We start from the raw sequence: 144179 nt of genomic DNA, 5'->3' as shown, positions 1-144179 counted from the left end.
CGGACCCACGACCGTCTAGCAGGGCGAGGGCGATGGCGGCTTGCTCGGCGACTTCGGGATCTGAAGTGCGAATCGAGGCCCTATCACGACCGGGAACCGATACCTAATGGCCCAAGCTATTATAAAACTTCGACCACTGGGTCGCCGCAAATAGATAGATAGATAGATAGATAGATAGATAGATAGATAGATAGATAGATAGATAGATAGATAGATAGATAGATAGATAGATAGATAGATAGATAGATAGATAGATAGATAGATAGATAGATAGATAGATAGATAGATAGATAGATAGATAGATAGGCCTAAATGGCTGAAGTAGGCAAAGAATGCTATTCGTAGTAAAAAGAAATTTGGGCACAGTTCACCTAGGATAAATATCTAAGTATGTGACCAGCCTGTGATGTATAAGGCATGCACTGAAGCCGCCCTGTTCTCTGAACACTCTGCGCCAACTAGTAGCACCGCCGCGAAGTTCTCTGCTTGGCCTCCGGGATACCGTAGCTTCAGACGTTGCACCGGTGCGTGTGAGCCCGGTACTGCAGCCGGGCTCTTTCCTCCGGACATGCTACAGCACCTAGCGGAGCGCCTGCTAAGTCCAAATGTGGCCTCCGAGATGTGTAGCACACCGGCGCATGTGAATTGCTACGCGACTGGCCGCTCGAGGCACTCTAGGTGTATTCTCGGGTTTCTTTCACACACGAAAAAAAAAAACACTATATGTAGCACGTATTCAGTAACAGAAAGCTGCATCGGGAGTTTCTCATGTAGCTCCACAATTTTCTCATTGACGCTTTTCATCTGATTTTTTTATTTGAGAAATTTGTTAAACAACCAAGAGTAAATATGTAATTAGGCGGAATGCAAAAGATAATCCCAGTATCTCCAAGCGGCGCTAAACAACATTACCTTGGTTCCAGCTACATTACATTTGCATATGTTTAAATCTTGGTATATGATCGTTGGGACTACCTGTCTATTTTTTTCTCCAGGGCTCGATACTTTTTTTTAAAGCGAAAGCTTTACTGGCCGCGAACTTGCGATTTCGTCGTGGCGGTGCTCCGAGGAGGCACATGACGTCACAACGCGCGCCTCGCCGTGGATATTTCTCTCTCTCTCTCTCTCTCGCTCCCTAGTCACAACTGCGCATGCGCCGCTAATAGCACCGAGCCACAGGTGTTCCGCTGCTGTGTAGCGCCACGCCTTTCCTCCGCCGCCGTTTGGTATGACGTCACACCGCGTTCCTCGTCGTTCCGCTCGCCTCCGCTCACTTCGCCAGCTGCGTCGCATGCCTGATAACATGTCGGAGGATTGAAAAGGAGAGCTCGCGTGCGCCACAGTTGAGGCAGCAGTAAGGATGGCGACAATTCTCATAAGCAGGAGGAGGCCTGGAATCGACATCGGAACGAGATGAAGAGGAAACCAATCGCCCAGAAAACAGAAGAACAGCGCGCCGAACGACTGGCTAAACGCCACAACATAGCTAGACAACCAGACTAAGCTGGACTTGCAATCAAGATTAACCAAGGCTAACCATGCTATGCCTTAGCTTTCGCTAGGTATATCCTGGCATAGCCGAGGTAAGCCACTGCCAATTTTTGCAATTGCAGATAGCTCTAAACAACTCTGGATTGGAAGAGGGCCTTTAAATCGAGCTTGCTGATACATGCTGATACGTGGCAGATTATTTACAACATTGCTAGATAACGCTAGTTTACTTATTTGTTGATTTTTCTGTGCTCTCTTTCCTGTTTCTTTTGACAGCTGTAATTTCAAAAAGTACTATCTCGAAACATTTATACACTGTACAGAATTGTGGATGTTCTTTTTTTGTACGATTTTAATGTTACTTTAGAAGAAAGCTTGTTGTCTCAAATGCACTGTTTGTCACCACGAGGAGGATACGCCTCGTCAGGCACATACAGCCTTTAGCCTCCATCCTGACGTGGGGATGTGTGTTTGGATGCTGTACATAACATTGAAAAAGAGAATAAATTGTCTCTCTCTCTATTTTAGTTGGCTTCTTGATGAGAGTGAATTTGCGCACTATCGATCAGGCCCCGACCAGACAACGCCATTATGGTAACAAAGCCGCATGTGTAAATACATTCCTCTACAAGCGCTTGTAGATGCAGTCGAAAGCGTATTTAGAAAATTTTATTCGCGGCACGATTATTTAGTTGCAGTCGCCTGTGTCAATGAAATTCACAATAAGGACGTTTTGCTGTTAATTTACAAAGCATCGCAATCATTCTTAGATTTAGTTGAGGCTACAAGCCAAATAATTCAGATTTCATAGGCGGAAATGTTTAGGCAATTATAAGCACAAACTTTACAGTCGAAAGAACGGCAGATTTTTATTTCGTTTTTGCAGTATAGAAATACTCAAGCAATTTTTAACTCCTTGATCCTTTTCCCTTTTTAGCTCATCAACGTACTGACGCCGATATTACTTTTTCAAAGATGCAAGGTTTTGACTTACCAAGTGAATATTAGGCAAGAAGGTGTACAAAACCGTGGAGAAATCTCTAACCGCACAAACTATTTCAAGGCACGTAATTAAGAAATCATGTTAGGTAATTATTTAAGGATGAACAACGGCAGTCCTAAAGAGTGTCAGGTATTCTTACGGATGCAGCTAGTGCCTACAATCTGAAGCAAAGGAAGTTGCATTGTCGTGTATCTCACAAAGGCACCAACAATAGCAACCAGACGGAAATGAAAATGACACCCGACATGGAATTGGCCGCATTACAGCAAGACGCATGAAACCATTTTCGAAAAACAAAGAATTTCAAGAATTATGCCCCCACTGTATCACAGGTACGAGTCGAAAAGCTGATTGGAGGTTTTTTTTTGGTACATTAGGTTCATCATCATTATCATCAGCCTGGCTATGCCCACTGCTGGGCAAAGGCCTCTCAGATACTTCTCCAACTATCCCGGTTATGGGCTAATTGTGGCCATCTTGTCCCTGCAAACTTCTTAATCTCATTCGCCCACCTAACTTTCTGCCGCCCCCTGCTACGCTTCCCTTCTCTTGGAATGCGGTCCGTAACTATTAATGACCATCGGTTATCTTCCCTCCTCATTACATGCCCTGACCAAGCCCATTTCTTTTTCTTGATTTCAACTAAGATGTCATTAACTCGCGTTTGTTCCCTCACCCAATCTGCTCTCTTATTATCCCCCCCTTAACGTTACACCCATCAATTTCTTTCCATAGCTCGTTGCGTCGTCATCAATTTAAGTGGAACCCTTTTCGTAAACCTCCAGGTTTCTGCCCCGTAGGTGAGTACTGCTAGCACACAGCTGTTTTACCATTTTCTTTTGAGTGATAATGGCAACCTGCTGTTCATGATCTGAGAATGCCTGCAAAACGCACTCCAGCCCATTCTTATTCTTCTGATTATTTCAGTCTCATGATCCGGATCCGCGGTCACTACCTGCCCTGAATTATGTATTCTCTTATCACATCCAGTGCCTCCCTACCTATCGTAAACTGCCGTTCTCTTCCGATACTGTTAAACACTACTTTTTTTTTCTGCAGATTAATTTTTAGACCCACCCTTCTGCTTTGCCTCTCCAGGTCTTTGAGCATGCATTGCAATTGGTCCCCGGAGTTACTACACAAGGCAATATCATCAGCGAATCGCAAGTTACTAAGGTATTCTCCATTAACTCTTATCCTGAATTCTTTCCAATCCAGGTTTCGGAATACCTCCTGTAAACACGCTGTGAACAGTATTGGAGAGATTGTATCTCCCTGGCTGAAGCCTTCCTTTATTGGTATTTTGTTGCTTTCTGTATGAAAAACTACGGTGGCTGTGGAGCCGCTATAGATATCTTTCAGTATTTTTACATACGGCTAGTCTACATCCCGATTCCGTAATGCCTGCATGACTGCTGAGGTTTCGCCTGAATCAAACGCTTTCTCGTAATCAATAAAAGCTATATAAGGGTTGGTTATATTCCGCACATTTCTCTATCACGTAATTGATAGTGTGAATATGGTCTATTGTTGAGTAACCTTTGCGAAATCCTGCCTGGTCCTTTGATTGGCAGAAATCTAAAGTGTTCCTGACTCTATTTGCGATTACCATGTAGGCAACTTTGTAGGCTTTGTAGGCAACGGACAGTAAGCTGATCCGTCTATAATTTTTCAAGTCTTTGGCGTCCCCTTTCTTATGGATCAAGATTATTTTGGCATTCTTCCAAGATTCCGGTAGGCTCGAGTTCATGAGGCATTGCATATACAAGTTTTTCTAGAACAATCTACCCACCATCCTTCAACAAATCTGCTGTTACCTGATCCTCCCCAGCTGCCTTCCCCCTTTGCATAGCTCCCAAGGCTTTCTTTACTTCTTCCGGCGTTACCTGTGGGATTTCGAATTCCTCTAGACTACTCTCTCTTCCATTATCATCGTGGGTGCCACTGGTACTGTATAAATCTCTATAGAACTCCTCAGCCACTTGAACTATCTCATCCATATTAGTAATGATATTGCCGGCTTTGTCTCTTAACGCATACATCTGATTCTTGCCAATTCCTAGTTTCTTCTTCACTGTTTTTAGGCTTCCTCCATTCCTGAGAGCATGTTCAATTCTATCCATATTATACTTCCTTATGTCAGCTGTCTTACGCTTGTGGATTAACTTGGAAAGTTCTGCCAGTTCTAGTCTAGCTGTAGGGTTAGAGGCTTTCATACGTTAGCGTTTCTTAATCAGATCTTTCATCTCCTGCGATAGCTTACCGGTATCCTGTCTAACGAAGTTACCACCGGCTTCTATTGCACACTCTTAATGATGCCCATAAGATTGTCTTTCATTGCATCAGCACTAACGTCCTCTTCCTGAGTTAAAACTGTTCTGTAGCTTGATCCGGAATTCCTCTATTTTCCCTCTTACCGCAAACTCATTGATCGGCTTCTTATGTTCCAGTTTCTTCAGTTCCTTTCTCAAGTCTAGGTTAATTCAAGATCTTACCATCCTATGGTCACTGCAGCGCACCTTGCCGAGCACGTCCACATCTTGTATGATGCCAGGGTTAGCGCAGAGTATGAAGCCTATTTCATTTCTAGTCTCGCTATTCGGGCTTCTCCACGTCCACTTTCGGTTACCGCGCTTGCGGAAGAAGGTATTCATTATCCTCAAATTATTCCGTTCTGAAAACTCTACTTATAACGCTGTCATAGACGAGCCAGTGGACAATCAGAGCAGACATTTGGATATCATGCACTGACAGCTAGATGACAGTCACTTGCCACCGTCTGAAAAGCGCAGCTATGTTGATTGTGGTGCTATCGTACAGAGTGTTTGAAGGAGCTCACACTTCACACATGACACGACACAGGCTTAATCACAGGCTTAATCTCGAGCTTAATCCGGAGATGCCGACATAGTGGTACGGCGTCGTTTACTCAATGAATGTTGTTGATATTTGGCTGATGTATATTTGTTGTTTGGCGGGTGTTTTGTTCAGGATCTTGGATACTGGAGAAGTGCCCGCTTTGACGCAGTCAAAGCTAACGCCGTGCGCCAAACCCATTTTTTTCTTCATTCATCTCTTATTCCCTGTACCCCTTTCCCCAACACAGGGTACACAGGGTAGCTAGCCGATGCTTACTCTGGCTACCCACCCTGTCTTTCCTTCCCTTTTGCCCCTCTCTCTCTCGGTAGCAGAGGCCATAATGCTCATGGAAGATATTACTGAGACATTAGAACCGTTGCAGGAGGCTATGAACTTACTCTCTGAGAATCAGTAGCTTACCATTTTTTGGTAATTCCTGTTGCCTGCGGTATCGCACAAAAGCTGGAAGAACGCCTTTGGCATGCGCACAGAACAGTAGTTGGTAAGATGTTCTTCGAGAGTGCGTTTCCAATTTGCCCTAGATGAATGGGCTCTTATGAGGAAAGAGTGATATCAGCACTTGCGAGTCTGGCGCGCCCACAACTAAAGGATAGAGCGCTTTTGTTAAGAGCAGACGAAGTCAGTTCCAGTGCTTGTTTCGCAGACGAACTAAGCCCGCTATTTTCAAAACGAAAGGTATTGCAGCAGAACTTTCTGGACAGCAGAATAATTCCCCGAGCAGCTTGCCGAATTGTGATTTTTCTAGATTGACGGCACCATCAACACCTAACCGGTAACTCCAACACTGGGTTTGTGGTCCGTCATTATCCATAGAGTCAACCAGAGGCAAGTAACAGCAGCTAATGAGAATTTAGTTCATCCAGCCGAAGCTGAACGCCACTCTGTGAAGTACACGTGGGTCCAGCAACATCAGCATCAGCGCAAAGCCCGTTGTGAGCCGCTGGACAAATAATTTCACGAAGGAGGTGCAGAGTCAAGGGCAAAAAAAGTATAAATGCTTTTGTTTCTATACCAGGATACCTTGATGAAATATAATAGAATTGTCGAACTGTTTGAGCGGAATGAAAGCACTTGTAAATGTGCACATTTACACTATGATTTGTTTTTTGTTTTGAGTCCTAAAAATATTATAAGTATCAAACAATTTTTACTCTGATATAGAAAGGGTAAACTAAGTATGACTATATTGACAGATATGGTTGAAATTTAAGCCGAATGGAAAAATTATTTAATTCATTTGGCAAAATAATTGCCAACGGAATGAATTGACTGTTAGGGATGATCAGTTATCGAAAATTTCTGGTGATATAACTAAACAAGAAGTGCAAAACGTCGATCGCACAGTTAATAGCGAACTCTTAATAGTATAGACAGGTATATCGATAGTACTACTATTCGTGGTTTATTTTTTAGGCTGTCGATAGTTTCATGGCGACGCACCATAATACTACCGATAGTGCGATTCACAGTACTACTGTATCGAAAACAGTGATAGTCGGTTAACCGATAGTTTTACATCACTATTTGACACTCATGTGAATAAAGAGTAGGGTGTGATTCCGAATCGCACGACTGCGAAAAAAGCCGGTGTATACGAATGAGTTCTTCAAGGTAGACATGGCTTCACATAATAGTGAACTTCATGGTGGGGGTATTCCATCTCAACACAATTGTCACAAATCATGAAGCATTCAAAGTAATCGAAACAAACTGCTGCGCTAAATATGTGTCGTTCATCGGTTTCTCTATAATTTCCTTTAAACATGTGATTGTCTAGAAAGCGCAACCAATGTTTCCTATTACAATGAACCAACTTGCCCAACAACGCATCCTGCTAATTTCCTACCGTTGTGAAATATGTGTTGTTCACCGGTTTCTCTATAATTTCTTACCGACGTGTTGAGAAAGCAGGTTGTGGTTTCTTTTATTGCTTTTTAAGCCTCATTTGAGCCTTGGGCTTTTGTGCCTAGGGAATGACGACGACGGAGCCGAGAAGGTCTTGGTGACCTTCACAGGCGTTTCATTTCTCGACTAATATTCAGAGAATTAATGAGCGAAGACACCTTATACTGTTTCTATCGCCCGATAAAGATAGTGTTTGGTGAATATCACTGGTCCGTGTTAAATTATATTTATTTTTTAAACAATTGCCCTTCCGCGCAGTGGAAAAAGTAACAGTCGGATGGCAGCAGCAAAATATTTAAAAAGGGCACCCATCACAACAGCAACAAAAAACATATTTGACAGCAAATTAAACTTAAATTGGTTAACAATAAAGCCACAGGGATCCTGACAGTCGTGAAGACAAAGAATAGATCAATGTATCTCATCGTTTGCAATATAGTTACGGTCACAAGTGAGTTAAGTACAACTATGTTAATCAGTAATTGCATGGGCATGCATGCCAAGGGCGTATGGAAACGATATAATCCAGGCGTCGCACGGTCCCGAGCAGAGCATCCAACGTAGTGACCGCCAACACAGTGATTCGCGTGGGACGGCATCGATTGCACGCGGAAGGCACAGAACGGTACACGCTGCAGCATGCCGCCGGGTTCGTTGACCGCCCGGACGAATCTGCTTCCGCTTTCTTGCAGGGCGTCAGGCAAACTCACCGCAGCACTGCGTCACCGGCTTCGCGACGAGGGAATGAACGAGCGGCACGCTGCCTCTGCACACATTTAGCAGAAGCAATTGAGAAGCCGTCCTGTGAATTATTAGTTCACTTCAGCAGAGGCTGCCCAACCTCGCCTAATATGCGCTTTAGCATAATAACAGCAGTATGCAAAATTACTGCGCTTTGATTTTTAGCTTACACGCTTTTCTTATATACTTCTGTGGATTTTAGCGGCAGACTTACGCTGCCGCTTCTTGCACGAAGCGAAGAAGAGCAGCCGACACTACCACTGACGCCTCTGTACACATTACGTGCACAAGTTCAGGCTAACCAGAGCAGCTATAAGAGGTCTCGACATGCATGGAACATTTCTGCGCCATCTTCGGATTTCCCCCACGCGCCTCTTGAACGCGCCGTGACGTCACTGTGCAGCGCAAATGCATTCATAAGCCAGCATCGCTATTACCCTTCGGGAAGCACGTCTGGTAGCAGCCGGGTGCCTTCAATGCAGAACTCGAGATTTAAAGCCAAACCTGCGGCTCAGACGCCATGAAGCAGAGACTGTGATAATTTATGAGCGGCTGGCTGCTGTAAGCGTCATTATAGCAATGATGTTTTCTTTATTTTGACTTCTTGTTGCCTTCAAAATTCAACAGGTTTCCTATTAGGAGATAATTAAATATCATGCGTGGTTTCTGCGAAGCACCTGTCTTTAAAACTTTTAGGCTATACGTGATACCAATTGGAAATACTTATATCACATGGCAAATACAGGAGAAGGCAGGGCTAATGACTGTACTAAGGTACTTTTTATAGGTTCCTGAAACGTATCACGCAGCCGCTTTTCAGCCAGCAATTTCTAATTTTACTTATCAATTTTGTTTACATTTTTTGGCGTTTATACACGAAATTATTTTCGGGTTTTTTCGGCGTGTATGTTTTTGGAACGAAAGCATTTCGTTTTTAGTCCCTGTTTGTTTGTTTGTTTATTTGTTTGTTTGTTTGTTTGTTTGTTTGTTTGTTTGTTTGTTTGTTGGATAGCGGCAATTTTTTTTTCACGCAGCAGCCCTTGCTCGTCCGATGGTTACTTACACTAATCACCGGAGTTTGTCCAGTTAAGCTGACAAGCGACGACCCCTGCCCACATTTTTTTGCAGAGGTTAAATTCTTATGGGACACGTAGTACAGTCGCGGGTCGTGCGTAATAACGCGTATGGAACGTTCGTACAGATACCAGCCGTGCTGTGCAGCGAAATGTTCATGAAACGTGGCGACAAGCATTGCAAAATGTGGAAGTTATTACTTCACTAAAGCGTCTGTTTGATTCTTGCATTCTGAACTCACTAAACCAAATAAATATTGAACTACTCGTACATTACACGCCACGTCATACAAGCTTTGCCAGTTATATTTCCGGTGACTACTGTTCAGCTGCCAGCACCTTGAAATTCTGGATATATATGTATCAGCACCTTTCTATTTCCCTTTCGTAAATGATCGTGCAGTACTGACCATATTCGTTTAGAAGTGGATTTTTAAAAATAATTCGGCATATCATTTTTGGTGTTCGTCTCATTTGACTGAAAACCCGAGTCCTTGTCTACAATGCACATGACAGTTTTGTAAATGCCTCGCTACAGTGAACGTGTAGCAAGTGGTGTAGATAGAGTTAAACGTGACGCTGGACCGGCCCGACTAGACTCCCATGTGCGTGCAGGTATTATTGCCCTGCTCTAGTGAAGATGGTTATGTATAGTGCACAAACAGATATAGAGAAGAAAAAAGTTCATTTCAATAATTTATCCGGAACGACGTGAAAGGACGACTTTTCTTTTCGCGCATGAACAATTATTAGCTAGAAATGGCGTGCAAAAATGCACGGTTTTATACCCTGCTTGTGACACAGTTATCTCCTCCGACATTATTCACACTTTCACATTTCACCATGATCGCTGTCTCGAGTCCTCTCGGATCAGTGTTCCTTGTTTCCTGATATGGTGAGCCGTCCCTTCTGCGTGTACGATATTACAATTAATTAGCGCGCACCGCTTGGCTATCTTGAAGCTGTAAAGCATCGAGGACGCTTCACCCTCCCTCCCAAAGCCATTAGGAACTCTGAATACTTGATTTACTATGTTTCCCGCGTCATCGAAAGTGTGCGCTCATATAGGCAGTTTTAGAAATAGCATCCACAAGCGGCTTGCGCACCAAAAAAGTTCGGCAGCATGTTACACTCCTGTAACATGTGAATACGAAAGCCAGATGCACACTTGTTAATGCATCAAGTTATACGATCGGAGGGGTCAAACTTCTCGCAAGTCATAACGAGTCGCATTGTGACGTACACGTGTGACAAGCCGTTGTCTGCGAGCTTCGGCCTCCTCTCTACGTTGCCGTCTCGCATCTTTGCGTTGCTGCTTTCTCAGTTCGGCTCCTTAGGGTCGTTTTCGACGCTCAGCTGCGGCTTCGCCTGCTCGAATAGCGGGGTCAGACTCGCGCCAACGACGTTTCACTTCTACTTCACGTTGCATCCTCTCATGCTGAAGTGACTAGCGCAAGAGTAGACACGGGACACTTAAAAGGCGACAAGGCGCTTGTACTTGTCGCCTCTTTAGTGTACCGTGTCCACTCTTGCGCTAATCACTTCAGCATGGAATACCAACTAGCCAGGTCTCACACCCTGCATCCTCTCAGCAGGGGACAGCAGCACTCGCGCTCAAACGCCTTGCTCCCGCCGCTTCGCACGTCGCACCTCGTTTCTCGCGTGGCCGGCGTCCACGGCCGTAGCGTACTTCCGAGGGGGGTACGCGATGCTTTGTTGCCGGTTTGGATGCTTGTTTTGCGCTTGTTCCTTGTTGAAACTTATGCTGTTCCGTGTGTTGTATGCGTGATTTCAATGAATGTATGCACTGTTCGCTTCACTTTGCTGAACGCTTGTAGCCTCTGCCCTAATCAAGGGGTTATGAGCCACTGTATTTTTTTGCTGGCTTGGGTATGAGCCATTATTTATGGGGGTATGAGGCATTCAGTTTCAGCTTGCATACGGGGGTATCAGCCACAACTCATGATGATCATTTCTGTACCACTCGACTATACGCAGCGCCCTTTTTTTTTTCAAGGCCATCGCACAATGAGTCAACGCTTTCGCTTTAAAAACCCAAACTTCTTTGTAGGCCATTTGCGTTATTTTTTACTCATGACCCCCAGCGTTCTTCTACTTTATGTTCTCTATTTGTAAAACTCACTACAGGTACAAAGCAGTCTAGATATAAATGATTAGTGTCACCATAGGTCTTAGCTCGACAAACTCCCTCATGGATATTGAGTCTGAGCGAGCCCACCTGAGTAGAATTCTGTCAGGTCTGTGACCGAGTGAGTCTGACTGAGCTTAATGTTGATGAGTGTGAGTCGGAGGGATCCCTAATCTAAATATGTATCTATGCGGGTGTGTCTGAGTGAGTCCCATTTATTTTGGCAACCTATGACTGGCGCGAAGCATTTATGCCAGCAGTTCAACACGCGCCCAATGTGCAGCGTGGCTTCGGACAATGAGCAGACTATTCACGTCACCGAAACCGAAAGTTGTGGTAACGTGATCACGTGAGTAATGCGGACCGATCTCGAAGACAGTGTAAATGTAAATTTAGCTGATTCAAGAGATGGTGTAACGAAAACTGAGTCGGTCCCAGAGGCAGAACTCGGTTGATCCCAGATATGGCGTAATCGAAACTGGGTCCATACTGAGACTGTAATCGGTAGCGTCTGGGTCACATTGATGCCGTGGTGGGGGCCCCGCGCTCGCGTGGGCGCATGTGCGACAGAATGGGGTCGAGGCCGACGATTTGAAAACCCGCAATGTGGGAGTGCGCGACATTCACACCCTTGTCATGGGACACAGGCGCATTCTCAAAGCTCAGAAGAAGCGTCTTGGAATGCAAGCACGTATAGCCGTCATGTTGCAAGACGCAGTGCAACACACCAAACACTTACATATCAGCCAAGTGACAAAAAGCTTCTGCGATGGGAAAAGAACGTCAGCAGGTCTATGTGCGCAGTTCGAAATCATATACACTTGTCCGCATCATGTGTCTTACTCCATATCATTTATTTGAAGCAGTCCAACAAGTCATTGCTCAATTTAGGTTGTAACCAGTGCTCTAGATCAGCCGTTTTTTAATGTGAAGCATTCTTCTCCAAGCGCAGACACTTTTCTGCGGGTTGGCGAGGTATCTTGTTGTTTAAGTGATAGTGCAGCCTATCTCGACCTTTTTTTGTGTGTGGGCCGATATCGATGACAGTGTAGTATAAAATTACGTGCCACAGGCGAGATTGGGTATGTGCACCGAATATGTCTACTGGTTATGGGCAAAAGGGCCAGTTGGTATATGCCAGAGAGGTTTAGTTTGTGTTCAATCTTATATCTCACCATTAGAAGTAATCTGTCTTACTATAATTATAGACTACAGCCCATAATCTGTACATAATCGTTCTACGCAACAGTTAAATTATACATAAAACCGTTCACTAGAAATGATGGAAGCTTCGCATTCCGAAGACGTCATTGCGCTCGCGAAATTTTAGCACGGCGAGCAGTATCGACATAAAAACACGGCGCGCGCAAACAACGGGCAGCTGTGGACGAGCGCAGGTCACTGACCTCTCAACGCATCTGAATTTGTGACCAGTGCCACCGTAACGCTTACAAAACAGAACGTAGAAACAGTCTTTATTACCTTTTTATTAAATGTCGGCACCCTTATGAGTTGCGCAGGCCACTCCTTGTCACATTGCATGTTTATTTCTTTTTTATATAACAATAGTGCCGGCGGGCTTATAGAAATCCAGGCAGGAGTGATTACAATAATGGCACTTTCTCTTCAAGGGAGTAAGCAGAAAATAATATTAAGCACTGTAAATATTTCCGTCTACATGCAACGAACAATCTCGACGGCCAATAGCACAGTATGGAAGGCCACATGACTGAAAATAATTCCAGAGAAACTCAATAATACGTAAATGACCTAAAACTCAAGTGACATAAGCAAGTCAAACACTCAAACTTAGTGACATACATATTCTACAGGCCGCTCATAAGAAATGTCACATAAAGTACATAGAAACGTAAAGTTCAGTCACACGAATACACTAAAGAGAGGGCCCGAAAGAAATCACAGAACAATGTCACACAAATGCAAGTGAAGTCAGGCACAGAACCGAACACAAGAGCTGTTCAAATAAAACACGTACATTGATCTTACGACCGATTACAGAAACTCTACTCACCACTTCCAAATTGTTCCCAGCAAGCAAGTCACTTCCGTCTCCAAGTAGTCACTTCATGGCAACTTCACGATACGTAGATCATGCATCCGGACCGAACGAAAGTGCACCCATGCAAAATATGATCGCAACTTGCCTCCGGAGGCGCAGCGCGCTAACGTTCCAGCCGGTTGTCAAGCCGTTGACTGCCCGAGCCGGTGCGCCAATCCCTTCAAAAAAAGGAGAGTTACTCCCCATGACTGCTCGCCGCCTGTCCTCCCCATGCTCCGTAATACACGCGGTGCACGGGTCGATTTTGGTCTCTGCGCGCGTCGCTGAGCACGTTTTTCATTGGGCAGGAGCTGTGGTCACGTGATAACATTTTCGGAGAGACGCGGGCTGAACAAAAATACAACAGGGAGCGAGCTTCACGCAAGCACTCATCTTCACCGTACGTGCTTGTCTATTCGTTTGCTTTTCAGCATTTTTTTTCCTGCAGCGTGAGCTATGTAGCTTTTTGTTTGGTTTCGACTATCACAAGCTACTGCCTGCTCACGTAATTTCCTTCATGCACTCTGGCGCTGCGAGCCCGCACGCCATGTAAAAGTGCAGTAATTGGCGTTTAGTTGTTGCGGATGTAAAACAAACGCGTGCAGAAGAAAGCAGGTTATGCAAAAGGTGGCGCCGGTGGCATGGATTGGGAGAAAGCTCGGTTCACACGTGTTGTCAAGAGAACTATTAACAAGAAGAAACGGGCGTTTAGAAAAGCTTCGACATCAAATACCGACATAGACTGCGAAAACTACAAACAGCTGTCAATGTTTACAGAGACCTCAATCAATGAAGCTAAAAACAAATAATTTACCTGTACATTGCCTAATCTGCTGGTCACCGACCATGGAAAACTTTGGCGGGTAATAAACCCGGAAGAAAAGCTATCGAGCGTACAACTCAAATGTGAAAATGGTGACCTATGTCAGTAGAAGAAAGTGCTGAACATTTCAATCCGCATTTGGCTTCGATCTTCTCAGACGAGCTGCCGCTACAATCTACGATGCCTCAAGTGCAAGCAATTCCGCAAGAGTTTCCACCTATCCCAATAACAGAAACAGGCGTAGCACACGCAATAGAGAGGCTTCCATGCAAAACTTGCCCTATGCCAGATGGTATCAGCGCAAAGCTTTTGAAGCTAACATCAGATAATTCATGTTACCTTTTATCACTAATCTTTCAACAGTCACTGGACATTGGAATTCTTCCAGATGACTGAAACATTGTGCATGTAATTCCTTGGCTTTAAATGTGGAGACAAACACTTCGCCAACAATTACCCTACCATTTCTCTTACATCTATTTGCTGCAAACTACTTGATCATATTGTTACAGTGAAGGGAACGAAGAAGTTGAATTGGACTAGACGAAGACGAAGTCTGGCAGTTGCCTGAACGCCATATACGCCAGTTGTAAATATACGTTATTTTACACTCGTGGGCCTGCTTTCTTCCTGCAACATTTTGGTGGAGCTGCGGGGTACAATCACGGAACTTCGTAGCGGACGTCATCTACCTGCCGCTACAATGGCAAATCAACCGGCACAAGCGACAAGGCCCCAGCAGCCCGCGCCGACGGTCATCCTCACTTATCCGCGGGACCCAGGGACATTTTGTGGCACGGACAACGCCGACGTCGAGGACTGGCTTAAGATGTATGAACGAGTGTGCGACAACAGGTGGGATCCAACAACGATGTTAGCAAACGTGATATTTTACCTAAGAGGAACTGCGAGGCAATGGTACGACACACACAAAGCTGACCTAACGAGCTGGGATGATCTGCAAAGAAAAAATGCGAGACCTGTTTGGCAGACCTGTCGGTCGTCAGCTGGCGGCAAAAAAAGAACTTGCGTGTCGCGCTCAAACGTCCACAGAACCCTATGTCGTCTACATACAGGATGCGCTGGCCCTCTGTCGCAAGGCTGATAACAACATGACCGAGGCAGGCAAGATTGGTCACATATTGAAAGGTGTTGCAGACGATGCCTTCAATCTCCTGGTGTGCAAGGATTGTGCCACTGTGGATGCAATTATAAAGGAGTGCCAGCGCTTTGAACAAGCGAAGGGCCGCCGCGTCGCTCAAACTTTCGACCGATTGCCCAATACCACCGCGACATCTTGCGAAGACCCACCGCGCTGTCGTTCAGCCCACAGGACCGGTAGAGATCACCCGCATCGTTCGCCGTGAGCTTGAGGCCATGGCTCCGGCTTCAGTTCGTTCTGACTGTCGGGAAAGCATGCCCGCTATCTCCCTTATACAAGCGGTCGTTCGGGAGGAAATAGCAAGTTTGGGCATTCAATCTCTCTGCTCGGTCCGCCATACAAACACCTACTAGATTTCTCCGGCCGCTCGCTCCCAGACGCAAAGCTTTCCGCCCCCTCGTTGCAACCCAGCTGACTGGCGCACAGCGGATCATAAACCTGTTTTAATTGTTCCGGTATTGGACACATCGCCCGTCATTGCCGCAACCATTGGTCGTCCCCTCCTCGGTGGTCGTCTCTGAGTCACTACCGTCAAGTACCTGACAATCGTACTTTCTCGCCCTATGCGCCGACTAGGAACATCAACGCCGACAGTGCTCCACCAAGATCCAGCCGCTCCCCGTCTCCGCAAGGTCGTAGGTCCCGTTCGCCTCTCGTTCACCGCTCTTCGTCCCCTTCTGCAACCGGTCGCTTCGCTTCGGGAAACTAGGTGGTGCAGCTCCCGGAGGTGAAGCTGCAACTACGACCCGGCCCACAAATCCTCTGTTGACCCTGCCTACTTGTGGAAACCTACCGGACATTGAAGTTAATGGCGTTCCTGTTAGAGATCTCGTTCACACAGGAGCGCAGCTTTCAGTTATGAGCGCTGCTCTCCGCCGAAGGCTCAAAAAGGTTCTCACGCCGCCGTACCGCGCACTGTGCGAGTCGCCGATGGGAGTACGTCACCGGTCCTTGGAATGTGCACAGCACGTGTGACCATTGGGGGCCATTATACCGTTGTTCTATTTATCGTCCTTGAACACTGTCCGCACAAACTAATTCTCGGCCTCGACTTCCTTTCGAAACACTCTGCCCAAATTAACTGTTCCGCAGGCGTTGTACACTTGGATCCGCCGCTTCCTGCCGAGGCAACAACTTGTGCTTCACACCGCTTATGTTCTGCTGAGTTTTCAAGGCTGTCTCCACAGGCGGCTACAAATGTCCTCCTGACGCCCTGTCCTCCCGTACCTGATGGCGAGTACGCCATGTCGCCGCTTACTGGCGTGGTTTTGTCGCGCAATATTGCCCTGCCGAGCACCTTAATCCAGATCCGCGAAAACTGCGCTCGCGTGCCCATCCTTAATTTTGGGTTTTCGTTGCATGTGCTGCCACACGGTATCGCCATAGCGCATATCACTCCTTTGGAAGAATTTGAGATTTCTTCTTTGACCTCTGAATCCTTCGTCAGTACCAACGGATCTTTGTCACCCACTCCTCCGTACTCGACGCCTGCGGACGATGTTTCTAAGATGATCGTTTCTGACCTTCCTTCCGAGCAAACAACAGCTCTTCGTCACCTGCTGTCATCTTTTCGGGACATCTTTGATTTGGACGACCGTCCTATTGGCCAGACATCATTTGTCACGCATCCCATCAACACCGGTGACGCCAGCCCCATTAATAAGCGGCCCATATCGTGTCTCCGCAACAGAAAGGGCCACCATACAGAAAGAAGTAGACAGGATGATGGACAAGGACATCATTGAACCTTCCAGTAGCCCGTAGGCATCACCAGTTGTCTTAGTAAAGAAAAAAGACAACTCGTGGCGCTTCTGCGTTGACTACCGTCACCTCAACAGGACAACAAAGAAGGATGTTTATCCCCTGCCGTGCATTGATGATGCTCTTGACTGCCTTCACGGATCCCACAACTTTTCATCAATTGACCTCCGCTCCGGCTATTGGCAGATTAGCGTCGATAAGATGGACCGCGAGAAAACCGCTTTCGTCACACCGGACGGTCTGTACCAATTTAAAGTCATGCCGTTTGGATTATGCAATGCGCCAGCTACATTCGAGCGCATGATGGACTCTCTCTTACGCGGCTTGAAGTGGTCTACATGCCTCTGTTACCTCGACGATGTGATTGTGTTTTCGCCGAACTTTGAGAGCCACCTGCGGCGCCTCACAACCATACTCTCCGTGTTTCGCAGAGCTGGCCTTCAGCTAAACTCCTCCAAGTGCCATTTCGGTCACCGTGAAACTAACATGCTCGGCCATCTCGTAAACGCCGCCGGAATCCAACCTGAACCGCAGAAAGTTCACGCCGTGCGAAATTTTCCTGTACCTTGTTCAACAAACGATGTCCGTAGTTTTCTGGGCTTATGCTCTTATTTCCGGTGATTTGTGAAAAAATTTGCCGACATCGCTAACCCTCTCATTGACCTTCTTAAGAAAAACGTCTCTTTCTCTTGGGGGCCACTGCAGGAGAAAGCCTTTTCTACCCTGATTGAGCGGCTTACAACTTCCCCAATTCTGTCACACTTTGACCCGTCTGCGCCCACTGAAGTACGAACTGATGCGAGTGGTCATGGCATCGGCGCTGTCCTCGCTCAGCGTCAACAGGGCCAAGACCGTGTCATCGCTTACGCTAGCCGCCTTCTTTCCACGCCCGAACGAAATTACTCCATTACTGAGAGAGAATGTCTCGCGCTCGTATGGGCGGTCGCGAAATTCCGGCCGTACCTTTTCGGTCGGAGCTTTTGCGTCGTAACCGATCATCGCGCCCTCTGCTGGCTCTCCTCTTTGAAGGACCCAACTGGACGATCTCACGCTGGGCATTGCGTCTACAACAATATACATTTTCTGTTATGTATGAGTCAGGCCGCCTGCATAAAAACACTGACTGCCTGTCCCGCAATCCCGTGGACCAACCAGACGACACCGATGCAGACTCGGACATCAGTGTTCTATCCATCTCCGGCTTCCTCCATATTGGGGACGAGCAGCGCAAAGATCCTGTTCTTCGAACACTTATGGAATGCCTAAGCTCCTCGCCCAATGACCCGTCCCTCCGTATGTTCACCTTGCGCGATGGAACTTTGTACCGTCGTAGCGTTCGTCCTGACGGCCCGGAGCTCCTCCTAATCGTTCCCAAGCACCTTCGGCTAGCCGTGCTCCAGCAACTTCACGACGCTCCTACTGCTGGACATCTGGGCATCACTCGTACATACGACCGCCTGCGGCGCCGCTTCTTCTGGCCCGGCATTTATCGCGCTGTGCGCCGTTATGTCGCTTCTTGCGACATGTGTAAGCGCCGGAAGACGCCTGCTACGCCTCCCGCTGGTTTGCTTCAACCAATCGATATCCCCACAGAGCATTTCTTTCGTGTGGGCCTAGACTTCCTTGGCCCCTTTCCAATTTCCATCAAAGGCAACAAATGGATTGCTGTAGCAACCGATTATGCCACTAGATATGCCATCGCACGAGCGCTACCAACCAGCTGCGCTACAAATGTCGCCGACTTCTTACTATACGACGTCCTCCTGCACCACGGCGCCCCTCGCCAGTTGCTGACGGATCGCGGCCGCTACTTTTTATCGAAGGTCATCGATGACCTGCTCCGCTCCTGCTCTACAGAACACCAGATTGCTACCGCGTACCACCCTCAAACGAACGGCCTCACCGAGCGACTGAACCGCACGCTAACTGAAATGTTGGCCATGTACGTTTCTGACAATCACCGTAACTGGGACGTCGCTTTACCATACATCACCTTCGCATACAACTCGTCCCGTCACGACACTGCCGGATTTTCACCATTTTACCTTTTGTATGGCCGCGACCCCACCTTGCCCTTTGACACGTTGCTACCTTCCGCAGTACAATCACCCAGCACTGGTTACGCTCGCGATGCTATTGACTTAGCCGCCCAGGCCCGAGATGTCACCCGTAATCGCGTCACAGTCTCGCAAGCTTCTCAAAAGCGACGCTACGACCTTCGGCAACGAGACTACCATTTTTCACCTGGTTCCCTTGTCCTTCTCTGGACGCCTTCACGTCGCGTCGGCTTGTCGGAAAAACTACTTTCCCGGTATTCTTGTCCGTACCAGATCTTACGCCAACTGCCCGACGTGACATACGAGATCGGCCCAGTCGGTCAGCCTTCAGTGCATCGCAACGCCACCAGCGATGTTGTTCACGTCGCCAGGCTTAAGCCCTATGTCCCCCCATTAAGTGAGGCTCTATAACTTGCGCCGGGATGGAGCTACTCCACTGGGAGGGTGATGTTACAGTGAAGGGAATGAAGAAATTGAATTGGACTAGACGAAGACGAAGTCTGGCAGTTGCCTGAACGCCATATACGCCAGTTGTAAATATACGTTATTTTACACTCGTGGGCCTGCTTTCTTCCTGCAACAATATCATATACACTCAATAATGTCTTACATTGAACCTAATAAATTACTTTTTGAAAACCAACATGGCTTTCAGAAAAACAGATCCTGTAACACCCAGCTGTTTGAGCTAGTAACCGATTTACACAACTCCACCAATGGGTCATTTTTCATTGATGCAATCTTTATTGACTTTTCTCCATCGCGTCCCTCACCAACTTCTATTAAAAACAACGTAGCCTACAGCTAGACGACAAAACATTTATCTGCATTAAGGGCTTTTTAACCAACAACTTCAGAGTGTTAAAATCGATCCCTACGTATTTCACCCCACGCATGTCAAGTCTGGAGTCCCACAAGGATCAGTTTTGGGACCACTGTTATTTTTAATCTACATAAATGATATATCCACTAACATTCAGTCTTCCATACGTCTTTTTGCTGATGACTGCGTAATATATAAAGAAATAGCAAACCCGAAGGACACTTTAACCCTGCAATCCGACTTAACGACTCTTTCAGAATGGTGCAGCAAATGGCAGATGAAAATTAACATCGAGAAAACTAAACATGTTAAATTTGGTCCCAGTCTCAACTTCTTGCCTAACGAGTACCTGATTATTAATTCTGCAGTTTAAACAGTTTCGTCGATTAAATACTTAGGAGTTTTGTTCACTTGCAATCTAAAACGGAATGACCATATAGAACTAATCACTAGCAAAGCTTTTAGAAAGCTTGGCGTTCTAAAACGCCGCTTAGGCATTACTAATTCCGACACCAAACTTCAGGTATTTTTTTCGTTAATTATACCATCATTAGAGGACGCTTCTAACATATGGCATCCACTTCAAGCTTACTTTACTGACATGCTGGAATCAATTCAAAGTAAAACCGCTAAATTCATCTCGTCCTCATACTCTGGTTGTCACAGTGTGTCATCCATAAAAAGAACCTTTGGCATTTTACCTCTCATAATACGCAGAAAATGCTAACGATTATTCTTTTTTCACGGTGTTTATTACATTGACAGTGACTTTTCACGCAAATTCATTCATTCTGCAGCCCACACATCCGCCCGTATTGACCACGAACTCAAGGTATAGCCACACTTCGCGCGGAATAAAAAATATTTACACTCACTTTTAGTCTTTTCAATGAATGAGTAGAACGCCCTTCCGCCATTCATTGTCAACATTAGTAAATTATTTTCTTTCCGATCCGTTTTACTAAACTATCTTAATGAGCAAGCCTGCCATCCCAGCTGATCTTCTCTAACTACCATGTTATCCTGCTTCAGCGCCCTATTACCTTTGATCACTGTCATGTAATTGTTGCGTTGATCTAAATAGTGTTGTAGTTCGATTTCCAGTTATTTCATTACATAATCATTACGCCATGCTAGTACTAGCTGCACTGTATCTTCTTAATGCTGAAAACAGTTGTGTTCTTTATTTTGTGTTTTGATCTTCATGCTTAAAAACCCCTTTTGAAATTGCTTGTTGTTGTTATTCCCCCTATGTAATGCCCTATTCTGGGCCCTTAGGGTAAATAAGTGAAATGAAAATATTGATGACCTCAATCAAAATTATGTTTAATACGATCGGTAGGTCCTAATATGTTCTTTTAAAGGCAACAAACCCAAAATTTTGGTGCAGATGAGTTAGCTATTCAATTCGAATTTAATGGCGCAAAAGCGACTAAGGCCATGCTGCGCCAGTCACAGAACAGTACAAGATCCAATGTTAGCGCAGAAATAGCTGCGTCACCTTAAAGTCGATGTAAATACTCAGTTTCATCTAAAAACTCCAACAAGTTAGTGAATTGCACTAGCGGCTCATCGCCCAATATTAAGGCAGGGTGTGAAGGTATATGCAAGTGATACAAATTATTGAAATGTTTCCGCCTTTATGTTTCACTATGTGGACATGGCATAATGATGTATATAACTGTAAGCGACTCATGGCATTTCTCGCAAGTTGGTGGGTTTTGTTTTCCAAATAGAGAATTGTGTTAGATCCGTGTGTCCAATTCGAAATCGACATAACGTCAGCTCATACAACCGTTCTTGGTAACTGCATAATTTTCACTCGCCAAGCAGGAGTTTAGTCATATATAACTTGTTATTTATGCACGAGTTCCATTCTTGTTGCCATTGTGATGCTAGGGCTTCACTAATCACTCGAATACTGTCTTTGTATGGAATTGTTATGTGAGTTATACTTTTGTACGCAACCAGGGATGTGCTTCTATCTGCTGCTTCATTCCCTGGTATCCCAACATGGCTTCGAGCCCAGCAGGATCGCATGGTTCCTCCGTAGTTCTTATTAAAAACCATGTTTAAGATATCGCCAAGCAGGGTTCAGACGCGGAGTTTAAGTTTAGAGTTCTGATGATGTGTGGTGTTTTATGGCGCGAGGGCCAGGTATGGCCAAAGAGCGCCATGACAAAGGTAATGTCAACGATGCATTGTGAATGGTATAGACAATGAATTCCTCATGGTGTATGTAACATGGCTGTAAAAAGGCCTAAAACCTGTCGCTGTGGATGGCGTAAAATATATAGTTGCTAAAATAATGACACTGACTAAGTAGTGTTGTGGGCTACGGCAGTGGGGTTTCGTTAAAAGCATGATGCAACAAAACATAACACTGACACTTTAGCTTCAAGAAGGCCCTTGAGTACAGGGGCTGTTATACGTGCGCTAAAAATTCCCTAGCCAAATGGTTTTCAGAGTGCCTGTTTCAGCTAAAAACTCTAAGACTAATTTCATATTAAAAAGCGGTTAAAAAAATTCGGCTGAAGAGGTATATTTTCGCGATATGCAGAAACGAAATACTTTTTCCTCTGTGCTTCTATTGCAGGGCATTGGATAAGAACTTGCAGGACTGTGAAATTTTGACCGCACTTAGTACAAATGGGAAGATACTTCCCAGTCAAGAGGAAAGAGTGAGTGCCGTAAGTGTGTCCTACTCTTAATCGGCAAAGGCGCACTTCGTTATATCGTGATGTTCTCTCCGATACACAATGTCCTAATTTGGGTTTGATCAAGTGCAGTTTATTTGATATCTGAATATTTTATTGTTTCTGCCAGTGGATTTTCAGCTTGTGACGCAATATGGTTTAAGATCTGTGGCTGGGATGGGTATGTTTATGTCCGTGTCACTAAGAGCTACTGAGGTAGCTTTCTCGTCAGCAGCTTCATTGCCTTTTATGCCACAGTGGCCAGGTACTCAGCATAGGATGATCATTTGTTTAGCACTATAAGCTGAGCATAGCAATGTATATAGTTCATTAAAGACAGTGTTTTTATGTTTACGTAGATTCATTAGATTTCGGACTACACTCAATGAGTCTGTGAATACAATAGCCCTAGTGAGACTCGTTTGCTTGATGTGCTTTACTGTAGAGAGTATTGCATATGCTTCTGCTGTAAAAATACATGCATGTGGGTTCAATGTACCGGATATTAAAAAGCTATTGCTGCGTAAGCAATACCAGAAGGAGACTTAGAGGCATCTGTGTAAAATTCAGCACAAGAATACTTCTCCTGAAGCTCAAGAAAATGTGAACGTATGTGTGTCTCAGGTTTTCGTTTTGATATTTCCGCAAACGAGACGTTACACTCGATAGTCTGCCACTCGCAAGGCGGTGGAAGCTGCGTGGTCGCCATTGTGACATCCTCTAATATCGACGCACCCATTTCTTCGGGCAATGCTTCCAACCGAAGGGACAGAGGAGGTCTAGTGCCAGGGTGGTTTAGGAAAAGCCTGGCCGTAGACAGGTCGTGAATGACTGAATGGCATGGATGATGGAAATCTGATTTAACCTTGAAGGCGTAAGAGAAATTTACATATGTTCCTTGAAGATGTATAGACCATTCGTTAGACTCAGCATACAGGCTTCCTGCGGGGCTAGTCCTGAACGCACCAATAGCAAGACGGATACCCAAGTGATTGACGGAATCGAGCATCTTCAAAACACTAGGCGTGGCACAGTTATAGACAATGGCTCCATAGCCAAGGCGTGACCGTATAAGACTTTGTACAAGCTCAAGAGGCATTTTCTGTCATTTTCCCAAGATGTGCGGGACAAGAGCTTCAGTAGATTCATTGTCTTCAAGCATTTCATTTTCAAAAATTTAAGTGTGGGATAAAAGTTACTTTTGAATCTAAAATGGAGGCCTAGAAATTTATGTTCATGGCTCACAGATACCCGTTCTCCATTAAGATCAACAACAGGTTCCGCTATTACACCTCTCTTATTGGAGAAGAGAATGCACCTACTTCTTTGAAGGTTTCGTTAAAAACCGTTATCGTCTGCCCACTTAGACAAAAGTTTAGAGCTCTCAGGGCACTTTATTGCGTAAAATCGTAAAATTGTGTAAATTGCAAAATTGTAAATTGTGTATTTGTGTAAAATTGCACCATGGGGGCAATCTTGGTGGCCTTTCGGCAACCTGCACGGCTTCAGGAGGGACATCATAAGTCTGACAGTATTGTTCGTGTCTTAAGATGAGTGGCCGAATCATGTTAGGTTTATTTGTGTAGTGTACTGGTGATTTGCACTGTGTTACGATGTTGTAGCATATATGTTGTGGTGATGACCGAATTCTTAATACATAGCAAAGTGTAAGTAGTGCTCTGCGGTGCTGTAATGAAGGCTCATTGCAGTCAACGTATAAGCTTTGGACAGGCGATGTTCTGTAGGCACCGCTCGCCGGTCGTAGGCCGAGATTATGAACTGGACCAAGTCGCTTAATGTATGAATGCCTGGCTGCACCATAAACTATACTACTGTAGTCAACGATGCTACGTACGAGGGACCGGTATATACGTAGTAGACACGTTCGGTCAGATCCCCAATGGTTCTGCGATAAAATCTTGATATTTAATGTTTTATTTACTATTCATCATCATCATCAGCCTGGTTACGCCCACTGCAGGGCAAAGGCCTCTCCCATATTTCTCCAACAGCCCCGGTCAAGTACTAATTGTGGCCATGCCGTCCCTGCAAACTTTATTTACTATTATAGTTGTGTTAATGTGGGCCAGGAAGTTCAGTCTTGTGTAAAAAGTTACGCCTCAAAATTTGTAATCTTCTTTGACCGGCAGCGTTGTACCATCAAATGAGAGAACTGGACTGCAGTGTAACCATCGCTTCTGGGAAAAGAAAACTGTAACAGTTTTGTTTCTTGAAAACCGGAAACCATTTTTTCAGCCCATTGTGCAAGATAATTTACTGTTATTTGTAGTTGTCCTTCGCATATGGGTAAGACTGAGGTGCGGCAGGCCACTTGCAAATCGTCGACATATATTGAGTGCATAACAAATGATGGAAATGATCTTATCAACCGAATTCATTTTGACAATGAAGATCGTCGTGCTCAGAATGCAACCTTGTCGAACGTCAGTTTTTTGTGTAAATATGCTTGAAAGTATTGTGCCGAGACGTACTTGAAATGTTCCATTTGACATGAAATCACATAGACAATTTAGCATTCTGCCGCGAATTCCCCGGTCAGCCAGGTCTCTCAAAATTCCATGTCGCCACGTGATATCATAAGAAGCCAACGAACACTGACACCAAGGACAACGTAGGAGAAATTACTTGTGCTCAATAAATGAAATAAATAAACGATAAATTAATGGAAATGAAAGTGGATGAAAAAACAACTTGCCGCAGGTGGGGAACGATCCCACCATCCTTTGCATTCACAACCTTCACAACAACTTGCCACAACCTGTGGCAAGTTGTTTTTTCATCCACTTTCATTTCCAACAATTTATCGATTTATTAAGCACAAGTAATTTCCCTCATGTTGTCCTTGGTGTCAGTGTTTGTTGGCTTCTTGTGATATTACTAATAAAAATCGGGCCCCTCGGTTAACCCCTTTTCTTCTCGTTTATTACATAACGAGGGTCTCGAATCCTGCAACACTGATGCCTTCAGATAGCATCTGTCGGTTTATTGACCGGTTGCCTTCACCCAAAAAGATCACGTTCTCGTGACACCTGCGGCAGAAAAGGATGTTCCACATCCGCCGCCAAGGTCTGTGAGTGGTGGCGCTGGCTAACACTCCCAGGGTTCTACTAGGAAACAAAGATAGAAACTTTATTGAAATGGAAAAGATTTGATAGAGGGGTGGTCGGAGCCTCTCAGTCCAGGGCCCCACTGGCCTCTGCCGCCTGCCTGACCTGGATAATTAAGGACTTTTTTCCTGCCAGGTCGGAGCGGGCGAGCTCTGCCACCTACTGCTCCATTGTGTAACTGGTATTTGGCCTATGAGGGTGCTCAGTGCACTCCCAGGTTATATGTATTAGGGTAGGTATGCCACCGCACCAAGGACAGTTGGCCCTATAACGAGTGGGATACATGGCATTTACCAATTTTAAATGGGGGAATACCCCGGTCTGTATATTACGCCAATTGGCGGCCTCTTCCCCACTATGTCGTGGGTGAGGCGGCGGGTATTTTCTGCGAACTCCGCGCTGATGAGCAAGGATGTCTTTGGCATTTAAATTGGTGGAATTTTGTGAGGGATAGTGCGGGTGGTTGGGGTTAGAAGAGGACGCCGTCGCTCGGTTAGTGAACCCTCGAGCTAACGCGTTAGCCTTTTCGTTCCCCTGTACCCCCGCGTGGCCCGGGCAACAGAGTAGGCGACGATGGTGGTAGAAGGATTTGGGGATTATCGCCAGGCTAGCCGCAGTCACGTGCCCCTTGAGAAACATGCGACATGTCTCCTGGGAGTCCGTGACCACGACCGAGTCCCTTTGCGAACGCTCTGCGTAAGCGAGTGCAATCGCCACTGCTAATATTTCAGCCGAGGGGGGTATCCCGCCGTGGCCGACGCTGTAATTTGCTGTTGGCTGAACGCGTTCACGACAGCCCAGGGCGTACCTCCTCTGGTACCTCCGTGTAGTACGTGTTGTACCTATGGTTGTTAGAGTACACTGATTGAATGTGTTGTGCACGTGCTTTGCGCCTTCCTTTGTTGTACTCGGGATGCATATTCTTTGGAATTGGGGCTACTGTAATTTTGGATCTCATCGAAGAAGGGAGAGGTACGGCCTGCTCTGTGAGATAAATGGGGTATGCTGGGATATTGAGTCTAGCCAATATTGCCCTACCAGTTTTTGTGAACCTGAGGCGCTCCCTCTGTCGCATAAGGGTGGCCTGCCTCAGTTTGTCGAAAGTATTGTGCACTCCCAAAGCTAAGATGCGCTCCGTTGAAGTACATTTAGGCAGGCCCAGAGCAGCTTTGGAAGCGGTTCGGATTATTGTGTTAGCCTGCTTTTCCTCCTCCCTGTTCAGGATTTGGTACGGTAAGCCATACGTGATTCGACTAACCACTAAGGCCTGTACGAGCCTTAGGGTATCGTCGAGTGATGTATCGAAAAGTGGGAATACTAGGAAACATAAATACCCAAGAAAGTGGATGAGGAAACTGCGCCGCGGCAGCTCAATTGGTAGAGCATCGCACGCGAAATGCGGAGGTTGTGGGAACGTTCCCCACCAGCGGCAAGTTGTTTTTTCAGCCACTTTCATTTCTATTTATTTATCGTTTCTTTATTTCATTTATTATGCACAAGTAATTTCCCCTATGTTCTGCTTGGTGTCAGTGTTTGTTGGCTTCTTATGATATGACTAATAAAAATTGGGCCCCTTGGTTAACCCCCTTTCTTCTCCTTCATATTGCCACATGGTATCATACACTGTTTCTAAATCAAAGAAAACTGAGAGACAATGTTGTTTGTGTAGAAGCGCGTCACTTATTTCATGTTCTAGTCGCACGAGATCGTCAGTTTTGCAGCAGCCCTTTCTGTATCCGCACTGGTGCTTGTTCATTAGGCTTCTTGTTTCAAGGATGAAGGTGAGTCTTATGTTTAGAACACTCTCATAGGATTTGGCTAGACAACTTGTTAGTGCAATGGGTCTTTAGCTGCTAGGGGACGTTGCGTGCGGGCTTACCAGATTTTAGGAAAGGCACTACTACCACGTTTCTCCATTCTGTAGGCATTACCGCCGACTTCCATATCTTGTTGAAAAATTTAAGTGTCTCTACCGATGCTTGAGATAGGTGAGCCAGCATTGTGTAGTGGACACTGTCAAGACCTGTTACCGTTTTTTTTTTACCGGCAGAGAGAACTCTGTTCAGTTATTGTACTGTGAGGACGTTATTATAAATTTCATTTGAAGACCCAGTACCGGGCAGTCTGTTTCACAGCCAACTCTTTATATTGTAAGAATGCATTTGAGTAGTTTGCTGAGCTGGAGAGGGTGTAAAAGTGTTCGCCTAATGAGCCGGCCTTGTCCAGTGGTGTTCTTTGTGTGCATGGACATGTAAACAGTGGTGTTGTGTATGATGAGTACTCTCCTTTAAATTTCCTCACATGGTTCCACATTCGTTTTGATGTGAATGTACTATTGAGTGAAGATATGCATTTTTGCCATGAGAATTTCTCCGCCTTTTTTCGAATAAACCGTGCTTTGGCTTTGGCCTGCTTGAAATTTAAATGATTGCTATGAATTGGGCACCTCCGCAGGGTTCCCCAGGCCTTATTTTCTTCTTTTTTAGCGTCGGTGCACTTCTTTGTCCACGGGGGGTTTAGCTTTTCTGCGCACAATACCCCATGACTGGGGTATCCCCTTTTCTGCAGCTGAGATTATGACCTCAGTGGATTTTTTGTTAAGTTCGTGAACGCTTAGCTCTGGCGAAAAGACATCTTCCAGTTTCGCGTTCTCGATAAAAACAGGCCAGTTAGCGAGATATAATTTTTATCGGCGTGGCCTAGCGCTTAAGTGTGGTGGTGATGATAAAAGTTTGATGATTGCGGGCAGTGGTCACTACCATATGACGTGTCGAGGGCTTCCCATTTAAGATCCTTAAAAAGAGATGGTTAGCAAAAAGCTAAGTCTAAACTAAAAGTGCGGGGGAAGTCGGTGAACAGTAGGTCAGTGCACCTGTGTTTAAAAGGCAGATGTCATTGCATAGAATAAGATCTTCAAACAGCTGCCATCTTTGATCAGTTTTGACACTGCCCCAAAGAGTAAAGTGATAATTAAAATCCCCTACTACAACAAATGGCTTCGGTAACTGATCTGTTAAATTGTCTAAGAGTTTAGTAGTAAAATGGATGTGGGGTGGAATATACAGTGAGCAAATGATGATTTGGACATTTCGTGTAGGAGTGCCGCCCTGCACGACTATAGCGACTCCTCTTGACAAGCGGCTGGAACATTCGCTGTCCCTTCCGACAACGGTGAAACCTTTGAAAATTTCACTATTTGTCGGACCGAGATTCGTTTGCTGAAGGCACACTGCAAAATGCGAAAAGGTGTTGATGATGACTTTGATGTCACCTATATTGTGTATTAGACCTCTGCAATTCTAGTGTACAATGAGAGCCATGGTTATGCAATGAAAAATGTAATGTTGTGTGTAAACTTAAAAATTAAAGGTGACATGCGATAGGGAAAAATGCACGTTTTATGGACGGTAACCATTCAGGTTACCTGCCCCTTTGCGGCGCAGTTAGAAGGAGCTTGTCCTTCTTAGAGCGCTCAGAAGAACGCGGTTTTTATGGCGTTGACGACGCCGGCGTTTTCGCATCGACCTCCATCGCCTTCTCTGAGGCGCTGGATGGTCGAGAGCCAGGCGCCGAGACGCGCGTTTCGGGCCTTGGCGTTCGGTTTTGTTTTGGGAACTGCAGAACAGCTGCCTGCAGGGCCGTCTCGGATGGTGGTGGAGCAGCGCCAGCTGCTGCCGCCAAGGGGGCGGATGCAGTTGCTACGGGACCACTGACTGTGACCCCCGTCGACTCCTGAGACCGATGTGTGCTGCCCCCTGCGCGTCACATTGGTATAAGTTGTTTGAGGTAAGACTGAAAGCTTCTTGCTCATTCGAAAAATCAAATCTTCTCTTTTACTGTTAGGACAATCGCCTCCTTCATCCAACAGGGACATGATAGTGAATATGCTTGATGATCATGATAGTGGATGCTCGATAGGAATATGCTTTGCAGTTTACACAGCATGAGGGAGCGTTACAGTTTTCAGACGGATGGTCGTTAGCGCTGCATTTCGCGCATGTTTCTTTGCCTCTACATGATTGTGATGCATGGCCGAACCTCTGGCACTTGAAACACCGCCTTGGTTTTGGTATGTATGGTCTCGCATTGATCTTTAGATATCCTGCGTCGAGAGAGGTGGGGAGATTACTATAGTACCAAATGCAAGAATCGCATGTTTAGTGAGGAGTTCATCGTTTCTTCGGATTGTAGTTCTTTGAACTTTGGTAACATTTTGTTCTTGGAACCCCTCGAGGAGTTCCTCGTTACTCCAGTTGAGAAAGTCCTCCTCCGAGACGTCTCCCCTGCAGGTGTTTAGGGAGCGATGGGGAGAAATTGACTTTGATTTCACCAATACTGGCGAGTTCTGACAGCGTTTACTCTTGTTCTTTGTTTCTCAGTTGTATAAGTAGGTCTCCGCTAGTCATTTTCGAGGCTTTGTATTTTTACCAATTTTGTTTCGAGGCATTTCGCCACAAGGAAAGGGGATAGCTTACGCATTCTTGGTGTTCCTTCACTATGCAAGACGTGCTAACGTGGGAAGTTGTCTAGATCGGTTCGGAGGGTGAATTGAAGAAGCGCATCGGTGCTAACTCTTTTCAGAGGCCGATCTAGAAGTCGGGGAAACGCGTCTGCCATAACATGGTTTCATAATTCGGCGGTGGTGGTAGCCACCCACCACCGAGCCCAACAAGGAGACGCTACAGATTCCGAGAAACCTGCAGACACCAGCTATGCACCGCCCACTACAACCTAATGTATATACCCAAGACTGGATATATTTCACACGGTTAACACTTGCCGCCAGGAATTCGGAAGTAATAAAGAAATGAGTAGAAGACAGGAAAGATGAAAAGACTAGACAGAAAGACGAAGATTGGTGAGGAAAATAGGAAAAGGCAACCGCCGATTTTCCTCGGGTGGGTCAGGCTGGCGGTGCTGTCTACGTGATGCCGAGGCCAAAGGGGTGTGTTGCCGCTGCAGAGGGGCCGTAAAGGTCCAAACACCCGGCATTGACTCAACCCCCAGGATCCCCTTTTTCCCGGACACGGCTAAGCCGCGCGCGGTTACACGCGGGAGGGTCCGACCCTCATGTGCTCGGATACGTGGTGTCGCAACGCACCAAACGCCTGCTGACACAGACGCCCCTGCGGGGTGGTACAGTTGAGGCCGAGCTAAATGATGTTCTTTTTCCTCTCCTGTACATTTATTTACATTAGAGTGCGGCACGAATGTGGTCTTACCCAGGACCTTATCCATGGTCTTGCACGGCTCTCGCACCAGGCTCCAACGAGTTAAACAGATATTGAATCACGAAGCACCACAGCACTGGTTTGTCTGTTTCGCAAAATATTCCACAGCACGTGCCCGTCCACCCTGCCGTTCACTCATATACCTCGGCATTTGCATAATCATCTGTTTCCAGCGTATTTTTGGCCGAACCAACGCTTTCAATTCATCCACGTTACTACGTGGCATTCAGCATCGGAATAACCTACCAAACGACACAGTTTACTGTCGTAGCGCAGGCTTCGTGTGTGACGTCTTGTGATATCGAACTATAAGTTGTGATTATAGTGACACCACACGATCCTGTGACGTCGTAGCGTTCTCTGTATAAGAACAAGCCGTTCTTAGCAATAATGTCAGTTGCCTTTCCGCTCCTGGGCCGTTGTCGCCCTTCTGCGTTAGTTCATCTGGCGATGAAGATGGGATGTCATAGGAGTTGCAATGTAACCGCGACATATGAAGGGCAGAGTGTGGTTTTACCAGTCGTTGCTGTGAAAGACCGCGAACGCGAGTTACCTGTGTTTCTGGGAAGAACCTGGCTTACTAAGCTTCGGCTGAATTGGAAATCGCTTTGCAGTGTGCGCAGCGAAGACAGAGTAGATAAGATTCGCGCGAAGTTTCCAAACGTGTTTTCGCAATCGCTTGGTGCTATCAGGAACGTCGAGGCGCAAATTGTTTTGCAATCGGGTTGTACGCCGGTGTTTTGTTAAGTACGCCTGCTTCCTTTTCTTTTTTTGCGCGAACAAGCAGAAAAACGCCTCACTGAGCTTGAAAGCCAAGGCGTAATCACGCCTGTGAGTATAGCCGATTGGGCAACTCCACTGGTTTTGGTCCCAAAAAAGCAAGGTGATCAAATACGGCTCCATGGTGATTACAAGATCACTGTAAATCCTGTACTTAAAATATACCACTACCCACTACCACAACCAGAGGAATAGTTCATAGCACTGTGTGGAGGCCAATTATTTTGTGCCTTAGATTTTCTCATCAGCATACCAACAAGTGGTACTGAGCCCAGAATCAAAACATATTCTGACAGTGAACACGCATAAGGGGCTCTATCAATATAAAAGACTTCCTTATGGAATAGCCACTGACCCTGCTTTGTTCCAATGCATGATGGATAAGGTTTTGCTTGGTATTCCAAATGTTGGTTGTTATATTGATGATGTCATAATTGCAGACCAGGACGTGGACGATTGCCAAAAAATACTCAAGCGAGTGCTAGGCAAGCTTTCGGAGCATAACATTACGTTAAAGCTGGAATAATGTAAGTTTCTCCAAGATTCTGTCTCGTACCTTGGGCACAAGGTCAGCGCCGATGGCATCTACCCGACAGAAGAGAAAGTGAAGGCAATCCTGCACGCTCCTGAACCAACAAATGTAACCGAATTAAGAACATACTTAGGGCTGCTCAATTTTTACAGCAAATTTATGAAGAATGTGTCATCTATAGCAGAACTAATGTGCAGAATGTTACGGAAGGGAGAACGATGGCTGTGGACGAAGCAGTGTAGTAATGCTTTCAACACGACTAAGCATCTACTTGTAAACAGCCGTGCTCTTACCTACTACGACAGGCGCAAGCCGCTCGGGTTGACGCGTCTGCGTACGGCGTTGGAGCGGTTATTTTATACGTGTTGCCGGACGGAGAAGAGCGTCCGATAGCTTTTGCTTCGCGAACTCTGACGTCAGCTGAGAAAAATTATGCACAATGTGAAAGAGAGGCCCTAGCGCTTATCTTTGGGATTAAAAAGTTCCACAAGTTTCTTTTTGGTAGAAAGATTATGTTGTACACAGACCATCAGCCACTCGTAAGCATCTTGGGACAAAACAAAGCGGCACCGTCGCAAGCAGCAGCCAGATTGCAAAGATGGTCCTTGATAGTGTCAGCGTACCGCTATACGCTTGAGTACCGCAAAGGGGCTGAAATCGAAATGGCTAATGCTCTGTCTCGTCTACCTTTACCACCTTGTTCCAAATCTGAGAGTTCGGAATGCTTTTCCGCGTTCGAAAGCACTCCGTTGAACTCTTCTGACGTACCTAAGGCCACTGCACGTGATGGCAAACTGTGCAGAGTGGTCAAGCACGCGCGATATGGTTGGCCTTCAGAAGTGCCTAAAGAACTCAAGCCATGGGGCTCTTGCATTACCCAGGGGGCGCTGCGAAAATGGTGCTATAAAGCGCCCTCTGTCCTGAACTGGGTAGTACCAAGCACGGTCGTCTGCTTTCGATTTTGTTGTACCACGGCTTCCAGCGAATATCGGGCGCCGAAGATTTTTTTCAGGGGTGGCACGCTGCGTAAGGCAATAAATTATGCAACGCGGAATACGTGTACGCCGTTCAAGAAATAAGCGGCGAACTTTTAGCATGGTGTCAATCGCAAGTGAAGCGAGTCGCGTACGAAGTTTAACTTCTGGTAAGGTTTGTACGCTGCTAGATGCAGGCGCACGAACGCGAGGAAATGCTTGCTATAAATGAATTCACAGCAGCGATAAGCCGATATCATGTGTACGGAACTGCTCGAGCGCACGACGCTACGCGCCGCGACGGCAGCGGTCTTCGACATGCCGCGAAACGGCGGGCCTCCTACAATCTTTGTTGACTGCATGCCACTAGACAAGTAGATATGGCTGCGCTGTAGTAGCGGCCATCTGTCCCTTTAGGAACTGATAAATAACTGATGCAATGCATATGAGCTCGAAGTAACGTACGTGCAAATCGCGCTGCAGCGCGAGCTCGTGCGCTGCTCGCTTGATGTAGCTTTTAATGACAGCGCTCGAACATCGATGTGCTGCAATGAATACTACCTTGCTGCGCTGCCTCAATGTGCTGGCTTGAGGTCAAGGATGAGCTCATTTAACTCTCTAACCTGTGCTGCTCGTAGTGGGGTAGTGAACTGTCACCGAATCAGCCCGACCATTTGTGGTCATTTGCACACACCTGCATGGTCACTTCACCCCTTCGCACCAGTCGAATTGTTAATTGTCGCTGTGGCCGGGTCACGAATCGTGAACCACCAGCCACACCTGCTGCTATGTCGGTCTGCCGTCGGGACTGTAGGTGCAAAAAACCGAATTTGAGAACGCAGATAATCGACAAAATATTTACTAAGGTAATCGCAGATAGAATCAGGAACACCTTAGACTTCTGTCAAGCAAAAGATCAGGCAGGATTCCGTAAAGGCTACTCAACAATAGACCATATTCACACATCAATCAGGTGATAGAGAAATGTGCGGAATATAACCAACCATTATATATAGCTTTCATTGACTACGAGAAAGCATTTGATTCTGTCGAAACCTCAGCAGTCATGGAGACATTACGGAATGAGGGTGTAGATGAGCCGTATATAAATGTACTGAAAGATATCTATAGCGGCTCCACAGCCACCGTAGTCCTCCATAATGAAAGCAACAAAATCCCAATAAAGAAAGGCGTCAGGCAGGGAGATACGTTCTCTCCAATGCTATTCACAGCGTGTTTACAGGAGGTATTCAGAGATCTGGATTGGGAAGAATTGGGGATAAAAGTTAATGGAGAATACCTTAATAACTTGCGATTCGCTGATGATATTGCCTTGCTTAGTAACTCAGGGGACCAATTGCAATGCATGATCACTGACCTGGAGAGGCAAAGCAGAAGAGTGGCTCTAAAAATTAATCTGCAGAAATCTAAAGTAATGTTTAACAGTCTCGCAATAGAACAGCAATTTACGACAGGTAGCGAGGCACTGGAAGTGGTAAGGGAATACATCTACTTAGGGCAGGTAGTGACGGCGGATCCCGATCATGAGACGGAAATAATTAGAAGAATAAGAATGGGCTGGGGTGCGTTTGGCAGGCATTCTCAGATCATGAACAGCAGGTTGCCATTATCGCCAAGAGAAAAGTGTATAATAGCTGGAGGCTTACAAAAAGGGTTCTACTTAAATTTTGGACGACGCAACGAGCTATGGAAAGAAGAATGATGGGTGTAACGTTAAGTGATAAGAAAGGAGCAGATTGGGTGAGGGAACAAACGCGAGTTAATGACATCTTAGTTCAAATCAAGAAAAAGAAATAGGCATGGGTAGGACATGTAATGAGGAGGGAAGATAACCGATGCTCATTAAGGGTTACGGACTGGATTCCAAGGGAAGGGAAGCGTAGCAGGGGGCGGCAGAAAGTTAGGTGGGCGGATGAGATTAAGAAGTTTGCAGGGACAACATGGCCACAATTAGTACATGACCGGGGTTGTTGGAGAAGTATGGGAGAGGCCTTTGCCCTGCAGTGTGCGTTAAAAGGCTGATGATGATGATGAATCAAGCAAACTTCAAGACAAGCGAAGCAGTCAGCATGGCGCGAAGTTTCGCTTACCCAGCGCGACGAACTGCAGCTATCCAGCGCGCCCGACGTTCCGCTTCGTGAGGCCTTGAAAGAAAGCACTAGAATCAGATGTTGGGATTCATGCCTTGCTGTTCATGGCAGCCCACGACACAGAAGTAACGACGGTGACGCTATTTCGAGGCTGAGCTAGGTCTCCCCGGATCGGCGTCGCCGATTCCTTCTGCTTCCAGCATTACGTCTCACGGAGAGTCCGTTTTCGTTAAACTATAGGCTGCAGCTAGCTCGCAGCGTGGTAGGCGTGGTCTGTGAGAAGTGACGAGCCTTTTCGCACTCGCAACAGGGCAGAAAAAAGTGCGAATCGACTGAAAACTCAGGCTAGAAACGTGCTTCGCCACAGCCAGGGCTCAATACTACCCAAGCCGGTACTACCCAGATAAAGTTTCGCGCGCCGCAACCAGGCGCCGCTACTATACCTCAAACTCCAGCGCAAGACGCCGATACTACGTTACACGTCTAGAGCTATCACTCGAGCAAGGTTGTGTCACGTGGGGCACAAGGGTGATTGTGCCCGAGGCATTGCAACCGGCTGTGTTGTCTTTGCTGCATGAGAACAACCCACGCACCTCTAGGATGAAAATGCTGGCTAGAGGCTTCATCTGTTGGCCAGGTCTCGATAAAGCAGTAGAAGATTACGTACGAACCTGTCGGGTTTGCCAAGTCGTGCAACCAGCCGCGCAGCCTGTACCACTACACCCTTGGCTTTAGCCGTCCAAGGTTTGGCAAAGGCTGCATGTTGACTTTACTACGAAAGGAGAGCTTAACTTTCTAGTCTTAGTTGACGCCTATTCAAAGTGGATTGAAGTATGGCTAATGACCTCAACCGTCACAAGCCAAATGATTTCCAAACTTCGAAGTGTCTTCGCGGCGCACGGATTTCCCGACGAAATTGTGATAATGGCCCACAATTTGTATCACAAGAGTTCGAGGATTTCTTGGCTAAAAATAACATAAAACATACAAGAACGCCGCCCTATCACCCAATTTTGAATGGGGCAGCCGAACGTCTTGTTCAAACAACGAAGCGCGCATTGTTGAAACAGTTGCTATCAGATGTCTCGCAAAACAGAGAATCGGTGCAAACCGGGTTAGACAGCTTTTTGATGAGCTATCGAAACACGCCACATAGTGTGACAGGCAGCAATCCTGCGCAGCTCTTCTTAAAAAGGCAACCTAAGACCAAGTTAGCATTCCTCAAACCCGATTTTCAGCAAGATATGCTCAGCAAACAGCTGAACAGCAAGCGGTAGAAAGATAAGCACCGGGGTACTGAACGTGGATTCTTGGTGACTGACAAAGTGTTTGTTAAATGCGGTCGTGTTGAAAATGTGGCTTGGGAAGACGGCTTAGTTAGCAGATTGTAAGCCCAGTGGCATATCTTGTGAATGTGGTGGGTGAAGTGCGCTTTGTGCATGCTCACCATTTGCGTCACCCCTTTGCGAGACCTGTCTCAGCTGAACCATTGCAGCTACTTCCCGACGCGATGCGCCTGGCCGAGCCGCACCAACCGCCAGATACAGATCCCGTAGTCACCCCTACAAGACTCCCGATGGCCGTCGCAGAACCCGTGGAATCTGAATTACGGGACTCTATGCAGAGTCCAACTCCTCGGCCTTCAATCGACCCTCCGACTACGGCAACAACGACTTCACACAAGGACACATCCCCAGCAGAGCAGAGTGTAGATAGATAGATAGATAGATAGATAGATAGATAGATAGATAGATAGATAGATAGATAGATAGATAGATAGATAGATAGATAGATAGATAGATAGATAGATAGATTAGATAGATAGATAGATAGATAGATAGATAGATAGATAGATAGATAGATAGATAGATAGATAGATAGATAGATAGATAGATAGATAGATAGATAGATAGATAGATAGATAGATAGATAGATAGATACTTTATTGAAGTGGAAAAGATTTGAAGGAGGGGTGGTTGGAACCTCTCAGTCCAGGGCCCCACTGGCCTCTGCCGCCTGCCTGACCTGGCTAATTAAGGACTTTTGTCCTGCCAGGTCGGAGCGGGTGAGCTGTGCCCCCCACTGCTCCATTGTGTTACTGGTAATTGGCCTATGAGGGTGCTCAGTGCACTCCCAGGTTATATGTATTAGGGTAGGTATGCCATCGCGCCAAGGACAGTTGGCCCTATAAAGAGTGGGATACATGGCGTTTAGCAATTTTAAATGGGGGAATACCCCGGTCTGTATTTTACGCCAATCGGCGGCCTCTTCCCCGCTAAGTTGTGGGTGAAGGGGCGGGTATTTTCTGCGGACTCCACGCTGATGAGCAAGGATGTCTTTGGCATTTAATTTGGTGGAACTTTGTGAGGGATAGTGCGGGTGGTTGGGGTTAGAAGAGTACGCCGTCGCTCGGTTATTGAACCCTCGAGCTAACGCGTTAAAACAAAATTCACACATGGAAACATCAAAGCACCATTTGAGTAGCCTTGTATTCAGCAAAAGAAAAAATAGAAACAACGTAGTGAAACATAAAGGAGAGCAACAGCTGAAGGCCCAAAAGAGTAATATCTCCTACAGGAAAAACAATCTGAAAAACGCCAATACGTTAGCACAATTATAAATTCTGTAAGAGAAGCAGGCAACTGCCTGCAGCAAAAGGGTGACAAATTAGCTTCTCCATAAATGAGAAAAATTCGGAACACAGCTGCTGCATCAAAAAAAATAGTTTTAACATATTGTTCTCACTCTTACAAATGAAGACTGTTATAACGAGGAAATCATTTTCTTCGAATAAGTAAGCATGCAGTATAAGTACGAAAACGGTATGCTCTATAAATTATTCGAGTAGAATAACTATGCTATATTTCCATGCGAGTGAGACTACAGCGAATTCGTGTGTCGATTCATGGATCATAAGGAATGTCAATGTAGTTGCAATTAGTGGTTACCTAGTACCACAGCACACTTGGCATGCAGTAGTCAACCAAATGCAATGGTACCAGGCCACACCATGCTGCTGAGAGTGCTGAGCCACTTGTAGCAGTACCAAACCAGCCTTTTCCTTTTAAACTGTCTCACTGCTTTCCGTATACCCAGTCTGACTCACGTAACACGATTCTATATTTGTCACATTTTTGAAAACACACAGCACTACTTAAAATGCAGTCAGGTGCCACGAAAGGCCAAAACATTGATTCAGCTGATGCTGGAGACGAGCTGCTACATCTACATCTCTGTAGCATTATCTCGTTGGTGTTCGTACACTGGGCTCAATATAGCAGCAGTAGTTAATTGCATTTGCCCTCGCAGCAGTACTACCAAGGAAACATGTTGCAGTGAGTGCTTATCTTAAGGTTACTACTTCAAAAGGAATATTATTTTTGGGCACTGAAGATAGTGAGGTTTAGCCTTGTAGTCATTACCGTGACTACAAGTCCGACCACCACCAGTCTCAAACAAGGAAGAAAATTTGTCAGCACTCCTAAAGGCACAGGGTACGATGCCATGTGGGGCTGGAGGACGAACCGCACTTGGAAGATCACTCTCTTGCTGGTTGGCTGGCTTGAGCATCCTAAACCTGAAAAAGAGAAGGGAATCTTTACAACTATGCAAACAGATCACTTATTACTTACCACACATTTCGATATTCACCCCTACTTCAGCCTTACTTGAAGCCCACGCTTGACTGTCACTATAACGACAGGTGCGAACGTACCCAAGACACTCACTGTCTCTCCTTGGGCGCGTTCGCGTCGGGCTTTATCTCGACCAAATCAAGCATGAGTTTCAAGTTAAGGCACATTTCTGAATACGTGGGTAATACATAGAAGGTAGCTTAAGTAGCCTAAAGTAACCGGTTTTCAGCTTCTCTAAATTCAGTGATTAGGTTAAAATCCCAGAGTATAAATCCACACCTATAGCATCTTTATCATGGAGGCAGATCTAAGACATCTGCTTCCACTGACAATAAAATTGTGCTTGCAAGCAGTAGAGCGCAGCAAAGCTTTATATAATGTGCAAAAAGATCGACTGTTCAAGAACACGTGAAAGTACATGGCTTGTACCTACAAATGATACAAGCACGTAATACTGCACGCTATATACACATGAGCTATGCAAACGTACACAGGAGCAGCAAAGCGTGCAAAATATCACGTAGCTCTAAAGACAGCCCTTATTACAACATACCTCCGAAGCAATGCATGAACGGTGACTACTTGACAGCATCGAGCACCACTATCGAAAACGTGTGCCAGAACCACTGTAACCATAGTACCGTTGTGCACAAACCTGCGGACCGCGAGAAGCCCGTGCAGTACAAGAAAGACTAGGACGAGTATGAGAAGATGGAACTGAAACACGGCACAAAGGTAGACAAACAAGAACGTCGCTTCTCTATCGCCATTTGTTTCGGGCTGCACTTCAGCTGTTCAAACTACTCTTAGCTATGCACCAATTGGCTCAGTTTAATACTATTCCGAGAAGAAACACCACCGACATGCCTTGAAGGGTACTGTCGAAATTGCTGGGCGTTTGCGTTATGCATCAGCTCTTCCGGCCCATGCTAAGCAATCATTACCGGCATAAAAAAGAAGATAGTACAAAAACAAACCACCGACGTACCTTGAAAGTCATGGCCTGTGGCATAATCGTTGCTGTGTTATCGTGTTTAGTTCTTGTCATGCCACAGCCCTTGATGCGATGCCCTGCGCATGCGTGACATGCACATATATGTATATATACTACGGAGCAAAAAAGGCGGGGGTTGATTCCCGTTCATGTTCAAGACGGTGTCGTTCGACGCGGAAACACGACGTGGTGTCAGAAGTGGCCTTCGCAAATTGCGTGGAACCACGGGCGACGTGAGAACATACAGGTACGGCCGACCTTCATCGTTGGCGTCCTCGGCTCGGACAGGATAACGGAACAAAAGCTTCGAGCCATGGCGCGTGAGGAAAGTGGTATTTAGTGCCAGCTCTTTCCGGTACAGCCACCAACGAGCTTCAACTTTGACAAGGGGTCAGAGTGGCCGGCGTGGGTGCAAAAATTCGATTATTATCGATTTGCTTCCGGCCTTAATAAGCGAACTCAAGAGGTTCAGGTACGCACGCTGCTGTATACCATGGGGCGGCAGGCACGCAACGTATTCAAGACCTTCGAGCTGTCGGAAGAACTGTCAAAGGACTATGAAGGGGTGAAAAAAACGTTTCGACGCCTACTTCATTGCCACGCGCAATTTGGTCTACGAAAGTGCGTGTTTTCATCGTCGCCACCAAGTTTCAGGCGAATCGATGGACTAGTATGTAACGGCCCTACATACTTTGGCAGATAAATGTGACTATGGCGTGATGAAAGAACGGATGATCCTCGACCGTTTCGTGGTTGGACTACGTGACACAAAGTTGTCCGCGGCCCTAAAAATGGACGCTGCACTGACTCTGAAAACGGCACTGACAAAGGCAAGGATTAAGGAAGCGGTACAGCAACAACAAGAACTTCACAGCAGTCCGTACCACCAACCAGCCAGCGTAGAGGTCGACGGAATTCATCAACGAGCAAGCCGGGGACGTCCAGAGAACCAATGGGCCAAAGAAGACGTCCGAAAGTGTGCGGTTTGCGGCAGGGCCCGTCATTTAACCTCATCGTGCCCTGCAAGGGGGGCAATCTGCTACAGGTGCCAACGACGGGGACATCTCGCCGCGGTCTGCCCACAAAAGCAGAACTTCACGATCGCCGAAGCAAGCGCATCCGAGGTAGATTTGTGCAGTGTTCCCCGGGCAGCTACATTGAGTGAGCAAACAGTGTGCCATCTATTTTGTTGGGGCTTTAGCTGGTACAATTGCAAGAGCTCGTTTTGTTCAGGTCGCTATTAATGGAGTCAGTGTCTGCTAAGATTGACACAGGAGCAGAGGTAAACGTTGTTCCAGCATCGTTTCCTGGCGTACCCAAGACTCTAGAGCGTTCCAACGTAATTTTAGAAGGGCCAGGCAATGAAGTGTTAGATCTGAAAGGACAGTTCACTGCAGACATTCTGTGGAAACGATGTTTGGTTAGGCAGGACGTTTCCGTCATTAACTCGGGGAGTAATGTCATTTTAGGCTTGCCAGCAATAGAAGCTTTGGGAATAGTGAAATTTGTAGACGAAGTTTCGATCCACCAAGCTGTGCAAACTTGCTTCCCCTCTTTGTTCAGCGGTTTGGGTACCATGAAAGAATACTGTATTAATATCAAAGCAGACGCGGTGCCCTATGCCATTTACACCGCTCGTTGTATACCCATCCCGCTGAGGGACGGCGTGAAACGCGAGCTAGAAGAAATGGAAAAGAACGAGGTCATTCGTAAAGTCGAAGGGCCAACCGAGTGGTGTGCTGGCATAGTGCCCGTCTTGAAGCCGTCCGGGCAAGTGCGAATATGTGTTGACCTAACCCAACTCAATAAGTGGGTGAAACGTGAGCGATTTGTGCTCCCCACTGTTGATGAGACGCTCGGGTTACTAAGCGCAGCAGCTGTGTTTTCTAAACTTGACGCGAACTCGGGATTCCATCAAGTAAAGCTAAGCAAGGATTGTCGGCTATTGACCACGTTTATTACCCCCTTTGGACGTTATTGCTTTGAACGCCTGCCGTTTGGCATAACCTCTGCTCCTGAATATTTTCAAAGGCAAATGTGTGAAATTCTTGATGGAATGCCGGGGGTCGTAAACCTAATGGACGATGTGTTAGTCTTTGGTTCTTCACAAAAAGAGAATGATGAGCGATTGTTTCAGACTTTAGAACGCCTGACGGAAGCCGGCATCACTTTGAATCGTGAAAAATGTCAGTTCAGTGTAAAAGAGCTATGTTTTTGGGATGCCGAGTAAGCAAAGACGGCATACCGCCAGATCCTGTAAAAGTTGTAGCGATCACTGATATGAAGCCGCGTGAATATGTTGCCGATATGCGGAGATCCCTTGGTCTTGCAAATCATTGCTCGCGGTTTATTCCAGACCTAACGGTGAAGTCTGCGCCGTTACGTCAGTTGCTGCACAAGCACAGTGAGTGGATTTGGGCAACGCCTCAGCAGATGAATACATTGTTGCGCCAAAAAAGAAAAATAAAGACTTGAGAAGGAAGAGTACGTAAAGACAGATTGAGCGCTGATCTTACAGCGGGGCAGGGAGAATGAACAAATGCGCATGCGTACATCAGTGTTGCCTAGAGCGAATCCAGTGAGGTTTTTAACAGTTGCAACTCATTTCCAAACAGAAAAACAGACGTGTCACTAATACAACTCGTGCCTCTCTTTTTAATGTGATATGCCTCCAAAAGTTATCTTGCTAACGTATCACCACTCCTGCCAAGTATCTTTATCTCACGCAGCAGTCTTTACGTACTCTTCCTTCTCAAGTCTTTATTTTCCTTTTTTGGCGCAACAATGTATTCTTCAGATCCCAACCAACTCGCCCAGCAACAAGTTCTACTCGCCTCAGCAGATGGCGTTTCACAGCATAAAACGCGCTATCTGTTCTGGTAGTAGTATGGCAAAGTTTGATCCACGGAATCAAACCATTCTTTCTGCAGACGCGTCGTCGTACGGTTTAGGTGCAGTTTCACTTCAGGTACAACCAAACAAAGAAAGACGGCCAGTTATATTTGTTTCAAGATCACTGACTCGAATAGAAATGCGCTACGCGCAATTTGAAAAGGAGACCCTAGCTCTAACATGGGCGACTGAGCGTCTTGAAAGTTATGTGCGTGGACTACACATAACGCTGGAGACGGATCACAAACCGCTAGTGACTTTGCTAGGAAAGACTCTCCTAGATTTGGTACCAGCGCGCATTCAGATTCCGAATGCGTCTGATGCGATTCAGTTTTGATGTCGTATATGTTCCTGGGAAAACATTGGAAATTGCTGATGCACTTTCTAGAGCGCCAGTGCGAGGGCAAAAAACCAAGAACTTCCTTTCTGTGGATGAAGTGAACACGTTTGTTTGTTGTTACTGGTGCGTTATCCGAGTTGGGTGAATCGGATCACTTTAGACTCGTCGCCGAAGAGCAGGCAAAGGACGAGACCTGCCGTACGTTGTGCCGTTACCTTCGTGAAGGCTGGCCGGGCCCAACTTCGCTATCCAGCGTTATGAGGCCATATTGGCAGTATCGCGCAACATTGAGCGTGTGTAAAGGGGTTCTCATGCATGGCACTCGCCTCGTTGTGCCCCTCTCGCTCGAGAATAGAATGTTAAGTCTGCTTCACGAAGGTCATCAAGGTATTGTGAGATGCAGGGCGAGAGCAAGGGAGTCTGTTTGGTGGCCGGGCTTGACCTCTCAACTAGCTTCTTTGGTTGTCAATTGCCGCGTGTGTTCGCAGTTCCGAGAACAACTGAGTGAACCAATGATCCCAACCCAGGCACCTATTCGACCTTGGCAAAGGGTCGCAGCAGATGTATTCAATCTCAACGGCTTGCTCTTAGTGGATTTTCTATCTCGATTTCCAGAATTGTGTTTACTGGAATCACTCACCAGCACTTGTGTTGTCGGTTATGTCAGACTTCTTCGCTAGGCACGGCATACCCGAAGTGCTTGTCACGGATAACGGTGCTCAATTTGTCAGTGAAGAATTTAAGCAGTTCTCGAAGGCCTATGGATTCAAAGGTGTGACGTGTAGCCCTAGGTACCCGCAGGCAAACGGAGAGGTAGAACGAATGGTGAAAACGGTAAAAGGGCTACTGCTAAAGTCTCATGATCCCTATTTGGCTCTGTTAGCCTACAGGGACACCCCGGGACCACTCGGCAAGACGCCAGCGGAGCTGCTCATGGCGCGGCGGCTTCGTACAACCCTGCCTCTCCATTCGAACAGGCTGGTACCAAAGACACCCAACCTGAAAGAGGTACGGAAGAAGGATACAGTTGTCCGGGAAAAGCAGCGGCAAAATTATGACCGCCGTCATGCGGCCCGACACCTTGTCCCATTGGCACCCGGTGATTCTGTCTGGGTGAAGTACTGAAGGCGTCATCTGTCAGCGGGCAAAACGACCGCGGTCGTATTTCGTCGCGTTGGAGAGCGGCATCCACATCGAACGCAACAGGAAATTTCTAGTCAAGCAAGCGCCAAGCAGAATTCCAGACTCGTACAACGAGACATACAAGTTTCCCCCTAGCCTGGAAAATGCAGAAGTCGGCGATCAGCCTAACTTCCAAGCCCTCCAAAGTGACCCCACACATGATCAGGGTAATGTTTCGCCGCAGGTACCAGGCGAATACGTTACACGATTCGGCAGAGCTATAAGAAAACCACTGTTACGGTATTTCTGAATGTAAAGCAGTACGTTTCTTTTGACTGTGTTTATCATTATTTAGTTGGTTGTCCTTTTGTTGGAAAAGGGGAGATGTGGCATAATCATTGCTGTGTTATCGTGTTTAGTTCTTGTCATGCCACGGCCCTTGATGCGAAGCCCTGCGCATGCGTGACCTGCACACATATGTATATATACTACGGAGCAATGAAGGCGGGGTTGATTCCCGTTCATGTTCAAGATGGTGTCGTTCGACGCGGAAACACGACAGTGCCTGCTGACGACCGTACACCACTGCAGACATGACCAGAACAAGAAATGAAGTGTCACAGCATCAGCACCGCAACCTAAAAGTGGTTCGTTGTGAGAACGGACAGGTTTGCGCTATCTTCTGCAGCCCTTCAGGAAGCGCAGCACGGCTCAGCCACAGAGAAAGCTCAGCGCCAGCATTGGAACACAAGCTCACACATGCCCGCACACGCTTGCTTGCTGCGCCATTGCAATGGCTGCGCTTATGGTGACGCACGTATGACAGCACGCACAGCATGCATGGCAGGCACGCGACTGTGAGAACAATTGATAATTGGACAATAATAAAGCTGCGTATGAAGAGGAGTACTTCTCCTCTTTCATGGATGTTACGAATGTGCCGAGCGAACTACTTTGGGACAAACTAAATACACTACTACGTCGCAGTAGTGGTCGTAGGTGCATATCCAAACTTACCATTAAAGGTAATGATTTGATTTGCATGGGGCGGATCTGGCTGATGCTTTCAATGCTTTCTTTGCAAACGTGGGTCCATCGGGTAGTTCCCCAGATGCATGTGAATATGTGAACATGTGGAATGATAAATCTTTGTTTCTGCGGCCAGCCACAGTACACGAAGTGAGTTCAATAATTACAAATTTTAACAAGAGCAGCAGTAGAGATATCGACGAAATTCAAATAAAACCTGTGAAATATGTCGTAGACGTAATTGCCCCAGTTCTTGCGAATATATTTAATACCTGTCTGACTACATCAAGACTTCCAATAAAAACTCAAATTGCCAAAGTAACAGTGCTCTTTAAAAAGGGGAATAGAAATGACTTGGGTAATTACTGACCGGTATCTGTGTTGCCAATTTTTTCAAAGGCTCTAGAGAAAATAATTCGCTGTAGGGTCTTGAACTTCGTTGAAAGCTCTAATGTATTAACACCTCACCAATTTGGGTTCGGGAAGAACATGTCAACAGAACTAGCCTTGCTTCACCAAAAGGAATCTATTTTAACACAATTTGAAAGCAAGAAAATAGTGATTGGCTTATTTGTCGACTTCTCCAAGGCTTTTGACTTGGTGAACCATGAAGTTTTGCTGGATAAGTTGCATATTTATGGTATACGTGGGTGTGGGTTGCATTTACTGCGGTCATATTTATCCAATCGGCGACAAGTTGTCCAAATCAATAACTCACGATCACAAGTTCTTCCACTGCATTGTGGTGTCCCACAAGGCAGCATATTGGGGCCCTTGCTATTTAACCTACATATAAATGATATTGTTAATATTAATCAGAATACAAAATTTATTATATATGCAGATGGGGACACTACCATATTTTTTTCTGGTGGTAACGTCGATCACCTTATCTCTAATTGTAATGATACTATATTCAGCTACAACTTTAGTCCTCCTATAACTCTATGAAGATTAACGAAAATAAAACAAAAGCAGTGATCTTTCGGGCCAAAAATAAGCCAGTCCCTCCTCATGCCGATATTATTTTAAGCTATCATCCTGTAGATATTGTTGACCATATTAAATGCCTCGGTGTGACATTTACTGCACACATGTCCTGGGAATCCCATGTGAACTCCCTAGTAACAAACCTTGCTCGAATAACTGGAATAATAGGTCGTCTCAGATACATTCTTTCTGCAAAACTTAAAATACTTATTTATAATTCTCTTTTCTATTCACATGTTAACTACTGCCAACTTGTCTGGGGTACTACATTTTCGAACCTACAAAAAAATTACGTTATGCAGAAACGATACCTGCGCCACGTGTACAATGCTGATTTTAATGCAACAACTGCAGGTTTTTTTTCCATAGAGCGCATATTATCACGACTTATAAATTATACCTCTATCGTTTAAGTACTAGATTTAAATATGAACTGAGATATAACATACCTAACCTAAGTAAACTGGCACAATTAGAAAAAAATGAGCACTATTATGCTACCAGACATGGAGAATATTGGAACGTTATTGCACCCCGCTTGATCTCTCGCATGGAACGTCTATGTTATTCTTTGCCATCACTGTTAAACTATTATCAATCTACTAATTTTGACTTATTTATTTGTTCCACTGCTAAACTTAGATCTATGTTTGCAGAAGAAAACTGATTTACTTATCCTGGCATTTATTTATTTGTTTCAATGTTTTCGAATCATTGTGTTTTACTTTTGTTCTGCACTGATCAAGTGTTTACATTTGTTTATTGACTGTTTTTCATTTCTGATGCCCAAACGCCGCTCATTACGTCTCACTCGTCAAGCCGCCTACTGGCAGCTTTTTTTCCGTTGTCCTCCATCTGTAGTGTACATGGTGGAAATAAAGATTTGATTTGATAAAGTCTCTTCAAATCATTTAACTTTCCTGACGTCTTTAAACACCATTTTTCATTTAGTGCAAAATTTGTGGCGTGCTTACGGCTCCTTGCTTTCGAGCATGCCTTCGACGCTCATGTCCTCCGAGATGGAGTGTCAAGTGTCGGAGGCCACGCAATCACTCAGTTGCCACAGTTTAAAAAAGTTTGGTGGTGCTCAACAAAAGTAGAGTGCCTTGATATAATGTTCATGCAGTTTTTTCTACTATATATATCAGTTCATTCGCAAACATATTGTACCTTGTTTTTTTTCAGTTATTTTTCCAGTTGGAAATAAAAAAGTAATTAATTACAAAAAAATGCGACGTCTATGGACATTCATTAAGTGATCACTGATGATACCGTGCGATCGTCGCACCAAACTATAGGCTCCAACTGCGCAGCATGGTCCAGGTTAAAATCAGAAGCGCGCGTAGACAATGCTAAAAAAAGCTTTGGTGGGCCTGCAGTGCACGTCTAAAGTACAAACTTTATGGAGGTTACACGGACATCCGAAATTGTGTGTGCTGTACGCCTGATGAACGAACTAAATTGATGTTCATCGGACATCCAAAACGTTGATGCCATTGTACGTCGCCTAGATTTATGTACATGCAAAGGGTGTCCATTGGATACCGCATTTTTTGCTGGCACTCTGGTACATCTATCGGATGTTTGTGGCTATCTGGGAAAAGCCCCTAAGGGTGAAACATGAAATGAAATAGATTTCACGCTTTCTGCCGATGGCAGCATAGTGCACGATGTAGAAGTGCTGGACAGGGCAAAGTGCAGTGATCGTAGATTAGTGATGTCTAGGATTCACTTCAATATGAAGAGAGAGTCAAATTGGTCAAGAAGAAACAGGCCAACTGAGACACAGTAAGGGTAAAAGCAGACCAATTCAGGTTGACACTTGCAAACAAATATTCAGCGTTAGAACAGAGGGATGCAGATGACATAGAGATAATGAAGGAAACCATAACTAGACTGGCTTCAGAAGCAGCAATTAAAGTGGGAGGTATGGCACCAAGGCATCCAGTAGGTAAGCTCTCCCATGTAAAGAAAGACCTCATAAAGAAACGACAAAGACTGAATGTGCCCAACTCAAGAGATCAGATAGAATTCGCAGAACTGTCAAAACTGATCAACAAGGAGAGAGTAAGGGATATTCGAAATTATAACGTAAGAAATCCCGAGGAAGCAGTAAAAAATGGACACAGCATGAAATCAGCGAGAACAAAACTTGGTATAGGACAAGCCAAGGTGTATGCACTGAAAGATAAGCAGGGTAATATCATCAGCAATTTCGAAGAAGTTACAGTAAAAGCAGCGAAAGAATTCTACACTGACTTGTTCAGTGCCCAGAGCAGCCACGATACCTTCATTAGAAATAGCAATGAACAGCTTACAGAGGCTCCTTCTATAACTAGCGATGAAGTTATAAGGGACTTGCAAGACATGAAACCGGGAAAGGCGGCAGGAGAAGATGGAATAAAAAGTGAACTTAATCAAAGATGGAGGAGACATCATGCTCGAAAACTTGTGGCTCCTTATGCAAAATGTCAAGGTTATACCAATCAACAAAACGGGAGACATTAAATTGAAATATTATAGGCCCATTAGCTTACTTCCAGTATTGTAAAGTATATTCACCAAGATAATTTCCAACAAATTAGGAACAACACTTGACTTCAGTCAACTAAGAGAACAGGCTGGCTTCAGGAAGGGATACTCTACAATGAATCACATGCATCTCATGAATCAGGTAATCGAGAAATTCTCAGACAACAATCAGCCTAGCTCTCTAAATGGCTTTTATAGATTACGAAAATGCATTTGATTCAGCAGAGATACAAGCAGTCATGGAAGCGCTACGTAATCAAGCAATACAGGAGGCTTACGTAAATATCTTAGAAAATATCTACAGATTCCATAGCTACCTTGGTTCTCCACAAGAAACGTAGAAAAATACCTACAAAGAAAGAAGTCAGACGAGGAAACAATCTCTCCAATGCTCTTTACTGCATGCTTGGAAGATGTGATCAAGCTATTGAAGTGGAAAGGCTTAGGAGTGAGGATCAACGGCAAATATCTCAGCAGTCTTTGGTTTGTAGACGACACTGTCTTGTTCAGCAGGCGAGTTACAACAAATGATTGAGGATCTTAACAGAGACAGTGTAACAGTCGGATTGTAGACTAATATGTAGAAGACAAGATAATGATCAATAGCCTGCAAAGGGTACAATAGTTTAAGATCGCCAGTCAGCCTCTAGAGTCTGTGAAGGAGTACGTTTACCTAGGCCACTTACTCACAGGGGACCCTGATCATGAGAAGGAAATTCACAGAATAAAAATGGGCTGGAGTGCATACGGCATTTATATATCCTGACTGGAAGCTTACCATTATCGCTGAAAAGAAAGGTGTACAATCACTGCATTCTATCGGTGCTAACATATGGGCGGAAACTTGGAGTTTTACAAGGAAGCTCGACAACAAGGAGCGCAAAAAGCGATGGAACAAAGAATGATAAGCGTGACGATGAGAGACAGGAAGAGCGTGGCGTGGATCAGAGAGCGAACGGGGATGCCGATATTTTATTTGACATTAAAGGGCCCCTCACCAGGCCACGCAGCAAAATTCGGTAATACTACGCTGGAAATTGTAACGTGTCCTCTAGAGAGGGTTCTGCCGCAAAAGCTTTTCAAATCGGCTCATTAATAGCGGAGATAGAAATATTTCAGTGCCGCGAACCCACGATTTCAGGAGGCGACCTCCACTGCCAAGCGAGACACTTTCCACTTGCCCCATCTGGCCTCCGCAAGCCTCTCCTTTTTCTAATTTACATAAACGATTTACCTGATTGTGTTAACTGCTCTATTAGGCTTTTTGCAGAGGACTGTGTTGTATACCTCGTGATTTCCTCTGAAATTGACACATCAATACTACAAAGGGACCTTGACAATATTTCTGATTGGTGTAACACATGGAAAATGAAACTCAATGCGACGAAGTGCAAACTAATGAAAATTCCTCGTAAACTTACCGCTAACGCTTGTAAGTATAACATAAATCATTCCCCTCTTGAAGAAGTTATTATTTACACATACTTAGTGGCCCACATTAATTCTAACCTGTCTCGGCAACCAGACATTAATTATATTGTCAGTAAGGCTAACCACATGTTTGGGTACCTGCGCTGTAAGTTTTCAATGGCCCTTCTTCTCTTCAACTCCTTCTTTTTAAAACTTTTGTTCGTTCCAAACTAGAATATGCATCAGCTGTGTGGGATACATTTACTGTGTCTTGTTAGTTACCTTGAAGCTGTACAGAATCGTAGCGCACGCTTCATTCTTTTCCAACTACTCCCGTCTTTAAAGTGTTTTTTTTTTTCAGTCAGTCAGTTTTTATTTGCAGGAAAGTCACATCATCCTGCGGGGTGATGCATATTCAACTAAGAAAACAGCGTTACGCCTTTCGTCCCCTTTTCTTACGCAGGAAAATACCACGTTTCTCCTTATTTCACAAGATTTACTGCCATAACCCTCGTCTTGAGCGTGAGTTGCTTTCCCACCCTTCATTCGTGTAATCTCCTATTGACCACCGTTATAAAGTGTTTGTTCCTCATTGTCACTCTAACCAACCCTTTCATTCCTCAAACTTGTAATGACTGGAACCACTTGCCCATCTCCACTGTAACTATTACGGACGCCAGTGACCTTAAAAATGCGCTTGAATATGTTACCTAATATTTGCTTTGTGCGTGTTTCTTTTCTCTATTTATTGTTACCACTCCCTTCTGTAACGCCCTAGAAGTCATGTAGGTATCCAAACTTATTAATTAATTAATTAATTAATTAATAGGTCACGTGCCACCAAGACCCATGTCACAGCGCGAACACGGGTACGTAGGCGCACTAACACGTGTACGTCATCCTCCGGCTTGGGGCGCGGCGGCCGCGAGAAGGAAAAACGACGTTCGGTTTGAAATTTCATGTCTTTCCGCGGCGCGTAGCGATGTAATACTTTGCAGAGACGATTGTTGTCGCGCATTGTATTCTCTGCGCTTGTCAGCTTAAAATTGCCAAACCTAGTGAGGGGCCCTTTAAGAGAAAAAATTGAGCTGGGCAGGCCATGTAATGCATAGAGAAGAACGGCACCGCGAGCGGCGCTGCTGCGCCGGCGTTGAGAGCGCCGCATGCGGGACAAAATTCAACTAGCGGGTGGTACGCCTCTCCCATCTCTCGTTTGCACCGCCTTGATTGCCTCTTGCATTGCGCGTGTTAGGGCACGTTTCGTACCGCGCGCGGTGTGTGCCTACGTGTGTGTGCGTGGACGTTTTATTCGAAGGACGATGTACAGTCTGTTTCACACTTAGGGGAAAACGAGCGCATTGCATCGCGATGCGGCAAGCGCTTGAGTCGGACGGCGGCAGCAGCTCGCGCAGGCTCAGGCGCTCGAGGGGCGGGGTCTTCAACGGCGTCGTCTGCTACGGCGGCGCGCGCTGGCCGCATTGTCGGGAAGCGTTCTACTGTCAGTTGCAGTGCGCCGATCTCATCGTTACTGCGTGAAATGAGCCGGTATTTTTTACTAAGCTTTGTGCGACGCCCACTGATACGCCTCGAAGGTAAGTTCATCACTGAAATGTGCAGGGCAGTCATAGACGACGTACTGATTCCATACGTTCTTGGCGGCCCGTTCCTGGAAGGCGACTATATATTCTAACACGACAGGCCATCGATCCACACTGCTCGTGTTGTGCAAGAACTGCTGGAAGAGCGCGCCGTCACTCTCTTGGAGTGGTCGCCTCAATCCCGGGGCGCCAACATCATTTAAGTGTCTGGGGCTCGTTGAAAGTACCGCTGGCGCACCATCCCCTCTATCAGTCGCCCAAGGATAGGCTTCGATCCATTATCGACAGCGACTGAGACGTGCTGCGATTGAACACATCCCTTATCAAGTCACTCTACACTTCACTGCCTTCCAGGATGAGCGCTGTCATCGCTGCCGCTGGGGAAATGACGAGATACTAACTGAAGTTCGGAGCATGACGTGTGCAATTCCCCGCCGGCGGGCCGGGTCTGTCTGGTGTAGTGAATGATTCTCGAGAAAAATCACTTCCAGCTCATTGTCTTAACCTAAAACATTCCTTTATTCGTATCCGTTTGTTTCATCGTGTTCGACCCCCATAGTTATCATTGTTGAGTGCGTTGTTTTCCTTTCGAGTCAATGAAAGACTGAGCACGTTGCGCGCACATCTTGGTGCGTCTTGTCGCTGCTTATTACGGTAGCACACAAAGTGAAGAAATATAGGTGCACGCAGTCAGTACCCCGGCCTTTCCAAAGAACAAACGAAGCATGCTGTCAAAAGAAGTTTGTGGAACTTCATTATCGCCAATGAAGGCTCAGAGTTTGGCGTCGCACAATGTTTAGTAAAGAATAAAAGTCATTTTTGCAGTTTCTCACAAAATGTTTACTACAAATCCGTGTTGTCTCTGATGGCGACAACGGACTTCTATCGACACTGTGCGGAAATAAACGTTTATTTCCGCACAGCGATATATTTTGTACAAAATATATCGCTGCATAGCACAAGTACGACATGCGCACACAACTTCAACTAGTACGTCCCCCACAATATGGAATAGACGCAACAATGTAGACAGCTTGGACATTTTTTTAACAGTGCTCAAGAAACGGAAGGTGAAAGTATTGGTAATCATTTCTGCTTCAGCAATGCCGGCGCGACCAAGACGCGGGCGTGTATCGTCCAGTAACTCGATCGATCGGTGCAGTGGTGATGCAGGAATGAAATCCGGTCATGTTCAATGCATCGTGCACATATTCAATTTCTCGGCACGCGTTAACTTCGGCCACTGCTAGCGCATACAACAGAAGTGGTTTCCATTCTTCGGCAGCGCACACACAAACGAAACACGAGAAGGAAGACAGGACAAGCGCTCGTCGTACAACTGAAAGTTTTTATATGAATAAAAGGATTATATACCGAGTAATTATTAAATTCATGTAGGTTACATATAAAAACCGTCATACAATCTGGAGTTCAATGAACGAGCTCGCTTCGTTTGCCAGTTGTTTACTTCGTTTGGCGCACCGCAGTAATCCATGTCTGTCGTGTGCTTATTTCGTACCATTTTCTTGTGAATCAGCAGAATTTCACTGGTAGCATCAACCCTTTCGTGTTTACATTGCTGTCGTGACAGTTAACAACACAATAATAATCTCCGGTCGTGCGAAGAGGCTGTTGGAATCTATGTGCTGACACCCGTTATTGCAATCGCACCGCTGGCACGAGTTGTTGCAAATGGATTGGATTTGGATTGTAAAACTTTATTTGTCCAACACTGTCTAAATAATAATCTTGGGCAAACTGAAAGCACACAATCGTTTACAGACGCTATCTCTTTACCGAATACGTATAGTGAACGCCATTGCGCGCTGTCGCCGTGATGGAGTCTCCCGAACCGGCTTCTTGCGTGAAAGGTAGGTAAACGCTGAGAGCAAACTATGTGAAATATGTTCTTATAGTGTTTGTATAACTAAATGGAGCGTAATAGAATGAAGCCTCAATGCAGCGATCGCGCAGATTCGCAGCGACCGACTGCGCGTCTGCATGCTTGTCCGCGCACTGTTTCGCTTTCTCCGCGCACGCGTTTTCGCACCGTGCCATGAGCTTTAGGCCGCAGAATATGAGCATTTGACAGTATACAAGCAATCATTGTTGCGTGGGCGCTATCAGAGCTGTTCAAAAATAATTTCATTGTAGAGACTTCGACGCCTACGGGGACTGTGATGTGCCGTCGCGACGATTCAATCTTTTTTTTTCTTCTAAATTCTTTGACCTTTCAATACTATTTCTCGAGTTGCGTCGCACTGTATGTTTATCGGTGTTCTCAGCGTGCAATTCCCCGCTGCTCCTTTTTGTAATCCAGTGCATTAATTCATAACACAAACATGACCATATGCCATGCTTTCTTTAAATGTGAATCTTACCGCTGCCTTTCCACTCCACTGAACTTGCCAGTATCTATAGCATCGACAAGTTCATAGACCAAACCGTCATGACATTAGTCGGGCAGCGGACTCGGGCGAGCGACTCAGTGCCCGTTTTCAGAACATCGCAGACCGGGCGCCGTAGCAGAAATCTTCCTCGCGTCTGTGCTTGCTGCATACCCGAGTTGTAGCCGATCACTGTTTGCCGGTTTCATGTTTCGCGAGCCAAGCTTCACACAGCTTCTCCTGTGGCTACGTGTGAATAAGGCTGACACCGTGCTCTGTTGCGTGCGTCCGGCATTGCGGCACCGAGCAGTAGCCTACCATGTTGTGCGCCTTCAAAGGCAGCCACTACCTATTGTAGTGCTTTCAAGCGTTGTAAAGGAGACACTCGAAGCGGGAAAATCTCGCCACTAAATGAGGACCGCAGCGTACGAGGGAATTCAAACTCTCGTTCTCAGCTCGCTTCGGCGCGCCCGAAGCAGCCGACGCGGCCGCTATGTCCACGTGATCCCTCCTAGCACGTCACGCCGACGGTGGCGCCAGCTTTTCCAGTGGTGGAGCTCGAGGCCAATACCGCGCGTTGTAGGCGAAACGTAACAGACCGCCCCGTCGGGGTAAGGAGATCCCGATGGTCAGGGGACTGCATCCGCTGTCCGGAGGGATGTCGCTCGATGATGCTCATAACCGAAGTCGGGCGTCCTTCGGCGTTTCTTGAGCGCAGCGCACAGAGAAGGCCTCGTTCTCTCGTTCAGGTTCACACAGGACACTGAAAAGTGACTTCGGGAGAGTTGACATTTTTGTTTTCGTTCCCGGCAAGCGTTAGAACTACGCCGAAACTCAACCGCTCAGTCAGCAAGCACGAAACAACCCTCACCAAGTCCTGCCAGGCTCTTTCCCCTTTTATACCACTGCCTAGTTCCTTACAGTAGTCTAGCAGCACTCAGAACGCGTCCACAAATTGGAAAATTGCACTAGAAAGCACGTCATCACTTTGAAACACTAAACAAAAGCAATATGTTAAAAATCCTGCCTCAGGAAGAAAAACATCAGTAACAAACAACTCTGAGGCTGATTCCTACGTTAGGGGCTTCGACTTAAGCCATCGGCGTTACCGTTGAGACTCCCCTTTTTGTAACGCACCTCAAAGGAATATTGTCGCAAAGCGAGGCTCCAGCGCAGGAGGCGGCCATTTGTGGAAGAGATGGTCTGCAGCCATTGGAGAGGGCAGTGATCCGTCTCGAAGCATGCGAAGCGGAGATCGCAGCGAGCAACCATACACTAGCTCAGCTGGCGAAAACCCCGTAGCCGCATGCGGCGCGGTCCTTAATGCAAACATCACCCCAGGCAGACACAGCTCCCAGTCAGTTTGTTGTTGAAACCACAATGCTCTCAACACGCGCTTCATGACGGAGTGGAGCTTCTCAACGGAATTCGAGTGTGGGTGGTACACTGAGCTGTGTAACAGCTTTACCCCGCACCTTTCGAGAAAGGCTGTCGTCAAAGCGCTCGTAAACACCGTGCCCTGATCTGACTGGATTTCCGCAGGAAAACCAACTCGCGCAAATATGGACAGTAGTGCATTGACTATCTCAACTGAGCTGAGTTCTTTAAGCGGCACTGCTTCAGGGAACTTTGTCGCTGGGCAGATCACAGTCAAAATGTGTCTGTACCCCGTGGCTGTTACCGGCAGAGGTCCCACTGTATCAAAAACGAGCCGTCTAAAAGGCTCCGTAATGATAGGTACCAACTTCAACGGCGCCCTCGATTTGTCCCCTGGTTTGCCCACCCGCTGACAGGTGTCACATGTCCTCACAAAGTGGTCTGCGTCCCGAAAACACCCGGGCCAATAGTACTCTTGCAAGAGACGGTCCTTAGTTTTCTTAACTCCTAGATGTCCGGACCACGAACCCCCGTGCGACAAGCGCAACAGATCCTGACGGTAGCACTGAGGAACGATCAGCTGATCGAACTCCACTCCCCTGCGGTCTAGATACTTCCGGTACAGGACCCCACCTCTTTCCACAAAGCGAGCATTTTTCTTGGCGATACCTTCCTTGACAATGCAGCTTGACAATGTTTTCTAGGCTGCCATCCTTTTTTTGCTCGGCTATCAAAGCCGACCGGCTGACTTTTAGCAACCTATTAAGTCCGTCTGACGTAGGCGCGCTGAGCAAATCTGAAGATAGCTCTTCTAACTTTCCCGTGTCGGGCATTCCCTCTCCAGTATCTGGTGCCTTCAACGCTACAGGCTCAATTTTATTCAGTTCGGACGTGCTCTGAATATCAGCTTGCTGTGCCTCTGACCCTTTCTCATTGCTCGACAACGTCGGCCCCGCAACTACCGCCTTTGCAGCGAGCTCCCGAACCTTCGATCTATAGATAGTTAAGGCCTGAACGCTAGCCTCACCAAACAAAAGCCCCTTCTCGCGCAGGAGGTGATCGGACCTGTTCGAAAATAGGTACGGGTACTGGGGGGGGGCAGCATAGATGACACTGCGGCCTCCGTCTCAAGTGCTCCGAAAGGTCCTTCAATAAGCACTTTTGCTACGGGCAGACACACGCTATGAGCTTCCACGGCTTGCTTGATCCATGCGCACTCGCCCGTGAACATATCGGGTTCTACGTAAGAGGGGTGAACTACATCCACCGTAGCTGCGGAATCGCGAAGCACTCGGCACTCTTTCCCGTTCACGAGGAGGTCTCGCATGTAAGGCTCGAGAAGCTTCATGTTCTCGTCAGTGCTGCATAATGACAAAAACACGACTTTTGTTTTTGTTTCCGGACACTGCGCCGAAAAGTGACCCGGCTTCTGGCACGTATAACAAACGCGCGCTTGCCTCGTCTCGAACCGCTTTCTGCGTTCGGCTTCGGTTGCCGCCGTCTCCTTACGTTCGGTCGGACTGCTTTCACTCACATCCGCACAACGTGTGTCGCCCCTTGCTCTCATGGGTGCGAACTTCGGCCTCTCAAACTTGGAGCCAAATTCACCCTTTTGACCGTCCTTAGCTCCGCGAGCCCGACGCGTCACAAACTCCTCGGCTAGCTCAGCGGCTCTAGCCACCGTACTAACGTCTGGCCTATCCAAGACCCAGTACCGCACGTTCTCAGGTAACCGACTATAAAACTGTTCCAGCCCGAAACACTGCAGAACTTTCTCGTGGTCACCAAACGCTCTCTTCTTTGAGCCACTCCTGCATGTTTGACATAAGCCTGTAGGCAAACTCTGTATACGACTCACTTTTGCCTTTCTCATTTTCCCGAAACTTCCGACGGAACGCCTCCGCTGACAGCCTGTACTTTTTTAGCAGACTCGATTTCACTTTGTCGAAATCCTCTGCCTCCTCTCTCTTCAAGCGAGTGACTACGTCGGCCGCCTCGCCGGGTAACAAAGTGAGCAAGCGCTGTGGCCACGTTTCCCGAGAGAACCCTTGATTCTCGCACGTTCGCTCAAAGTTAACCAGGAACAAACCAATGTCCTCTCCAAGCTTAAACGGCCGCGTCAGGTCAGTCATTTTGAACAATACTCGTTCTCCTGCACCGTGTGCCTGACTTCCATTACGAGCGCGTTCCATCTCTATCTCGAGACGCTTCATTTCCAAAGCGTGTTGACGGTCGCGCTCTTGTTGCTCTCGCTCTTTCTGTTCTTTAAGTTCGCGCTCCTGTTTCTCTTTCTGTTCTTTAAGTTCGCGCTCCTGTTTCTCTTTCTGTTCTTTAAGTTCGCGCTCCTGTTTCTCTTTTTGCTCTTTAAGTTCGCGCTCCTGTCTTTTTGCCCTCTCCTCAATAGTCTCAAGGCATTCCGACAGCTCGTCATCCTCAGCCTCTAACTCAAAAATAGCCCTTAGCAGTTCTGGTTTTCTGAGTTTGTCTGAGACATCCAGACCCAACTCTCTTGCAAGCTCCAACAATTTCGGTTTGCGCAACGACTTCAAATCCATGGCTGCTCTGAATGCTGCTTTCTCTACTGCCTACTATTGTCTTGCCGCAAACTAACCCGGCAGCAACGACAACCACAATTACCAGCTCTGTTTCTGACACTAACAAAAGCCTGGCAAAACTCAGAAGAAGAAAGTCCCGCACTCACCAAACCTCGCAGCCAAGAATTCAGCGCAGTCGTTCCGCTGCAGGCAACCAGTCATCACACAGGGCTCGTTGCACTGCTCCCGGATGGTCGTTGTGCTGCTCAGCATACAGTCAACTGCATATCTTCGCTGCTGGCCTCCGTTGTCGCGATCTCACCGCTGACAACCAGCTGTTGGAATCTCAGTGCTGACACCCGTTATTGCAATCGCACCGCTGGCACGAGTTGTTGCAAATGGGTCGCAAGCCCCAAGGGTAGCGTTGGCCTGGCGGCCTGGGGCACAACTGGAAGCATCCGAAGGTCCGAGCAAAGCATGAGTCGACTGCTAACAGAACAACTTGTTTATTCTAGCATCGCAAAAGAGCGGCCGGTCAGGTCGACCGAAGTGGAGAGACGGGAGAGCACGTTACTCAACAGAAGAAATCGGAGCCTCCCTCGGCGTCCGGGAGCAGCTGCTCTTATACTCTCGGAGTCGAGGGGAAGAAGGAACGCCTCGTCAGAGGCGCACGTGATGCGCGGCACGGACAGGCTGAGAGACAAGTTGGGACGAGTGTAGTGACGCATCCGCCGGGCCGGCGCCGCTCAGACCTCCTCGCTTCACACTTGGGGAGTTCCTCTCCCCGGCTGCCGCGCTTTGACAAGCGTGGGCACCAACATGCACACACACACACACGCACACTTGAAGACACGTGGCATTGAAACATGCCTGGACGCGCTTAGCGGGGAGGCGTATCGGCGGCGCTGAACGGGCCAAAATGTCCGCCGCTTTGAACGAAGCCCCGGCGTCCGTTGCATCCGCGCCGGCTATACCGCGCGTTGTAGGCGAAACGTAACAAGGCGCCGTCGCAAACAAGAGACGTTTCGCGCGCAGCGCGAACTGAACGCGGGCGCGATCGTGAAGGGAAGCGGCGGCGGAAACCTACACCCGTTGGAGGTGAAATCGTTCCGCCAGGGGAGAAACGAGCGCTGGCGTCTAGGATGAAAGCGGAAGAGAAAATTCCTAAGCGCATAGCCACATGACTAGACGAAGAAGTTTATTTTACCACATAAGTACACTGATATATACAAAGCGGTAGGGATGGCAGGATAAAAGCTGCATAACGGCAGCTTGACTAGTCCCACCTCCCCATGAACAACAGGCAGCAACATGGCAAGATATTCGTAGTACACACTTGTGGCAGGGTCAGTATATACATCTTCACAGACGCATATATATACACACATTTATACATATATATATACATACACACATGCATATAGGCATACATGTATGCAAGAAAACCAGAAATGACAGCTTTGAAATAACAAAGAAATACTTTTAAACCGACAAACCCAAAAGTTAATCATTCACAGAAATTTTTGCAATAATGTGCTTTTGGATATATGGCGTATGTTTACATCATTTAGACTATATTTGTTAAGTGTAGAGGGAAGACAGTAGGAGAGTGCTTGAAGGCCATAGTTAGTCCGAGGGCGCGGGACTTCCCAGTGTTCCGTATATCGATTTAGGCGAAAAGAAGGATTCCGCTGCAAGTTCGCGATGTTTATATGATTAGTACCCTTAATCATGTCACGTTTAAAAGAACACATAAGTTGGTACTCGTAAAGGTGGTCTACACGTAAAATCCTGAACTTCCGGAATATGCCACGCGTATGTCCATTGTAAGGTAAGTCTGAAATAGCACGTAAGGCATTCTTTTGAACTGAAACTAAATTACCTAATGATTTCTTAGTACTATTTGACCAGACGAGGTTACAATAGCGCAGGTGAGAAGCAAATAGTGCGTTATAAACCATAAGTTTCTGTGGTATTGGTAGTGGCCTCTGACATCTGCGCAACATACCTAACGCTTTACTAAGTTTATTTCGTAAGTAATCGGTGTGGTGGTCCCATAGCATCAATTCATGAAAGATAACACCCAATGTTTTTGCTGTAGCGCAAAGTTCTATTTTTGTGTCATTGAGTGTGAGGCATTGGGTGAGATCACAAGACGTGGACTTCGCTCTAAAGAGGACCGCTTTTGTCTTGGAGCAGTTTAACTGGAGAGAATTTTTTAGACCAGTTATATATCTTGTGAAGTATTTCATTTGCAAAATTGATGAGTTGATCCTCCTTAGTTTCTGAGAAGAATAAACTAGTATCATCTGCGTAAATAATATAGTTATTCGAAACATCAATATTAACAATGTCATTTATATAAATGATAAATAGAAGTGGTCCCAATATGCTACCTTGAGGCACACCTTGCTTAATAAGTTTAAACGAAGATAATTTTCTATTTATTGATACGCATTTTTACGTTCCCGTTAGGCTGATAAATGAATTAGGACCAAAAAATAAGGAAACTCTGGTGAAAGCAGTGGAAAAAACTTTAAAAGATAGACGAATACCAGACAGTTGGCGACAAAGTAGAATGAATTTAATTTATAAAGGTAAGGGGGAGAAAGAATTCACTCGTATAGACCGTTGACCATTACATCGGTAATGTACAGGTTAGCAATGCAGGCAATCAAATTAAAGCTTCAAGCATGGGCAGAGAATAATGGCATTTTGGGAGAGCTTGAGAATGGCTGCAGAATAGGTAGGCGTTTGGATGATAACTTGCTTGTTCTTGCTCAGTGTATTGAAATATCAAAAGCAGAAAGCAGATCGCTGTATGTGGCCTTTTTAGATATTACAGGAGCCTACGACAACGTAGAGCGCAACATTTTGTGAGATATTCTGGAAGGGGAAGGCTTAGGTAACGGTTGTCTACAGCTTTTGAGAGAGATTTACCTAGAAAATACCGTTTGCTTTGAATAGGAAGGGATGAGGAGCGAGGAGAAAGCTCATATCAACAAGGGACTGAGGCAGGGGTACGTGCCCTTTATCCCCGCTGATGTTTATGATGTACATGGTGAGGATGGAGAGGGCGCTAGAAGGAAGTAATATCGGGTTTAATCTCTCATACAAACAGGCGGGTACAGTAATAGAGCAGCAACTCCCCGTTTTATTTTATGCGGACGACATTGTGTTGCTAGCTAACAAGCAAGGTGATTTGCAACGTCTGGCTAATATCTCTGGACAGGAAGGCAACAATTTAGGTTTGAAATTTAGTGTTAGAAAATCAGGTGTTATGGTATTCAATGAAAACAGTGAACAGACACTGGAGATACAGGGCCAAGAAATACCTCGGGTAACAGAATATAAATACCTTGGTATATGGATAAACGAAGGCAATGGATATATGGAAACACAGGAAAAAACCACAACAGTAAAGGGGAAGAGAAATGCAGCCATAATGAAGCACAGAGCGCTATGGGGATACAATAGGTACAAGGTCCTCCGAGGTATATGGAAAGGTGTAATTGTTCCAGGACTTACTTTTGGAAATGCGGTTGTTTGCTTTAAATGAGGGGTACAATCAGGACTCGACGGGAACCAAAGGTCAGTGGGTCGCCTCGCATTGGGCGCTCACGGGAAGACTACAAATGAAGCTGTGCAGGATGGTACGGGCTGGACTAGTTTTGAAGTGAGGAAAGCTCGCAGTAAAATTGAGTATGAAGAACGGCTGAGGTTAATGGAATAAAGTAAATGGGCTGGAAGAGTGTTCAGGCATCTGTACAGGGAAAACATTGATTCACAGTGGAGGAAAAGAACTAGGAAGCTTATCAGCAAGTATGCGGCCTGTAGGGTGGGCAACACAGCAACAAAGAAGCTCAAGCGGAAAGTCAGAGAGGCTGAAATAATGTCATGGGTGGCGGCAATGGAAAAGAAACCTGCCATGAGTAACTACTTAAGAGGAAAAGACGAAATCAGGAAAGAAACCATTTATGATAACTCAAAGGGAAGCTCATTACTTTTCGAAGCGAGATCGGGATGCCTTAGAACACGCACCTATAAAGCGAGATATAAGAAGGAAGAAGCATGCTGCAGTAAAGTTAGGGAAACGACGGAGCATGTTTTATTAGAATGTGAAGACGTCTACCTGTGATGTGTGGTGCGCGACACGGTGCGGTGTTCGGGACCGTCGAGAGCAGCCGACGCATAGTGCACGCGCGCCGAGCTGGAAGGGGGAAAAACGACGACGCCGAAGAGCGCCCGGCACGTGAACGCGCGGCGCAGGAAAAACAACAAAAGAAAAAGCTACCAATGAGAAAAAACCACGGGGCGTCGGGCAGCCAATCAGTAAATGCCAAATCGGCCAGACCACGACAAAAAGCGTGGTGCGCTGGCAGAACGGGGGCGACACGCAAGAGGACACGCAGGGAGACGCCGGGGAGACGCCAGGATCGTCCCAGGAAACGACGGCAGGAGGAGGTCAACCACCGGAGCGGGCGTTGAAGACGGGCCGTCGGGTTCCGGACCCGAGCCCACCAGGACTTCACCCGCCCGGGGCCTCCTGCCAACCTGTTCCTGTGCGTCGCCCGTCTAACTGAGCGTGCCGCCAGCTCCTCAAGGCCGGTGAGCTTTTGCGCCAGTGGGCAGGACGGGAACAGTCGGGCTTCGGGCCCGAGTTCTACGCCAGCTGCCCGGCCAGAACGCCACCCCCGTCTGCCGTGCCGCCTGCTGCCCGAGGCCGGCGTTCGAGCTTCCGTGCCCGTGGGCGAGAGGGGAGCAGTCGGGCTACGGGCCCGAGCTCTCTGCCCGGCCAGAACGCCGCCGCCGTCCACTCCTGCCACCCAGCCGCCAGCGTTACCTCGCCTCACCAGAGCTGGCGCGCTCCCGGTACCCGGTCAGTCAGCCTACGCCGCAACCTTTGGTGAGACCGGCGCCACTCCTTCTGCCAGCTTGTTGCCGCGTCGAGACTGCGACGCGTCCCCGCCCTCGTGGCAAGCCCGAACTCGCACCCTCGTTAACCTCGTGCAAGCCCTATAAGAGCGTTCCTTACCGCAATGTTTTTTTTGTGTGTATTTCAAGCATGTTTTCTGTTTCTTTTTATTTGCTTTATGCTTCTTTTGTGTGTGATTAAAAGTCTTTGTGTGTGTCCAAACCAACGGCTTCGTCCTCAATTGGGTTCTCGGAGGCTCCGCCTAAGAGAACCGCTAAAACATTGAGAACACGAACCTTTGCCCATAAGTGGGTCATCACACTACCTAGCGATTGGTTTAGGCACCACTGGCCTCCTTGAAGCCCTTGGGTTCAGCGGGAGCAGTGGTAAAGCAAACATGTCCGCAAGAGGCATTAGTAAGAGGCGATTGAAGGTTGGTGGAAGAAAAGTAGGGAAACGACAAAAGACGGAGACGTACAAAAGCACAGTTCGCAATAGGGGATAAGAAAATTTGGGCGTGGTAGTTCATAGTTTTTTTTTTCTTTTTTCATTCTTTAACCTAGGTAGGATATTAGGCAGTATAGTAGCAAGAGCTTGGTGGTGCAACCCACCGCCCCATTCCCAAGGGGACTCTCATAACATCTATCCATCCATCCATCCAAACTTGGCGTGCGGACGTCCATAGGCTAGATAACCGGTGGACTATTAGGGTTAGCGAATGCGCGCCAAGAGAAGGGAAGTGCAATCGAGGACGGCAGAAGGCTAGGTGTGGTGACGAAATTAGAAAACACGCAGGTGCAAGTTAGAATCGCGTGGCGCAAGACAGAGGTAACTGGAGATCGCAGGGAAAGGCCTTCGTCCTGCTGTGGACATAAAACAAGCTAATGATGATGAGAATGTTTCTAACGGCAAGATGTGATTGAAAGCAAACTAAAACTCAATGGCTCATACCCACGTGCCCCAGTGCGCATACATATATACATCGGTAATTCATATAAAGATTTGTAGACGTCATTTTGCAAACGCAACACTTGCAATAAAAATGCGCGATACCATCAAAAATGCTTCGTCGAAGAATGGTAGTATTACGATTGGATTATGTTGCTGGCGTAAGGTTCGTGCTTACACCGCGGTCGGTGGTTGTTCAGCGCTATTTTCTTTTTTATTTTATTTACACATACGTCACAAACCTCAACAGAGGCATTGTGTAAGGTCAAATACAGAAGTCTATACAAAGTAGGTTAACAATAAAAAAATTACGGGAAGTACAGGAAGATAAAGGCGTGTACTTCGTGAATATCGTATGTCGATAGTCGGCGTATATCGTGAAAGGGCAATATTGTAGTTGAATGTTAACGTAATTTAAGCGTGCGAAAAGCAAGCAAGACGCGGCGCTAGTGCAATGTCACAGACGCCGCGTGCACAACGACAGCGTCGGTGTGACGGGAACGTGCATGCCGGCAAGCTTGCAGCGGCCGGTTCTCACACCTTCCAGTTCTAGCCGCCCTACCATGGCTTGAAAATTTCTGACAGTTTTCCAGGTTTTCCCTGAGCGCCTTTGCAAAATTCCCTGAGTGATGCAGAACTATGTTTTATGCCAAGACGGGCTGAAACCATATCGCCCGATGCTGTCACTCTCTAGTAAGCATACGTAAAATGTAAAGGAAAACGACTTAGTCCAATTTGAATACTAAGGAGTAGTGTTTATGTTATTCAAAAAGAGAATAGAAGGGAAGGGTCAGTAAAATGCACAGCAAATAAAATGTCTTCGAAAAAAATTGAAAATCGAGTCAGACATTCTCAAATACGAATAAAAATGAGATGCATACAGAAGCAAATATATTCGAATATGAGTTATTTCTATCAACTGATAGCAAGCTCAATGGTATGAGGCCCGAACGTTGTCACAATTGAGATTATCTCTCAACAACTCGTAAGTCAACCTCAACTGCCCTGACATACTCTCAGCCCGCCCACGACGCCTCAGTGTTGTGTTTCACTGCTTTAAATACTTTATTTTGGTTTGAATGAGGGACACCTGCATCTCGGCCTCAGCCAACACTGTTTTTTGACCTCAAGCTCCTTGCAAACGGTGGTAGCACGCTTCCTTTCCCGCTCATTCCTCAATGCGCTAGGTCCTTTCTGTCTTTCTGTTCCGCCGCTCGTTCGCCCCACAGACAACTTGAAGTATCTTCTTGGCCAGTTGCACATTCCACGTCCGATTTCTCGAACTACCTACGGGCTGCGAAAACGTCAGAAAAATTAGCCAGTTGGAAGAAATAAATGCATGAGATTTACTGGCCTTAAGGGCTCAAACCACCACAGGCACATTCGAAAACGCCCTGAAGGCCTGCCGGTACACGTATTAGGCATATCGGTGCTCGTACTGTGACAGGAAATACCGGTTGCACGCATGTATAATTAAGGAATACATACTTTCTCCCATGGCAATAGCCCCTTCACACGCTTGTTATGCTTCACTGCAATACTTTTGCGTATGCTTCACCAAGTAACACTTGTGTACGGAGGCGAAGCTGACTTTCGGGAACCATTATGCAACGCACCGTGCTTTCCAAGCTTCCAAGCCAATCACGAGGACCACAAAGGCGGAGTCCGCGTCATTGCTGACAGCAGCGAATTCTTTTAATAAAAAACACGGCATCCAACGGCAAGAAGCATCATGGCGAACGTCAAAGCACCTAGGCCTAGCGTTGCCGCCGTGGTGGCTACGGCTGCCAGCGGATCTGCGTGCGAGAGCGCCGGTTCGAGGCTGCAAGGTAATCAAACTAGCAGCGGTGGTGGCTTTGATTAATCGGACCTGGGGTCACGGCAAAACCTCCGGAAAATCGGACGGCGAACAGTTCTTAAGTCCGAAATTTCAGACGTTCTGATACATTGACTCTATGGGGTACGTGGTGGTGCCGCGAAGCCGTCCAAATTATCGGGAATCCGGAAAGTCGGTCGTTGATTGTACACTGGCAACTCCTCCAGCCGACGACCGGGCGTCAAAGACGATTCATTACGATTCCTGTCTGTTACTCGAGCCAGCATTACCTCGACTTTCGACCCTTTCAATAAAAAACAGCTAATTTTCCCTGATAGAGGCACAAATTCCCCGAGTTTTTCCAGACTACTCGAAATTCCTGAGAATTTCCGGTTTTCCAGGCTGGTAGGCACCCTGGTCTAACTAAATGTCTTCATAACGGCTTGAAGACGTCACGTGAAAACCATCTTGAAGACGTATTTTCGTTTTTTTTTTTTTATTTCTGGGGTTTTACGTGCCAAAACCACGATCCCATTAGGAGGCACGGTGCAATGGAGGTCTCCGGGTCAATTTCGACCACCTGACGTTCTTTAACCTGAACCCAATGTACGATAAACGGGCGTTTCTGAATTTCATCCCCCATAAACGCGGCCGCGGCGGCAGGGATTCGATGCCGCGATCTCGTGCTTGCAGCGCGACGCCATAGCGGCTAAGCAAGCGCGGCAGGTCTTGAAAATGTCTAAACTATAGCTTGACTCAGCACTAACCATTTCTAGCTTAGTCAAGCTGTATCAAGCTAGCTAGTAGCCAACTTATGCTTCGTGGGCTAGGTGGCACATACCATAAAGATCACTTCCCGGGTTGGGAAGGCATGTTGTATTACCAGTCTGAGTGCCTCCAGGCATCTTGGCGCTAGCATGCATTAGAAGAGCCGTCGAGCGTTTCACAAATGTCTGAATAGGGATGATCAGACGCGAATATGTATCCTAATATTTAAATTTTAAGGCAGTTGGCGCTGGTGATTTTTCAAGGATAGCATGGTTCCTATTCATACAGTAGCATTAGCAACGGTTTGATATGTGGGCACCAGTGCACGAACAGGATTTTTCATCACCAAGATCGTACGTTTCTCTGTAACGCTCGCGAACAATAGACGCACAAAACATCCATTATCATGTCATTCGTCTTTAAACCTCCTTAAGGACAGTGCAGTTTTACGCGAGACATACAAGCACATCCGTGTTGTTCTTGCTATGTCAATAAACAAATTATGTTGTATGGATATATGTAGGTGGCAGGCACCATATAGATATGACTATTTGCGGCACAGCGAGTAAGCAGACAAAATAGTAGTATATGCCCTGGCACATGATGACCGTGTTATGAAGAGAGCGAATGTAGTAGATATCCTAATCGAGAATAAGGAAATTTAGTTGCTTAGTTCATGTCAAGTCTTTAGCAGATAAGCAATGGTCTCTTAAAATAATGGGAAAAATTCAAAAGGAAGAAACACGAGGATGGCAGAGGTTTAGGTATATGCGATAAGATTATAGAAAATTTGTAGCCGCCATGTCGTTGACTTAGCTAAACAAAGACAGAGGTAATTGAAGATCGCCTGGTGTGTTCACAGTAAAGAACGTAGGTTCCTACGTTCCTTACTGTGAACATAGGTTAATGATTATTTTAGTGTAGGACGATACTTTTGGTATGTTCTTTGCCGGCTTCATTTTGGTTGTGGCCAGTTTGCATTTTTTTTACAGCAGTGATGTCATTCGTTTTGTCCCTCTGAAGCCGCTTGTGCTGAGCTGCGAACATTCGTAGGAATGCATGACATGACCTTTTTCTCTTCCTTGTGCAGGACAAACCAAACCTCTTCCAGAGCGTTTTCAATGTCCCGGGGAAGGAGTGTTATGCTACAGACTTTCTCTTTTCCATATACATCTGGTTACTGCCACATCTGTGTCTCGTTGTTGAGGTGACATTTGGTTCAGAAGAGCAGTAAATGTTCCAGTTTTGTTCTATACATGGTCAATGCTGTGCTGCTACTTACCATGAGAAGCTGCTGGATTGTCACCTGCCGCCATATTCATATAGAAATCTGTCACCACCTTTTTCTTATCGTATGCTGCCACGGTAACCGTACAAGTCACCTGAAGAACTAGTCTCCATCCAGCTAATGTGGCCAGCATAAGCCAGGCGTCGTTTAGATAATCACATTTCTGCTCCTTAAATTCTTCTGCTAACAACTTCACCAGGTTTATGAAAATTTGCGAGAGCTTAAGTGCACAGTGCAAAACTGTTTGACAACATAGCACCTGTACATCAGCCTGCTCCCTTTTTTTCTGTGGAACAAGTCTATGCCAGCAGATAAAAAAGAAACACAGTGGCAGGAAATATTACAGGTGAATTTACTCGGTCTTAAGTCCATGCAATGACCGCAGGAAAATATTTAGGCACTTCCAACACGCTGCGCACGCACACTTCAACGTTGCAGCACTAATTTCCGACGAGATAGTGAACTGCCGAGGTGATTACTATCGTTATATGAAGCAAAGCGCATCACATTCCGTCAACATATAATCAGCCACCTTAAGTGTCACTTTGATAGCTCTTCCCCAAGATTTGCCTGGAGTAAGCTTAACGGTTTACTTCTGCAGCTTCCTGGATGAACCAAGACACTTCGTCACATGGACCACATTGCATAGCATCCAATGCAATGGGAGAGCAGGGAATGATATGAATTGGTGCATTAATTAAGGGTGGCAAGACTACAGTGCCAATCACAGGGAGAGAGGTGATAGAAAGAAATGAATGTACTTGCACTGCCGTATTCAAGGGAAGCACCACGCCCCTCTTTCTGTGCAAGCTTGCCCAATTAAGTGTTTATTGTCGCTCTTTTTTGCCTCTGTTACTGCATATGCATTATCACTAACCGGTTAAAATACGACTGTTGAAGGAGGAACTACCTTCAAGTAGAAAGACATTTTCTTTCTTGGTCTGTACCCAGTTTCACCCGCTGCAATACCACCTACAGTAACAGCAATAAGCTTTAAACATGCATATGAAGGTATATCCACCAAGGAAGTGTACCACACTAAGTAAAACGGTTTTCAATTCTTTATATAAACACATGTCCTGCTGTTTCCATTGGCCATTTAAAAGAAACAAATACCCATAAACATTTAAAAATAAGACTGGAATACTGCGACTTAGTTAGAATATAGTGCAAAATAAAAGGACCACATGCTACAAATATACTTTTATTCACGTAGTAATATCACTTTGAACTTATCCGTGATAGGAAGTTTCATCAGGGGGCTTCACAATTATAGGTAGCAAATTTTTGGTGAGGTTGGGCAAACGGCACTGAAGAAAGATCGAGCGTCTGCTTGGAACAATGTCATCAGGTGTTTCGAGTGCCATGTTCAAAGGAATAAAAAGAACAAAAGACGTGACTAATTTTAGGGCAAAAAACATGGTACTACCAACAATCAGTTTTACTGCATAACAGTAACATAAAGGCATGACACAGAGGAAATAATGTTACTAACACCTTTCTTTGGGCAGTCAGATATTTGATTCTCCACATGTACACATTCTACACTTCATCCCGTCTTTCGTGCTATTCTTCATCCCTTCTGTGTGCATCAACAGACCAACTTTCCACATCTCTGCCACTGAAGTTCATGGAAGGCTATGCATAAGAGTTCTGCATGCACTAAGGTATAAAAAAATCACACTGCCTGATCACACTGTTATGTAAACTGAAGCAGATGGGACTAAAATAATGTATTGCTTCCAAGGCGTGTCCCATAATGTCTTTTTTAAACTTAGTAGTAGCACTTACTCAGAAACACTATAGAGTTCATGTACAACATAAATTGATGCCATTATCCTGTAACTATTTTTTGGCTATGCAAACAAACCGGCCTAAACAGGTCTGAGCAGCTTTTTCTTTTTTCTTTTTGTCCAAAGTTGAACGGGAACGAAGACCAGAATGGTAAACTTTTGGTTCAACACACTGATCAGACATGCTTTTACATGAGCTGCAATTCTACATGGTGTATTGAATCAGTGTAATGAATACATCTTCCATGCAGCGCAGTGCTTAGCCTGGCCACATCACTCAGACTGCATCAGCTTTTCAAATAAAATTTCAGCAAAATGTTTTTTCCACTAATGTTTACGTGCAGAAACCAGAGAAGCGCCTAACACTGCAAAATGGTTAAGAGAGTACAATGCTGTATGACGCGGCATTCTGTAATTTTTGTCGGTCACACAGCGATGAAGTTCAGCAAACACTGTGCCTTATCCACCCAAGTGAAGGTTCTCTCTATAGTTCTGTGAAGAGCATGCTAAAACAAGCTCACATCAATAACACACAATGAAGCTCCTAAGGAAAAGCAAAATGTTTCAAGCCCCACACAGTCCTCCTGTTCAGCAAACAATCTTAAGGCAATGGCTGTTACAAATGAACCTGTATAGGTCCTCAAATGTCAAGCTACTGAAAGTGTTTGTTTATTTATTATATTTAGCATGTCCGTGTTTGAAATTGAGATATATCCCCATAATAGATGGGCTTCTGTTTAACATTTGATTCTATATTGCACATCATACAATAGCAGAAAAAAAAGAAAATATCATTAAATTGACGCAGCTATTAGAAAATTATAAATAACTCAAAAAAGACGATACACCATAAATTTGGGAGTTAGAGTCACTGCCTCACGGCATTAAAGAATGCAACTAGCAACTATAGATCTTTGGAAAGCTCAGTATTATAACTTCCTACATCTTAGTTACTATCAATGGGAAAGGGGGACCGATAAACCAACTTTCACTGTGCTCAGTATGAAAACACTAAAAATAAACTTTTACAAAATTTTTTTTTAATTATGAATCATTAACACGACCTCATGAATGCTACAGTGCAAGAGACATCTGGTTTCTGGTCATTGCAACTGAGACATAACAATATGTCTGAAACATGTCAGGCATAAAGGAACCAATTGCTGTAAGTGCCTGGGTGCCTTGCAGGTCCTACAGAAGTGTGCCTTAGCCTCCACTCATGAATGCAGCTTTTTGAAACAATTTAATTTTATTGCGTCTTTGCATCTGAATCATTGTGTATCTTTGAACATGTACAATCAATTCAACTCGAGAGTCGAATGAGTGGCACATCCAAAAACCTTGTGGGCCACAACCTTAAACAAGGCATGTCCGGGACACAGACAAAAGAATAAATACTTGCGCATTCTCCCTTGTGCAACTTCTGCAACATACTATATATATGTCAACATCTCACTCGGCATAAATAAAATGCGGTGCGCTGCAGTTTTTCAACTACTGTGCACATACTTACTCCTACGATGGTGTTTTAAAAGTTTATGGCAATAAATGCACAATAAAATCCAAAGAATGGAATTGGACGTAGGTATAAATCAACACTGCAATATGCTAATAATTAGTTGTTACAAAGAGGTAACTGGCAGGATAAGAGAGGGAACCAGTAGGTTCCAGTGTACACTGTTGTTTTTCTCGCGACAGACGTGTCTTTTCACTTTGTGTTAAACCCCCAAAGACACTGAAGCTTTGTTTTGTGGGCAGCTCCCTCGGCTTTCGCACATGAGCAATTTTGATGCACCGCTTCATATCACAGAAGACAGTTAGCCGAGTCGATGTGGTGGCATGTTGAAACAGTGAGGCAAAGACGAATAGAAGCAAAAGTCAAGACAGCGTGCTGACTCAACTAAAGTTGACTGGAAAAATTTATAAGTATATGTATCCGTAGCATTCAATTTCGATGACATATGACAATCCTAAGACATGCTTTTCCTCTCAGGTAGTACTAATTTCTGCCTTTGCTTTTTTTTTGCCTTGTTTATTGCTTTTCTGAGTGCCAGGGTGCACGAATGGGCTCTTATGCATCTATGGGTTTTCCCAATAAATTTCAAATAACACTCAGCACTTCGTCTTTTGTTTTGCCTCCCTTCATCTTTGTGTTTCACGGTGTTTCATCATGTCACTTTTCATTTGCCGATAATATAGTATAGTTTTTTAAAGTTGAATGCAATCCTGGCAACCAAGCTTATGACTGTTACAAGTGGCAATAAGAAAAGGGCAATTAAATTTACATTCACATTAGAACATTTCGTGTAACAGTAGAATCTACTTGACAAAAAGCCAAGATGAGGTATGCCAATAGTATTTCCTATCACAGATGAGAAATCCAACTAAGACCAATAAAAATATTAATGCAAACTGCTAACTCACTGTAACCAACCTCGGTCAATAAAGCAGCAGCACAAAAGATGCTATTCTCAACTGTTTCCACTAGCCCTGAAAGCTAAATATATATTCACAAATAAAAAAGGAATCAGAAACAAAAGCTATCACATCTCCGATAACATGGAACTAGAATGTGTGCTGCAGGTCCTTCGAGCGGATGAAGTTATTCCACTGCCTCCATGGTGACTGAAGCCTCAAAGGTCTGCTTTGGAGGTAGCTTCTTAGGCTCGGACACATATCCCGGCTCAACACAGACCATTTTGACGTACTCGTCATCACCAAAGTCGGCCATGGAAGCTGCCCCACTGACCCATGGGTTCCAGATAACTGCAATTGAGTTAGCCAAGCATTACACACACGCCAAGCATAAATTGTAAAAAGGATCCAGGATCAAACAACACTCAGCCCGCCCAGAACAGACCATGCAATATTCAAAATGTAACTAATGTTTTCATATTAGAGACAAGCAAGCGAAATGTGCCGATTCATGGCCACATACTAAATGCTGCCCATAGTCATTCTCTGGCAACTGCACTGTTACTTTTACTGATGAGTCTTACCTACAGGCAACATACGAGAAAACATTTTTTTTTACAGCAAAGCTGTTAGCCTCTAGTTTGTCGGGATTTTTTGTGGGGTGCTCACTCAAAAAACAGTACCGCCCCTAGCACCTGCGGCCACTCAGATGGACCTGAAACGGCAGCTGGAGAAAGGTTTTGTGTTTGAGTGTCCACGTAACAGAATTATGTTTTCTTGTACAGTATTCCCTCATTATAACGAAATCTCTTCACTCGAGATATCACTTTATTAGAAATTTCTTCTGGTCCCGACCCAAACGCACGCATTTTAAGCTGCGTTACTCGAAACACACAGTGAGCTTGACCTGCTTAGAGTGAAGTGGCGAACGGAGGCATCGCTGCCATGGTGGGGCAGCGACCCTTTTGAGCATACAATGTCAAATTAATACCACCAACGAACTGGTCTCACGCAGGCACAGAACAGGCCATAAATGTACCAAACCCAAGACTGATGAGTGCCTAGCAAGGAGTACCTAGCAAATGCTGAGTGCCCCCAGCTGTTAACTGCGAAACAAAGGGAAGCTGTTAAAATTCCACGGGCAGCATGCCTGAACCATTAATCTCGGTCGCAATTGCGTCACTGGTATCTCCGTGATAGAATCCACATGAAAATAAATTTGCCTGATGCTCTGCGATGTCAGAAAACCGCAGTCTCTTGGATACTGAGAAGTGGCGAAAAGACTGCGGGCAGACTTGCGCCGTATCATTCCATGAGGTGCGCTTCATGAGCAAAGTTTTGCCAGTCTAAAAAGCACCTCTGGCGCTGAAACGTGCTGAAAAGCACAAAAGAAGTGTCCCTCCGATTATAAGTGCCATGTTCGACGCGAGGAGCTACGTTAACAAAATGGGAAGAAGACTTTGGGGAAGCTGGTCTAGGAATTTGCTCGCTGCTCCCATAATCGGCCTGCATCACAATAAAACATCACCCCCAGCTTCGTTCCACTTTCGACAATGCAAATTGACCAATAACTTGCCAAAAGCATGCAAAATACAAGCGTTGCCAGTAGCGAGTCAGGCTGTCAACATGGCAGGTCAATGCAAGCTGGCGTTTCCCTGGTGACATCCTTGACCTGATCATGCTCGATTCACGCCATCAGACTTTAGACAGACGGTCTAAATGCATGGTAGGGTCACTGAATTTTGTTCCTTGGCATTTGTCAATAGCGCAGATGTGACGGTGGGTAAACACTAACACTCGAACCATAGGATTATAATGGTGTCGTCGACAACGGTGCACCAAAAAACTCTCGTTTTGCAAACCTCACGGTCGCACACCTTGGGAAAAGATTGCCCAGTGATCATGCAAAGCTGCTACTGCAAAATCTGTCAGTTTTCACAATAGCACTGGGTACAACAATGAGCGGCTAATCGTTTTTTGAGCCCAACAGACAACCTCAGACTCGAGCCATGGCATATGCAGCGCTTTCCAGCACGAAACTCTCGTAGTCTTCCGTGACTTCTGCACCCCCCCTATAAAAGTGGCCACTGCCTTGCCTTCCTCATTCGCTCTCCAGTCTGCAAGCCGTTTGGACGCCAGTCACTCCTCTCACTTGCCTTCATGTCAACTTCTCGCCTCCTCGCTGCCAGTTTTGACGTCGCAGCTCCTCCAAAGCTACCCTCTTCAGGCCTGCCTTCCCGAGTACAATCTTTCACTAACGGGTGCCCTTCTGCAGTTCCTGCTTCTTGGTCTCCACAACTCCAGTCGCGTTTCTTCCGCTACACGTGAAGCCAATGCCAAGCGCACCATTGCAACCTCGCCATCACCAGCATGCACTGACCAGGAAAGCGATATGCCCTGACCACATTTTGAAGCTTCTGCCTTCTGCGTCACCCGCCGCATTCAGTCACTTTGGTATCAACGGTGCAGGCATTTGGATTTGTATTGCCAGCCACATGATTGTGTGATTCAGAGTGCTTCATTAGGCATGCCTCGCATGTGCTTTTGTGGTCTACAGTGATAAATGGTTCCGTCAGTATCTTGTCAAAAGTGTCCGACTTTAGAGCAGGAAGTTCTACTGATAAAAGTGGAAAAAGGCAGTGACGATGACCGGACTTGCAGCGATCTGTACAAGGCTGTTCATAAAATTGCTGGCAAAGAGGTAGAAGGCGACTTCGAGACATTCATGTTGGCTGAAGCTGCTGCTCCCTTGGTCCCCCCAGTGACGGATGTGAACATAATTGACACTGTTGGTGGCTCAAACGAGAACGAATGAATGAATGAATGAATGATGTTTAATGGCGCAAGGGTGAGGTATGGCCAAAGAACGCCATGCTAGTGTTAATGAGTTCGTAGTGGTCTGATGGGTTCTGTGAGGTTAATCTGACGTGGCTGTAAAGCGGCCTAAAGAAGTTGGTGTATTTTGCATAAAATCGGCGCTTAATAAAATTATGGCAATGATTGCTGACATGTACTATGAACACTAAAATGCATTGGGAAAAATGTTGCAATATACAAAATATGTGAGATGCTAAAATTGTCTAAGAGCACTACTGCCCCACCAGAGCCCTTGAAACACAAGGGCCGAGACGCATGTGATATACAAAACAACTATCACAGCGCTATCCTCTGGAGAAAGGAGGCACTACGAACGTATAGGGCTAATTACATGCAACACGACATCTTTCAGGAAACCTAGGACAGCGTTGGTATCAAAGAGCGGTTCTGCACCGAGTAACAAAACAGGATGAAGGGGGACGTGCTGCCGGTATGCTAAGGGAAAATGTTTCTTTCTTTCAGATTCGACTTCCCGACACTCCAGAAGGACGTCGAGGACAGTCAGCCTTTCCCTGCGTCTACCACAGGTTGGAGGATCATTTCCAGAGAGTAAAAAGTTGTGGGTGCCAAATGTGTGTCCTATTCTTAGATGACAGAATAGGACAGACAGGAAACCTAATTGTGGCTTTATTACATGCAGCTTATTATTTGTTTCCATGTCCCACAAGCGTTGCCAGTAGTTTTGCAGTCTCCTTCGTAACGAGGGCTTCAGATCTGTGACAGAGACTGCAGCGGTAGGTTTAACAGCATGCGGTGCAATTGATGTGGCCATCTGGTGAGCTAGAATGTTACCGTCGATGGCCCTATGGCCAGGCACCCAGCATATAATCACATGCTGGTTAGATATATACGCTTTACACAGGATGGAATAGAGTTCAATAATTACTGGATTTTTGTGCTTACAGAATGACATCAAAGTCTTCACGACACTTAGGGAGTCTGTATATGTAACTGATTTTTGGAGTTGTGATTTTCTTATATGCTTCACAGCCCACAATAGTGCGTAGGCTTCAGCCGTAAAGATGCTTGTTTCCAGATGCAGTACATCGGATTCCGAGAAGAATGGACCGATGGCTGCATAGGACACCCCGTCGCGTGACTTCGAAGGATCTGTGTAGAACTCCGTGCAGGAATGCTTGTACTGGAGTTCCAGGAAATGCATTTGTATTTCATTCTCTGGAGCGTGCATTGTAACTTGTAGGAAAGATATGTCACATTGTATCAGCTGCCACTCCCAAGGCGGTAGTAGCTTGGCTGGATGCATTATGCGAAGCTCGAGGACTGGGACATTCTTTTCAACGCTAAGCTCCCTCACACGAAGTGAAAAGGGCTGTCTTACGGAGGGACGATTACGAAAGAGTGCAGCATATGTCATATTGTTAACGGTATTAAAACATGGATGTTGATGACTAGAGTGAACTTTCAGAAAATATGTTTGGCTGTTGTATGTTCTCCTCAGATGGAGTGACCACTCATTTGATTGTACATATAAGCTTTCAATGGGACTTGTTCTGAACGCGCCAGTTGCCAGTCGGATCCCTAGATGGTGGGCGGGATCTAGCATTTTTAGCGCGCTTGGGGCGGCAGAATGGTAGATCACGGCACCATAGTCTAATCGTGATCGAATCAGGCTCTTATAAAGATTAACTTAACACTTCCTATCGCTGCCCCATGTTTTGTGGGATAAAATTTTCAGCAAGTTCATTGTTTTTAAGCATTTCACATTGAGATACTTCATGTGTAGAACAAAAGCCGCAGGTCTGACCACGGCGGCGGTCAGCCCTGTGGCGCAGCAGAGGGTGCTAAGAATCCCTGGCTCCGGACAGGCCGCCATTGGAACATGAACCTGGCAATGTTTAACGCTGGAATGTTATCTAGTGAGACGAGTCTAGCAGTGCTATTGGAGGAATTAGAGGGCAGTAAATGGGATATAATAGGGCTCAGTGAAGTTAGGAGGCCAAAAGAAGCATATACAGTGCTAAAAAGCGGGCACGTCCTGTGCTACCGGGGCTTAGCAGAGAGACGAGAACTAGGAGTCAGATTCCTGATTGATAAGAATATGGCTGGTAACATACAAGAATTCTATAGCATTAACAAGAGGGTGGCAGGTCTTGTGAAACTTAATAAGAGGTACAAAATGAAAGTTGTACAGGTCTACGCCCGTACATCCAGAAATGATGACCAGGAAGTCGAAAGCTTTAATGAAGACGTGGAATCGGCGATGGGTAGAGTGAAAACAAAATACGCTATACTAATGGGCGACTTTAATGCCAAGGTAGGCAAGAAGCAGGCTGGAGACAAGGCAGTGGGGGAACATGGCATAGGCACTAGGAATAGCAGGGGAGAGTTGTTAGTAGAGTTTGTGGAACAGAATAATATGCGGATAATGAATACCTTCTTCCGCAAGCGGGATAGGCGAAAGTGGACATGGAGGAGCCCGAACGGCGAGACTAGAAATGAAATAGACTTCATACTCTGCGCTAACCCTGGCATCATACAAGATGTGGACGTGCTCGGCAAGGTGCACTGCAGTGACCACAGGATGGTAAGAACTCGAATTAGCCTAAACCTGAGGAGGGAACGGAAGAAACTGGTACATGAGAAGCCGATCAATGAGTTAGCGGTAAGAGGGCAAATAGAGGAATTCCAGATCAAGCTACAGAACAGGTATTCGCCTTCAACTCAGGAAGGGGACCTTAGTGTTCAAGCAATGAACGAAAATCTTGTGGGCATCATTAAGGAGTGTGCAATGGAAGTCGGTGGTAACTCCGTTAGGCACGATACCAGTAAACTATCGCAGCAGACGAAAGATCTGATCAAGAAACGCCAATGTACGAAAGCCTCTAACCCTACAGCTAGAATAGAACTGCCAGAACTTTCGAAGTTAATCAACAAGCGTAAGACAGCTGACATAAGGAAGTATCATATGGATAGAATTGAACACGCTCTCAGGAACCGAGGAAGCCTAAATGAAGTGAAGAAGAAACTAGGAATTGGCAAGAATCCGATGTATGCATTAAGAGACAAAGCCGGCAATATCATTACTAATATGGATGAGATAGTTCAAGTGGCTGAGGAGTTCTATAGAGATTTATATAGTACCAGTGGCACCCACGACGATAATGGAAGAGAAAATAGTCTAGAGGAATGCGAAATCCGACAGGTAACGCCGGAAGAAGTAAAGAAAGCCTTGGGAGATATGCAAAGGGGGAAGGCAGCTGGGGAGAATCAGGTAACAGCAGATTTGTTGAAGGATGGTGGACACATTGTTCTAGAGAAACTGGCCACCCTGTATACGCAATGCCTCATGACCTCGAGCGTACCGGAATCTTGGAAGAACGCTAACATAATCCTAATCCATAAGGAAGGGGACGCCAAAGACTTGAAAAATTATAGACGGATCAGCTTACTGTCAGTTGCCCACAAACTATTTACTAAGATAATCGCAAATAGAATCAGGAACACCTTAGACTTCTGTCAAGCAAAGGACCAGGCAGGATTCCGTAAAGGCTACTCAACAATAGACCATATTCACACTATCAATCAGGTGATAGAGAAATGTGCAGAATATAACCAACCCTTATATATAGCTTTCATTGATTACGAGAAAGCGTTTGATTCTGTCGAAACCTCAGCAGTCATGGAGGCATTACGGAATCAGGGTGTAGATGAGCCATATGTAAAAATACTGGAAGATATCTATAGCGGCTCCACAGCCACCGTAGTCCTCCATAAAGAAAGCCACAAAAGCCCAATAAAGAAAGGCGGCAGGCAGGGAGATACGATCTCTCCAACACTATTCACAGCGAGTTTACAGGAGGTATTCAGAGACCTGGATTGGGAATAATTGGGGATAAAAGTTAATGGAGAATACCTTAGTAACTTGCGATTCGCTGATGATATTGCCTTGCGTAGTAACGCAGGGGACCAATTGCAATGCATGCTCACTGACCTGGAGAGGCAAAGCAGAAGAGTGGGTCTAAAAATTGATCTGCAGAAAACTAAAGTAATGTTTAACAGTCTCGGAAGAGAACAGCAATTTACAATAGGTAGCTAGGCACTGGAAGTGATAAGGGAATACATCTACTTAGGGCAGGTCGTGACGGCGGATCCAGATCATGAGACGGAAATAATCAGAAGAATCAGAATGGGCTGGGGTGCGTTTGACAGGCATTCTCAGATCATGAACAGCAGGTTGCCATTATCCCTCAAGAGAAAAGTGTATAATAGCTGTGTCTTACCAGTACTCACCTATGGGGCAGAAACCTAGAGGCTTACGAAAAGGGCTCTACTCAAATTGAGGAAGACGCAACGAGCTATGGAAGGAAGAATGATAGGTGTAACGTTAAGGGATAAGAAAAGAGTAGATTGGGTGAGGGAACAAACGCGAGTTAATGACATCTTAGTTGAAATCAAGAAAAAGAAATGGGCATGGGCAGGACATGTAATGAGGAGGGAAGATAACCGATGGTCAGTAAGGGTTACGTCAGAAGGGAAGCGTAGCAGGGGGCGGCAGAAAGTTAGGTGGGCGGATGAGATTAAGAAGTTTGCAGGGACGACATGGACACAATTAGTACATGACTGGGGTTGTTGAAGTATGGGAGACGCCTTTGCCCTGCAGTGGGCGTAACCAGGCTGATGATGATCATGATGACATTTTGATAGTGGGATCTGTAATGAGCCCCTTTGTTGTGAAAAGTACACAAGAACACAAGACGAGGACGAAGAGCCAGTGGACGAAGAGCCATGTGAAGTGCCAACTATGGTGTATACGCGGGAGTACCTACGGCTGCTGCGAAATAAGTTTGAATGCATGGGCGGCGACCACGGCCATGTGCAATACTTGGTCAAATTAGAGCAGGGGTCACTCGCGGTCGGTAATAACATGAAACAGCCAAAGCTCACTGCTTTTTTTGCATCTCAATAAATTTTTGCTTCACTAAATACATTGTACTTTGATTTCCTCGCAGTTGTGGTGCAATTAAAGTTCGACTGCTTCAGCTTTTCTCGAGTGGTTGCTTTTATGAAATTACGGAGTACAACGAATTTTTTCGCCACCAGGCTGACTTCATTACAATGAGGGATTACTGCATATTCTAATTACAATCTGATGGTATTATGTCTGAACGTTGTGTTAAGTTGTACTTTGCAAATTTTCTGACACCTTTTACTTTGAGACCTTCAATTAGTTTAATAACGTACTTGCGCTAGACGGAGGGCCTACAAGGATGAGGATGTATGCTGCACTTTCACACACGTGCATGCACGCGTGACGAACATGTGCACATAATGTATGTCCTTTATGTGCAGGCGCTCCACCCATTGCATCTGTCACACAGAGTGTGCTGCGACCGTAATCGATATTATGGCAAACATTGTCAAAAACAGCACCACCACCTAGTAGCCACAGCCACTGCAACAAACCTCAAACGCTAGCTGGATAAGGGCTTTGTATTTCAGCTTCCGCGTAACAGAAATATGTTTTCTCCTACATTCATATTACAATCCAAAGCTATGTTTGCCGCTTGTGTGCAAGTCATACCTTACGCATTTTCTGATGAAATTTATTTTTAAACATTCATTTAGTTCAATAAGGAACTTGCGCTTAATGGAGGGCTTAGAAGAATGAGGATGTATGCTGCACTTCTGCACACATGCATGTGCACCTGATGTACATCACTTCTGGTGGTGATGCTTGTGTAGTGTCACCTAACGTCATAAAAACCCGCATAAAAACCGTACGTACCAAAAAACTTACCATAAAAACCCGCATATAATACGAGCTTTTTTCCTATTATTAGCGTCCCAAATTTTCGCCTCATACCATATGCGGATCCGAATGAAAATTTCAGTCAGAAATTTGAGCTAGAAGTTTGGTTTTGTTATTGCTGCATGGCTATGGCTAGACTTCGTTACTGCTGCGTGGCTATGGCTTGGCTTCCTTACTACATGGCTACGGCTTAGTTTCGTTATTGCTGCGTGACTACAGAATTCTTTCTTTATTGCTGAGTGCGCACCTTGGCAGCACACGTGCAAACCATGCTGAGCGAAGTGCATCTTTCTTATTCCGCATTGATGATGATGATGATGAATGCAGTGTTTGGTGGCCTAATGGCCAAGTATGCCCAATTTGGTCACAGGCTAAAAATACCACGAAGCACTACTCCTGTAACAGAGTCCTTGAAGCGCAAGGACCTGAAGGCGCGTGCTATACAATGAAGACTATCACAGCAGCATCCTCTGGAGAGAGGATGCGCTACGAAACCTTCGGGCTATTAACATGCAAGACCACACCTTTCAAGTAACCTAGGACAGCTTTGGTGGTAAAAAGGAGTTCTTTACCAATAAACATCGCAGTATGAAGAGGGAGACAATAGCAGTATGTCAGAGGAAAATGTTGCCTTCTTTCTCTTTCGGCTTCCCGACACTCCACGAGGACGTGGAGGACCGTGAGCCTCTCAGCACATCTACCACAGGTTGGAAGCTCATTGCCAGTCAATAGAAAATTGTGAGTACCATATGTGTGTCCTATTCTGAGTCGACAGAATAGGACGTCAGTTCTTCGTGATTTTGTAAAGGAGGGCCAGAAACCCAACTTTGGCTTAATCAGGTGGAGCTTATTATTTGTTTCATTGTCCCACAAATGCTGCCACTGGCTTCGCAGTTTTATTCGCAAAAAAAGCTTGAGATCTGTGGTAGGAATAGCAGTTGTAGGATTGATAGCTTGCGATGTAATTGATGTGGCCATTTGGTCTGCCAGCATACTACCCTCGATGCATCTATGGCCCGGAACCCAGCATATTATTACATGTCTACGAGATGAATAAATATTGCACAAGTACGAGTAAAGCTGAATAAAAACAGGATTTCTGTGTTTTCTTAAGGACATCAGTGCTTTTACGACACTTAACGAGTTCGTGAATATTATCGCTTTCTCTAGTTTTCATTTCTTGATTTGTTTAACCGCAGACAGTAGTGCATAGGCTTCTGCGATAAAGATACTTGTATGGGGGTTCAATACACCTGATTCAGAGAAAGAGGAGCGAACAGCCGCGTAAGACGTGCCAACATGCGATTTTGATGCATCGGTGTAGAACTCAGAACAAGAGTACTTTGATTGGAGCTCATGGAAATTCATCCGAATTTCGAGCTCTGGTGCATATTTTGTAAGTCTTGCAAAAGATATTATCACACTCAATTACCAGCCAATCCCACGGAGGAAGCTGACCCTTTAGCCTTCTTACACTATCTCATACTTTTTTCTCTTGTAAGAAGTGATACCTGATAGAAATCTCACCCAGCTTTTCTTTTTGCCTGTCATCGTGTGCACCTTGATTTTATATGCTTGAATTCAATTGGACTCTCCACATTTGGCGATTGACAAAGCATGCCCCATGCCCGATTCTGCCTCTTTCGCACTTCTTTGCAATCTTCATTCCACCACGGGACACATTTTTTGCATGAAAGACCATTTGTTTGTGGTACGCACTATTGTGCTGCGTCAATAATAAAATGAGTAAAATATGATACGGCATCATCTATATTATAATATCCTAAAATATCACAAGGTAAATAAGTACATTCTTTAAAACTTTTCCAATCAGCTGCAGAGGGCCGTGACGGCAGTCTCAATGTTTGCCACGAGCAGTGGATTCTGCTGCGCGCTTAAAGATTTTGAAGATACTACCAGAGTAATGGAGAGATCAAACTCAACATTGATGGCCATGCCGTTGCCGAAGTTTCAAAAGATCAAATTTTGAGCTAACAGATCCAGAGCACTGACAGGGCTACGCACACTATCAGCTAAGCATGACATCTAGGGAGATTGCCCAAATGATTGTAAGAATTACATATAGTAAAAAAGCCATGAAGGAGGAAGACACCATCAGACTCATCCAGGCATTGGTCATGAGCCAGATAATGTACACCTCACTCTATCACCCACTCCCCAAGATCGAGGAGACAGGTGGATCCTATCATCAGAAATGCATACAAGCATACAAGGCAACCCTAGAGCTGCTGCATTACATGCTCACAGAGAGATTGCTACCCCGAGACTTACACGACACAGAGAGAGCTAAAAATGGTAGTACTGAAGTTGGAGAGGAACCAGCTGAGGGCCACTTAGGCTGGCAGAATAATCTTAAGCAGGGTGGGCATCCTGCCACATCCGCAGCCCCTAGACGAGGTGCTGGTGAAGTTGCAGAGAAAAACGAGGAAACAAGTTTGAGTGGCTCCATTACTGAGAAACATGCATCCAGAAAGGCAAAGAGAAAGACAAATTGCCAGGGTAGTGCGGCTCCGCAAGAAGATGGAATCGGACCCCAGAGCTCTTTCTTGATTCGGTGGATGGTGGTTCATGGCCACTCTTAGTTCGTGAACGATTTGTCTGGTTAATTCTGATAATCAACGAGACTCTAGCCTATTAAATAGGTGCAGGGTTCCTAGCACCTTACAATCTTCTTAGAGGGACAAGCGGCTCCTAGCCGCGCGAAATAGAGCAATAACAGGTCTGTGATGTCCTTAGATGTCTGGGGCCGCAGGTATGCTACACTGAAGGATGCAGCGTGTCTTCATCCCTGTTTGAAAAGGTTGGCCAACCTGTGGAACTTCTTTTGTGAATCTACGCAGATGCAGCTCTGTATGCAGAAGCGGCCGGGCAGCGCTACCAAAGGAGGTACGCCCTGGCAGTTGTGAACGCGATCAGCCAACAGCAAATTACCGCGTCGGCCACGGCAGGATCCCCCACCTCGGCTGACATATTAGCAGTAGCAATCGCGCTCGCTCACGCGGAACGTTCGCAAAGGGACTCGGTCGTGGTCACGGACTCCCAGGAGACATGTCGCATGTTTCTCAAGGGGCACGTGACTGCGGCTAGCCTCGCGATAATCCCCAAATCCTTCAACCACTATCATCGCCTACTCTGGTGCCCGGGCCACGCGGGGGTACAGGGGAACGAAAAGGCTAACGCGTTAGCTCGAGGGTTCACTAACCGAGCGACGGCGTCCTCTTCTAACCCCAACAACCCGCGCTATCCCTCACAAAATTCCACAAATTTAAATGCCAAAGACATCCTTGCTCATCAGTGCAGAGTCCGCAGAAAATACCCGTCGCCTCACCCACAACTTAGCGGGGAAGAGGTCGCCGATTGGCGTAAAATACAAACCGGGGTATTCCCCCATTTAAAATTGCTAAACACCATGTGTCCCACTTGTTATAGGGCCAACTGTCCTTGGTGTGGTGGCATACCTAGCCTAATACACATAACCTGGGAGTGCACTAGGCACCCTCACAGGCTAAATACCAGTAGGACAATGGAGCAGTGGGAGGCACAGCTCGCCCGCTCCGACCTGGCAGGACAAAAGTTCTTAATTAGCCAGGTCAGGCAGGCGGCAGAGGCCAGTGGGGCCCTGGACTGAGAGGCTCCGACCACCCCTCCTTCAAATATTTTCCATTGCAGCAAAGTTTCTATTTCTATTTCTTTTGTGATTGGAATATAGCTTGCAATTGTTCCCCCAGAATGAGGAATTCTCAGCAAGCGCGAGTCATAACCTCCCATTGCTTACGTCCCTGTCCTCTGTACATAATGTTCATCGCTATTAACGATTGAATAATTTGGTGAGGTCTTCGGACTCATGTCCAGCACAGCCTTTCAGTTGCGCTGGTTTGTTATAAAGATGACCAAACTTCTCATTTAGAGGAAGTAAAAGTCGTACAGGTACTATGAATGTGGCCGAGGTCATGTCTTGACGGTTGTGGACCAAAGACAGTTTGTGAGCAAGCTTGTCAACGCGCACTGCTCCGTCAGCAGGGGCAGAGGCCATGGCCATTACCCTGGCCATCAGAAAACGGGAGCGTGAGGGAAGGTTGTCCATAATAATTTCAGACTCTTAAGACGCATGCTGCCTCTACGACGCGTCGCGTGCCCGCAGCCGTGGCGTGACTACGCAAGCCCACGCCAACCTACGCCACACTGGACTAGAGGGCAACGAGAGGGCCGACGTGCTGGCGAGTGAACTTTGTAACAAAGCAGTGGCAGACCTGTTGCCCTTAATTAAGATCCCATTCTGCACTCCAGAATTTCTGGAAAACCAGCATTTCGAGCGTAAAAAATACGGGACTCCTCACAAGTCCCTCACAGAGGAAGAGCCTATTGATCTTAGGAAGATACATGTGGACAAATGCAGATACATGTCTGCATTTGCTAAAGCTACACATGCTACATTTGACATTAAACCCAAACTCCTGTCCATGGTGCAGAGGTAGGCCCACACTACTACATTTCGTGGGGGAGTGAGAGCGAACCCAGAAGTTCTAATAATTGCCTAGGTAAACCATTAACCCTCATTATAGAGCAATGGGAGGTGCAGCTCACCAAGCTTTGACCCAGAGGTGCAAATGGCACTTCTGAAGCAAGTCTGGCAGGCAGCCGAGGCCAGTGGAGCCCAGGAACTGGGGCCCCAACTATAGGATCTCCAAGGCCTATTTTATTCCCTCAATAAACGCTTTAATCATCATCAGAAAAAGAAGCTTTTGGTGGCTTGGGGTGAAGCCCACTTCCAATTTACTGCCTGGAGCTTCACCCCTTATTAGTAGAAAGCTACACAAATTTTAGAGCGCAGCTCTTTGGCGTCCGTTCCTGGGTTTCGCGTCGTTGTCGACGTTGTCGTCGGCCTCTTAACCAGCTCCGCCCCCCTTTCATCCCCCCAGCGCTAGCAGCGACCGACTGATACCGCTGGATGCCGCTGACGCCGCTAGAGAGTCAAGATAACGTGACTGCATAGAACACCGTCGCAGCCATGCAGAAAGAGGAGGAAAGGGTCCCCCCCCCCCCCTGTTCTTGTGTGGCGGATAGGGTGCTCTTCAGTTGCCGACGCGCCGGTTATTTCACGTAGGCCCCGGCACGTCGACGAATACGTGACCACCTTCCCACGGCTAGACCTGGTTCTTAGCGCTGCGGAAGCGAGGGTATCATATTGTTTGTGTCGGCATCGGCGGCGTTGTCCCTGAAATCAACTCCGCAGCTGGGGTTGACTCACTATCGGCGTCAGCGGCATCAGTCAGTCGCTGCTATCTCTTCCCTCCTCCCTTTATCGTGTTGTCCGCTTGCTGCGCGCGCTTCTGCCCCCATCGTTTGCCGCTGGGTGTACACGCCGCCCCCCTCCCCCCTCTTCCTGCGAGTCTCCGGTGGTCAAAGCGCCGGCTCGAACTTAATTCCTTTCTTCGCTCCTCCTCCAATGCAACCCCTGTGCGGTGGCAATCAGAGAGCCAGATCGGTGGCGGCGGATCTGTATATGTGCACCGCCCGAGCCGAAATTGCCGCTGCCGTTCGCCCTGTGCGGTGGCAATCAGAGAGCCAGATCGGTGGCGGCGGATCTGTATATGTGCACCGCCCGAGCCGAAATTGCCGCTGCCGTTCGCCACTGCGAAATTATCTGCCAGTTCTTTCTGAGCCATGAGCGAGACGACCGATGGAAGTCCTCCGTCTGCTGCTGCTGCTGCTGCTGCTAAACGAGCTGCCAGAGCAGAGGCCCAGCGCCGTCGCCGTCAGAATCCAGAGGTGCGTGCCGCCGAAGCAGAAGCTTACCTAGTGGAGTCTTTGTTAAAGGAATACGTGTGAAAAATAAAAAAAAAATTCTGTGATAGCGCATACATGTGTTGCTCGATTTCTTTGCCTCAATCTATCAAAAAGGTGAAACAGCTTATTTGCTGCGCTCAAATTTCGCATTAGGAAGTAACCTAATCGTCGGTAATTTTTTTTTTCTTCTCGTTGATTACGCTTATTGTCAATGTGTTTTGCACAGAAAGAAAACAAACACTTCTTTAGGTATTTATAGGTACCATCATTAAAGGGTTAAAGGTGGCACTAACGTCTAACCTTGGTGACCCTGTATAAGTTATTTTCCAAACCCAGGTTTTAGCACTGTGCTTTTCTTGACTTCATTCGGTTGCTAGCGACAATAAATCAAGCCCTTCCATTCCCCAGATTAATTTAACACATTTAGTGTGTTACACAGTCGAACCTCTTTAATCCGAACATGCTCATTAAAACTACCGGTTTATTTGAACTGACGCTGTGGTCTTGTCAAAGTTATGTGTATTTCAACGGGTGAAAAGATCCAGTAATTCAAACGCACAAGCATTTGTGATGGTTATTTCGAACATACTGTGCTTTGACAATGCTCTCAGCAGCGCGCTGAATTACGCGGCAGCACCTCCAACCAGCACTGCACTGACCTCACCATGCTAATGCCAGCCGTACATCCCTACTGTGACCAAATACAGCATAAACAAGGCTGGCTAGTCACACAAACTTAACCCTTGCCGCTGAGAAATAAGGAAGTTAGGAGAAGTGAAGACAGGAAAAATGAAAAAGGTGAGAGAGAAAGACGATGATCGGAGAGGAGCACAGCAAAAGGTGGCTACCGATTTCTCCCAGGTGGGTCAGTGTGGAGGTGCCGGCTATATGAAGCAGAGGCCGAAAAAGTGTGTTGCCTCCACCAGGGGGCCTTAAAGGTCCAAACACCTGGCATTGGCTCAACCCCCCGGATCCCCTTTTCTCCAGACATGGCTAAGCCACACACAACTACACGCAGGAGGGTCTGACCCCCATGTGCTTGGGTACGTGGGGTCTGAACACACCAAACACCTGCTGACCCAGACGCCCCTGTGGGGTCGCTCCTTGAAGTTTTGTTTTCTGGCTTTATCAAGAAGGGCGATCGTTCACTGGGGTGGGCAGTTTCGTGGTCCTCGTTTGCTGTGTGCTAGCACACTGCAATATTTCACAACTCGCACCATTCGTGCATCGTGCTATGGTGCACAAATACTTCAAAAACAAGTCCTTTTATTTCTAACAAATTTTAGGGCCCCTTCGAGTTCCAATTATCGGGATTCGACTGTAGCAGTGGGGAGCACGGGCTGCAATCCTAGGCCAGCAAAGAAAAAAATGCCCTCCAGGACGAAACATACCAGTATCTGGAAAGTTGTCAGTCTTCACGATGACCCAGGGCTTGCCTGCCATGCTGCATGTGTGGGTGTCACTCGTCTTGCAGTAGACTCTGCACAGCAGCAGAAAGAGCGAGGAAGCAAGCATACTGTGAAAACACATCCCATCTGTATTTCACATTGGAGCGGTACCTCACTTCAAGGACTGTTCCTAAATACAGATCTCCTTTTTCAAAGCTAGACAATCCTCCAGTGAAGATGCATGTCAATCATGCATTTGCTCCTTTTATGCTCTTTGCAAGGGATTGGTTGCTACTGTGGTCTTCTTGTAAGCCTGGTCTGGCAGGTTTGGTTCTTGACTATGACAGCTGCATTTTTATAGGACTTCTATAAAATGAATTACAAAGTAATTAATTACTTACAAAAAATTTAATTATGGGGTTTTACGTGCGAAAACCACTTTCTGATTATGAGGCACGCCGTAGTGGAGGACTCCGGAAATTTCAACCATCTGGGGTTCTTTAACGTACACATAAATCTAAGTACACGGATGTTTTCGCATTTCGCCCCCATCGAAATCCGGCCACCGTGGCCTGGATTCGATCCCGCGACCTCGTGCTCAGCAGCCCAACACCATAGTCACTGAGCAACCACGGCGGGTAACTAATTACTTGTAATTAACATATTTTTGGTAGGTTTGTATTTGATTTTTTTTTCACTCGGTAACACTCCCTGTAATTTAATTGCCTTTTTCAACAACTGATTACAAATAACCAGTTAGGCCTCCTTCACATCGCTGTAGAACGTTCAGTCGTGTCCCCGTTACGGCGCCAGTTTTCGTCAGGAGAGAGGGTTTCCGAGTCATTTTCTCCTCAAAAATGGGTCGCCGGTGATGTAGAGCGGTGCTCTAAGTATCCGTTGCCAGCAGGGTTATGAAGCCCGCCGCTACGAAATTGGCCAATCGGAAATGAAGAAGCCATCGCTAAATAAAGCCAATTTACAAAGCTGAAGCTGGCAACAGCAGCGGCTGCTGCTCTGTTTACACCTGCGTTCCACGTGTGGCACATCAAATACTGAGCAGTGCATTTCAGTGGTTTATTTAACAGATTTAACAGTTGTTAAATAGATCCAATGCATAATGTAGATAATATTTCTCTAGGTTTAGGCAAACTTGGGACCAGTCAGTGAGTACTGTACAAAACTGTGCTGCTCTCGATGTCACCGCCGCTGTTGCCTATTTGTACACTGTTCCATCGCGCGTGTTGCAAGTTTTTTTGACACGGTGGTGACCCGGTGGAACATTTGACGGCTGTGTGACTCAGGCCTTACTTTATTAACGAGACAAACTATAACAGGTGATGCAGCTTTGAGCACTTGAATTTGGCGGTGAATATACAGTAGACCACCCCTGATTGTGGCCATGTAGCAGCGACGTGGGTGCACATGTTCAGTTTTTGTTTTCTCATCTTAACACTCATGAAAACGTTGGCCGACGATTTGCACCGGTCCTGCTATGGCTTGACAGTGATGGTCACATCGGTCACTGATGCTAGGAAGTCCAACTGGAGAGAATGCTCTCTGCTTTTCACTGGACCTGCCGGGAGTGCCTCCTTCGAGCCCCACCCGCAATGAAGTGCTGCGCTTCATAGAGCACAAAGAGCATCAAGCCTTTGAGTACGCACAGTCTTGTGCATAAGGTGCTCATACATTACGACGCTGCCCTTCCCTCCAGCACGCACATTTATGGAATTTTCAGTGTCGCTGATGGTTTCTTACTTCATAGCTACTGACGGGCTAGTTTCTCATCTGTGGTTTTGTTGGAGCAGCGCAGTTGGAGAAAAGAGGTGTTCGCACAACATGAATGATAAGGACATACACAGGTGCCTGTGCGTGTCCGCATCACAAGTTTGTGTGATATTATTTTCTTCCATGTGTGCTGCTTGACCAAAAGCTTGTTTCCTGACAATAAAATGAGGGAGGATGACAGACAAAAATTTCTGAAATGTGTAAGGGCTGTTGAAAACCCACTGCAAAAGCCAGCTAGGCCAGCTCGAAATATAGTGTCTATGTGAAATATTAATAAGGTTGGGAGGAAAGGAACATAAGTGTAACTGACTACATTTCAGTAGTTGCTCAGTTATTTTTCCCAGGGCAGTTATTGGTAACTGCAATTGCATTTTCGGATGAAGCAATTGTGGTTGCAAATGGTTACTTTTTCTCTGTAAGTGTACAAGCCCGATTTTGATGTGGGATGAATGCAACAATGCTCACATACTGATCTATGGGTACATGTTGAAGAACTACGGGCACTAAAAATAATCTAGAGCCCGCCACTAAGGTATCCCTCATAGCCGTTGTGTCACTTTCAACATAAAGATTGATTGGTTGCTCAATTAACCAACCTAATACACAGCATAACTGACTTACACTGGGCATAATAACATACTTTTACTACACTCGGCATATAGAAAGCTATACATGGTATTTTTATTCTGCCCCATTTGAACCACATACATTGAAGAGGAACTTCAGCACTCATTAAACAAGGTAGGAAAATGTTTCCAATCTGTGTAGTACACGTCACCGAGACCATGTGAGACCACGCATGGCACCGAGACCATGCATCAAGACCACGCGAGTGCCAGCTTAGAACTGCCAATGTGGCGGGTCACAACCTCAACCCTGTGTCCCGCCGCTTCTCACCTCTCGCTAAAACCCAGTAGGCTTGGACACGGGGCCGAAATGAAACAAATGTCTTTCTCTCTCTCTCTCTCTATCTATATCTCAAGTAACACGCCACTGTTGTCTTACACAGGCTTGCATCAGAGTATCGTTGGCTACTGTGTTCTCTAGGGTCTATTGGCACATCCTTCTTTTAGACATCTTCCCAGAATGCAACTTCCAATAACAAGGTAAATCGTTTTGCTTCCAATGGCAATTGCTTTTACTCAGTATTCATGGTAATTACAGCAGATCAACACTGCTATTTCCACAATATTTTTTTAACACTCTAAAGTAGGGGTGGGCGCGTACCGAATAGTAGATTTCAAATCGAATACCGAATACCGAATCAAGAAAGATAAGCCAAACATCGAATTGAATACCAGAAAATTTAACACAAACTTTTATTCTTCCAAGTTGTGTGCAAAAAAAAAGTGTGCAGCTTGCACTAGTGGTGCAAGGGTGGAGTCAACAACGGAGCTTGTAATCACCTAGCTTTTGCGTGGCTTGTCTAAGTTGTTTGTAGGTTTTGTGAGGTTATGCTAGGTTTTGCTAAGTTGTTGGTAGGCTTGGCTAAGTCATTTCTAGGTTTTGCGAGGTTATGCTAGGCTTTGCTAAGTTGTTGTCTCGGCGGGCTTGACACTGGAAGTTTTCGAGTAGTCGCAGGCCGGAATCACTTTCTTGGCGACGTCGAGCTTTCAGGCGCCGACTCTCGCATTCCCTGGATTGAAACTCGGGTTCCTCGACTCGGCGTCGCCTCTTCTCGGCCGCAGCTTCGGCGTGTTGTTCCGGATCAGCTCGGTGGCAATGCATCCCCTCTCGTTTGGCAGTACAGTGCTCTTCCTGGTAAACCGCTTCTTCTTTGGGCATCCGGACTTTCTTCGGTCTTCCCATGGCAGCAGCACGTACACACGGAGTAGAGGAGGCGAGAGGTTTGTCGCCGCGACGGCTGTTCCGAGCTTTTACTCGCCTGTGACGTCACGGCTCTGCCCTACACGTGTGGGGTGCGGAGGAGGTTACGTGGCTCGGTGCTCTTGCAGGTGGTTGCTAGGCAACACGAGGCAGCGCACAGCTGGCTGAGATTGCTGGAAGCGCTCCATGGCAAAACTAAAAGCTTAAAACAGCTCCACTGTTAAAACAGTGCTGCACATGCTCAGGAGACTAATCCCATTACTTAACAATAATCTTACTAGCTATCAGTTACTTATCTACCTACGAATCGTACATAGTATGCTCTACTCTTATGAAAGAGAGCACCAAATTATTATGCCTACACTGATAACTCAGTTCACATACAAAGGTCTGTCCAAATGGTTCATCAACAGAATGTAAGTCAACTAGAATTTGGTGCTTTTTCTTGCCTAAAGCTGAAGAAATGGACAAGTTGTCCTATATTTCATTGGGGGCTTTCAATTTATTAGTGGGCAATACAGTACATGCTTAATGGAAATTTTCTACTGCCTAAAATGTACTGCTTTCCAGTTTTCTTCTGCAGGAAACAGGTTGTTTTTCTATCTTTATGGCAGGTGGCTTCTGTGGGTCTACTCGCTAAGGTCAATCTGCATGACAGACAAAAGCAGGGAATGTGCATCACACAACTTGACACCGGTCTGAGCGGTCACTGCCACCGCACGTGTCAACCGCGGTTGCTGCTGGTGGTAAAGAGTTCCCAGATCAAGAGGCCCATGACAAGTTTGCGCAATGCCCCCGCTCCCTTTTTTATTGCGATAGCAATTATATGGACACTCTATGCGCATTTCCGCAGTCAGTGTCACCGCGATGTTCCGTACACAGTCCAAGTGCTATACCATCGTGGCCGTGCGCTGTATCCAGTAAGTGCGACTGAGAGGTGGGCGAGGGTGAGCCGAGGAGTATGGCTTTATCTCACATATTCAAGGGAGGAAGGCGGAGTGGGAGCACACCGTCTTTCACCACGTGCAAGGCACGAGGGAGCAGGGTTTACTCCAGCAGCGGCTGCATGTGGTGCAGCTGAGCACGGCCGTGTGAGCCCTATCTTGAAGAGAACTGCGATGAGTACAGAGTGTAGGTGCGCCGATTGCTGATAGCTTCGCGTGTGCTGTGTTCTCGCCGCTTGGTTCGCTTGTAACGAGAGGCAGCAGGCTGATTAACTCCCTCGCTGGTGCTGCCTCTATTCCTTAGGCCAGAATTTTAACAGCGAGTGCCCGTGCTCGAGCGAGATGTGTTTCGTTTGCCTGTGTGCACATGACACCACATTTGTTAATTTAGTTAGTACCGTATTTACACGATTGTAAGTCGACCCCTTTTTTAAAATTTGAAAGTCTGAAGTTGGGGGGTCGACTTACAATCGAAACCAAAACATGGCCCCGCCAAAAAAAGCCATACCAACGAGAGCTACAACGTAGTTACAATTTTATGTTTGCTCTATGGCCCTACCCGTATCTTTTCGCTATCCCGCGTGTTTGTTCGCTTTGCGGAAGGGTTTTTCAACATTTTTGAGAGTCTTACAGTGCATGCAATACTCATGGGGGGGTTTCGATAGTTGATAAAAGCACCGCTGTTCCCATTTGCGGCGGCACCCTCAGAACGGCGGCGCTTGCGGGGAGTATCGGTAGTTCATGGAAGAGCAGACACCGCTTGCGGGTTTCTCTTTCTCTGTTTAAAGACCAACTTTTTGACGCGCTCCACTTGACTGCCGGCTACGTGCTACTTCTATGCTTCCCCAGTCGTCATGAGTGCTGCAGGCCCACTAATCTTTCGGCACTCGTTCACAGCAGCGTTCAAGAGAGCTGCCATCCTTTACACTGAAGAAACAAATCACTGCGCAGCGGGCCGCAATTTCGATGTTTCTAAACGGGTGGTGCGAGAGTGGCGACTGCAGCGAAGCGAAATTTTCACCTATGTGACGGCAAGTGAGAAATTTCCCACGTGCCGAAGTATGGACGCTTTCCGAAGCTGTAGGCTAAGCTTGCGGCGTACGTCGCTGAAATGCATGATCGGTCCCTGCCAGTGCGACGTGGTCATGAAATAAGCCCGGACCTCCGCCTTAATTTTAAGGTTCTGCTCCGCCGTGAGTACAACGAGTGGCTGGCGGCAGAAGACTGCAAAATTACGCCAACCGGACCTGTCAAAAGAGCCTCCCTGACGGCTGCGTGTGGTTGGGTGCATTTGGCGTGGGCTGCTGTTCTGCAAGATGTCCTGGTGCGGTCGTTTGCCAAATTTGAAATTTCGCTGAACCACGACACGTTGTGGGACCGCAGCAACGATGACGATGGCAGCACTAGTGAAGACGAGTAGTCCAATGACATACTAATAAATTTTCGTTATCAAATGCGCCCTCGGGTTTTTTTTTTTTTTTTTCCGGTCAAGCGATATGGGGGGGTCGACTTACATTCGAGTCGACTTACAATCGTGTAAATACGGTAGGCTAATGTTTACGAGTTTATGCAGCTGACAAAACTGCTATTCTTAATTATATAGCTGTCTACTTATTCCGTATCAGAATCGATGCTTCGCCTTTTGAGCCAAAGTGTGACTTTTTTTTTTCATCGGCGTCCGTTTGTTGTCTGTTAGATGCGTCTGCAGCCGAGGGTCAGCGTGCTGTCACATGATATTTCATTGTGATAGCAATTATATGAACACTCCAGGCACATTTCTGCCATTGCTGTAATGTTCCATATAAAGTCCAAGGTTGATAACATCATCGCCACGCACCGCATGTGCAAGTGAAAGCGCGCGAGGGTGAGTTGATGATGGCGGCTCAATCATGCACGCAAGGGAGGACAGCTGGGAGGAAGCGTGCCCTCATCCATTGCACGCAAGGCACCGGGCGAGGGAAGATGAAGGAGGAGGGATTCCTGTAGCTGCTAAGTATGGCTCAGCCAACGGGCCCTATCTTGATAGAGATCTGCACAGTGTATGCCAAGGGACACAACTTCGTGTGCGCTGTCTTTTCTACGCTTAGTTCGTGTTCAACCAAGAGGCAGCACGAAGGTCAATTCACTCGCGGCTGCTGCCACGCTTCCTCACTCCAGTGTTTTGATGGCGAGTTTCCAAAATCATTGAGTGAGCTGTGTTTATGTTTGCTTATGCACGCGTGGCACCATGCATGTTAATTTCATTAATAAGGGAATGTTTACAATTTTACACGGCTGATGAAACTACTATACCTACTTGATATAGTTGTCTACTATTTTGCTATCGCAACTGATGCTTTGCCTTTTGGGAGAAGCATTTCCAAAGCTATAGTCATGTGACGGGTCACTCGAAGCTACGAAAAGAGGCCGTTGAGCGCCTACGAGTTCAGTGCATTTGAAAAGGGGCCGCCATACAGTACTTCGCAAAGCTGGCGGCTGTGAACATAAAACTATATTCCCTTGCACTTGCTTTCGTTGGCGAGGCAGTTTGCCAGCTTTCTGAGGGTTGAAAAACCACTGTGAACAGATCTGCATTTATTTGGCAACCATAACTTTAGTCCTCCACACCAAACGTCGCAGCTCCGATTAGGCCTAAAGGGTTAGACAGTGTAGCAAATGGTGTGGCCGTGAAGAAAATTCACCCCAGCCAATGTGATGATGGGTCGTTGTCGTGGAAAGCTTGTCACTCATTTGTTTCTAGGGGTGGCTCATCAGTGACCAATTGTGCGATCAAGCATACGGGTTAGATTGACGAATGTTGAAGCGGCGTTCGGATCTGCATTTGACTAGTCAGTCACTACCGCGAGCACGCGTGCCAAGTTCGCCTATGTGCTAATATGCATAGGTATCAACTACAGGGGAGCTACGGGGCTCGAGCCCCCTCCGATGTTTCCCCGGAGGGGGGAGGGGGGGGCAGAGCTCCCCCATTCACCTGATTTATAGGTAACCAAAGTTTTGTTAACCACATGATTTGAGGTTTCTTTTTAGTTGCCGTGACTTTTTCCCTTAGAATTTTATTATGGCTAAAAGCTTATAATACTACCTTATTGTCGGTGTGGACGTACACAGTTTTTAATTGATACTTTGGCTTTATTTCTACAAATTCTGAAAATAAGAGGACAAGCACATTATAAACACCAGTGGTGGCTACCTCATCCATGTTATGAAGAACGGCAGCAAAGAGGGGTGAACGGTTCATACAGCTGCGTGATTCACCTTGGCTCCACAAATCAGATTCATCATCATCATCCCTGCCTATTTTTATGTCCATTACTCTGTCAACAATATGTCCAATTACCAATCTCTCTTAGACTACGCGATCTACAACAGTAGGGGTGCAAAAAGACAGCCCAGGAATGAAGACAACACGCATTAAGTTAGCAGCCATCCTTGCTCACCCTTCAGCACCATGAGTTAAGGGACACTAAAAGGCAACACCGGTAGCCTTTTGAACCTGTTTTCATTTATTTGGCCAAAAAAGCTGAACAATGAAAAAAATTGAGATAACTTTCCTATTTCTGCCTTTTACACTAAAACCTCGGAGCCAATACATAAGTGCTGCTGTAGATTTCGAAGTTTTTTCTCATATCAAGGCCATTTTGGTACAAAAAGAAAGTTTTTGAAACTTGCTAGGTTTAGTCTTTTGTTATTTCACAACGCAGTGCAGTCCTTTGCTAATAAATTGATCTTTTGCTGCATTCTAGAAGCCATTTCCACATGCACAGTGCTGGTGCAACAGGTGGCTCATAACAACCTGTATCGCCATGCTATGTGCACAATTTTGACTACTCAGTCAACTGAAAATCATAAATTATTCAGTTGTGCACTCAAGCAAGCATTTACGGGATTTGTGCTGCCGTACTGCTTTTCGACAGCCATTATAAATATAGCCATCATTCACAGTTTTGAAAAGGCACATTTAACAGCCACCGCATTTGTTAGAAAGCCAAGTACTGTGTTTTATCTGTAAGCCCGAAAAGAGCTCCAGCAGGAACATACCTCAATGTGCCTGTTATGGGGAAAGGAATGTTTTGCATAGAAAAGGCAAGTGAAAAAGACAGACCTACCTGTCTGTGGCACCCTTGATGCGCACCTGGTCCTCACATTCCAGGCTCTTCTCTCCCTGCTTCACCTGTGTGGTGTGACAGCAAAGAAATAACTACATGCATTCCTTTTTCAAGCGATCATTACATTACATTACAAAGCAACGAGCATATTTGCACACAAGTCACAAACCACTCTTGTTCCATAGAGATTCTTTAGCACCTCTCATCAGAAAGGGTATGCAATACCTGTTGCAAAAAGTAAAGAATGCGTCTCATATTAAGGGCACCTCTTCTCACAGATACTCCTGAACAAAAACGTTTTGAATGCACCTCATCAGCAGTCAAATTTTGCCATTGCAATGTCCTCACAACTTCTTCCCCCCCCCTTTTTTTTTCTTTTGTCATTCGAATGATGTTCAAAAATGCATGCTGCCATGCACAAGCAGAACGATTCCTGCCATGCTCCACTCATCGTCACAACAAGCGTTTGCATCTACACAACACTGAGACGGTTGGGTGTGACTCTTCATTGGGCTGCATAAGCTCAGAGAGGCCAGAGTATTGGTCCAGTGGTATCATTCTCTGCCACCAGATGGCACTCCTGCACCATCTGTTACACGAGACTTTTTTACTTCAGTTCTGATAGAGGCATCACTTAGTCATGACCTCTAAAGAAATAAAGCCAATGCCCATGACTTCAATGCGCATTCAAAAGTGCATTCAAAGTGGCATCACCATATCGAAGTTACCACACTTTCATTTTCGCATACTTCATCGCTTAGAAAGCCTCTGCTGATGGTAAGATTGACTTTCTGGCCTACAATCTAATCTACCAATCTAGCTGCAACGTTACCGTTTAGCATCCTTTTAATGTAAACGTCACAGTAAAACATGAACAGTTGTTATGCTACAGCATTAACCCCTTAACTACCGATGTTGAGGAAGCTCATCCCCTGGTGCTGATGACGAACTAACTCATAGTGAACTTTCTGCTATTTGTGTGTATGTGTAGCCCCCCCCCTCTCCCCTTGTCTCGACTGTGTACACTTGAGAGTTGGCAACCCTAATCACAAGTTGTATTCCTAAATGCACAAGTGCTGAATTAATAAGGTTTTAGTGAGCCCAACTTAGATGTATTTACTGCATCTAAGTTGGGCTCACTGCATCTAAGTTGTGCCTTTCATTTTAAAAGGCGTATGTTACATTTTATTATTATGATGCAAAAAAACTTACGTAAAGATGTTGTGTTGCTTTTGCATAAAAATTATGGTGTTTAGTGTCCTGAAGCTACACGATGGCTTACGATAACAGCTGTAGTGGGGAGCGTCCAGATTAATTTGGCCATCTGGAGCTCCTTAATGTGCACCCAAACGATGACACACAACTGTTCTCGCATTCCATTTCCACTAGAATGTGGCTGACACAGCTGGGATTCGAACCCATGACCAGCTGCTCAGCAGCAGAAAGCCGTAGTCACTGAGGCACTGCAGCGGGTACCTTGGCAAGTGCAATAATGAAAGAACAGTGACAATCATTGTATGGTGGCACACATAAAGTACTTTCGTAAGCATGCTATTTGGCAAGATTCCTAGTGTTTGCTGTGCAAAATCTGAGCCCGGTCCTGCTTAGATTTCACATGGTGGTGCAATCCTGTAGTGCATACAATCCTCCAGTCTGGCGTTACTCAGTATTCTCTCTTACTGGCCTTGCAGGCTGAGATCTCACCTTGTCAACAAAGGGGCAGCCTCGCAGGCCTGATATGGAGAACTGGTTCACATCGTTCAGTCTCAGGTATGTGTGGAGCAAGACCGTGAATGCAAACTCTGCATCACCTGCAGCAACAACAAATGCACAAAATGGCACCAGCTATCATTAGGAACGTAAAAAGAAGGTCTGAAACAAGAAAGACTGGCAAAACGAAAATATTCATGCAAGGAACTAGTGTCAAGAGGTGCAGATGGAAACAATGCACCGAATGATCGATTGGAATGCACCAGGAGTGGCATTCTCCATCATTAACATTTAGGAATACCTACACGAGATATTGCGTGACTAGCGTCGAAGGTGTTGACATCTACGGGCAACAGTGCTTCTGCCACTGTGCTAAGACATCAATCTTGGCACCGATGCATGTGGTGCTAGTTGCGCAAAGTCTCTCAAAAGTGAAAGTATCCCTGAAAGTGATTGTCGAAGGATATGGCCCCACCAGTTTGTAGCATTCACAGTGTATTGCACCGATGACTAGTCATTTCACAGATATAGATTCACTGAGTCACAGCCACATGGCATTGCATATTTTTGGAACTGATAAAAGGGATCAAGTGTTGAGGCCATGAACCACACAGGTAGATTAGGAACAATGGTGACAGATGGTATGCGGCCTTTAGCACAACCACGGCTGCGCGTCACCTGCAGTGGGATGCTAGTGGCCGAGTGATTATGTTAGCAGCATGTAAGTGGACATGTCGTGCAGTTTAAAGGTGCTTCTGAAATTGCCCTAAAGGAGCTCAGAGCTGAGACATGTTTGTTTTACTTGAGATGCACTGCAGAAACACTCACACACTTGTATATTTAGGGGCACATTAAAGAACCCTGGGTGGTCAACATAGATCTGAAGCCCTCCAGTACAGTGTCTCTCATAGCTTGCGTGTTATTTTGGAACATTGAACCCCATAAATCAATTCAAGAGAAGGGCGCAGGCAGTGTTCAGTTAAGAAAGACAAGGAGCAAAGGGTTACTATTATGCTTGCAGTGGCAGCATAGGGATAGAAGCCGGCACCCTTCACGAGCTTCAAAAGGAAGACCTTATTGACAGTGACCTTTCCACATGGCATCCAAGTACAGGTTCAAGGAGTGGGTTAGACGAGGAGCATATGCTCGAGTGTACTGCAACTGTTTCGGGACCAGTAATGCTTTCCTTCCTCCTAAAGAAAAGGGGGGCCGACAGGTAGACTAGCACATGTGGTATGAAGGTTGTAAACAGGGATAAGTTTATACCTTCCTTCTAGAGGTGGGCAAATATCAAAAATTTTTAATATGAATCAAACAAGAACAGTATATGTCAAATATTGAATAGAATATTGAATATAGAGGCATATACGAATTTACAGTAAGGATATTCGTTTCTACAAAATTAGGTACCATGCCTGTGCTTGACAAGTCCAAAAAAAGACAACTGACTATCAAGGACAGAGAATACGTTTTCAATACAATATCAGTAATTGTCATTAAAAACTGCACAAACAGCCTCTCAACATTTTTGGAGAATGGTAGCTAATAACTTTTCTAGGAATTAATGGCTGCTGTATGGAATACAGCATTACAAAAATGATAAATGCAGTAAAATGCTTCTTAAAGAACACTTCTACAACGAAATCACCTGAATAACAAAGGATTCGTTATGCCCCAGCTGCATTCCTGCTTCACATGTATTGTGAACACCTCTACACTGCAGACCATTGCAATGATTCGCCTGTACAATGAAAGAATTTAGGTAACCCCAACAGGTTATTTGCTGCTTTACAGCAAACACCACTGCCTTTCATAGATGTCACCAAAGTGCACCATGGGTGTACTTCGTGCTAGCAGCAGCGCTAGCAACGCACTTGACGAGCAGGAGGATGTCAGAAGTAGTCATGTTGCACTGTTCCAGGAATCGCTCAAATTGTAGGCTGCTTGTTGTAGCTCATGAACAGTTGCGAAGGCTGATGAATATGTCGTAGTTGATGACAATGCGATGGTGCAATCCTACAGCTGACGACCAACGACGTCTTCAAAGCCAGCTAGAGTGGAAAGGACGCCAATGTCAGCAAAAGCAACAGTGACGAAGATCCTGTACATGAACTAAGAATTTTGACGGTAAAGGAGAGGATAGCAGCATTTGATGATCTACGGCTTTACTTTGTGCAGCTCCTGTGTTTTGGAGCAGCGCATGCTGTGAACCTCGATGCAACAATGTTAGGTGCAGTCGCACATTCTGTTCACAATAAAAATTCTGTTCACTCAGTCGCTCGTAAATTCATGTTAAATAAAGGTCTGTTATTCAATATGCTTAGTGTGCTCCAGTGTGAGCTGTGTGGTGTACATCCATTACAATGAAGTGACCTGTATAATGAAGGATTTTGGTGCTCCCGAGCACCAAAATAGAATAGTTATAGAATAGGTTATAGAATAGGTTTTGAAGAGGAAAAAAAAGGATAGTCAGACCCCACACACCGTGGGAATCACATCACAGTAACATCATTCACATCACAAGTCACATGACTGATTCGTCTGTGATCACATCCGTCGTGTGAATGCAGCAAAAAGAGAAGGCAGGGGGAGGGGGGCAGAAAGCCGCTGGTCAAAGGCACGACGTGCACAAGTCATGCATCCCCAAATAGAGAGTTTTCCGAAAATATCTGAGCGTTGTTGTATGCGGTTATTTCCAAGGTTAGGTGTGCGGATCTTCAATTTTTTTTAGGCTGTTGTAATTGGGGGTGTGGTTTACAACAGGAAAAAAATATTCTACCCAGTGGCACACTTCTAGTGATGCAAGTTCGCATCACAGAGGGTCATCGAAGAGCGGCACATACTAAGTGGTCTGTGCCGAGTGACTCGGGATGTTCCAGCGGGTGGTTTCAAGCCGGTTTCTCTCAGCACAACAGCCCGATGCTCTAACCATTTGATCGTAGACCACGCAGCGACCCAGGTTAGCGAGAAATTTGTTACACACACACACACACACGGACACAGAAAAAATTAGTGACGTTTCACTTCATGAAAATGGGTTATGCGCAAGCGTATGGATGCCGCAAACGTGCACAGCAAGCACCAACACAAACTGTCGCAACACAAACTGAAAGGGCATGACTGCAGTTGCAAACGCTACATTGATCTTGACGGTGCGGTGCCTGTTGTGCCACAGGGAAAGTGCCATTGCTACACCTTCAAAGAAGAGACACCACGAACATGCACAGCAAGCACCACGGCATCTAAGCAAAACGCTATGTACGAAGGTGAGCTTTCTGGTTGAAACACGGCCTCTTGATTGGGGCGATCTTATTGTTTTGCACTTTTAATATTTCAGTCTGAGAAGATTTAACATAAAAGGCATGTGCTGCCGGTGTTTTGTTTCGTGACATTTCTTTGCAGGCAGACATTCTCAAAATTCCAATGAATAACTTTGTAATGAATGTAGGACAAAGTATGAGCAACTTTAGTGATAGAAGGAACAACTTTAGTGCTGTATAGAATGCTTCGTGGCCTCAGACAAACACCGCTAATTTGAAGAGCTGGCCAGTTATACTTGCACATAAAATTCCCCCCCAAATACAATACTCCCTAATGCGAAATTCGAGCACAGCTCTATGTGTGTTTTCATTTTGCGATATACTGGCTGGCGCAGACAATCTGTCTCACGCGGCACGTTCCAAACGAAGCAAAGTATGGTGCAAACTTTTTATAACTTCTTGTCCATAGAACACCATATATTCTGAACTTTAACGTAATGAAGTGTGTTTGCACACAATTTCAATGCCAAAATGGGCGCTTCAAGCCTAGCTGCCATAGCTTTCTCCATGTGCTGCAATACGTGGGCTTAGGCAATGCTTCCTCTGGCTTAGGTTAGTGCACCGTTCAGCTTCCCGTTATCTGCGTTTGCTCTATCAGCATGAAAGTGCCGACTGTAAAGAGATGCCGAGTTCATCACGATGCCGCAATTAAAAGGAAAGCTATCATGCGTGCGGAGACTTGATGGAAATCGGGCCACATCACAGGTGTTCGGAGTTCCCGAAACTTGCGTGCAGGACTGGCGCAAATAGGAGAGGCGTTCTACGCCAGCGGCTGCTAGGTATGGGGCGGCCTATCTTGAAAGAAATCTGCGATGGAGATAAGAGTCTATGCATCTAGGCGCACCGCACTGTGTTAGCGTCGATGCGAAAGGCTGCACAAAGATCAATTCCCTCACTCCTGCTACCGCACTTCCTCACTCCAGCGTTTATAGAGTTTCCACAGTCATTGAGTGAGACGTGCTCATGTTTGCTTGTGCGCGCGTGACACCATGCTTGTTAATTTAGTTAGTAAGCAAATGTTTAAATGTTTATACAGCCAATAAAACTACTATATCCTTACTTTTCTTATAGCTGTCTACTAATTTGCTATCGCAATCGATGCTTCACCTTTCGGGCGAAACTGCAACTTTTTTTTATTTATCACAACTTTAGTGCATTGGGAGAAAATCTTTTTTTTTTTCCAAATGAGAGAAAGTTGTATTTCTGCATGAAAGAATGAGGTGCGCAGTCCTGTAAAAGACTTCTTTTCTTAGGTCATGAAAAACGGGTGCGCATTACAATCAAGGGCGCGGTAGAATCGAGTAAATATGGTATTGTGCGTATATGGTGCGTATATATTCAAGCATTCGCCCATTCACTTATTGACACCTTGGCAATAGAGTGGGCGTAAAATTACGTGCCAGTTGAGGGCAGATGTGTGTAGATACTGTGCGCGAAACGTACTACGAAGGGAAGCGGCGCTACTCCCTTTGTCATTGTTTAACGAGCGGTACTCACTCTTACTGACATTCCGTGGCAGAAGCGCTTTGTTTGAAGGTTAGCGATACAAGGCTAGCAAATGAGCAAATTTCTGCATCCTCGAAGAAATCCGTATATATCAAAGTGCCGGTAGCACATACACACAGTTGCAGCAACGGTCCGCGAACTTGGCTGAACAGATTCATTTCATTCCTTAATATGCCAGTCACTATTTTTGCAGCCAACTACTGCACATCGTCAATCGACATGATTCAATCCGACATGATTGGAGCACGGTGCATCAGTGGAAACTCAGTTGCATTTCCGAAGCTGATTGCACAGAAGCAAGGTGGAAGCGGTAATAATTTCCTATTCGTGCGCTGACTCTGAGGCGAAGTGCAGCGCGCCCGCCAACAGCGCCACCTCGTTTCTCTAGAACAAACTGCTCTGCAAAAAGGGTCAATACAAGATTTTTATTCTAGCATTATTGTATACATCTCCATAATTTTCTTTTCTCTTCTTTAAAACTCATACTGAGGTGCCCTCTGGCAGCAAAGCAGTGTACAACATTGGCAAATAAATGGTGCATCAGAACAGGACAAGGAGAGACAGCACAGGTGGGCAATAAAGTCACGTATTATCCTGTTATAAAGCTTTGTTTCTTCGCAAAAGTAAGTGCAAACCAGCCCAAATTAGCACTCTGTTGATGCACAGTCTACCGATCTCTGTCTAGGTGCAGCAACATGTTTCCAGAAACTTTTGGATAACCTTTTACACAGGTGAGAGAAGGAGAAAAGGCAAAGGAAAGTGCCAAGGTCAGCCAGACAAACACTAAGCTGGCTTCTCGGCACTGGTAAAGAGTGGAAGTACAGAAAGAACATTCCAAAATACGCTGGGACATTTGACAGCCTACAGCTGGCTGGGCACAATGGTCAGGAAGACTTCACCTGTATTGGTCACCTTGACGTCAAGGACCAAATTGTTCTTTCTAAGGATGACTGTGTATAGCACCTGGAACCTGCGACAGAAAGCAGAAAGATGGCACATTAGAGTAAAGCGGGAGACACACGGTCTGATTTGGCAACCAATACGGCGCCCAATACAGCGTCCGACAGGCTGGAACGGCAGCTGGAACCGAGGCTTTTTGCCACACCAAAGCGAGGGGTCGGACGCCCGGCGCGCGACAAACCGGGCAAGTTTCCGTTGCATCTGGCAACTGCACCCACGTTTGGTCTCAGCCAATGACACCGTGGCAAGGTACAACATTCTCCGACATTGCTTCCACAGAGGCAGCGCTGGCAGGCCAATTTCTCACCGCTTTTTTTTTTAAATGCAAAGCATTTCTTGGCGAGGTGCAGCGGTGGCGTAGAGGTAGAACACCCGCCTCGCGTGCAAGAGGTCCGTGGTTCGAATCCCGGTGCCGGCAAATTTCCACCGGATTAAAAAAAAAAATTTAAAAAAAAATCCGCGTGTTGATAAAATTGCACAAACAGGCCTGGAGTGTGGCCTGATCCCGGTGACCAGAACCGGTAACGCACTCGCTCACCAGAGCAGGATTGGCCACCCTGGTGCAGTACTTGGCCACAACCTCCTATGAACACAACAATCAAACCCCGGCCCTCAGTCCCCAGCAGCTGCGAGGCAACTGACCACGGCGGCGGTCAGACCTGCGACGCAGCAGAGGGTGCTAAGAATCACTGGCTCCGGACAGGCCGCCATTGGAATATGAACCTGGCAACGTTTAACGCTAGAACGTTATCTAGTGAGGCGAGTCTAGCAGTGCTATTGGAGGAATTAGAGGGAAGTAAATGGGATATAATAGGGCTCAGTGAAGTTAGGAGGCCGAAAGAAGCATATACAGTGCTAAATAGCGGGCACGTCCTGTGCTACCGGGGCTTAGCGGATAGAAGAGAACTAGGAGTCGGATTCCTGATTAATAAGAATATAGCTGGTAACATACAGGAATTCTATAGCATTAACGAGAGGGTGGCAGGTCTTGCTGTGAAATTTAATAAGAGGTACAAAATGAAGATTGTACAGGTCTACGCCCCTACATCCAGTCATGATGACCAGGAAGTCGAAAGCTTCTATGAAGACGTGGAATCGGCGGTGGGGAGAGTGAAAACTAAATACACTATACTAATGGGCGACTTTAATGCCAAGGTAGGCAAGAAGCAGGCTGGAGACACGGCAGTGGGGGAATATGGCATAGGCACTAGGAATAGCAGGGGAGAGTTATTAGTAGAGTTTGCGGAAAAGAATAATATGAGGATAATGAATACCTTCTTCCGCAAGCGGGATAGCCGAAAGTGGACGTGGAGGAGCCCGAACGGCGAGACTAGAAATGAAATAGACTTCATACTCTGCGCTAACCCTGGCATCATACAAGATGTGGACGTGCTCGGCAAGGTGCGCTGCAGTGACCACAGGATGGTAAGAACTCGAATTAGCCTAGACCTGAGGAGGGAACGGAAGAAACTGGTACATAAGAAGCCGATCAATGAGTTACCGGTAAGAGGGAAAATAGAGGAATTCCAGATCAAGCTACAGAACAGGTATTCAGCTTTAACTCAGGAAGAGGACCTTAGTGTTGAAGCAATGAACGACAATCTTGTGGGCATCATTAAGGAGTGTGCAATGGAAGTCGGTGGTAACTCCGTTAGGCAGGATACCAGCAAACTATCGCAGGAGACGAAAGATCTGATCAAGAAACGCCAATGTATGAAAGCATCTAACCCTACAGCTAGAATAGAACTGGCAGAACTTTCGAAGTTAATCAACAAGCGTAAGACAGCTGACATAAGGAAGTATAATATGGATAGAATTGAACATGCTCTCAGGAGCGGAGGAAGCCTAAAAACAGTGAAGAAGAAACTAGGAATTGGCAAGAATCAGATGTATGCGTTAAGAGACAAAGCCGGCAATATCATTACTAATATGGATGAGATAGTTCAAGTGGCTGAGGAGTTCTATAGAGATTTATACAGTGCCAGTGGCACCCACGACAATAATGGAAGAGAAAATAGTCTAGAGGAATTCGAAATCCCGAAGGTAACGCCGGAAGAAGTAAAGAAAGCCTTAGGAGATATGCAAAAGGGGAAGGCAGCTGGGGAGGATCAGGTAACAGCAGATTTGTTGAAGGATGGTGGACAGATTGTTCTAGAGAAACTGGCCACCCTGTATACGCAATGCCTCATGACCTCGAGCGTACCGGAATCTTGGAAGAACGCTAACATAATCCTAATCCATAAGAAAGGGGACGCCAAAGACTTGAAAAATTATAGACCGATCAGCTTACTGTCCGTTGCCAACAAAGCATTTACTAAGGTAATTGCAAATAGAATCAGGAACACCTTAGACTTCTGTCAACCAAAAGACCAGGCAGGATTCCGTAAAGGCTACTCAACAATAGACCATATTCACACTATCAATCAAGTGATAGAGAAATGTGCAGAATATAACCAACCCTTATATATAGCTTTCATTGATTACGAGAAAGCGTTTGATTCAGTCGAAACCTCAGCAGTCATGGACGCATTACGGAATCAGGGTGTAGATGAGCCATATGTAAAAATATTGGAAGATATCTATAGCGGCTCCACAGCCACCGTAGTCCTCCATAAAGCAAGCAACAAAATCCCAATAAAGAAAGGCGTCAGGCAGGGAGATACGATATCTCCAATGCTATTCACAGCGTGTTTACAGGAGGTATTCAGAGACCTTGATTGGGAAGAATTGCGGAGAATACCTTAGTAACTTGCGATTCGCTGATGATATTGCCTTGCTTAGTAACTCAGGGGACCAATTGCAATGCATGCTCACTGACCTGGAGAGGCAAAGCAGAAGAGTGGGTCTAAAAATTAATATGCAGAAAACTAAAGTAATGCTTAACAGTCTCGGGAGAGAACAGCAATTTACAATAGGCAGCGAGGCACTGGAAGTCGTAAGGGAATACATCTACTTAGGGCAGGTAGTGACGGCGGATCCGGATCATGAGACGGAAATAATCAGAAGAATAAGAATGGGCTGGAGTGCGTTTGGCAGGCATTCCCAAATCATGAACAGCAGGTTGCCGTTATCCCTGAAGAGAAAGGTATATAATAGCTGTGTCTTACCAGTACTCACCTACGGGGCAGAAACCTGGAGGCTTACGAAAAGGGTTCTACTCAAATTGAGGACGACACAACGAGCTATGGAAAGAAGAATGATAGGTGTAACGTTAAGGGATAAGAAAAGAGCAGATTGGGTGAGGGAACAAACGCGAGTTAATGACATCTTAGTTGAAATCAAGAAAAAGAAATGGGCATGGGCAGGACATGTAATGAGGAGGGAAGATAACCGATGGTCATTACGGGTTACGGACTGGATCCCAAGGGAAGGGAAGCGTAGCAGGGGGCGGCAGAAAGTTAGGTGGGTGGATGAGATTAAGAAGTTTGCAGGGACGGCATGGCCACAATTAGTACATGACCGGGGTGGTTGGAGAAGTATGGGAGAGGCCTTTGCCCTGCAGTGGGCGTAACCAGGCTGATGATGATGATGATGATTTCTTGGCGAACATTTGCCACCTTACAGTATTTCTCTCTCTATCTGTCTCTCTTTCTCTCTATCCATCTCTCTCTCTGTCTATCCGTCTCTCGCTCGCTTTCTCTGTCTATCCGTCCATCTATCTGTCCGTCCGTCCGTTCGTCTATCTATCTAGCCGCCTATATCTTGGTGCTCTCATGGTCATTTCATTAACTTTGCATGTGCAGTGTAGTCCACTTATAACAATATCAAGAAGAATGAAAAATCCGATTGTTACAGCTGATGATCGCTATACCTCAAGTGCCATAAATTTACCACTTACGATTAAAAAAACTGACGTAGAAAGTAAAAATGAAACATTTATTTATACCTCTAAACAGCATGTGAAGCGTCAGGCATACTGAAATAGTCAGCAATCTGTAGTTGCTTTTGCAGAAGTTTCAGGTTTACAACTGCGAGGTTCATCCCATCTAGCGGCGCTGTGCGAACACTGACGGCTATAATTTAGCTTGCACAAAATTAATGAGCAACTGTATCAACGACAGTGCACTTTGCGTGAACATTGGGGTCTGTGTCAAAGATGGGTCACTATCAATCTCGTCATCACTGCTGCTGCTGCTGTCGTCCCCTCCGTCGCACAATGCCACCATCTGTGGTGACAACAATCAGTCCGCTGGAGATTCTTTGCAGAAGGAGGCAGTGCTATCTGCACTCAGAATCTCCTCCATCGAATCACCACCATCAAAGGTGGTAAGGAGGGGCACTGGCGTCCTCGCCAATATAGTTTCCTCACAACAGCTCTGCCATCCACCATTTTGACTTTTTCATGCAACCCGGTTATAACAATTATCAGTTATAGCAATAAAATTTTTTGTGGCACTTGAATATTGTTCTAAGTGGGTTCGAATGTAGTATGACCAAAGTGTATTGCGAACATAAATGATATGTCATGACATGAATATTACGACGTGCATGTCACATAGCTCATGAAATAGCTGCCTACGTCTTGAGTATGTACCAAAATTGGCATAGTATGACAATAGTGTATGACGAACATAAATGATAAGTCATGACATGCATGACATGTACGTCATGAAACAGCCGCCTATGTCTTCATGCTCTCATGATCATTTCGTTAACCTGGTGCGTACCAAAATTGGCATAGTATGGCAAGAGTGCATGACGAACATAAATGATAGGTTTTTTGACATGACATGAGATGTGTGTAAAGTAGGTCATTAAACAGCCGCCTACGTATTGGTGCTCTCGTGGTTGTTTTGTTAGCTTGGCAGGCTTCCTGCACACTCCTTTGCATAACATCGGTTCCCACAGGGCTTGGGATCTGCCGGCTTTTTCTTTTCTTTTTTCCTTGCCGGCTAAAATTCGTTTCCGACATGAAATAGTTAAAAATTCAGTAAAATTATTTTAAATGCATGCCTGTTCTGCAAAGCAGCATCTAGGACACTAGTACGTAGTATTGGCGAGATCAGGAGCAGCAATGTAAGGACATTTCACAGGTAGACAGCACACACCGAGTGTCTTGAGTGAGGCTGCTCACTCGGCTTGCATGTTTGCCTTTCGCACCGAGGGGGTCAAGTAAACCAATTATATTTAATTATGGGCAACATAAGTGTACAGTTTTAATCATGTTAGCACAAATAAGTGTTCTTTGACAAGCTCGGGCTAGATCACAAGTGCCATCAGCCGCAGCATATGCAGAGCTAGGCCTACTGGCGCTATCGCTGGCTGTCAACAGAGCCGTCAGTGGACTACAGTCGCCGACCGATTTTCCGGACTCCGAAAATTCGGACATGCCCGATTATTCGGTCAGCTTCGCGGCACCGCCATTCTCCCCATAGACCATAATGTATAACAACTGCCGAAAGTTCGGACACCTTGCAACCTCTCGTCTGATTTTTCGGACACTCCTTGAGCGAACTCGATCGAGAGCACCATGCACCGACTCTGACCGGCGCATGGTTCGACTTGCTGAACACCATTTTTGTTTCGAACGGAGCCTCCTTGCTGCCCCACAAAGTGGCGCTACTGGAAATCCCCGCTCATCATCATTTCTGCCTGGTTCGATAAAGTGGCTCTACAGTAGTTCTGGTTTCAGCTTAGTAAGCCATGTCAAGACAATCCAGCAGCTGACTAGTTTCTTCAAGCGACGCTGCGAGCAGGCCACATTTTTCGTTTGTGCGACTGGTGTCGGCACGGTGGTGTTTGCTTTGTGTGCTGTGTCAAGGTTTCGGTGATCCAACGCAGCATACGGAAACATCGCATCAAGTGTCTAATGGCGCCGACAGTGCCCGCACAGACTGCGCTGGGGAATGCCGGCAAGCGGGTGCCGGGAGGCCTAAGATTTGTCGCCTTCCGATGTGCTCCCTACTGACACGGAAAATGTTCTGCCGAGACCTGCGCAGTGGTTGCATTGCGACTCCGGACACCGTCTCATTTGACAGTTTCACAGGTGCCGACACAGCTGTACTGATGTGCGCAGAACTCGACGATGGCGAGATCATTTGTCAGATTTCTGCTGCACCGCTGGACGATGACTCTTGAGTCGGAAGATGACGCACCATGTGCTACGCTGCCGTCGCATGCGGAGCGTGTACAAGCAGTGACTGTGCTTTCAGCCAATGCCTCCTTTACTAGATGCCCGCCGCGTTGCTCGCTTTCCCATTGTAGCGGCAGTTCCCTTAGTTCAAGTTAGTTCAGCATAAATTCCGTGAGGCGGCGCTCGTTGCCTTTTCAACTTCCGCCGGATGTGGCAGCGGCAGCTGAATGCATCCGCCGGCGCGTTATATGCGCGGGCGTCTGTTAGCGGGCGTTATCGTGGGCCTCCGAGACGGTGGCAGATGCCACGTTAATCTCAGAGGCCGCAGCACGTGATTGCAAGTTGCAGGCGTTCGCCATGAGAGGCGCTCGTTGCCTTTTCGCGGAGGAGAGAAAAGGGAGAGGGCCCGGAACCAAGCTACCGGACAACGCGGCAGGCATCTAGTAAAGGAGGCATTGTTTCAGCCACCTATAGTGATCGTACGACCCTCTCCGAGATCAGGCTTATCCGATTGCACGTAAACGGAACGGCGTGCTACGGCGCATTCACGATTTCTTCAAGCCTACTGCCGAGCCCGAATAAGTGCGTGGAAATAAAGGATTTCATTTTTTTTTTTCATAATCTGCTTTTTCGGACACCTGTTTATTCGGACATTTTCGCAGTCCCCGTGAGGTCCGAATAAACGGTCGGCGACTGTACACACCATTTTGAAGCGTTCTGTCACTCGCAAAGGCATACTTTTATTGACAGTATTTGCATGAAGCAAAGCAGAATTGTGCAAAGTTGTTTATATTGCATTTCTTGACGAAGATATGAAGCCTTCCGAGCGTACAAGCTGGGGCGCCGAATCTGGGTGGAGATTACGCACCATTCGCTCATTTGGATGCATGTCCCATGTGCCCTGAATCATTGCATGCCACATGCCGAAACATGCAGCGCTGGACGTCGGATCGGTCACCGAATCGTACCGTGTCTCTCTTCAACCGGCAGTTATTAACTCGGCGGATACAAACAATACAGGTGCATGCTGAACCTCCGACTAAATTTTACATGAAGTTGATATCCAGCAAATGTGATTCGCACTCACAGCTTCGTTCAATTTGCACATTTTACCGCACTGCTTGCAGCACAAATGCCATAGCACAAATGCTTTCAGAGCCAGTCGGAACAACTGCTAAGCTGGCCAAGTGGTATCATGCTCTCTGCTACACATTTAGAGAATGCTTCGCCATTTCGACCAAGGCGTAACAGTTGTGCCACTCCTTTCAGTGCAATGCTGTGGCAGGATATACAGCACACTCCCTTTAAGATGAACATGATGGGGCCTTTAAAGTTTGTTTGTCTCGTGAGAAATCCATATTAACAGAAGGCCACTGACTCAGCAAGAACTAAACACAAGTCTGTAATCTGCTCAGCTTCTCAGAGAATTTGTCTTAACAGAGTTAATCTTAACGGGAGTCCCCTGTATTAGATATTGTGGAAGCATGTAGCTGCACCTACTTTCTGGGACAGTTATCTGACTGCCTCAGTGACTCCCAATGACATCACCCTCAATGGCTGGCAGGTGCATTACTTATAATGAAAAAAACTGGTGCTAACGAAACAGCAGACGAAGTAGCTTGAAGGAGCTTTCTCCCTCTTCACTTCGTCTGTTGCTTTCCTTTCATATTATAAATACCGCTTTGTTCGCCCTAATTTTCTCATTACAAATAATTATTCATAAAAACGGTTGGGCAGAACAAAACTCTGCTGTGTTTCCCACATTCCTGCAATGCTGACATTACGTAATGCTTCACGCCAAATGAACCATCCACGGCAGTGCTTGGTTGAGTGCTCAACTGTTGTTTATATAAAAAGGGAACTGAATTGAGAGCCTTTCAGAGGCAACAAGGAAGACTCACTTGAAGTTCCACATCTTCCTTGTCTCCTCAGAGTCCTCGAGCACCAGGGTCACAGCACAGCCGCCATCTGCAACCTGCACATTCAATCATCCTCAGGCCAGTGTTTCAGGATAGAAAAATCAAGTAAATGTCAGTAGATGTGATCTCTAAAAGATCATCAAATCAAGATCAGTATAATATTATTGTGCATACAATGTTTTACGCTTTAAGTCACCATTTTCTCCTGGATTGTCACTTATCAATTTATCACTCTGTGAAAGATACATACTGTACAGCCGATTTCTTTTTATTCGACTCCGGTTAATTCAACTTTTTTTTTTTTGGTTGGTTCGATCACTACCTAAGGTCCAAGCCAGCACCAGTGAATTTCTATGGGCCCAAACTTTCGTTATTTCGATCCTAAAATTGCCCTTCGCCAGATAATTTGAACTTTACCAGTTAGCACACATACATTTAACTCCTATGGTGAACCCAACAGTGACTCTTTAGTGGCAGCGTCTGTCTAGGTGGAGCTTAGATAGCAGTAAATGCGTTGAACTTATGTCAATCTTCCGTCAGAAATGCCTACTTTCGACCTTCGCTAGGAAGATTTTCAAGTGATAATCGTGGCTCACAGTTGTCTGAGTACAGTGTTTACCCAATTCTAATGTGCACCTTTTTTGTTTCCATGAAAACTAGGCTGGAATTTGCTTGCATGGTGCAATCAAATACGAAATCAAAATAGCCTTCGTGATGTTAGTAGACTTTGCCACTTAACAACTATGTATTGCAGCAAAGCTAACTAAAAAGCTTGCAGCAAAGCTGACTTCAGGATACCAGCCACCATTGCAGAAGATATATTAGACCCTTGCCCATTTTTCTTGCTAAAAAATTTGGTGCACATTAGGTTTTAATTTTTTTAGGAGCTTTACTGCCATATCTATGTTGGTTTTCTACTTTGAACACATAGAAAGCAGGCAAGATTTTTGATCCAGGGGTATGTTAGATTCGGGCAAATATTGCCAAATGAATCAGCAGTGTGTTTTGGCACTTTTTCTGCATGTTAATTCAACCTGCCAGATAAGTCGATCAATTTTATCAGTTTCGTCAAAGACGAATTACCAAAAGTCGACTGTATTCAAATTTTTTTCTTTATGTAAAAATCGCTGGTTGCATGTGCAGAATCCAAGGCAGCTGTTCTACTGTTACATAAAAGAAAATTGACCAAAAATCCCCAACAAAGTTGTCTCAAACAAAGCAACAATCAATACACATACCTGCTAACCTGAAGATTCGGAAATTCGTAAAACTATCGCGGCTGGGGGAGGGGGGGGGAGGTGCGCGGCAGCACTCTTTTTTTTTAAGGGATTTACCTTTTGCGACAAACTTACGTTTTCACAACCGCAAGTGAAATCCATATCTTGGAGAGTAAAGAGTGAAAACTCCACTGGGGCCCAATTTATTTTTACAATGATTTTGCTTTTGCCAACTTTGCCTGCTTCAGAAACTTCTCTGTGTAGGTTTGCTCAAAGCAAGCACCACTCTGGTGCCCCTTGACCATCAGCAAAGTTTCGAGTGTTTTCTCACACATAGATGAGTGAAACTCCATTAGAGTTTTGTTCACAGTGCTGAATATTCTCTCACATTCAGCATTACTGTGGGGAATGGAGAGAATACCCAGCATAACCACTGAAATTCTGTGGAATCTGAGTGATCCATCGACACTTCGAACGCTTCCTAATTGCGACCACTCCACATCACACCTTGGCTCATACAATATGTCGGCTGCAACCTGATATGCTTGCAAGTTGGCAAACTCAACTTCAAGTGTGTCGATTGCTTCTTCTTTTGATTTGCCACTCTGCTCAGGTAGGATAGCAGGGAACGCTATAATAAAATGACGTACACTGTTGAACGAAGCAGTTTAGCTTGTACATGAGCAACTTCAGCCATCTTAAGATTGACTTCTAGCGGGAATTTGTGGCGAATGTAATTGCATGCTGCCATTAAGTACAGACATACAGCAGAGAACTGCTCTCTCTCAATGCAGCTCAGTGTCTCAACCACAGAGTAGGTTGCGCTGCCAATAACTATTGTCTTCATGGCCTTTCTGGTTCTCTGCAGCTCTATAGTCAACTTGCAGCAATCAATGACATGCCTTGACAACACCTGGGAGCACAAATCTAGTCAGGAGATCCTAAAAGAGGTGGTTCAAGAGGCCCCTCAGTTCATGAATTTGAGGAGCGTGTGCCTCAAGAAGGCAGTGTGCCTTCTCAAAAAGTGGTATAACATTTTGGACAAAAAGACAGCACGCCCTGTTTAGCTCCGATGACAAAAAATAAAACAGGCGCTCCTCACGGGTCACGTGGCTGGCTTCCCCAGAGCCCTTGGTATGAACTTTTTTTTTTTTTGCTTGAGGTCCAGAATGAGCTCCTTTCCTCTTTAGCGAGAGTTCATCACCGTTGGTGCTTCTTGAAGCTGCTTGAACCTTCAAGCTGCTGATGATGATCCCACGCATATGTATTTCCCTCTCGTGGTGGTGCAAGGTACCAGGGTTCCACTACATTTTCACATAGTTGTTTTTCCAAATAAAATGTTTTCTGTAAAGTTTGAAGCAAGATTCATACATCGCTGCTATAACCAAATACAGCATAACCAAGGCTGGCTAGCCACACAAGGTTAACCCTCGCCGTCGGAAAATTCGGAAGTCAGGAGAAATGACGAGAAGAAAGGAAAGATGAAAAAGGCGAGAGAGAAAGAGGACGATTGGAGAGGACAGGAAACCGCGAATGCCGGTTTCCTCCAGGTGGATCATTCTGGAGGTGCCGTCTACGTGAAGCAGAGGCCAAAGAGGTGTGTTGCCTCCGCCAGGGGGCCTTAACGTCCAAACACCCAGCATCGGCTCAACCCCCAGGATCCCCCTTTTCCCAGACACGGCTCAACTGCGCACGGCTACACACAGGACGGTCCAACCCTCATGTGCTCGGGTACGTGGTGTCACAACACACCAAACACCTGCTGACGCAGACGCTCCTGCGGGGGCTGTTTTGTCACAAGAACAGTTCTCTAAACATGTTAGGTTGAGCCTCACTGCAAACTCTGCATTTAAAAAGCTGTATTCCTCTGTCAGTACTTTATCATCTTTCTTTATATCACCTATCATCTTTATATCTTTCTTTTCATCACTGGATCAGTAGATGGAAGGAAAAATTTGCCAGATTCACTTCAGAAATAATGAAACCTTACACCAGTGCTCCATGTATTTGTGAGACGTTGATCGGCCAAATTCAAAACTCAACAATCTTTGCACTGCTGACTACATTTCAATGCTACAAAACAATCTGGAGAAAATATTACCACCCTCCTACCTATTGCGTAGCTTTTCTTCCTCGAGAGCCATAGATGATTTGACAAAATGAGCCACCAGCCCTCTAATCCAATTATATATATTGTAATGATGAAGAGCGGCAATGGAGCTCGGACAATGGCGCGGGGAGTGTGAAAAAGATGAAGAAGGGCAGGATAGGACAGCCAACCTAGTGAACGATGGAGTTGTTTATGTTCTCTTATATACAATGGTGCAATCGCGAAAGACAGGGACATTGGAAGACCTCAATCTGCCTACATCCATGACCCTTCAAAGTAGACGAGTATTTCTGGACTCGCTGCCACAACCATTTAACAACGGCGTCCAAGCCTCCACAGTGGCTCCTCAGCAGGACCGCGATGCTGAAATTGCCCGGACCTTGTCCATGCTGACACAACAGCAGAACACTACGGCAAGCTGTTCTACTTCTGGCATTGGGTGTGCCACATTTACACTGCTCTGGAGACTGAAATTCTACTTTCATGGCTTTAAAGGGACCCTGAAATGATTTTGACAATTTTGTACAAACGCGCCGAGTCGTTAGAGTAGGTCGTTCTGATCATTGACACATCTAAGTGCTCCACATAAAGCGTGTAATTTATTATAAGGTTTTAAATATGCACATCGCTGTCGATTGCAGCGCATCGCTCGGCTGAATTTTAAGCTGCCCCTCCCATTTGACGTTCTTTGCCCCAATAACGCTAGTAGGGCGAGCTATTCGATTGGCTGCCCAAGGTGCGTCATCAATAATTTTTCCAACTTTATGGGGAACAAATGTTGTTCGTAATCGCTGAAATGTTAGTTAATTTCTTTCTATAGAAGAAAGCAACAAAAAGAGAATGCACAAGAGCGATTTGTCACTACACTTAAGCACTTCCGGCACACAGCAAGCGTCGTTCGCTTGTGTTACGACATGCTCCGTCTTTGACTAGAGCTCTGTGTTAAGAGTTGGTCTGTCTTTCCGCGAGCACTATGATTCAACTTTGTTGCGTTGTGGACTGCAAACGTAGAGACTGGCAATATGTAAAGCTGTGACATCGTGTCCCTCTGCAAGGCAGCAGACAAGCGGACTGGCTGCAGCGCATCGGACTGCCGCTATCCAATTGGCGCCAGGATTTGCGCGCTTGCGACCGTCACCTTACACCGGAAGATTACTACCACAACAGCGTTTCACTAGTCCAGTATTCGGGTAAACGCAAGCTCACGGGGACAGGGTCTGCCCATTTGACTGTGCCGTTTCATGGGATGAACAGAAGTGTAAACATGAAAGGTCTGCATGGTGCAGCCACCTGGACAGAGCTCAACCAAACACAGTAGCAATAACGAAGTGTATTCTTCTTTGCTGCTGGCGTAACTGTTTCACAGGAGCATATTCATGAACATGTTTTTGTAAATGTTTAAAATGTTTTACACTTGGTTAGAGCAATATTAGCTCTTTGTTTGGCTGGTTAAGCGCTGCGCCAACGGGTGTCTGGACCGTGCGGACTGATCAGGCAGCTCACGTATGCCTACGCTATAGTTCCTTCATCAGCTTGAGTTTATGGTTCCACTCATCCGTCGAAATTCCCAGCTCGCCTGTGGTTACCAGAGTACCCGACATGTTTGGCGCTGCGACAGAACGCTCGCAATGCACGCTGCTTCTATAGCAGTCACTTGGGGTTGACTGCCTAGCAGCTGGTGGAGAGGTTGGAGAGGCTTTGCACGCTTGCTCCTAGAGAACCAGAAGTAGACAACACGACGTGCCATCATGATGAAGAGCCAGTGAAGGGGGAGCTTAGCCCTGATCACTTGGTGAACAAGTTGAGGAGAAAATGCATGGCTGTGGAGGAGGGTAACTTGTAACCTTCCATAGCTCTCTTAATATGAGACTCTTCACACAACTTGTGCGAATTATTAACGTTAGCTGCATGCTACGCCTCTACAAAATTTTTCCGAACTGTTTCAGGGGCGCTTTAAGGACGACCCTACCACCTGGGCTTGCACAATTGACTCTGTTGCCCTGAAACACTCTTGGCCAGAGTGGGTCAATAAATTTATTGCGGAAGGGGGGTCTCCGAGGAGCCGATCAAGCCTGGCATCGCTTCCAAGGGAGCGAATATGTTTCATAGCCAACTTGGAGAGCAGTCCTGAAGTCTGCATTTGCAGCACTTCTGAGTGCTTATGACGCTTGGTTCACGGAGATGCGGTCACACCGACAAGCCAGAAGTGAAGACATCGTAACATGCATCTACAGCAAACTACGCCTCTTGCAAGCATGCGACATAGCCTGGCCATCTCCTGCAGCCATACAGTATGTGGTTGCTGGAATACATTACTCGGCACATGCAGCTATCCTGTCTCTGCAGACAGTCCAGGATGACATCAAGACTTTCGCCCGACGGGTGGTGGAGTAGCATGACACTGCTAGTCCACTGCAGGACATTGCTGTGAACAGCCTCAAGTACATCCCAGCATGCCATGAACACAGTGCTCGGTTCGCTAATAGACTACACCTGCATTGTGTACCTCGACAACATCCTGGTTATTGGTGCAATGGAAGAAGAACATCTGCAACATCTTGTCAAAATACTGAAAAGGTTACAATGCGCCAAATTCCGACTCAACCACAAAAATGCCAGTTTGCAATGACTAGAATATCTTATCTCAGTTATAAGATATCTCAGGACGGCGTAGAGTCTCTTCTGGAACAAACAGACGCCGTAATTAACTTTCCCCTGCCAACCTGTATTCAACAGCTGCAAGTATTTCTTGAAATTGCATCGCATTTGCCCAGACTTGTCCCAAACTTTGCATCAACTTCTGCTCCGCTAACAGACCTGCTTAAAAAAGAAGCTCAATTCCAATGGCAACCATTGCAGAACACAGCCTTTCGAACCCTCAAACACCAGCTGACACATAGTCCTGTTCTGCGCCACTTTAAAGAATATTGGGCGACAGAAGTGCACACCGATACAAGCCAGGTTGACATAGGAGCAGTCTTGATTCAGTATGACCCAGACGGGCATGGGCACATCGTTGCCTATGCCAGCTGCAAACTTTCGGACGCAGAGCTCAGTCAATAAAAGCCCAGTCTAAAGGCATCTTGTAGCCAAACGATGGCTTGTTCGGCTACAAGACTACGTTTGCAACATCCGTCACCATGCTGGAGCACGAAACCAGGTTGTGGATGCTCCATCGCGGAACCCAACTGAGGGAGGCTCCCCCTAAAATCAAGAAGGCTGGCTCATGTTCTCCCAGCAAGTTGTTTCAAATGCCCAACGCGACGACAAGGAGTTCGTGTCTCTTATGAATTCCCTTATATTTACAGGATATAATGCCAAGTTTGTTTTATGCAGAGGTACGTTGTATCGTCACCACTGGGCCAATAAGCGTGATGTACACCATCTTGTGATCATTCCTAGCTCCATGTACTCACGCATTTTGCGTGGCAAAATGACACACCCGAAGGAGGCCACGTCGGCCATCGAGCTACCTTGCACAAGGCACAAGAATGCTTTTGGTGGCCGAGAAAAGATAAGAATGTGTGTACGTATCTCACCAGCTGTGACGTGTGCCAACAACACACACGGCATCCATGGTGTAAACCTGGATTCGTTACACCCATTACGCCTCCCGAGTCAATTTTTCACACTGTGGGAACAGATAACGTAGGGCCTTTACCAACAACAACATCAGGTAACTAATATATTATAGTCGCTATGGACTACATGTCTAAGTTCACAGAAGTCACTGCCGTGCCGTCATTTGCCACCAGCTATGTCATAAGATTCCTATGGGAGTGCTTCGTACGGAGACATGGCCTCCCAGAGACGCTCATCTCCGACAGGTCGACCACTTTCTGCAGCCGCAAGCTCCGTACTTATCTACGACTAGCAGGAGTTGACGTTCACTTCGTGTCAGCATACCATCAAGCGAACGGTCTGACGGAGCAGTCGAACTAGAACATCCAAGCTCCACTCGCACCATATTATGATTACACTCCATTTATATCAAGTTATCACGTCCTCTTTCACTTATGCAAAATTAATTTTGGCACAAGAACTCATAATCACAAGTGAATGAACATTGGCCACTGCGCTTGCCTCTCAAGAAAGTTGTGTTACAGTCGAACCCGGCTATATCAAGCTCGCAGAAGAATGCCTGTCAGTTCAATACAGAGTATAATTCGATATAAGCCTGCTAAAGAATTGGATGTCATAAAAGCACATACCATTTATATAATCACTTTATTGATGAAACTAGCATAGCTTCCCATGAAATAGTCCCACATTTTCTTCTGCTTGGGCAATTTCGCTGCCTGCAACGCACACTTCTCCACATTGTCTAAGGAGCCGGAGCAGCTGAGGCTGCAACCTTCCACATTCGCACGGAAGCACCGGACTAGTGAGAGTGCACCAATCACATCGGAGGATGCGGGCAAAGGACCGTCGTTGCTTTCCTCATTGTGCCCACTTTCACTTGTGCTCAGTACAATGTCCGCAATACAGTCTTCGTTTTCAGGCTCTCCCGTGCACGCAATGCCATCATTTGCACTCACAAACTCATCGACCACTGTTTCGTCAGAAGCTTTCGGAAATTCAGACAGCTCGCTCCAAACTTCGGCAACACTGGCAATGGCTTTGTCGTATTCATCAGAATTTACAGTCATCACCAAGCACACAGAAGCTAGCACGTCTGAAGCAATTTCGGACGAACCACTTGTGCATGAGCGTGCGTACGCATCGGGCGCTACGGGCACTGGGTCGAGAGTTCCACCGCTTTAGCCCTAATCTCCCCCTTATTCTTCAAGATCATGCTGAGAGTGCTCCTCGGAATCTTGCACACTCTGGGGACATCTGACTTCTCACCGCGTTCAACCTGATTTATTATTTTGAGCTTCACGACAAAACGCAAATTATGCCGCTTCATCACGGCAATGCTGCAGGAGAAGGCCCACAAGGCACAAACACTTTCAACCAGAAAAGCAGCGAGACAATTTGCAATTGTGCCATATTGCATGAAGACGGCACAAGAGCCTCCGATTGGCTGTCTGGGCAAGCGCTGCGAGCAGGCCAGGATCATCTTTTGCAGGGGGGTGTCAATGGCTCGCCAGGGGCAGCACAGTCACGATAGGGTGAGCATACAAACTGGGATACATAGCGCAAGAATGACACAAGGACGAAGCAGGAACACGGGACGAGCGCTCGTCCCGTGTTCCTGCTTCGTCCTGGTGTCATTCTTGCGTTATGTATCCCAGTTTGTATGCTCACCCTATCGTGACTGTGCTGCCCCTGGCGAGCCATTGACACCCCCTGAGATTACCTGAGGATGGCTTCTAGGGAGGCGGGGAATGCACTGAAAATGCAAGACAGGTATACCTGGGAGTGGCAGGGATTGTGCAAGGGTGGGTCCCCGAGGTATCTTTGAAGTGACAGTGCGAGAATGAAAGCAAAAAGTCAGAGATGCACAGTCAGCAGTTGGTGCTTACAACACAATTGCACGCAAGGTCACCTCAATGTCGTGCTCAGCTATGGAAACATATTTACTGTGTTATTTCCACCCCTTATGTAATCGCCCAAATAAGGGGCTCCCTTAATGAATTGAAATGACACGGCCACCTAGTTACTGCAGGCAGATGTTTTTATGGAAGGTCAAAAGTCATATTTACCGTACTATCACATTTCTACACAATGCTCGTATGCTCTTTGGTCTATAGAATTTCACTATTTCCACATACCATCATTACAATTTCTGGATTAGTAAAAAAAATATTGCACTACCGCATGTGGTTGCTCGTGTACAGCCCATCTGGTAATTCTTGCAAAGCCATGCTGAGGCCCCAGGCTCCACGGTCCAAAATTAGCTGCACGTGCAGAAACAAAAGACAGCGTCGACTGCCAATGTAGCTCTCGCAGTGTAATTTTTCGCACAATATGCAGCGCACAAAACACAGATAATGGTGCACGTGTACAGACACATCAAATTATGCGCAGAAAAACATGATAGAAGCACTAGGAATCTCAAATACTCTGAGCAGAAGGAAGAAAGGATGTCCTTTCCCTACCAATCCAAGCAAAATACAGTAGAGTGCCATTCAGACAAACCTGGTTAAGCTGAATCTTCATGGATATGTTTGAGAAAAGCACAAAGGCTTTGTTAGTTCCCCATAGACCTCGGGCAAATAAAAAGAACAAGCAAACCAAGCAGATCCAACTTATCAATAAATAAATAAATAAATAAATAAAACTATTGCAATCTAAATGATGCAAAGTTTGCTTGAGTTAGCGAGGCAGCAGCAGCAGCTGCAGGTGACACAAGTGCAGCCTCACCACCCATGGCTGCTAGCTGTCAGAGTCACGAGGATGAAGGCAACGTGTGGTTCGTGTCAAAGGAAGAATGTGGATGGAAGGTGCATGACACAGACAGGTACGACACGTATAAATACATTTAAGGCTTCATACTCCTTGTGTCACGGTGGCACATTCATTCTGTTGGTCAAGGATGGACACATACCCAGTGGCTCAAGTTGGCTACATACATTGAAAAATTGATCTGGTAAGGAAACTATGATGAACTCCAAATCCAGGGGAAGAGGCAAAAGAAGCAGCACTTTTGAAAAAGTCAACTTGAAAAAAGAAAAGTCCATCTCATAGGCTAAAATTCTACAGTCGTCGCATTGTTTGCTACTCGTGCGAAATCTCACTCGCGCGAAAAGAGATGATGTGACAACATGCAGGGCTGACACAATGGAAACATCAATTGAGGAGAATCCCATGCAGGCTGATAATGATGGTGAGGACACTGACGAGGAGCCACAAGAACGAGTGGTGTTCACAGGTGGTGCAGTTGTTAACACACAAAATACTTTGGTGAATTGTTTTAACATGAGGGCACTCCATGACTTTTTGGCAAGCTAGGTGAAATCTAAATTTTTTCGATAGTGCGCAGACTTGCAAAAACCACAGCAGGAAAAAAAAAATAACTGAGTGGCCCAAATAAAAGTACATAAAATATTGCTTCGAATCCTACATGTGCATTTTAACTTTAATTACCTCGCTGCTCCTAGAATAATAATTTAAAGTGAAGCTTTCTTTGCCTCTTCTCCTTGCTTTATGGGTGCTGCTGTCTCGCTGATTATGCAACTTAGGCCACTGGGTATGTACAACTAAGTATGGTCCACTATATAGGTGTCCGAGTAAACAAGTGGAACAAGAGGCAAGGTGACAAGTCGGCAAGAAGTGCAGAAGCAAGGAGTGCTACCCATGCATGGTAGCAAACCAGACTTCATTGTGGTTGGCCTACTTCCCTTTTCTCTGTTTCTCTCTGGCAGTAATATCTTATGGGCAGTAAAAAAATTTTGTTGGTACTGACATGTGTAATATTGTTGTGTGCATGCATGCATATATGTGCATGTAAACCAGGCCCTCTACGATGCTTAAGTGCTCAAGGGTATGAGAAGCAAATCTGATTTGACGCCACGGGACAATAGTTTACCAAGATCCAAATTTCTGCGAAAAGATATACACTGGACATAATAGCAGTTGCCTGAATAACGAGAAAAAAAGGAACACTGAGGCAATTAAAGAACAAAATGAGAGGTTGCCTGGATGACCATTATGTTAGGAACACAACATGCGTTCCTAATTTTTCTAGTTGGGCTATTCTCAATTGAAATCGAAGTGAATGAACTACGCGTGAATGAATTAAACTTCAAGTATGACATGCAAACAAGACAAAGTATGCTAGCGATGAGATGGCAATGGAAAAGAAACACTGCATGTTTGTGAGAGAGGAATAAAGTCTTCACGACTTCCTTCAATATTGCCATGTACTATGCTTAAGTCAAAAGCTTCATATTCCGTTTCAGTCGCAATGTACACATCTGCATACAAAACTTGTTATTTTGTTACTGCTGTCCAGTGGTGACAGGGAAAAAAAGATTCGCAGTTTCACTTGACGGGCAAAGCATTGACTACGATACAAGGGTTAGCACTGCGCTTCAACTCCTCGGATAGTGCTCCAACTATATAGGTGGGTGTGCCTACATAGCTAGAATAGTTAGCAATTTCTGGCACCCTTCAAAGTTTCAACGCACCATGTAGGGCCCGTAATGAGACCGTGCAGGCATTACTACGCTGCCTATAAAGAGCCACACCAGTAAAATTACGTCACTTTCAGGTTGGAGCACTGATATTGTTTAGCACTTTTAATATTTAACAACCTCAGAACATATAAGAGCCACACACTGTGAATGTGATTATCTTTGATAACATTTGTTCATAGGCTGCCACTGTAAGAAATTCCGAGGAATATTTCAGTCAGGAACGTAAGACCTGGTATGAGCAACTTTTGCAGTATTAATAGTGTAGCATCTACCTTGCATATGCAGCATGCATAAGCATATAACATACATATACCTAAATATATACTGTGCCTTACAGCAATGTTGATGCTGCCAACGAAATTCGCTTAGAGTGTCCATATAATTGCTATTGCAATAAGAACAGTGACCATTGATCACTGTGTAAAATGAACACCTTGCTTTCCTAATGTGGCTCCAGCTCACTTCAGTGTGCCTGTACAGACAAGCACTTTGCTGAAGGCACTGACATGCTTGACAAAATGTTGGACATGCTGCATTCTGTCACGACTGTTGAAGGAGTAACTTATCCTGCCTCATGTAATACTTACATCCAATAAATAAACACACTAAAGAGAAACACTAGATCAATTTAGACTGAATAATTTTTAAGCACTATTCCCATTAATTTCGAAGAAAGAGGTTCATTACTAGAAGAAAAAATTAATGCCAAACTTTTCAATGTTCCAAGAATTTTGTGCCAAAACCCCTATGCCGATACATCAGTGTCATGTCATAGATATAGAAGTATTTGCTCATATTTAAGCCATTGTGGCACAGTAAAAGCTTTTGAAACTTTTGAAGTTTGGTTTTTAGTTACTTTACGATATGTAGTTCATTTTCACCAATTAAAATGAACTAGGCCTCTGCAGACACTCCCGAAGTTTAAGACGTCATGGTGAGCTGGTGCAGAAACACCAAAGTGGCACTGTGACAAGCTTTAGTTTTTATGTCGTTTCTTGCTTACCAAGCTGCCTCTCACGGTCAAGAGTGTTTCTCTTGGTACTGCAGAAGTGCAATTGGTAATATAATCATCACCATCATCAGCCTGTTTTATGTCCATTGCAGGACCAAAGCCTCTCCTTGCAATCTCCAACCGAGTCCAACTAGCGCCCGCGAATTTTCAAATTTCATCGCTCCACCTAGTCTTCTGTAGTCCTCGATTGCGTTTCCCTTCTTTTGGTACCCATTCTTTAACCCTAATGGTCCAACGGTTATCTAACCGGTGCATTACATGACCTGCCCAGCTCTATTTTTCTCTTGATGTCAATTAGAATATCATCTATAACCGTTCGCTCTCTGATCCAAACCGCTATCTTTCCACCTCTTAAAGTTATGCCTAGCAATCTTCGTTCTATTGCTCTTTGCATGGTCCTTAAGTTGTTCTCAAGCTACTTTGTCAGTCTCCAAGTCTCTGCCCCATATGTCAGCACTGGTAAAATGCACTGATTGCACACCTTCCTTTTCAATGATAATGATAAGCTTCCAGACAGGAGCTGACAATGTCTGCCATATACGATCCAACCCATTTTTGTTCTTTTATCAATTTCCTTCTCATGATCATGGTTCCCTGTGATTAACTGACCCAGATAAACATACTCCTTCACAGACTCTAGAGGCTGACTGGCGATCCTGAACTCTTGTTCCTTTTCCCGGCTATTGATCATTATCTTTGTCTTCCGCATATTATTCTTCAACCCCACTCTTACACTCTCTCTGTTAAGGTCCTCAATCATTTGTTGTAACTCTTCCGCAATGTTACTGAATAAAACAATGTTATCAGCAGACCGAAGGTTGCTGAGATATTCGTCATCGATCCTTACTCCTAAAGCCTTCCGAGTTTAACAGCTTGAATACTTCTTCCAAGCACACAGTGAATAGCATTGCAGAGATTGTGTTTCTCTGTTTGACCCCTTTCTTTATAGGTATCTTCCTGCTTTTCTTGTGTAGAATTAAGGTAGCTGTAGAACCTCTGTAGATATTTTCCAAGATATTTGCGTAAGCGTTCTGTACTCCTTGATTACATAATGCCTCTATGACTACTGGTATCTTTACTGAATCAAATGCATTTTCGTAATCTATGAAAGCCATATAGAGAAGCTTATTGTACTCTGCGGATTTCTCGATAACCTGATTAATGTCACGGATGTGATACATTGTGGAGTATAGCTTCCTGAAGTGCGCCTGTTCCCTTCCTTGGTTGACTGAAGTTCAGTGTTGCCCTTATTCTATTGGAGATTAATTTGGTAAATATTTTATATAATACTGGGAGTAAGCTAATGGGCCGATAATTTTTCAATTTTTTAATGTCACCCTTTTTGTAGATCAGTATAATGTTTGCATTCTTCCCGTTTTCTGGGACCCTTGCAGTTGATAGACACTTCGTATAAAGAACCACCAGTTTTCCAAGCATTATGTCTCCTCCCTCTTTGATTAAATCTACTGTTATTCCATCTTCTCCTACCACTCTTCCTCGTTTCAGGTCTTGCAAGGCCCTTCTGACCTCATCGCTAGTTTTAGAAGGAGTTTCTGTATCCTGTTCATTACTGTTTCTAATGGACGTATCCCGACTTCTCTGGGTACTGTATACAGGTCTGTGTAGAATTCTTCTACTTCTTTTACTATATCTTCGAGATTGCTGATGATATTACCCTGCTCATCTTTCAGTGCATACATCCTGGTTTGTCCTATGCCATATTTCTTTCTCATTGATTTTAGGCTGCGTCCATTCTTTAGCGCTTCTTCAGTCTTTCTCACATTGTAGTTTCAAATATCTCGTTGATCAGTTTTGACAGTTCCACGAATTCTATTTTATCTCTTGAGTTGGACACTTTCATTCTTTGTAATTTTTTTTATTAGGTCCTTAGTTACTCGGAAGAGCTTGCCTACTGGTTACCTTGGTGCCTTGCCTCCTATTTTAATTGCTGCCCCTGAAGCCAGCCTAGTTATGGTTTCATTCATTAGCTCTATGTCATCATCATCTCTCTGTTCTAAGGCTGCATATTTGTTTGCAAGTACCAGCCTGAATATGTCTGCTTTTACCCTTACTGCCTCTAGGTTGACCTATTTCTTCTAGACCAAATTCGTTCTTTCTCTCTTCAAATTGAGGTAAATCCTAGCCATCATTAACCTATGATCACTGCACTTTACCCTACCTATCACTTCTACATCCTGCACTATGCTGGGATCAGCAGAAAGTGTGAAGTCAATTTCATTTCTTGCTTCACCATTAGGGCTTTTCCAGGTCCACTTTCTGTTGCTATGCTTCCTGCAAAAGGTGTTCATTATTCGCAGCTTGTTCCTTTCTGCAAATTCTACCAGCATCTCTTCTCTAGCATTCCTACAATCCATGCCATAGTTGCCAATTGCTTGTTCACAAACCTGCTTTTCCCCCACTTTTGCATTGAAGTCGCCCATTACTACAGTATACAGAGTTTTCACTTTTCTCATCGCTAATTAAACATCTTCATAAAACTGATCCACTTCCTCATGATCGTGAGTGGACGTTAGAGTGTAGGCTTGTACTACCTTTAATCCATACCTCTTATTAAGTTTGATTACGACTACAGCTACCCTCTCATTAATGCTGTAGAATTCATAAATGTTTCCGCTATGTCCTTATGGATTAGGAATCCTACCCTGTATTGCTTCTTATGTAGGAGCCCTCTATAGCAGAGGACATGTCCCTTATTCAGCAATGTATAAGCCTCACCAGTTCTAATCTCACTAAGGCCGATGATATCCCAAACAATTTCTGATAGTTCCTCAAAGAGTCCTGCTAAGTTAGCCTCACTCCGAGAGGGTTCGGGTGTTAAACACTGCAAGGGTCAGTTTCCATTGACGGTCTGTGCGGACCCAGAGATTCTTAACACCCTCTGCTGCATTACAGGTCTGACCGCCGCCTTGGTCAGGTGCTCTGCACGTGATACAGCTAAACTTAACTACCTGTTAAGTGTCCATTTTAATTGTGCATGAACTTTGAGCCAGTGATTCAACTCTTTTCAAGAAACCAGGCAGCATGAGTGACAACACAATAAACAGGCACTTAGTTATTCAGTGATTCTGATGACTCACTAGAAAAAGAAAAAGCACCATTCTACCGCTTTGATTCCTTTTCAATGCAGTTTCCAGAGCCTTGGAATGACTTCATGAAAATTAGACATAATTATCAACAGTCCACAATGACTGAATAGGATATAGATGAGCTGACGATGCAGTACCAGTGTAAATTAAAACGAGAAGAATTCCAAAAGTACATAAGTGCGTTGTTTTGTTTCCAACTTCACGTGCCTTTGTAAAGGCACGTGAAACCCCATGAGCGCGATTTTGTGCGCAACAGCGACGAGCAACGTATCGGGCCGTCACTTCAACAGATCGCTCGATCTTGTCGCGCGATTGCTCGGTTCTGCCAAATCTAGAATTCGTCGCTCGTCGCCCGGAAGTGCTATGAGCGACTAGCCCATGGAGGAAGGAAACTTCCTCCGTGGACTAGCCAATAGCGTGAAGCCAGAACTGGATGTACATCACTCAAGTACTGTCGATTGTGGTACAGAACGAGCAAACGATTGAATTTTTGTAGTGAAAGGATAAGAACCTACTGGAAGACCTTCAGAAATATTGTATGCTGCTTTTTACAGTAAAACACATCAACTTAAGTTAATAAAGCACACGTCACGCTAGTTTCGGCAGCCTATATTGCTGCCCTCATACCGGCAACACTGGGGAGACATTGCTCGAAGTCGGCGCTCGCATGGGGTACGACTTGTAGGCAACGAGCAAACACGACAGCCATCTCCATCGTGTCGCTTGTCGCTGTCTCGCACAAGATCGCTTGCATGGGGTTTATACTTAACAGTGGGAACTACACTGGGGACCACTCCATATTAGCAACCAGCTACAGAGCAATTACGCGTCAAACTTCCATGTAAATGCACAAAACCAGGCATCTACTGCTGTTCTTTTTTCAATGTATGCTCATGTTAATCTCCATGTTTAGACTTTCTCTGTCTTATGACTTCATTAACTTGCATATTTTGCACATAATCACCCAAGACAACTGATGAATGTCCATTCTTTGACATGCAAGGACTCTTTGAGCCTGCTGATATGCCACTGCTTCAGATTACATCGCACTGTGTGTATTATTTCATTTTCTCGGTATGTCCTTGGGCATAACACATGTTGTAATCTGTACTGATGGCCCATGCAAGGTCTCTTGCAACACTATAGCAGAACATTCTGTGTGAAACTTGGCGATATGGCTACTCATGTAGCGTGTACTTATCTGCCCCTCACAAGCACATTAATAAAGGCGATGAGAGTGTTGCAATCCAAGTGCGATTTTACGGAAGCAAGGAAAAATAAATAATCGCAAGGCATACCAAAAGGTAAAATATATGTAGATGACAGGACATTAACCTAATTTAATAATAAAGAGAAAAACAAAAGGTTAAGAAAAGAGCAAAGAAGAGATAACAAGGTAACATATACCTACACAGATGCGAGAACATTATGCAGTCTTGCCCAAAACTGGTGTGGAGATTATCCCAACAGGTGTCACAATTTGAGAGGAGCAAGATGTGATAAAGAAAAACAGACCCAAGTGTTAGGGGCCATGCTGCAGGTGTTTTAATTTCACACGCAAGTTTAGTGCATGACAAATGCACAAATTGCTACCTGCAGAACTGACAGATTTGTGCAACATGGTGCACACAATGTTATTATCCGGTATTCATTGTGATAATGCACGCATTTGAGTCAACGGCACAGTCACAAAGGCCAACCAACTCTGAGAATTGGAAGGAACAAGATTGACAATTTATAATTAAAATAAATGTACAAGACAGTGGCCACAGTCATGGTTGCATAAGGACGATGCACAGGAGGTCAAGCCCTCGGTTGTCCGACGTTAACCAGAGTGTACAGTTCAAAATAAAGACGAGCCTAAGGACAGGAAAAGAAAAGCAAAGATGCAGGACTTACGAAAAACAAAGGGAATTCCCCCTCTGATAGCCTTCTTGTTATCGAAGATGGCTTTTTCACTGAAAACAGAAACGGAAAGCTGCCTTTCAAACGAGCGCACACAGTTCAGTGAATCCCGATGACATCAGCGAAGACAAGCCAGGGTCAGAAAAGAATGAAAAGTTGGCATTTAAGACATGTCCCCTGTAAAAGAATCTTATTTTCGTAGATTCAACCTACTCACAGGTAGCAGCCAACTTTCCATTTAATGGCTTTTGTTCCACGCTAGTATAGTGCACAAAAAACAAAATATGTATTCCTTCACATGCAGTCCATTGTATAGAAACTTCAGCGATGGTCAGCCATAAATTTTAAACCTTTCCCTCATAAAGTGCAGTTGATGAAATCACTTGCGCTACAAAGACTGCTTGCTAACACAGGCATGCACACACACAGTACAAATATGAGAGAGAACAGTTAACTATTGTTCAAGCAAAGATTGCTATTAACATGATGTAGAGTCCCCCTCGTGGAAGTTCTTTGTTGCAGAGCCAGGAACAGGAAATATTACGAACTCTAATCGCAAATCTGATGCTGATTTTTTTATTTGTGCACTGTGCACCTCCTGCACAATTTTGCTAAATTACCCTTACGCCATGGCATGTCAAGCTGATATTGCAGATAGGTAAAGTCAGGTAAAGATAGGTAAAAAGCAATAGCTATTGACAAATCTCAATACACCTTTGAATTTGCCTGCCTGACTTGCTTCAACACTCCTGTCAGCATTACCAAGAAAGATATTGCAGAGTGCAAGGACTGCTCACATCCTGTATGAAGTCTTTTTAAAGAACACTTAGGCTACGTTCACACTTGGTCTCGGAGCAGGCGGAAGCAGAAAAAAATCAACAAAATCCGCCACCCCTAGAAAGCAGAAAAACGGGCGGAGAACCAGGCGGTGAGCCCGATCCATCTCGGACCGATTTTTTTGCCATGGCAAAGCGAAAAGCTGTTCCGCTTCACCGGAAGCTCCATTAGCACGTAAACATCCGGTCGCAAAATTTAACATCTTCCTTTGTTCATTGTCTATTTTTAGGAAAAGCAACTAGCTAAAGCTATCAAAACTATGTATTTTTATCTTCCATGGTAGACGAAAGTTAAAGATGACAGACGCAGTTGTGCGAAATGATAGCTTTTAATGACTGATGGATCAATGAATGAACGTACATATTGAAATTGTGTGCTGAACAGCGCCACCACACGGACAAACATACACAAACTAGATGGATGCGGGCGAAAGTGGCAGTGGTTTCCGCTGCAGTGGCGAAACAAATGTGAACGTCTTGCACATGCACGGGAAAGGTTTTCCGGCCGCTTTGACTTTTCCGCCCGCTTGCTGTTTCCCAAGTGTGAATGTAGCCCACCTCTTCCCAGATAAGAAAGATGATGTTGCACCAGCAACTCCATGGAGGACGCAACCAATATGTTGCTTTTTCCATGAGCCTTCGCTTTTCATTGTCTTCATATTTAAATTTGTTGGTGACTACTTTATTTTTGGGCCTCAATCACAAGCCTCTATGATACAACAGATGTCATGAGTGATGTGCAGTAGAAAGGAATGGAGCTATGCTTTACCTACAAATATGGTACACAAAATGGCTTTTGGATTTAAGTTAAATTGCGAATGGTTTCACATGTGCTGACATTACAATCAGAGGTCAACAGGCCAGTTTCGCATTTTAGATGCGGCAATTCTGAGATAAAAAAAAATTTGGCATTGCCATGTAGAGCTAAGCATGTGGAACAAGGAAATCATGTGCCCATGCAACTTTGCTGAAATGTTTTTTACAACCAGTGAAATGTCTTATGAAGACAGACGCCCAATTTCTGCTGTTGCATCATTATGTGAAGCATTGGTATGACAAATCAAGTATGGAATGCATGCAACAGCAGACCACCAGAAGTTATAAAAAAACTGAGATAGAGTTGAGCCCACATATATAATCACGACGCTCAGAGGAACTTTCGGAGACAACAAACAGTTTCTGAACGACCAAAATGTTCCGAAAGAAGTCTACGAGAGAATCATTCACTTATAATGGCTTGGTACCCAGCTAAGTTTGGTCAGAATGAACGTAATAACATGCAGCGTGGCAGCGTCTCGACAAGACACCGGTGGTCTTTACCTTATGTGCCTTACGGTTCATAGCTTGCTCAAGCATTTTGTATATGCCAAGAGCCTTACCCATAACCATGTCAACAGCTTGAGAAACTTGTACCGTACCACTGTCAAGTGCAAACTAAACAGCACTCAATCACCAATTACTCGCAGTAAACAGTGCATGCCATTTTTGGAAATAAAGTGTCATTTCCAGGCCGGTTCAGTTCTGTTTTGATAATTTTGAGGGCAAGTCCAAGTACAACAAACTTTTGATATAGTGAGCACATATTGTGCAACGAAAGACTTTGTTGTATCGAGGCTTGACTTCAAGTGATAATTCCGTATGAGCACAAGCTAGCACATGGCCTAAGGAACATTGGGCAGCGATATCACATCAATGTTGCCTCTTCTGCAAGAACAAGCCAAGTAGGATATTCACCATCACGAACAACTGGATTACAGAGTGGGCCACAGCTCAACCCAATTATGGCATCAAACGTGTTCAACAAATTGTGCTTATGAGAGGGCCCAAGTGTACAAAATTCCCTTGACCTGTGGCAGAACCTATGGAGGACTAGCGGGACAAGGTGTTAGCGTACAGCTAAGAGGCACAGTGCATCCATCAAAAATGAGGCACCTACAAATCTAACACATCAAAGGTTGTTAACCACTCTCCAAGAACAGAATGAGAGTATTCAGCCATGAATATGCGAATATCTGACTTCCCAATTTATAAAGTGAGAAAAAAATGAAAGAATTGAAAAGAAAAACTGTGCGAGCCAAACACTAACTGGTCTGTGCGAAAAATTGTCGTTTCTCCCAATGCACTGACTGGTGTTATGCAGGTCATGGCATGTGTATATTTTATGCATGTTTATTTATGTTACTGCATCAATAAATCCTTCACTTGAGAGATTGGCACTTCTGTGTCATTTTATCTAGCCTTTTGTTTTGTTTTCTTGTGTGTGCCCATTTGCATCTACTATGAAATAGTACCAACTTGCCAAAGTCAGTCTCATTTCACAAATATCATGCCTAGCCGAATACATGCTATTGTCATGACAGAATGCGAACATTCAGGCACAGTCCAACTACTCGTGGAGATTTACAGTACCAATGTGATACCCAATGTTGGTTTCAATAGGTGTCAAGCAGTTGCAGAACATAACTTTCCTGAGTAAGCAGCCTCAGAAGACACCACTTTGGCACAAAGCAGCCATAAAACTCTTGTGGCACCAGCTACTAGACAGTAACGGTATTATTGCTACCTGGAGTGCACACGTGTCGTGCCCACTACAGCAGCTGTTCGTTGCATACATGAAAAGACCTGCTTTAGTATGTAACCTGGCAGTAGAAGCCCCAGTGCGAATGCTAGCTGAGCAGAGTGAGTTACATAGATTCCTCCTCTGAATACACCCACTGCTGATTGCTGCTTCCACACAAAGGCACAATATGCAGGCAGATTCGCTGCACCTACTTATCACCGAGCATGATTGATAGCATTCTTGCAGAAAAAAACATGACTTAATACACAGCAGATTTCTTATGGTAACTGCGTTTTGCAATGTTTACAGATGCCGAACCATACCTTACTATCATACATGAAGCAAAAAGCTGATAATTTTTCTCTTTTGAGAAACAGGGCATGGCAACCAACATATGGCATGTGCATATAACAGTGCTTTACACTGTATGCACAGCAGTGCTTAAAATCAAGGTGGCCTGGGGGGGCCCTGCCCCCCTTCTCTTTTTTGAGGAGGGGCTCAACCTCCCCTTGGCAGGTCAACAGTAGCACTGTGGCACCAAGTCGACAAGCGCTGGAGGCGATTTTATTACCAGTAGTGCCTTGGTGCGGGGCAGTTCTAATAATAATATTTGGGGTTTTACGAGCCAAAACCACTTTCTGATTATGAGGCACGCCGTTGTGGAGGACTCCGGAAATTTTGACCACCTGGGGTTCTTTAACTTGCACCTATATCTAAGCACATGGGTGTTTTCGCATTTCGCCCCCATTGAGATGCGGCCGCTGTGGCCGGGATACGGGGCAATTCCAAGTCTCCAATGTTTCAATTAACGATTTAGTCGTGATTAATCAGTTGACATAGCACGAGCAAAAACAGGAAAGCAGGTATTGTCCTGCTGCATGCCTTTCCCCAAGGCACTGCACATAACGGTAACCACCATTGTTCGACTAAGATTATTGGCGTAGCATACAGAAAAAGCTAGCTTCACACTACACTGCTTGAAGTTGGCTTTTCTTGCGCCAGTAAATTAAACAAAAAGCGAATGTCCCGAACAACACAACTTCTGTGGCATATGAGAGTTGTGACGGGACCGACTGTCATGTAGAATCACATTTAGTCATGTAAGAAGGTCCTCGTGCGACACACATCAAATCCTACATATATAAGTATACAGGTCAAAGAATAGAAGCACGTAGGAAAAAAACCAGCATGTTAATGATGTTTTGGCTGATCCCCAGACAAATTATCAGTAAAATTGTGGTATTTTTTCTATTTTCTATGTGCTTCCATTCTTCAACCCGTTTCAACTTGGCAGGTCAACTGTAGCACTGTGGCAGCCACTCCACAAGCGCTGGAGGTGATTTTGTTACCAGTAGTGCCTTGTGCAGGGCCATTCACACCCTCCAATTTTTCTATTTATAATTTCATCACAATTAATCGGCTGATGTGGCCAGAGTAAACGTCAGCAAAATCCTAGTATTTTTACTATGTGCTTCAATTCTTTGACCTTTTTCACTGCCAGATCCTGTAATTAAACGCTTGACTAATATATATATATATATATATATATATATATATATATATATATATATATATATATATATATATGAGCGTGTGTGAGTGAGCGCTATACTGGTCACCACCTCCACTGTAGGGGAGACTTTAAGCCCTGAAGCACAGCATGGGTAACTTGCACCTGACTGCAATACCAGCAACATTTTCATGCAACCAACCAACCAACCAAACAAACAAACAAAAAAGAATTGGCACACTATTTATGTTGCACGTATAGATTAGTAATAGGTTGTTTTTATCAATTATTTTTGTCAATGACTGCGGCCTACTAACCGACCACCTTCCTTAGTATTTTTGCCCCCATCCATTTTTGTCTTTCGTTCACATTTATTATCCGCTTACGGGTAAATCTCAATGCAGAATGACCACGCAGCCCTTTGGCATATTTCAAACGCGAATCCAAGGACACCCTAGACCCAAAATAATAAATAAACACACCCTGTATTCTATAGCCAGCAGTGCATAAGGTTCTGCCTTGGCGCGCTGCGCCAAGGTTAAGCAGCACAGAAGCGGGTACCCACGCTATGAACATCTGATGAATAAATGGAAGAAATTACGGTTATCGTGGCACGCAATTCGAAACGCATGACAAGTGTCGCGCTTACCTACCTCACGAATATCAGCTCCTTTTTCTTGTAAACCCAGGATATCAGCGTAGCACCTGTTGCGAGAGCAGTAAAGCAAAAGAAGAAATGTCTCGTAAACACAACACAGCAGTTTCGACTGCAAGCCCAACAGAAATAACGTACCATGGAGGTGAATGCATGTCGTTGCCTCGGCGGTTTTCAGTCTGACTAGGTCCTTCTCTTCAGCCTTGTTCATTGCAATTAAGTGGCGACGAAGGAGTCGATTAACCGCCCAAGCTACAAGGGATTTCGAGCGTCAGTCAGACCATATGGCGCGTGTTTTCGTTTTCCGCTGACAGCCTGCGAGCGACAAGTTGCCAAGAGAAACAACCAGGAAAGCACAACAGCAACAACTATAATCAGCAACGTGCCGCGTGAGCGCCGCGGCGTCCGCCGTACACTCTCCCGTTCCTTTCTCGATTTTGTCCCGAGGTGCCGCTTGGCGGCTCCACCGTATCACCCGCTTGCAGACGACGTTCTCCCCCGCCCGCACGCCGGCGGTTTGCGGACATTTCGCGCTGCGCTTAATTGTGTCGTCTGCGAGCAAGAGCTACAAAGGTTAGTAGATGTTTTCGCAATGGCAATGAAATAAGTAATCTCTGCACGAAATATAAAATATCGTTGAGACAAATTGTTATTACGAGTCTTACCGGGGCCACAATTCCTGCCTCCGCCAACTTGCAGACGAGACTTTTAACCCGCAGGTTTCTGGCAGCGGTAGACGAAGGTCCGTCTGTTTGCTGCAATGGTGATGTTCCTGTGATGTTCTACACGTCACTATGCGCTGATGTTGTGTACCATTTTGTACGTCAAGCCAGCGAAAGAAGGACTCTGGAGTGTCCTTTCACGATGCATATACTAGCGGACAAAGAGCTACAGGAACGATGGCCGCCAGTTATCGCAAAAAAGAACTGCCGAGTTAGAATTCGTGTTATTCGGCCATACTCAGTCTTCATTTTTGGAAAGTGACAAAAGGAAAAGCAATGTTAGAGCAGGTAACCTGCATTATACATTAGAGTTAATGTAAATAACCAGTTTTTTCCAAAAAGTCGAACAGGTTAATTAGTAAAGGACACTAGGGGGTCATCTATCCTAGTAATAGGGCAGGGTTTAATGGAGTACATAAATTATACAAGCTGTGTAAAAACCTCCGTCTCTGTGTGTCGATGTGTGGGCATATGTTATTAGGATGTGTAAGACTGTAAGAGGTTCCTGTCATTTTTCCCAAGTTGGCGAGTTTTCTTTTCCGCGGAGGAAATTGTGCGTCAGATGTGTGTGTCCAATCCGAAGTCGACACGCTGCCATCGATGCGCATCTATCCGCTCTTTCGTTAGCCAGTATCCCAACGTACATGGCTAGGTACCCAGCAAAACCTAATTGATCTGCCGTATTTGTTTGACGATAATGCGTTTAAAATATCCCCTAACAGGGGTTCACATTGGGATCTCATGTGTGGAGCTTGAGTATGCTTAATGAATCGGTGTATATGACAGTGCTTTCAAGTTTGTCAGCGACGATCTTTTGATCTAACGTCCATATTGCGTATACTTCGGCTGTGTAGACAGAGGCATGTTGTGGTAGTCGAATACTTGTTTCTCAATTTTTCTTTACGGCCCCTACACCCACGTGTTTTTTTTTTTTCGATTTAGAGCCATCAGTATAAAATTCCATGTAATTTTTGTACTTGTCATGAAGAGCGCGGAATTCTTGTATAATGTGTTCGGTGTGGTGGGTCTCTTTTCTTTACATGTGTTAGTGCCCAGTCGCACAACGATGTCAAATCACACCACCGGGGCAAACGTTCTGGCTTTCTGGCAACCTGGAGGACTTCCCGACATTGAGTTAATCCCGACAATATTCGTCGTATCGCAGGATAAGCAGCCTAATCATGTTTGGTTTATTTTTTAATATAAGCGTGAGCTACACTGTGTGACAATGTTGTAGCATATGTGTTGTGGTGAGAATTGGATTCTGAGTATGTAGGAAAAAGTTAGCATTCTGCGCTGCTGTAAAGGAGACTCATTATAGTCGACGTATTAACTCTGGACAGGTGATATTTTGTAAGCGCCACTTGCCAGTCGTAGGCCGAGGTTGAGAACTGTCTCAAGTCGCCTGATGTAAGACTGTGTGGCTGAGCCATATATGATACCACCTAATATTCTACGTACTGAAGTGCGGTAGATGTGTAGCAGGCATTTACGGTCAGAACCCCTGCGTTTCCGGGAGAGGACTTTGAGGATGTTAAGTGCATTGTTCGCTTTAATTTTAACACTATCTATGTGCACGAGAATGTTCAATTTTTTATCAAACAGAACACTCAGAAACTTGTGTTCTTGTTTTACCCAGTAGTGTGGCTTCTTGTAGCTTAGGGATGGGATTTGGTTGTAGGCCTCTCTTTTTCTGAAAAGACAACGCTAATAGTTTTTTCGCTTGAGAAGCGAAAGCCGTTTTCAGATGCTCACTGCATTAGTTTGTTTAACGTAATTTGAATTTGCCGTTCGCAGGTTGCCAAGTTTGATGTACGACACGCGATTTGTAGATCATCCACATATAAGGAATGCAGTACAGAGGATAGAATTACATTACTGACTGAGTTCATTTTCACCAGAAACAGTTTCGTGCTTAATACACATCCCTGGGGCACGCCATTTTCCTGTTTGAATACGCGTGACAGCATCGTGCTTAACGAACTTCAAATGTTCGGTCGGACATGAAATCGGCAAGACATTTGAGCATTCTGCCGCGGATCCCTAAATCCGCTAAGTCCCTTAGAATATGATCATAACGAAGGCGCCAAATAAAACAACGGAAGAAGGAAGGCGGCACCGGACAACCACGTAGGCGCACTAACAAATGACGGCACTGTTTTGTCTTTTTTCTTGTTGTTTTGATTCTTGGCAGCAGCTTCTAATTCCCGTGTCAAGAAATAAAACGCTCAGTTGTTAGTGCGCCTACGTAGTTGTCCCGTATCACCTTCCCTCGTCCGTTGTTTTATTTGGCGCCTTCGTTGTAATCATGTATAACCGACTCGCCCACCAGCACGTGGCCCGTGCCATTAGAATGCCAAACCTCCATGTTGTGTCGTACGCCTTTCTGGGTCAAAGAAAACAGTAAGACAGTATTGCTTGTACAGAGAGAGAGAGAAAGAAGTGGTTCTTGTAGGGAAAGGAGAAAAGGCTGGCACTATCTTCTGCAACCCTTGCGAGAGCACGGCTCTGCGCCAGCAGGGGGCAGGATATGGAAGTAAAGGAGATAGAAGGAGGGAGAAAGGTAGAGAGTCGCCATGGCAGCGGCGGAGCAGTCTGGCTTGGAAGGCCCAGTGGCTTCGACCGGTAGAGTGGACTGGTGATAGATCATAGGAGGTGGCCCAGCAAAAGCGAAGTTGTGGCGGATCAGGAGGCCCGAGGAAGAAATTTCCTAGAGTCTCGCCGAGAGCCCCGACAAGTCGAGGTACTCGATGACACTTAGGAAGGCTGGTAGCTGATTACGACTGGGGAAGAGGATGTCTTCCTGTCGTAAACATGGGAGTCCCAGGAGGGAGAACTCCTGCAGAAGTCGGCCCCTGAGCTGCAGGTGAGCAGGGCAGGCCAGCAGAAGGTGCTCCAGAGTCTCTGGGTCACCGCAGGAGGCACAGGCTGACGAGGTGGCATGCCCAAGGCGGTGCCGGCGAGCTGCTGTCCAGTAGCAGCCAACCCACAGTCGGAGAAGCAACGATGTATCCCTTCATGGGAGGCCGTGCAGTGGAAGAGGCCGTGGAGGCCGTCCCAGGGATACCCGTTTATCCGGATGGCAGGCGATGATATGCCGGTGCAGCCTGTGTCTTGTGAAGTCCGCGGCCGTTACAGCAGGGCTGAGGGGGACGCTTGGGTGGTGGGCGCTCCTTGCGAGAGTGTCTGCCTCCTCATTGCCTGGGATCCCTACGTGCGCCGGTAGCCAGTGCAGGGATAGTGAGCATCCTGCATCCTGAAGGGCCGCCAGTCTTGAGGAGAGCAGTGCAACCCCAAGACTAGCGTTGTCAGGGCTCTGCAGGCGAAGCAGCGCCGCCTTGGAGTCGCAGAAGATAGCTGCCGGAGTCGTTAGTAGCTACTCTGCCAGTAGGTCCACAGCAAGGTGGAGTCCTGCTAGCTCTGCTGCGGTAGAGCTTGCATGTCCCGGGAGACGCACACCTTGCTCTTTTGTAGGGCCGGTGCAACGCAGGCTGCTGTGGATGAGCCTGTCTCCGGCATCACGGATCCATCGACGAAGATGTGAAGGTGGTCCCCAAGTATCTCTTGGAGGAGAGAGGCTGCCGTCTGCTGTAGGGCACATGCTGGGGAATGGTTCTTTGAGACACCTGGCAGCTCTGTCGAGATAGGGATTGGTGGTCGGTGTGGTGGGCGAGGCTGTACGGCTTTTGCAGGCGTGCCCCTATGACTTCCTTATAGAGGCCACACAGCCGTCCCATGTGTGATGTTGGCCGGGAGCGTAGGCGGGTCAGGAGTGCAGTAAAGTGGAAAGTTGGGCTAGTTGGTGAGTGATCATCATACCTTGCTGGTGAAGCAGCGCACTGACACGGACACAGTGAAGACAAACAGGAAAAGACGACACTCACTGCACTCGCAACTATTAGAAAATAGTTGCGAGTGCAGCGAGTGTCGTCTTTTCCTGCTTGTCTTCACTGTGTCCGTGTCAGTGCGCTGCTTCACCAGCAAGGCATGAAGGGTCAGGAGTGCTTGACTATCTGCGGCATGGTGTAGACGATCAATGTGTCGTAGCCCCTGTTGCAGGAGGAGTAGTGACAGGGGCCAGGTGTCTGCCTCAGCAAGAGTGGCGGCCACTTGTGAGGTTCGGGGAAAGCGAAGGTAGACCCGTATTGTTGACCGGGGCTGCAGCTCCAGTTTCCGCAGGCGGGGTGGGGGCAGCGCCACAAGAGGGTGGGCATAGAGTAGCCGTGAAGTGGCTGCAGCTTCAAAGAGCTGCAGGGCCCACCTGGTGGTACAGCCATGTCCACGGACAAGGAACTGTGAGATCGCCTTGCGGACCCGAAGCGTTTGGGCGCACAGGGCACTCGGGCAGCGTTCTCCAGTGGAACACTAGAGAGAGAGAAAAACATTTATTGAATTATAAAATGGAATTCTCGCGGATCGAGGTCTTCTCTTCTTCACGCTGTCTTCTCGTCGAAGGGAAGCCTCTTCAGCACGGGTGGTCCCTCAGTCCAGGGCTCCACTGAGTTTGGCCGCGTCCCTAGCGTGCTCCACCATCCTTCTTTGGACGGCGAGCTCGCAGCTGACGAGCCGGCTCTCCCAATGCTCCGCACTCGGGGGTTTATGATCGCGGAATGCGTCGTTTCGTTCGCACCCCCAAGTTATGTGATAGAGCGTGGGTGTAGCCCCGCACCAGGGGCAGGTGTCCCTATACTACGTTGGGAACATCTTGTTGAATATGAAAAGGTTGGGGAAGGTGTTTGTCTGGAGCCTACGCCAGCCCGTGGCTTCCTCCTTCGTCAGCGCTTTATGGGGCGGTGGGTACTTGAATCTAGTCCCCCTGTAGTGTTGCAGTAATTCCGAATAACTGTCACTGAGGATCCCGGCGTAACTAGCGCGGTACTCCTGCTGCTGCCCAGCCCGGAATCTATTAGCTCGAGCTACACCGTCCGCCGCCTCGTTACCCCTTATGCCCTCGTGTCCAGGTATCCAGATCAGATTGTGTTTGATTTTCGCCTCCTCCGAGGGGTTACCCCCTCTGAGGATCCTAAGGGCAGTTTTGCATATTCTGCCCCTCATGTAGTTGCGACAAGTCTCTTTCGAGTCTGTGAGAATATTTAGCGATTTATTCTCCCTATATCCTTGCATCGCCGCCAGCGCCACGGCGGTTTCCTCGGCTTCAGCTACGCTCCGTATGTCGGCCGAGACGCACGAGACAAGCTTTTCCTCCTTGTTCATTACTACCGCGATGGCCTTTGCCTCGCTTCCTATTAAACTTATGCTCGCGTCCGTGAAGAGAGTGTTCTCTTCTCTAGCCACTGTCTTTTCTATGTATTCGGCCCTAGCTTTCCTTCTGCCTTCGTGGAGCCTGGGATCCATGTTCTTCGGTATAGGCTTTACATTAAAGGTTTTCCTAATTCCCGCCGGTACGTCCTCGTACCGGTCGACGTCTCCTATTTCGAAGCCCAGCCTACCGATCAGGTTTCGCCCCGTGTAGGTCCCCGTTAGTCTTCTCATTTGCGCTTTCCGCTGTGCTTCCGCCATTTCGACGAAGGTGTTGCTCACCCCTAGTTGCATCAGCTTTTCGTTGGAGGTGTTTCTCGGCAGGTGCAGCGCCGTCTTGTAGGCTTTCCTCAGGACGACTTCAATCTCTTCGTTGGTCGTTTTAGTCCTCACTTGGTAGGGTAGCGAGTACATGACTCTGCTGACGATCAGGCTGTTGACGAGCTGGAGAGTGTCTTCTTCTCTCATGCCGTGCCTCTTCTGGGAGACCCTGCTTATCATTCTGCTCACGTTCTCGGTCGACTTCTTGAGGAGGCCGATGGTGTGGTTGCACTTTCTCCTGCCTTGCAGCCACATGCCGAGGACGCGTATCATGTTGCGTTCGGGGATGAGTTGTCCTTCGAGGCTGACCTCCAGTTTCGCCTTGGTGGGATGTCTGCTGACTCTTAGCAGTTCGGACGTTTCGGTGGAGCACCTGAGGCCCATCTCCTTCACGTAGTCTTCGACGCACTTGGCCGCATCTTGCAGCGCCGCTCGCTTTTCTTCCAAGGTTCCGCAGGTGGTCCAGACCGTGATGTCGTCCGCATACATCGCGTGCCGGATTCCCTGGATCTTTTCGAGTCTCTGCGCTAGGCCCAGCATCGCCACGTTAAACAGTACGGGCGAGATTACCGAGCCTTGGGGCGTACCTCTGCTAGGCGTTGCAAAGATACCGCTCCTCAGCTCGCCCAGGCCGACCGTCGCCGTTCTGCCCGAGAGGAAGTCCCTGACGTAGTCGTGGGTCTTCCTGCCGCAGTTTGTATTGCTGAGGCCCTCCATGATGGCCTCGTGGCTGACGTTGTCAAAGGCCCCTTTGACGTCGAGGGCCATGACGACGTTTTCGCCCTTTCTCGGCATTGTAGTCAGGACTTCCTTCTCGAGCTGCAGCAGAACGTCTTGCGTCGACAGGTTGGCCCTGAACCCAAACATCGAGTTTGGATAGTATCTTCCGTTTTCTAGGTGCCGCTGGATGCGCTTGGTGACGATTTTCTCGTAGAGTTTTCCTAGGCACGACGTCAGCGAGACGGGCCTCAGGTTCTCAATCTGGATTTTCTTTCCGTGCTTGGGGATCATTACGACGATGGCGTGCTTCCACTCCGCCGGAACTTTCCCTTCTTGCCACAGCGTGTTTAGGTACTTGACGAGCTGGTCTATCGCTCCGTCGCTCAGGTTGCGTATGAGGGAGTTCCGGACTCTGTCCGCTCCCGCCGCCGTGTTCTTGGTGGCCGATCTGATGACCTCGACGACCTCCTCCCTCGAGATGGGTCGGTCCATGTCCGGGTTGTCTTCGCCTCGGTACTCACCGCGGTATCCCTCCGGCTCTCCCGTTCCGTAGCATTTCTTGCGGACCTCCTCGAGCAGCTGCTCGTCGGTGCCTTGGAATAGGTGGATCAGCCTCTGGATCGAGTTGCTGCTCTCTCGCTTGCTCTTGCTGGGGTCCAGTAGGCCTCGGAGTATCTGCCACGTCCTGGCCGTGCTCAGGGTGCTGTTTAGCGAGTCGGTGAATTGCTGCCACCCCTGTCTGGCCAGTTGCGTGGTGGTTATCTAGCAGGTTCTCGGTTTCAAGGACGTATGTTGTTCTTATGTTTATGATGGCTTCATAAGGCTTTGCAAGACAACTGGTGAGTGCTATAGGCCTATAGCTGGTTGCTATCGTGGGAAGTTTTCCAGCTTTCAAGAAAGGGATTATGATGGCTTTCTTCCACTCTTTGGTCATTTTTTCCGTTTCCGAGATTATGTTGAAGAAATGGAGGAAGGTCTCAACTGCTTTTGGGGATAGGTGAGCTAGCATTGCGTAATGTACCCTGTCCGGACCGGGACCGGCTGTTTTTTTTTGTCAATAGTGAGTACTCTGTTGATTTCCGGAAGTGTTAAAGTGGCATTATACGATCTCTCTGAACTTCCTGTGGTCGGAAGCTTTAGTGTTTCTGCTGATTGCTTATGTTTTAGAAATGTAGCAGAGTAGTTTTCTGAGCTTGATATATCATGGAAATGCTGCCCTAATATGTCTGCTTGTTCTTCTAAATTTGTTCGCGTGCCTGGGGGTGAGAGTATGGGGATAGTGTAAGAACCGTAGTCGCCTCTGAACTTACGAAGTTGATCCCACATTCGTTTGGATGTTAATGAGCTATTTATGGACGTGACATAATTTTTACAGGACTGTCTTTTGGCTTGTCGGCGTGTGTACCTGGCTTTCGCTTTTGCTTTTTTGAAAGAGAGTAGATTATCTTGCGTTGGGTATCGCCGAACGATACCACACGCTTTGTTTTGTAGTTCTTTTGTTGGTGTACATTCCTTCGTCCACCAGAGTTTTATGTTTTTTCTTAGGAATTTGAGCCAGAGGATTGTGAGATTGTCTCTTCTGCTGCAGCAAGTATACCGGCGATAACCTTATCGATCATTTCGTCTATGGTTAACTCATCTGATATGTTATCCAGACTGGCCTTTTCGCTGAAGATGCTAGATGGAGTTTCCAACGGGGTGGTCTTAATGGTATGGTAGGAAGAGGAGACGCTATTTTTTTAATGATAGCAGGCATATGGTCACTACCATAGGGCTGGTCAATAACACTACATTGAAAATCGCCAAAGAGAGAGGGAGAACACATTGCCAAATCCACGCAACTTATAGCTCCTGTGCTTGGGGAGCAGTAGGTTGCCGCACCAGTGTTTAAAAGGCATATGTCATTTGTCATGAAAAAATGAAGTGTTTGTCCCCTGCTGTCAGTTGTTTTGCTACCCCACAATATGTTATGAGCGTTAAAATCACCCGCTATTAAAGAAAGGCTT

General features: G+C 45.9%; 1 protein-coding gene across 1 annotated transcript; it reads right to left on the bottom strand.

Annotated features, from left to right (window-relative positions):
* Positions 1 to 69144: 69144 nt before the first annotated feature.
* LOC142587441 (uncharacterized) lies at positions 69145 to 135579 on the bottom strand. Its single transcript, XM_075698463.1, has 10 exons — positions 135290 to 135579; positions 135150 to 135201; positions 129585 to 129643; positions 121243 to 121325; positions 112138 to 112211; positions 104103 to 104173; positions 98372 to 98478; positions 96668 to 96732; positions 88009 to 88097; positions 69145 to 72513 (listed from the first exon to the last, which is right to left on the bottom strand). Exons 1-10 carry the CDS (start codon positions 135360 to 135362, stop codon positions 72350 to 72352), a joined length of 837 nt encoding a protein of 278 aa, XP_075554578.1. The 5' UTR covers positions 135363 to 135579; the 3' UTR covers positions 69145 to 72349.
* Between the last annotated feature and the right edge of the window lie 8600 nt (positions 135580 to 144179).

Source organism: Dermacentor variabilis, chromosome 7 (genome assembly GCF_050947875.1).
Source record: "Dermacentor variabilis isolate Ectoservices chromosome 7, ASM5094787v1, whole genome shotgun sequence".
Lineage (NCBI taxonomy): Eukaryota > Metazoa > Arthropoda > Arachnida > Ixodida > Ixodidae > Dermacentor > Dermacentor variabilis.
The sequence above is the reverse complement of the archived record's forward strand: the minus strand, read 5'-3'. Positions and strand labels throughout refer to the sequence as shown.

Bases quoted from the DNA above. Each gene is read 5' to 3' on its own strand.
- LOC142587441 (XM_075698463.1), bottom strand. From the start codon at position 135,362: ATGAACAAGGCTGAAGAGAAGGACCTAGTCAGACTGAAAACCGCCGAG. The intron at 112,212-121,242 runs GTAGTGCAATAT...TTGAATGTGCAG, and splicing joins TACACGAGCAACCACATGCG to GTTGCAGATGGCGGCTGTGC. The intron at 104,174-112,137 runs GTGAGTCTTCCT...TTTCTGTCGCAG, and splicing joins AGGAAGATGTGGAACTTCAA to GTTCCAGGTGCTATACACAG.